The following is a 143,477-nucleotide window of genomic DNA, read 5'->3' as shown; positions in this document are numbered from 1 at the left end:
GTCCACAGGGTCGCAAAGAGTCAGATATGACCAAAGTGACTTAGCATCACATGGCATACGGTTTAATGTATAGTATTTTATATCCTGCCTGTTTTGTACCCTTCAAACTATACGAGAGAGCATTTTTCCATATTATTAAGCGTTTTTTGAAAGCAGTGTTTCCAGAGGCTGCTGAGAACTCTCTGGGTCCCTTGGTCCCTCTCACTCTGTCCTCTCTTGGCAGCAAGATGATGATTTCTTGGCCACCTTGAAAGAGCTGGAAGCAACCCTCCGGACCCAGAGCCTCTCTCTGGAGGTGATTCCTGAAGGGAAGATCCTGAACAACGCCTACTACCAAGAATGCCTCTTCTACCTGCATAACTACAGCACCCACCTGGCCATCATCAGCTTCTATGTGAGGCACAGCTGCCTGCGGGAAGCCCTGCTGCACCTGCTCCACAAGGTGGGACCCACAGACACGGCTCTCACACGGCTGTACCTGCCTTGCCCACCTGGCTTGGCCTACCCAGCTTTCAGCGGGGGCGATAACCCCCCTTAACCTTACCCCAGGGTTCAGCTGTAGGATCATCTTGGGCAGAGTCAAGTCCAGATGGCAAATTCTAGGGATTTCCCTGGTGGTCCAGTGGCTGGGACTCTGCACTTTCACTGCTGAGGATCCAGGTTCAATCCCTGGTCAAGGAACTAGGATCCTGTGAGTTGTGTGGCATGACCAAAAAAAAAAAAAGAAAAAACCACAAATGGCAAATTCTCTCTACACAAATCATGTTTTGATGAGCATGCAAAAGTCTTAACCTGGATCTCAGATTGCCCTTCTCACTGGCAATGACAAATTTCACCCCTTCTCCCAGAACATACGGCAGAACTAAATAATAGCTGAGAATGTGGGCTCTGGAATAAGATGCTTGGTATGAGTGGTGTGACCTTGGGCAAATTGCTTAACTTCTGTTTCCACACCCTTCCCACCTGCTCTGGACTGTATCCTGCCGGTGACCCAGCTGCGCGTCTGCTCGGAGATGTCTCCACAAAGACCAGGAAGCACCCATGGTGCAGATCCTAAGTTTGGGCCCCAGGCATCTCACGAGAGGAGAATATGCTCTCCTTTCTTCCTGTGATGTCCTCTGCTCTCCTCTCACAGGAGGCGAAGGCACCCTTGAAGTGCGTTACTTCCTTGGAGCCATTGTTAAGCCAAGTCAACACTCCATTTCACCATGACTCTTTGGCCTTCTCTTTTTTTATCTGAAGGCCCCAGGAAGGTTTTCTGAGGAAAAACTGGTTCATACCAAATTTCATATAAAATTAAAGAAATTTGAGTTTTACTTTAATTTTAGTCTGCTGCCCTCATCCAGAATGGTAGCCAGTGAAAGTTTACAAATAGACACACCTTCTCGGATGTCTCCAAGTGAGTCAGCAATACGGAGTCCTGGTAATCCCCACCCCTACAGGATGTTGGAGACACAGGTTTGATCTCTGGGTCAGGAAGATCCCCTGGAGGAGGAAATGGCAGTTTACAGTCCATGGGATCGCAGAGTCGGACATGGATGAGCACGTACACACACAGGGCAGACAAAGGGAAGTGTTTTCACTACTGCCTTAGCTACTGTGTCTTAACCAGTTGTCAAGAATATTGTAAAAGTTACATTATTTGGTCTTCAATTGCTAATTGTTTCTGTTTACTTGGTTTCCAAGTGAGTTTTGAGATAAAGCTGCTTTACCTCACCCAGTTCTGTTTCTTCTGATGACCAGTCCAGAGAGTTAAGCTGCTTATTTGCTTATCTTGGTTAAAGCTGACAACAGCATTGCCCCTGCTTTACATTAGTCAGAGCCAGGAGAGAAGCCTTCTTTCTGTCTCCTGTAATCACAACTACCCTTGAAGTGGACTGTCTTACCTTCTCAAGCAGGTGGAGAGCAACAGAAAAAAATAAATAGATAAGCATTGTGAAAATTACAACTGAATGCCTAGAGCATGGAAGATGCTCATTCCCTGCCTTTCATCCCTTAGAGAGCTTTCTAAAACATAGTACATGTTGTTTATGTTATTCATAATTCATGTGATTCCTCTCTCTAAAAGGCCTTTGGTGGATCCCCATGGCTGTAAGATGAAGTCCACATTCTTTAGCATGAATGCAGAACACAATAGGATCAGGTCCCCTTATTTCTCCAGTTCATTTTCACCACAAATCCTATCTATGGTCTGTATTCCAGACTTGCCAGATTGTTCAAATTTTCCTATTTGTTCCACGCCCTTTCTTACCTCAGGAGTCTCCCTTGCTGTTTCCTCTCCCTAGGATGCCCTGCCCCTCCTTGTTTTCTTGGAGAACTCCTGTTTGTCCTTCTCGACCCTCTCTGTTGAGCATTGACCTCTTCCTATATACCACCTTTGTGCCTAGAATCTAGGTTTCTTATAGCTTTTATCCCAGTGGATTGCAGCTATTTCTTTACAATTGCGTCTTCCCGTCTGGACTGAGAAGGCCCTTACTTACCTTACCTGCTATCTTCAGGCACCTGTCCTAGTGCCAGTTATGAATGAATGAGTGGATGAAATGAAAGTTCTTATGGGGTTGCTTTTCTAAGATATTCCACCTTTCCAGTGCAGCTGATCTCCCTACTTCTTAAAGTGTGTCCTACAACTTTTAGGTTAGGTCTGAGTTTTCAGAAAGAGCCAAAATTGGGAAAGAAGGCCCTCACCCACTGTGGATGTACTAAAGCCCAGATCCTCTCCACTTCTAAACAGCTGTGCTCAGTGCTTCAAGGCCAGCATGGTTGTACTGCCATAAGTTTATAGCTATCCTTCCCTTCCCATCACTTATTCATAATCTAAAGTCTAATGGCCAAATGATTTTCTTTTCTATGACTATGCAATGGGGGGTATGATTCAGGGTCTCTAAACCACAGATGAACTTCAGAATTGAGTAGATTAGTGTGTGTGTACACTTTCCTGATGAGATCCATGATATTTATCATTTATTCATTCACCCAAAAATAGTTATTAAATAGCCGAGGACTGTTCTAGACACCAGAAGTACAACAGTGAAGAAAAAAAAAAGGCAAACCCAAAAAAGCTACTTTTATAAAACTTACATTATACTAGGGAGAGAGGCAATAAACAAGATAAAATATATAGTGTAGGTGACAAGTAATAAGAATAAAGTAGGGGAGAGGGAAGAGGCGAATTGTACAATTATAGACAGATGTCTGGACAGGTGACATCTGAGTGAAGGCCTAAAGAAGGTGGGGAATGAACCATGCAGATTGTGGAGGAAGCACAGTCCAGGTGGAGGGAGTCACAAGGGCAAAGGCTAGGGTGGCTTAAGCTGAGTGAGCTGGGGAAGGGATGGGAGCAGGTAAGATCAGAAACCTAATAGGGCCCAGATCATATAGGGCCTTGCAGACATTAGAAGGACCTGGGCTTTGTGCTGCGTGAGAAGGAGAACCTTTGGAAGATTTTGAGCAGAGAAATAACGTGATCTAACTTATGTTTTAACCAGATCACTTGGGTCGATTGACACTAGTCAAAAAAGAGACAGAAGGTAAACGAGGTAGACCAGGGAGGAGGCCATTGCGATCATTCAGGCAAGTGATGCCCATGGCCTGGACCACAGTGGTACATGGAGGTGGTGGGAAGTGGTCAGTTACATATAGATTCTGTGTATATTTGAGGTGGAGCCAGTAGAATTTGGTAATGACTTCTGTGTTGCAAGGTAAGAAGAAGATGGTGAAGGCTTTTGGCCTGAACAAATAGAAGAATAAAATTGCCCTCTGAGAAAGGGAGGATTGCAGAAAGAGCAGATTGAGGAGAAACAATCAGGAGTGCAGTTTGGTATCAGTATGTATTGTTCTCTGGATACACAAGAGGACTTTTTGGGTTGGCAGTTGAATATAATTCAGAGATACAGTTATGGAGTTCAGGAAGAATAAACAGGCTAGAAATAGAGATTTAGACATAATCAACAAATAGCTCGATTTAAAGCCCTGAGACTTATGAAATCAAAAGAGTGAGTAAAAAAGAGAAGAGGATCCTCCTAAGCCCTGGGGAGCTTAGGAGGAATCAACAAAAGAGATAGAGAAGGACTAGCCAGAGAAATAGAACGAAAACCTGGCAGGGGTGGTATCCTGGGAGACAAATAAAGACAGTTTTTCAAGGAGCAAGTCACCAGCTATCAGCACCTGTTGACAGGATAGATGGAAAATAAGGACTTAAGAATTCTAGATTTAACAAAAGTAGAGGTCTTCGGTGACCTAAGGGGCAGTTGCAGTGGAGTTGTAGGTGTAAAAGCTGGATGAGAGTGAGTTCAAGAAACAATCACAGGAGAGGAATTAGAGACAGGGAGTGTAGATAACTCCGTCAAGGAGCTCTTCTGTACAGAGAAGGGGAGAAGCAGTCACTGGAGTGGGATTCTCAAAGGGATCCATCTGTGATGCACAAAAAAGGTTAAGTAGCACGACTGTAGGAGAATGCCGAGGGATGTGAGTGGAAGGAAACTCAGAATGGGTCCCAAGCAGTGCCAGAACCAGGCTGCAGACTTCTGACTTGTTGCTTTGCCCTGCTCCAGGAGAGCCCCCCAGAAGTCTTCATAGAAGGCATTTTCCAGCCAAGCTATAAAAGTGGGAAGCTACACGATTTAGAAAACCTCCTAGAATCTATTGACTCATCCTTGGAAAGCTGGGGAAAGTACTTGATTGCCGCCTGCCAGCATTTACAGAAGAAGAACTACTACCACATCCTGTATGAGCTGCAGCAGTTTATGAAGGTAACAACAGCCCCATCCTGCCTGCCGCCTCTGTCCCCGCAGCCTTGCCGTGAGGTGGGTCTGCGCGGGATGAGGGGACAAGACTGTCCCTTGGCCCCTAGCCTTGCTCCTTGACTCAGCAACAACAAATCCATGTTGCTCTGAGGCATTCTTATATAATATCAGGATTTCCATTCTCATCCCAAAGAGGCAAACTTTAATTTTGTCAGAATTCAGGAAATATAAAGATTAAAAAGAAGAGGGATATGGTAGTTTCTAGATAAACATGGGGCGTGAATACAGAATTATTTCATAAGGAAGGGTGGAGAAGTATTTTTAGAGAATATAAATGAAAGCAGAAGGATCAGGTTTCTTCTAGTCTGTGAGATATTGAATGATTCAGTGCCAGAGTGAAAGTGATGGCAAGTCGAATGGAGTATCCCAAATCTCCTTTTTAAAGATCTCTTTTGTGGAAGAATAATGTCCCACCCAGGAGTCCTGCCAGCTGTTTCCCCCATGGCTCAGTGGGTAAAGAATCCTCCTGCAATGCAGGAGACACGGGAGACGCAGGTTCGATCCCCGGGGTGGGAAGATCCCCTGGAGGAGGGAATGGCAACAAACTCCAGTACTTTTGCCTGGAGAATCCCATGGATGGAGGAGCCTGGAAGGCTGCATTCCATGGGGTCTCAAAGAGTTGGACACAGGAGAGCCCAAGCACAGTCCACAAGGCTGCAGAAACAACTGACAAGAACCCAGCCAGTCAGTTCACTTGCGGATCTCTTGGGCCTCTGAGGGGAGGGGTGCTGGCAACCAGACATCCCGGGTGGAATTCAGATCAGAATTCTCCCCACACCCCCACCCTGCAAATCTCTTTTGACCCGAACATTCATTTTCCTCTTCCAGGACCACGTGCGGGCCGCCATGACCTGTATCCGGTTCTTCACTCACAAAGCAAAGACGTACACGGAGCTGGGAGAGAAGCTCTCCTGGCTGCTGAAAGCCAAGGACCACCTGAAGATCTACCTCCAAGAAACCTCCCGGCGTAGCGGAAGGAAGAAAACCACCTTCTTCCGAAAGAAGATGACAGCGTCCGATGTGTCAAGGTAGCTCGGGATTCAGGGAACAGTTGGGGCGGTGCAGAAGGGCTGGAAGCCAGGGGACTGTTTGGTGACGAAGCCGCTCTCGCCCATCTCTGAACTCGTGGGAAACAAACATATACACCTGATAGGAGTCATTCATGGATGATTGTGTCTGGTGTTAAGTCTCAAAAGTCTCCAGAGGAGCTTGGAGAAAAGGAGACTGGGGGAGGGGCGGGGATTAGGCTCCCTCGTGACAATCTGGCTAAACCCCTACCCTGTGCAAGAGGCAGAAGAGGTCCTGGGTGATCCTTCATCCCCATCTTACGTCACAGTGCTCCTTCCTTGTGGTGTGTCAGGCACACCGGCTCCTTGGCACGCCGAGTCCTCCCCTCCTCTCAGCTTTACGCTGAGGACACCACATCTGAAGTGAGTGCTCCCTGCCACCGTTTTTTCCTTCCCAGTGCCAATCGCTAGATGCCTCGATGTGCTTGTTCCTTACCCACCCCTCCTCTGGCCTCGAGGGCAGCGTTCACGTCTGTCTCAACCTCTGTTGTTAGCAGCATACTGTGCTCTGTAAACACTCGTCACCCATTTTTGTCCTGTCGTAACTTCTCAGAGGGCGTTTTGGATCTCTTCCCTCCACACCCATTTCTCTTGCCCTTTCCACTGCCATCCTGTTATGACTTCTCAGTCCCCCCTGGTCCTCGTTACCCCCGAGTTCCCTCCTGAGGCTAGACTGTGCGTCGCCTGTCCCCACAGACACATGAACACCCTTCAGCTGCAGATGGAAGTGACCAGGTTCTTGCATCGCTGCGAAAGTGCCGGGACCTCCCAAGTCACTGCCTCGCCTCTGCCAACCCTGTTTGGAAATAACCACATGAAAATGGATGTTGCCTGTAAGGTATGCCTGATGACTCAGACCCCCGGCAGGCCGTTCTCTTTCAGAATGCTCATCACACTTGGCATCGTCTGATTATTTCAGTCGTTTGTTTGATGGTTGCCTCCCCAATGGAATGTGAGCCCCAGAAGGCTGTGGCTCGAGTCCATTTTGACGACTCTCGTATCCCTTGTGCCTATGCTCAGTAGAGTCTTCACGGATATTTGTTGGAATAAATGAATGAACGAGGGCCTTGTTCTTGACTGAGGGGCTGCTCCAGTCATTATCGCTTCCGTAAGCATGTTTCCCTCTCCTTTTCAGGTCATGCTAGGAGGGAAAAATGTAGAAGATGGTTTTGGAATTGCATTCCGTGTTCTGCAGGTATGACCGGATTACTCAGGATTATATGAGCAGGGATCAGCACATGAGCCCAGTTCTGTGAGAGATTATTCCTCAGAAAATTTTTATCCCGAGAAAAGCAGATTTATACTACATCAAGGATGAAAGCAACGAGGTGGCTGTTACAAAACTGGGTCAAGTTCGAGACCAAAGGCCACTTTGACAAAGGCCAAGCAACTGCTGACAAGTTCATCAAAACTGTCAAATAAATACCTGAAGCCGGGTCTAGGACAGTTCACCACAGCTGTCCTCCTTGCAGGGGAGCATGGCTGGAGGAGATGATGGGGGGAAGAGTGGTCCTATTCAATGGGAGGGGCTCCCTGGCAGCAAGAGCCGCCCCTCCATCCTTCAGCTGCCCACGAGCCGGCTCGAGGTGTACATTTCTTGTTGCTGTGATAAAAGGACCCAGGTACAGCTGTGGCACTGGATAGAGGATGGAGCAGGGTGCTGAGACCATGAGAAGCCAGACCACCCCTACTGCACCGTGACACAGAGGCACCCAGAGGCCCCTCACTCTCCAGGCAGGCAGGGTCTTAATTAACACTGTGCACATCTCAAGGATCAAAGACAGCAAGCAATCCAATCTGACAGGTCTCTTTTCTTCCCACCCGTTTTCTGTGTTGGACAAAACTCTCCATACACAGATACCCCCATAGACAGGTAGAGTGACAGCTCCTTTCAGACCCAAAGGCAACAGACTGTTTATCCGGTAGTTTCTAGATCATCAGTCTTTTGGCGAACTGGTCTGTCTCCTAACATCACAGCCTCTCTTCACAGAGCACCTGGTGTCCTGGGAAGCCAGTATCAGCCCCTGACATCCATTTTCCAAGAGAAGGTTGACTCGTTAGAGGGAAAATGAACTGGTCTCGGGCATTTGATTAGAATATCTTCAGGCAGTGACTTGGCAGCAAGTGAAATGTACCAGCATAGATCTCAAAGTCCCAGTTTTCATGCTTACTTCCCAAATGTCTGCCAAACTCCAAAAGAGGAACTTTCTGCTGGTTGTCTGCTTACGTATGTTTCCTCTTGGGACTGCAGTCAATTTGGCGTGTCTGCCCCAAGCCCATTCGGAGCTCTGTAAATGTCACCTTCCTTTCCCCAGCTGTGGAGTCCCTGCCTCCCTACCCTCGTCATCCTGTGTTCTGTTCTAGGACTTCCAGCTGGATGCTGCTGCTACCTACTGCAAGGCCGCCCGGCAGCTGGTGGAGAGGGAGAAGTACAGTGAAATCCGACAGCTGCTCAAGTGTGTCAGCGAGTCGGGCATGGCGGCCCAAAGCGATGGGGACACCGTCCTCCTCAACTGCGTGGAAGCGTTCAGGAGGATTCCCCCCCAGGTACACCCCCCCCAGACCTCGGCTCCTCCATCTGTTTCAGTGTCTTCACATCCCCCTCTATTTTTCTCTTCCCCATCATGTACCCAAAACTTAACAAGATCCCTCTGTCTTTCTCACCCCTCTATAATAATGGCCTTACTCTAATCAACCCTTCCCTGGAAAGAAAATCCACGGTATGTATTCAGAAGCCGCCCCTCAGCATCCTGTTGCCTGGTGTCATTGACACCTGGAAGTGTCTGCAGACCGGTGGAGTTGCATTTCTCCCAGGGATTGTAGATGAGGTCAATATGGGCCTGCAGGTGACATGTCATCTGCAAAACTGTTCCCTGATGACTTCTCTGTGGGATGAACAAAGACACATCATTCATGAAAGCCAAGGAAAAGCTTTTTGTCTTATGTTGATTCTCAGATTTCCAAGCTTAGTCTTATCATTAGATTTCCTCTGTTGCTCTGATAGCAGGAGTTGAGGTGTTTGTTTGTTTGTTTTTTTATTTTGGCCACCCCACGAGGCTTTTGGGATCTCATTTCCCCAACCGGGGACTGAACCCAGGCCCACAGCAGTGAAAGCACTGACTCCTAACCACTGGACCACCAGGGATTTCCCAGGAGTTGAGTTTATAAGGAAGGGTCAGGCAGGCATCCCCACCCAGAGTCAGAAGGGCTGGGCAGAGATGGAGCTGAGCCCCGGCTCCCATGCCAGGGGCCCCCTCTGTTGCCCCCTCTGCCTCACGGCTGCTGTGTCTCTGTCCCACACAGGAGCTGGAGGGCCTGATCCAGGCGATACACAGTGATGACAACAAGGTGAGCAGAGTCATCTCCGCATCCAGTGATGCGCGGGAACAGCCCTTCGGACCTGCCTTGGCACCTTCACCCCTCACTTGCTACGACAGTTCCATTCAACCCCTGTCTCGCCCTCTTTATTATCAGAGGTGGGGCCGGGACCCAGATAAGGGCGTAGAAGGGAGGGAACATGTAGAAAACATGAGACCCTGACCACATGAGCCTTGGCCCTCTCTCTTCTGTACCCCCAAGACACACAGGCCTTTCCACTCTCCCCATTTTCCACAGAGGTTTTCTCTCCCATCCCTAGGAAATCCTCACTTGCAGATTGTCTCACTGAATAAGGTTCTCAGAGTAAACAGGCATCTCTCTATCCTAAAGGAGTGAGGGTACCCTCTCTGGTAGGGAAAAATCCCAGCCAACCCTTTGGCCAGCAATGCCTGTTAGTGCCTCAGTCTCCAGAACGGGCCTTTCCCCTGAGGCCCGCGCCTGCTTCCCATTGCGTAGGAAATGGGTGAATCTCAGTGAGGGTGCCAGGCAGAATAAAAGTATTCCCAGCTGCTCCAGTTTGTGGCTCACCACAGGCTCGATCCACTTGCCGTTCAGGGGGAGGCCTGCAGGCCAGGAGAGGTATGAGAAAACCCAGCCAGCCCGCCCTGGCCACTAGCAGTGGAATCATCTGAGTCCCTCGTGAAGAAAACTCGTGTTAGCAAACAGCTTCTTACACTACCATGTTGCTGCTCCCCATGGTGGTATTGCTATTTCCTGAACTGAATTCCCAGGGCATGTTTCATTTGAGGGTTTAGGGAGGATCTGTTCTTAACATTTCTTCACCTAATTCTGTGAGATCCTGATGCGATCTTATGAAAAGGATGGAATTCTGACATCCCGAAATGTGAAAAATTCTTTTTCTAGAATCAGAACGATAATCTGACAGGCCTGATACCCAGGTTTCTTGATTCTCAGACTGTGTGTGGTTCTTTTCCAAGCCTTCGGGGAGCCCCCTGCTCAGTAGGACAGAGGCTTTGTCCCTGGAAAAGACAGACCCTGGCTACCGTCATTGTTACTTCTTCAGATTTTTTCTTGTTAGTTGCTGTTCTAACACTTAAGTGATCTAAGGCCACAAGATCTTGCCATAAAATAGCCTCATTCAGTTTTTATTCCAGACTTTCTGGAAAAATGCCCCTCTCTAGGTAGGGAGTTTTGCCTGTCAACTTGGTGATATTCTGTTCAATGTACACTGGTGCCAAGTGGAGCTGAAGGTCTGGGAGAGAGCAAACATCCCAGAACAGCAGATGGATTAACCAGACCAGAGCTCAGAACGTGCCAGACATTTTGCAGCTGTAGATTACAGCTTGCAGCTGTAACTGAGCTTAGAAAAGGAAGACTTTAGTGACTGAAATAAGAGAAGAAGGTAGAGCTTTGAAACACGAAGAGAGGAGTCCTCTCCAACCTCCAGGAGGACTGTCATGGCAAAAGGCACCTACTGGCCTGGAGGTCTGAGGCAGCTCACCAGGACCTTGCCATTCACTAGCCTGGAGCCCTGGCTAACCAGGGAGGTGCTGGTGGGGTCAGGGCAGGGAAGGAAGGGGCTCTCATCTCCCTCACGCTAGGAACTCATGAGATGGACTGTCCAGAATGCAGGAAACTCGACTGCCTCTGATGGAAACAGCAAGTAAGGTCAACCTGGGGCCACCCCTTAATTAGACTTTTTCTAATTGTATATCTGCATTTCTTTCCCCAAGATTTTTAATTCAGCAGGTCAGAGAAAATAGAGAAAGGGACTCTGTGTGCCCATTGTAGGGGGCAGGTATGATGGCTGATTCATTCATTCATTCATTCACTTTATGCATATTCATGGAATACCCACATGCCAGGCCCTGTGCTCAGCTCCAGGAATGGTTAGAAAAAGCAGGCACTCTTCCTTACCTCCAGTCAAGGAGACAGACATCAATCAAATAATCACTCAAATAACTGCAAAAACCACAGTTTGTCAGCAGTGAGGCCCAGAGAAAGCTGGAAAGCCCAGGAGAGTGAGGAGTCTTGGAGGGAGTAGACAGAGGCCAGGCTGCCTGCCTGCCTTCTGCTTTTTAAAATTCTTGGCTTATTTATAATACCTTTTCCACTGTACAGTAATACAGTGTAATAGCTTAGTGTCCGGAATATTTAAAGAGTGACCATAACGTAATAAAAGGCTAGAACCCAGTTATAATTATTGGTGGGTGAGCAGTGCTGTCTTGTCCCTCTTCACGCGGCCCTGCTCCTTGGTGACTTGTCAGTGATGGTTTCCTTCCGGCTGTCTCTCACACCCAATTGCCAGGTTCAGGCCTACCTGACGTGCTGCAAGCTGCGTTCCGCCTACCTGATCGCCGTGAAGCAAGAACATTCTCGGGCCGCGGTCCTAGTCGAGCGGGTGCAGCAGGCCGCCAAGAGCAGCGGGGACGCAGTGGTGCAGGACATCTGCTCCCAGTGGCTTCTGACAAGCCGCAGCCGGGGTGCCCACGGTTCGGCCTCCAGGAAGTGACCCTGGGCTGCAGGGCCGGACAGCTGTGGGGCAGGAGTGATGGGCACACTTCCGGCTCTTTCCTCCTATGGGGCAGGACTTCCCTGGCTCCACCCCAGGTTGGAAAGAGCTGGAATTGGACCCGACCTGCTATTTTGAGCAAAGATAGGAAATCTTTCACGCAAGTGCCATGTTTCTGTAAAATTGTGGAGTCTGTGTGTGTTTGTCTGGAGATGGCCAGTTCTTTCTACCTCAGAGTGAGTGTGTGTGTGTGTGTGCACGCTCTTCACGCTCATGTTTACGCTCAAGCATTTCTGAACAAAGCTCTCCCCCACTGCAAAGAGGCACTTTACTTTCGACTTCTGCCTGTCTGAAAACCTTCCTGCGTTTTTGGTTCTTAACCCGGGTTCATCCTGTTTGTACACAGTCCCCTTGGTGTGGAGACGTTCCAGAAGCTTCTCGTGACTACAAGGGTTTTTGACAGAATGATGGAGCTGCATCAGAAGGCTTGCCTCTTTTCCCCTTCTTCCCGTCCCCAGATGCAGAGATGGCTTTGGGGCAGGTGCTTCTAGTGGTGTGAAACCATTCTAAGCATCTCTCCTCTCATAAGCACAAGAGTTACTGTGAGTCTTTGGAAGGTAGTCTGAACAGAAGGATCCTCAGGTGCTGGCATCTGAAAGCTGTGGATGCCTGGATACCTGATGGGGTCTGGAACCCCAGACACAGGCAGGAGGGGTGCCATCGTGTTCATCCACAGGGAGAGAAAGGGGAACCTCTCCAAACAGCATTGCAGGAGAGTTGTCTACAAGCACAGAACTGGCTTTTGTCAATATTCCTGCTGCCAAGTAAGAGAACATGGCTTCCCCTTGGAGAGTCTGGGAGATAAACAGTAGCCAAGGTCCTGGGACTGAAAAACTAGACTTTGCCTGTTTGAGTTACAGTCCTATTTATGCCCCTTAAATTGGTTAGAAAATCGCTTCCTCTTTCCACCTGCTTTTCTTCAGGACAGAAGGGTGGACATGCAGAGACCCAGAGTCACTGAGAAGGCAGTGTATTTCTTTGTCTTAACAGTGGGAGTCAAAGGTTCACTGTAAAGTTGGGCCTGAGGACAAGAGTTAAACAAGGGGATGATGACATAAGGTCATGTCCAGTTGGTGAGCAACCAAATGAAGTGCTCCTTTACTTAATTAGTGTGGGCCTGTCTTCCCACTGGAGATGTGGCAAGCTTCTGGAAAAGATCTGCCCTAGTCCGTGATGTGTATTTGCAAACGAGGGGTGTGAAAAGAGCTCCACAGCTGCAAGCCTCCCACCAGCCAGAGCTCAGCCCATCCACCTCACAGAGGCTGCTGAGAGGAACGGGAGCTAGAAGCCCAAGTCAGTATCTGGTGCTTAGAAACCCTGCGGATCTCCCTCTGAACCAGGTTTTTTAAATAATGAACTAAACAACTCTAAGAGCATCTGTAGAAGTTCTGGTCCTCTGAGGGAGGGAAGAGATGGCAAAGAAAATACTAGACTCCTTTATGGGGAAGTTGGACAAGTGGCTTTTTTGTCTTTGAGTCGTAGAATGCATCTGTCTCCCAGGAAACGTTCTTCCCTGGCATCTGCTTGCCCTTCCAAGTCTGCCCTTTTTGCACTAAACTTGAGCACTTTATATTAAATGGACTGCAAATCTTACAGCCATTAATTTGAGATGTTAAAACCAGATTTTCCTGACATTTTCCTCTAACTAATTGAACTGTAAAATAGGCAACCATTGACTAGACTGACATAAGATGAGGCTAAGGGCCTTTGGGCATCAGGCTGTGATCTCCAGCAAAACAATTAACTAACGGGCAGGTCGACAGGTTGAATGTTTGACTATAAGCAAGTCACAATAAAATGTCTGTCCTACAAGTTCTTGGCTTCATGGCTCATTTGTGCTGTCTTGCTCTTATCCTTCCCTTCTTGCCCTGGGTTCTGTGTGGAGAGAAAAGGTGGGTGGGAAAGATGAAATGACCTTCAACTCTTGAACTTCTCAAAATGATTCCTGTTATAACTCAGGCCTCTTAGGTTAAGATTTATCTCAAGTTTCCTAGGTGGCTCAGGTCGTAAAGAATCTGCCTGCAATGCAGGAGACCCAGGTTCAATCCCTGGGTTGGAAAGATCCCCTGGAGGAGGGCATGGCAACCCACTCCAGTATTCTTGCCTGGAGAATCCCAGGGACAGAGGAGCCTGGTGGGCTTCAGTCCATGGAGCTGCAAGGAGTCGGACACAACTGAAGCAACTAGGCACACAAAAAAACTACTTTGTGGTAGTTTTTGTACTTTGTACTTTGTGGTGGTACTCTCTACCACCAGGAGTTTTCTTTTTTTCTTCATTCAGAGTGGTGGGTGGAGGTAGGTTATACATTCATCAGGTAGAGAAGGCAAATGAAAAGTCCTTCCCATCCCTGTCTCCTCAGCCCTCAGCCCCATCCCCTCCCAGAGGCTACCTGTGTGACCAGTTTCTCGTGTATAGTTTCAGAACTTCTATTGCACATAGAAGCAATAATGACTGAAGTATTCTGTGGTGAAGATATGCCATAATTATTTAACCAGTCTCTATTGATGGATAGTTTAGGTTGTTGCCATCTTTACCACAACAGATTACGCTGCAGTGAATTATCTTGTCTGGAATACCCTGGGTCAGACTTCCTGGCAGTCCAGTGGTTAAGACTCCGCACTTCCAATGCAGGAGGTGTGGGTTCTATCCCTGGTTGGGGAACTAGCATCCTGTATGCTGCATGGCATAGTCAAAAAATTAAAAACCTCTGAACTAGAATACCCTGGGTCAGAGAATATGAACATTTGGTGAGTGTTGTCAGTCACCTTACACAGAGGTCATCGTAATTACCTGTCCCACCAGCAGTGAAGACAAGGGCCTGCCTTCCCACACCCTTACCTCAACACTTAACAAACTTTGTAGATCTCTGCCAGTCTGAGAATGAAAAATGGAACTCTGAAATTTTTTTTCAAGCTGGTTTTTTTTTCTTTAATTCTATGTATCTTTTTAATATCAACCGAACTGTGACTCTTTGAAACCAGGGGTCGGATCTTTGGGGAAAGTAGAACTCACACTGGGCTTGTTGTCTTCTGGCCGCCCTCTTACAGCAGCTGTGTGCAGAATGACACTTGAGCCACAGACGGGAGCTTTGCTACCATTATCTTCTTTCCCCAGGAACATGATCTCATCCAATATCTCATTTAAGAAAATTAGCAAAGCTTCAAACACACAACAAACAAAAAGTAATGATGAAAGTCGACCTGAAAATCCCCTGTTTGGGATCTGGCACGAAGATGCTTCAAACAAAGGAAATTGGAACACCCAAAGTAAATCTAAGATAGAGGATCCAGACTATGTTTAGAAACCTGAGACGCTCCAAATTTACTGGATATCTTCGGCTGGGGCTTTAAGTGAAGTAGATCAAATGTTCTCAGATTCTTCATACTCAAGCAACCAAATAGCAAGTCACCATAACCCTGAGGGAAATGGCCTGTCTTGGTCATCCTCTCTTCTATAGTAACGATGTTAACTGACCCATCCTTGAAGCCTCCAATTCTTCTACAACAGATTTATTCAACATCTGGTTGCTGAATGGCTTCTTCAGTGGGGTTCTTTCACACTCCTTATTTCTTCATGTTGTTATTTCTGCTTGGCACTCTTCTTTCACCACCTCCACTACCCCACCTTCCAATCTGCTGTTATCCAAAACCTTCCTTCAAGCTCATTTCTTTTACTTTTTTTTTTTTTTTTTTTGCCTCACCATTCAGCATGTGGGATCTTAGTTCACTGACCAGGGATCAAACGTGTATCCCTGGCAGTGGAAGTGCAGACTCCTAATCACTGGACCAGCAGGGAATTCCCTTCAAACCCACTTCAAGTGCCTTTTCTGCAAATTATTTGCTGCTCTGGCTATACCTCCTCTTCATCCCACTGAAGGACTAAAATCCTTCATTGTCTCATCCATTCTCTCTTGACACTCATATATTCTCCCGAATAATCCCGTAGCTTCAGCAATCATCTTCATTGGGCAAGTTATAAACCAAATTTGTCTTCCTTAACTTTTTTCCACAAAAGATCTAGCTTTTGTTTCTTTTCTGAAACTCACCCAGATGGCTGAATTACCCCTAAAAATATTAGCATATTCAAAATGGAACACATCCTATTCTACTCACAAACCTTTCTCCTTCAATGAATATTAGTATCAATTAATTAGTGTTAGTATTACTATTGTGAATGCTTCCTGGGTTAAAAACCTCAGGAGTTCTCTGTATTGACTCTTTCTTTTCCCTCATCATTCAACAAATACTCAAGTACCTACCATGTATCAAGCATATATCCTGTTGAAAGCCAAAACCTCCTATCCTGCTTTCCCAGTTGAAGAACCTGGCCCTTCATCACCTTACTTCAGGTCCTTGTCACTTCCTCCTCTGACTGTTGAAGAAGCCTATTTTCTTCATCTCAAACACCTATCCAAAAGTTGCACCTCCAGCCAACTCCATATTAACAGACAAAATAGTTCTGGAAAAAATAACTTTTCTATGATCTTCAAGTATGGGAAGTCTTTCTAAGCAGATATAAATTCCAGAATCACTGAAACATTTAACTGTTGTTCAGTTGCGTCCAACTCTTTGTGACCCCATGGACTGCAGCACACCAGGCTTCCCTGTCCTTCATTCACCATCTCCCAGAGCTTGCTCAAACTCATGTCCATTGAGTCAGTGATGCCATCCAACTGTCTCATCCTCTGTCATCCCCTTCTCCTGCCTTCAGTCTTTCCCAGCATCAGGGTCTTTCCCAGTGAGTCGGCTCTTCACATCAGGTAGTCCAAGTATTGAAGCTTCAGCTTCAGCATTAGTCCTTGCAATGAATATTTAGGGTTGATTTCTTTTAGGATGGACTGGTTTGATCTTCTCACTGTCCAAGAGACTCTCAAGAGTCTTCTCCAGCACCACAGTTCAAAGGCATCAATTCTTTGGTCCTCAGCCTTTTTTATTGTCCAGGTCTCACATCTGTACATGACTACTAGAAAAACCATTGCTTTGACTATATGGACATTTGTCGGCAAAGGAATATCTCTGCTTTTTAATATGCTGTCTAGGTTTGTCACAGCTTTTCTTCCAAGGAGTAAGCATCTTTTAATTTCATGGCTGCAGTCACTGTCTGTAGTTACTTTGTAGCCCAAAAAAATAAAATCTGTCACTATTTCCATTGTTTCCCCATCTATTTGCCATGATGTTATTTAGCTGTTATTGTGATTAAAATGTCCCTAACAAAAAGATTTATAATTTTAACCATTTTGTTTATCTGGAACTTTTTATTTTGTATTGGAATATAGTTGACTAAAAATGTTGTGATAGTTTCAGGTGAATAGCTTAAGGGATTCCACCATATATATACATGCATCCATTCTCTCCCAAACCCCCTCCCATCCAGGCTGCCACATATCTTTGAGCAGAGTTCCATGTGCTATACAGTAGGTCCTTGTTGGTTATCCTATTTAAATATAGCAGTGTGTACACGACCATCCCAAACTCCCTAACTATCCCTCCCCCCTGGCAACTATAAGTTTCCATTTTAACCATTTTTTAGTGTGCAGTTCAGTAGCATTTAATGCACTCACATTGTTTGCAATCATCACCGCCATCCTTCTCCAGAACATTTCATCTTCCCAATCTGAGACCCTGTACCCATTCACTGCTAACCCTCTATCCCTCTGCCACTGCCCCTGGTCCCTGGTAACCACCACTCTACTCTCCACCTCAATTAATTCGTCCTTTGTTTGTCATATAAGTTGCAAACATGTTTTTCCAAGTATTGATAGTCCTTTTATTTTTGTTACAGGATCTTCCCAACCCAGGGATCGAAGTTGGGTCTCCCGCATGGCAGGTGAATTATTTACCATCTGAGCCACCAGGGAAGCCCATATTTAAAAAACCCATAAGCAAAAAAAAATAAAATAAAATAATAAAAATAAAAACCCATAAGCAATATATTTGACATAAAAACTGTCTTTTCATTACGCTAAGTGAAATCTAAGCCAGATACAAAAGGACAGGTAATAAATAATACATGATTCCACTTACATAAGGTACCTACATCAATTCTATCAGTACTTCAGGACCCTTTCTGAATAGCAGTTGTGCTGAGAAGTTTTTGTTTCCTGGTCCCCCACTTCCCACTCTCAGAGAAGGAAAAGGCAACCCACTCCAGTCTTCTTGCCTGGAGAATCCAGTGGACTGAGAGGCCTTGCAGGCTATAGTCCGTGGGGTCGCAATGAGTCAGACACGACTGAGTGACTAGACAACTTCCATCTCTGCCCTTCCCCCAACGATGTGCGTTCTTACTCCTTTAACGCTCTGTGTCTCTTAAAGCCCCCCTAGTCTGCCTTCCTGACATTCAGGGTTTTTTTAATTTCTTTATTTCTAATTGAAAGATAAAGCTATACAATATTGGTTTCATTTCTGCCATACATCAACATGAATTAGTCATCGGTATAACATGTCCGCTCCCTTTGGAACCTCCCTCCCACCTGCCACCCTGCCCACCCCTCTACGTTCCCTGAGCTGAGTCAATTTTTCCTTGTCATTTTGTTTCCTCACAGACCATAAGCTCCTGGAAGCCAGGGTCATCTTTTGCTGGTCTTCAAGTTCGCTTACAAATTACTTGTGCATTATTTACCAGTACATAAATATTATTTTAAATTAAACTGTATAGTATATAGCATGTCCTGAGCCAGAAATAGTTGAGAAAGTGGAACAGTTTAAAGTTATCTGTTCAGGAGTCTCTTTCCAGGCTGTAAGCTGGTCAGATAACGGTAAGGTCAAACGACTTATTTGTATCCCCAGGACTGAGCCTGGCACATGATGGGCTGTCAATAAGTTTTAGCTGAATTTTTTAATTGGATCAAACCAATGGGAATAGTTTATTTAAGGAACATACCAGTATAGAAGTCATTTCCTCAGAGAGAAAGAAACTTTGTAGAGAAAATGGGCAAGATTGAACATATTTAAAGAAAAGCTGAGAAGATACTTTTCATTTCTGTGTTGATATATTGAGAACATTTGAGTTGAGGGGAAAAAATCCAACATAGTAGTTACTTCAATTTAATGGAAATAGGAACTCAAAGAGTAGAAATTTGACCCCCACTGTCTTTTTAGAAGGAAATTGTTGAACTCTGTCTAAGTTACCTGTATCAGACAGCACCTACAAAGAATGTATTTTTCAGAGCTAGAAGTGGTCATAGAACACGTTGACTACATCCCTTATTTCATTTTTTCTTCACTTATTTATCCAACAAATATCAAAGTTATATTGTGAACTGTATGCTAGAGTTTTCCAAGTCATAGCAGATGCCCAGTCACTTGTTATAAGTCTTATGTATTAATTATTGAGAGGATGTCCAGGTATAAATGACAGCTCATGGGAGGAGTCCTGAATACAGACTAGGGAGAAGTCAGTGGAGGCTTCCCAGCAAATGTAATGCTCAGCATACAAGTAGCAGGAGAAAGAGGTTCCTGGCAGGATGAACAATTTGTCCTGGAGTCCAAAAACAACAGAGCACCTCACTAGAGAAATCAAAGAACTTTCCGGGTCAGCATGCTGTGACCCAGTGATGTGGGGTCTTATAAGCTTGTTAACGAGTTAGGGATTTAACCCATTGAATAATACAAAAGCATCAGAATGTTCTAAGCAAGAGAATAACATGATGTGTCTTTAATTTTAAGGTCACTTTGGCTGCAGAATGGAACACAGGTTAGCTGGGGCAGGGGGAGGAGGAGAAGCAGAGATTTTACCAACTTTGGATGGTAGTTGAGGCTTTCTGTAGCCCTCAGAATAAAGTCCAAATTCTCACCAGGGCTCACAAAGGCCTGCCCTTATTAGACCCTTTTCATTGTTGTTTAGTCGCTAAGTCATGTCTGACTCTTTTGCAATCCCATGACCTGCAAGACTCCTCTGTTCTTGGGATTCCCCAGGCAAGAATGCTGGAGTGGGTTGCCATTTCCTTCTCCCACAGATCTTCCTGACCCAGGGGTCAAACCTGTGTCTCGTACATTGGCAGGTGGATTCTTCACCACTGAGCCACCAGGGAAGCCCTATTGGATCTCTACCTACCTCTCATTTCTCACCTACCACCCCCACTCCCTTCTTCCAGCTTCTCAGATGTGACCATTCTTCGCCCCCTGTGAGCCTGCTGCCTGATCTCTTTTTACCTTCTCTTCACCTGGTGAACAAGTCTTGCTAAGCACATGGCACATGGCTTAGGACATCTTCTCAGATCTCTTCGCCCCACCCCAGACAAGCATGGGTACTTCTGCCACGTGTCCTTGTAGTAAGAGCAGAAACAGCATGTCTCTTGTTCACTTCCTATCACCCATAGTTGGCGACAATCCTGGAACATCGTGCGTACTTTTTAAAATAAATGAATGATCTAATGTTGGCATGAGGATATCTACAATTTTTTTATTTTTACTTTTTTTTTTTTTTTAACAAAAGCTTGTTCTTAAAAGTACAATAGATTTCAAGACAACACTTCATTCTAGCTACAGGTGGCAACAAATGTTATGGCAGGGAATCTGGGTATTTTAAAGAGGATAGAATTAAGGATCATAATTGCCTCAGGCACAAGGAACAGCTTATTCTTGCCAGATTTCTTAATTCCACCTGAGCCTAGGGACCTTTTTCCCATGGTCTTCACTTTTAGCTCCCCAAATGTCTTCCGCTCCTCCTGTTTCTGCTTGAATGCCTTATCTTCCTCATCCATTCCCTTGGCTTGCTTCCTGGGCAGCTGCAGGGTCTTCTTGCCACCTTCGTGGCCCCACGCCACACCTGCCACCCTTTCCCTAGACTCTGCCACCAGAAGTGGAGGATGTCTAAAATTTAAGGGCAGGAAGAGGAAGAACCTGGAAAGAAGTTCCAGAGAGGGGAGGACAACTAGGAATGCAGTTCACGGAAACCAAGGGAACAAGTGTTGATCTCTTGTTTCCACGTAGTTTCTACTTACTCTCATCAACCACCCCCAAAGAGCGAAGGAGGGCAACGAGCAGAAACAGAAGCTTCATCTTTGATGAAAGAAGGGGACAAATATTAAGAGAAATTTTCAACAAGAAGATTAAACAATAGAGGGAGTAACACATCTTTAACCATGAAAAGCAGAAAGGAAGATAATACGAATGGGATATAGGTAAGTTTGCTAGTGTGGTAGCAGAAAGTTGAAGTAGTTAGGACTGCTGGCTTCCATGTTCTCCATGAAATCAGAGGAGAAATCACATGTTACTAATTCAAGGGAGCTGCTTGGTGAAGTGGCTGAAAAATATGGAGAGGATGTGAACCTCTTCATGTTGTAACCTAAGCGCTGTTTTTACAATGAAGCTTTTGAAGTTCACTTGGGCCTCTGAGAGTTAAAGGAGCTGCTGGGAGTTGGGAGCGGAGTTAAGTGGGGAGAGGAAGCTAGATTGCTTTCAGAGGGTATTTTTATGCAAGTATTGCTGTCAAATTGCTGAGAGATAGCAGAAGGTTTTGAACTCCCACAGCTCCAATTACTTATGATTTGGGGGGGGGGTCCTCATTTTAAATCAATGTCACCTATGTACCTAATTTTGTATATGTATTTTTTTTTAAGATTTTTTATGTAGACCATTTTTAAAGTCTTTATTGAATTTGTTACAATGTTGTTTCTGATTTATATTTTTGGTTTTTGGCTGCAAGGCATGTGGGGTTCTTAGCTTCCTGACCAGGGATCGAACCCTCACCCCCTGCACTGGAAGTCAGTCTTAAACCACTGAACCACCAGTGATGTACCCCTGTATCTGTAATTTTGTATTCTTCTTTTAAAGATAGAAGCAAGGTCCAATGCTATAAAGAGCAATACTGCATAGGAACTTGGAATGTTAGCTCCATGAATCAAGGCGAACTGGAAGTGGTCAAACAGGCAAGAATGAACATCGACATTCTAGGAATCAGCGAACTAAAATGGACTGGAATGGGTGAATTTAACTCAGATGACCATTATATCTACTACTGTGGGCAGGAATCCCTTAGAAGAAACAGAGTAGCCGTCATAGTCAACAAAAGAGTCCAAAATGCAGTACTTGGATGCAATCTCAAGAACGACAGCATGATCTCTGTTCATTTCCAAGGCAAACCATTCAATATCACGGTAATCCAAGTCTATGCCCTGACCAGTAATGCTGAAGAAGCTGAAGTTGAGTGGTTCTATGAAAAACTACAAGACCTTCTAGAACTAACACCCTAAAAATCGTCCTTTTCATCATAGGGGATTGGAATCCAAAAGTAGAAAGTCAAGAAACATCTGGAGTAACAGGCAAATTTGACCTTAGAGTACAGAATAAAGAAGGTCAAAGGCTAATAGCGTTTTGCCAAGAGAACGCACTGGTCAGAGCAAACACCCTCTTCCAACAACACAAGAGAAGACTCTACACATAGACATCACTAGATGGCCAACACAGAAATCAGATTGATTGTATTCTTTGCAGCCAAAGATGGAGAAATTCTATACAGTCAGCAAAAACAAGACCAGGAGCTGACTGTGGCTCAGATCATGAACTTCTTATTGCCAAATTCAGACTTAAATTGAAGAAAATAGGGAAAACCACTAGACCATTCAGGTATGGCCAAAATTGAATCTCTAATGTTATACAGTGGAAGTGAGAAATAGATTTAAGGGACTAGATCTGATAGACAGAGTGCCTGATAAACTATGGATGGAGGTTTGTGACATTATACAGGAAACAGGAATCAAGACCGTCCCCAAGAAAAAGAATTGCAAAAAAGCAAAATGGCTGTCTGAGGAGGCTTACAAATAGCTGTGAAAAGAAGAGAAGCAAAAAGCCAAGGAGGAAAGGAAAGATATACTCATTTGAATGCAGAGCTCCAAAGAATAGCCAGGAGAGATAAGAAAGCCTTCCTCAGCGATCAGTGCAAAGAAATAGGGGAAAATAATAGAATGGGAAAGACTAGAGATTTCTTCAAGAAAATTAGAGATACCAACGGAACATTTCATGCAAAGATGGGCTCAATAAAGGACAGAAATGGTATGGACCTAACAGAAACAGAAGATATTAAGAAGAAATGGCAAGAATATACAGAACTGTACAAAAAAGATCTTCAAGACCCAGATAATCACGATGGTGTGATCCCTCACCTAGAGCCAGACATTCTGGAATGCAAAGTCAAGTGGGCCTTAGGAAGCATCACTACGAACAAAGCTAGTAGATGTTATGGAATTCCAGTTGAAGTATTTCAAGTCCTAAAAGATGATGCTGTGAAAGTGCTGCACTCAATATGCCAGCAAACTTGGAGAACTCAGCAGTGGCCACAGGACTGGAAAAGGTCACTTTTCATTCCAATCCCAAAGAAAGGCAATGCCAAAGAATGCTCAAACTACCGCACAATTGCACTCATCTCACATGCCAGTAAAGTAATGCTCAAAATTCTCCAAGCCAGGCTTCAGCAATACGTGAACCGTGAACTTCCAGATGTCCAAGCTGGATTTAAAAAGGCAGAAGAACCAGAGATCAAATTGCCAACATCTGTTGGATCATCGAAAAAGCAAGAGAGTTCCAGAAAAACATCTATTTCTGCTTTATTGGCTATGTCAAAGCCTTCGACTGTGTGGATCACAACAAACTGGAAAATTCTGAAAGAGATGGGAATACCAGACCATCTGACCTGCCTCTTGAGAAACCTGTATGCAGGTCAGGAAGCAACAGTTAGAACTGGACATGGAACACTAGACTGGTTCCAAATAGGAAAAAGAGTACGTCAAGGCTGTATATTATCACCCTGTTTATTTAACTTATATGCCGAGTACATCATGAGAAATGCTGGGCTGAATGAAGCACAACCTGGAATCAAGATTGCTGGGAGAAATATCAGTAGCCTCAGATATGCAGATGACACCACCCTTATGGCAGAAAACAAAGAGGAACTAAAGAACCTCTTGATGAAAGTGAAAAAAGAGAGTGAAAAAGTTGGCTTAAAGCTCAACATTAAGAAAACTAAGATCATGGCATCTGGTCCCATCACCTCATGGGAAATAGATGGGTAACAGTGGAAACAGTGGCTGACTATTTTGGGGGGCTCCAAAATGACTGCAGATGGTGGTTGCAGCCATGAAAATAAAAGACACTTACTCCTTGGAAGAAAAGTTATGACCAACCTAGACAGCATATTAAAAAGCAGAGACATTACTTTGTCAACAAAGGTCCATCTAGTCAAGGCTATGGTTTTTCCACTAGTCATGTATGGATGTGAGAGTTGGACTGTGAAGAAAGCTGAGTGCCGAAGAATTGATGCTTTTGAACTGTGATGTTGGAGAAGACTCCTGAGAGTCCCTTGGACTGCAGGGAGATCCAACCAGTCCATCCTAAAGGAGATCATCCCTGGTGTTCACTGGAAGGACTGATGTTGAAGCTGAAACTCCAATACCTTAGCCACCTGATGCAAAGAGTTGACTCCTTTGAAAAGATCCTGATGCTGGGAAAGATTGAGGGCAGGAGGAAAAGGGGACGACAGAGGATGAGATGGTTGGATGGCATCACCGACTCAACAGACATGAGTTTGGGTAAACTCCGGGAGTTCGTGATGGACAGGGAGGCCTGGTGTGCTGCAGTCCATGGGTCACAAAGAGTCAGACAGAACTGAGTGACTGAACTGAACTGAACTTTTAAAGATGATCCCATGAACTTATAAGCATCCCTGGATCCATCCTTGACTGTGGAAGAACAGATGATCTGGTAACACTGAAAGCCAAGATGACCTTGAGGACCAGTGACTAATAGTGACTCCAGTCTGCCGGACTGAATTATTTTCTCCAGCAGCACTCTTGCCGTGTAGAAATCAGACAGCTGTATTCTTCTAGCCTTTGCCAGAGACGGTGATAATGGGACATGGAATTGGCAGGGGAAAGTTGGAAGAGTAGAAGGTTGTGGTTGGGGTGGGATGTTGAAAGTTAAGATATTTTAGACACAGCAAGATCGTGTGATGACAAAGTGCCCAGGGGTGGTTCTTGTCATGGGAATGGGAGATGAAGGGGGTGGAGGAACAGGTCAGTGCAGAGGATATCAGAGAACTGAGACTAGGTGGACACTTTCAAATACTAGTGCTTTGGGCAGCCCATGTATACCCACAATCATCACACTCTTCCCTTGGTCTTCCTACAGTACCATGTTGTTATGTGAGTTGTGATAGTTGCTCTCTAATCATACTATCTCAGAAACTTTATGAGGCCAAATTCTATTGTGTTCAGTAAACATTCAATCTTTCTTTCATGCCAGATCAACATTAAAACTCCAAGATAGACATGTGCCCTGGCACAGGAAAGGAGCCTCTTTTCTGGGAATTGCCAGGTTCTAACACCAATGTCAGGACTACAGTATGGAAGGGCTCCTTTTCTCAGTCACACACTTTTAAAAGCCCTACATTTCACAACCATATACAAAAAAAGTGTATATAAGAATATGTGGACATCTCTTTACTGAGGCTGTTAGTGTTCAGTTCTGACATTATATACTACCTGATACCCTAGACATCGGCTCCCATGACAAGCACTGTTTGAGCCCCAGGAAAATACATCTTGACTACATCCAAATGTTCTGAAGGTGTGTAGATTGTGCTGTTACTTCTGAGTGCAGGAAGAATTTGAATAGAGGAAGCAACTGGGGACAGGACAAATTAATTAACTTGTCAAATTCTTTCTCAGCATGATTATAATGAACGCTTGCATAAAAATAAGTATAATTTTCCGTAGTGCTGACTGTCTATTTTCTCATCTCTCCATATTCTAATACACATGTGTTTGCAACACTGGTATAATGGAGGCTAAATAATAATCAATTTATATTACTTTTAAACTGATAGACATGTCAGTGTAGAGGAAACATGCATGAAGTATGATAGCCACGATTTACAGCGGCAACTAAATGGACATTGAACATTAGAATTGTGAATCGTTTTATTTTCATAAATATTCATAGAAATATTTAAATTTTTAAAGACAAAAATTTAGGTTTATTTACAAAATTTTGATTTAAAAGATTGATATTCACAGTGACAATGTATTTTGTCTTTAATTTTAATAGTTAATTTAAATATTTTAGAAAATAAACCGACATTTAAAATTTTTTTACTTCAATTTGCATTTTATGAAAATGTATTTAAATTGTACATATTTTGAATACAAGTATATTTTGTATTTTTTTAATCCTTCAGTTAAATAACTACTGCCATTAGAATGCAAAATATTCGATGATTACAGCAACGTAATTCATGATTGTGTTGAGATGAAAGCCATGTGGAGCAGAGCCACCCTCCCACTCACATCCCCACATTGGACTATGAGCAAGAAATCAACTTTTTTGCATTAAGCTGCCAACATTTAGCATTGTTTATTACAACAGCTAATCTACTCCTTCTATCAGAATAAATTGTACATGATGTTCTATAATCTTCTCTGTGATTATTTTGGCTAAAAGATATCATATAGAAACAATAGATTTTTCATACAGATTAAAACTTGGATGAATACCTGTGAAAGGAAAACAGAGCTATTAAGGTTCTGTATGAGGATGTTAGATATTATCACTGTGGATACTAAAATCAATGAAAGATGACAGATCTTTGGAGTGGAGAAAACTACAATGAAACATAGGAAATCAGAGGTGATAAAAGTAACTCAGGGAGGCACCTGCCTTAGATCAGCAGTGACGATGGAAAAGAGTGGGTTAAAAAGGATAGAATATCAGCAATTTGGGGCTTCCCTGGTAGCTCAGATGATAAAGCATCTGCCAGCAATCCAGGGGACCTGGGTTCTATCACTGGATTGAGAAGAGCCCCTGGAGAAAGGAATGACTACCCACTCCAGTATTCTTGCCTGAAGAATTCCACGGACAGAGGAGTCTGGTGGGCTACAGTCCATGGTGTCACAAAAGAGTAGGACATAACTGAGCAACTAACACTTCTATTGTCAGCAATTTTATATGGCTCGACCTAATACTATAGTGTCAGTTAGGACATAGACTTCAATAATAAAGACAATTTATGGTGTTTTGAAACAAGTGTCAAGGGATGGCACTCCAATCTCGGCTAATTTAGTGACTTATTACTTTACTGTCAGCGACTCAGCTTCTTTTTTTCTTTCCCTCTACTATCTTCAGCATGTGAGCTTGGTCTTTGGGCCAACTCAAATCCACTTATTTTTTTCAAATTATACATTTTAAAAAATTTTTAATTAGAAGATAATTGCTTTACAATGCTGTATTAGCTTCTGCTGAACAACAATATGAATCAGCTATATGTACATCCCCTCCCTCCCAAGTTTCCTTCCCACCCTTCCCATCTCACTTCTTAAGATCATCACTCAGCTCCACTTATGACTCAACGTAATTGTTATAGACTGAGATGTAACATTCGGCCATGACAATGTCTAGCAGAAAAAGAAAATTTCTTCCTGTGTCTCACTTTTTGATCACTGAGGAAGGTGTCTCCCAGAAGCTTCCACATCCCATGATTGAGGTGCATATGGTTTTCACAATCACTTGCAAGAGAAATGTGCTCACCATGATTGTCTTGGAGCAGCAGTTCACAGCCCCAGGTATTGGCATTTTATATGTTATAAAATACATATAATTAGTATTTTAGTAATACTAAAATACTAAAAGTAATACTAAAATACTAAAAGCCCCACCAGGGTGGGGCTTCCCTGGTGGTCCAGTGGCTAAGACTCTGCACTCCCAACACAGGGGGCTCCAGGTTTGATTGCTGGTCAGAGAACTACATCCCACATGCTGCAATTTAGACCCAGATCAGTTAAATAAACATTTAAAAAAAATAATATGCAGTTAGGCCTGGGTTTGATCCCTAGGTAGGGAAGATGCCCTGGAGAAGCAAATGGCAACTCACTCCAGTATTCTTGCCTGGGAAATCCCAAGGACGAAGGAGCCTGGTGGGCTACAGTCCATAATGTTGCTCAAGAGTCAGACACAACTAAGTGACTTCACTTTCACTTTTCAGGGCTGAGAACACTACAATAGGTTAATCAGGGTCACAGTGACAGCAGTAGCCAACAGCATCTGCTGAAACTACTAATTTTTAATTTCCAAATAAAATATGAAAATATTTTTTTTTAATTGAAATATTCTTTTCCATAAGCCTTAAAGAGTAATTTCTCTTGTGTGTTCACTGCATTTGGTTTTAGACCTTTTCCTGTGCATTTGTATACTTATATATGTACCCATAGAAGATATGTGACATGTGTGTATAATTTTTTAATATGTATCTTATCACCTGCACATATTCATCTTTCTGCAACTCATCAATTTATATGAATATATACATATATATATAGTGTATATGTATGTGTGTGTGTGCAATTACTTTTAGGAGTAATTATCCCAAATGCAGGTGTACTAATTCATTGTGTGATTACACCAAAGATCATTTAGTTTTCCCCAGCTGATGGACTTTTGGTTGTTTCCAATTCTTTTCTAGTACAAACAATGCCTCGTTACACATAAGGAATAATGTTTATGTGTTATAATGTTAGTGTTTATTTTTAGTACTTATAAAAAATAACTACAAGTAGTGTTGTTGCAGATTGTAAGAAGTAAACCTCTGAGTAGAATTGGCTTCTCCATTTCTTCGGCTCCTACCAACAGTATATAAAAATATCTATTTCCTAGACTTTTGCCAAAATTTGTTAAGCAATCTAATTTTTGACAATCTGATGACTGAAAAATTACATTATGGCATCTTGTTTTGATTTGTAGTTCCCTAATTAGTACTAAAATGTATAGACCATTTTTATTTCTTCTGCAAATTTCCTGTAATATTTTTTGCAAAGTGGTCTGTTGGGTACTATGTCCTATTGTACAAGTAAAATTTCTTTAAATGAGTGCTATTCTTTTCTCTGACCTATGTATCAGTGCAGTAGATGCTGTGGGGTGTCAACCAGAGACTTCATCTCAGACATGAAGACCTGGACTTCATGAAGACCTGCAGTCGTTAAGAATCTACCTGCCAATGCAAAGGACACAGGTTCGATCCCTAGTCCAGGAAGATAACCACATGCCACAGGGTAACTAAGCCCATGCGCCACAAATACTGATCCCTCGAGCCCTGGAGCCTGTGCTCCCCAACAGAAGAAGCCACCACAGGGAGAATCCTGGCACCGCAACTAGAGAGTAGCCCAGGTGCAGCAAGGAAGACCCAGCACCGCCAAAAATAAATAAATAAACAGAAACAAAAAGGAAACAAAGCCTCCATCCCCCTAGATGCTGGGAGCACAGCTGAGCGTTCACGGCTGAGTCTCTCTCTAGAATGTGCCTTCACCAAACAGAGAGCCCTCACCCAGGTCATGCCCCCTTCCTGGACACTGCCCACATCCAGTGGGGAGGGGGTCAACCTCCTCCGCTCACTTCAGGACAACTCAGTTCCAGCACTCCCTGTGGGATCAGGACTGCCCCACAGTTCCACTCCCCTTTTGCCCAACCCTATTAGCATCCCTCCCCCCATAGACACTGATCCCAAGAGAAATCGCCACAAACTCCCTGTGCACCAATGTCCATCTCAAAGTCAATCTCCCAGGATACTTGACCTGAATTACAAGTATACTCATCAACATCACTTGACTTTTGACTTAACTTTTGGCATGTTTTTTAGGTATAGCCCTCTTTTCCTGTATGCTTCTTGCTTTTCATGTTTCAAAAAGACCTTCCCTCTTCTAAGATCTTTAAGATATGTTCCTATATTTTCCTCTAATACATTTTTTTAAATCCCTCTAGTATACCTGTTTTTAGATTGGTGTGAGACAGGAACTCTAACCCTATGTTTTCACTTGGAGAACTGTTTGTTCAGCACCATGTATTAAGCAGTCCATGCTTTTCTCCCTAATTTGAAATGCAACATCTACAGCTGTCACATTCTCACATGATTCTTCCCTCCCTTACCATAGCTGAATGCTTCCTAGCCAAACCTGAGATTCGTTAGATACTAAAAATAAAAAGTAGCTACAGTGCCTCTTCAATGGTAAAAACCACAAGGTATAAAGCTTGCGAGTTTTCAACAACCCAGTGTCTTGCCACTTGCTCTGATGCCCTCATCCAAAGAAAGGCCCAGGATAGGAGTGTTGTGATTCTGATGCTTGAGTTCTAGTTGTTTCTGAAATCTATCCCTGCCTTTTCCCACCTTCCAGTTTCAGTCCTTCCTTGAATTTATGAGGAAGGTATTCCATGCTTTGTTTTTTTTTGCCTATGATTTCTCGAAGTGGGTGTGTGTCCTGTAAAAGAGGCCAAACACACAGGTGGCTCCTCCAGGGCTTGGAGGCATGGTGACGCATAGCACAGACTTGACTCGGAAAAGGACAAAGTGCCAACAAAGGTGATGTGAGGCAGTTAGTCATCCCTTAGGTAACCTGGCTCTGGGACTGTTTGCTTCTTGACGTTCATATGTCTCTGATTTCCCTTCTCTTTAGTGTCTCGGACAAGTTTTAGTTTTTAGAAATTTAAGCCAGTCTCAGCGGAGCCAAAGGGAAAGATTTTTCCTCACCTGGGCTAGGCTAGCTGAGCATCTCAGAGCATAACAGAAATGAAGACCAGTGAAGGCCGTGACCTGGGGCGGCTGGAGAGGCACCAAAGAGCAGAGAAATCCACAGTGATTGTCATCCCTGAGCCCTTATCTGCAATTTTGTCTCCTATATGCTAAGAGGCAGTCTGCCAGGCAGGAAGGCATACCCATAGCACAAGTGAAATGGAAGGGAAATGACTCTGTGGCCACAGAAGAAGCTAAGGCGCAGAGATGAGATGGTAGATGAGGGTGACTCAGCCACCAGATTCCCCAGCCTTGTTTGTGTTGGGCCAAGGCCTTTCCCTTGTGTGGCGGTGAATGTGGGGCAAGTCTCTTCTGGAAATATAACAAGAGGTCAAGGCTGGTACTTGTTCCTTGCCCAGGCTGAACAGAGAAGACAACATTTTGGGGCAGAGAGTCACACAGAGACATAATGAAGCCTGAGCATGAGAGGCTTCCAAAAGAGGATCAAATGCTGAGGGAGGCTGAGTCTCATGGGAGACTAAGGCCATAAGCAGAGATGGAGACTAGAATCTGAACAAGGGAAACAGTAGCCGAAAAATACCAACAACCCGTGAAATCAATACCCACGCCTCTTTTCTTTTCTTTCTTTCTTTTTTCTCTTTTTTGCCTTCTTTTCTTCTCAGCTCCCCCATAGTTGGCATCACTACTGTTAGGTATTAATGCACCCACTGATAGGATGGGAGAGAAAACTTCTGATTTAAAATATCTTCCCTGGCCAAATAATATTTCACAGACTTCTTTCAATGAGAAGCTGTGTAGCATTGTGGTCAGGAGTAACCACCCCAGCCTAAACCACCTTGGGCTAGCTGAGCTGTGCCACTTGCCGAGGATGGCAGAAAAGGGGGAATGCTCTGGTTGAGTTGCTCTTCAGGAAGTAAGGGGATCTACAGTATGGGAGTTATGATAAGGGAAGTAGGATTGGGGCAACTTCTGTGTTTTCCAGAAACCAGGGTTAGGTGATAATGTAAGGAATGCACTCTCCCCGATCCCCACCCTAGAATTCAAGGGGATGGATTTCTCCACCAAATATCATGACCTTCAACCCTCAGCCCACAAAGTTCCTAAGATTATTAGGCTGTGGGGGAGATGAGTCCCTCCCTCTTGGATGTCAGAGTCCCACTCAGATTGCTTACATCTGCCTCCCCAAATTAGATGTGCTGCTTCTAGCATTTACAGACCCTGAGGATTCTATGTTCAAGCTTCTGTCTTGGCCTTGAGTTCGAGGCCCCATTCGGTTGCTATGCCCCAGGCCCTATACACTAGACTAAGATTATTAACATCCTGCCCCTAGCAATTGGTCCCAAGCTCTTGGAGTCCCTTACAGTGTTAGTCACTCAGTTGTGTCCAACTCTTTGCGACCCCATGAACCATACCCCATCAGGCTCCTCTGTCCATGGGGTCTTCCAGGCAATAATACTGGATTGGGTTGCCATTCCCTCCTCCAGGGGATCTTCCCAAGCCAGGGATTGAAACTGGGTCTTCAGCACTACAGGCAGATTCTTCACCATCTGAGCCACGGCGGAAGCTCGTGAGTCTCAGAGAACATACAAAGAGGTTTTTCAGATTTTAGGTATTTGACATAAGTCAAGAATCAGACTGGAGTAGGAAATGGCAACCCACTCCAGTATTCTTACCTGGAGAATCCCATGGACAGAGGAGCCTGGAAGGCTCCAGTTCATGGGGTCGCAAAGAGTCAGACACAACTGAATGACTTAGCACGCAATAATTGGATAACCTTTTTAAGTCAATTGTACCAGCAAAAAGTCTGCCAAACACAAAAAAAGTATAAAATGTAATAGCCCAAAGGATTCCAAACACACACATACTGTAAGTTTTCCATATATTTTAAAGAACAGTCTTTTGAATGGGTTAGCATTCTGATCTCTGAAAAATACGCTCTACAGAGAGAAGATTCCACTTTAATAAACATTTGGTTTATTTGGTTTTATTTTTTATTTGGTTTTGCATTTGGTTTTATTTTTTAATTCTATTTATTAAACTATAGTTGATTTAAAATGTTGGTTAGTTTTGGGTGTCCAGCTTCAGATTATTTTCCAGTAGAGGCTATTACAAGACATTAAATATAGTGCCCTGTGCTATACAGAAAATCTCTGTTGTTTTTCTGTTTTTATATATGCTGTGCTTAGTCACTTCAGTAGTGTCCAGCTCTTTGCAACCCCATGAACAGTAGCCCACCAGGCTCCTCTGTCCACGGGGATTCTCCAGGCAGGAATACTGAAGTGGGTTGCCATGCCCTCCTCCAGGGGATCTTCCCAACTCAGGGATCAAACCCAGATCTCCCACATTGCAGGCAGATTCTTTATCATCTGAGCCATCAGGGAAGCCTGTTTTATGTATAGTGGTATATGTACATTAATTCCACACTCTTAATTCGTCCCTCTCCCTCCCCTTTTCCCTTTGGCAACCATGGTGGTGGTTTAGTCACTAAGTCATGTCCGACTCTTGCAACCCCATGGACTGTAGCCTGCCAGGCTCCTCTGTCCATGAGATTCTCTAGGCAAGAAATCTGGAGTGGGTTGTATTTCCTTCTCTAGGGGGATCTTCCTGACCCAGGAATCGAACCTGGGTCCCCTGCACAGAAGGGAAATTCTTTATCAACTAAGCTACGACGGAAGCCCTTGGCAACCATAGGTTTGTTTAAAACAACTATGTGTGAAAGTGGAGGAACCCAGCCTGTGAGTGAGTTTATTCCAGAACCATAACCCCTGGTGGCTTGGTGGTAAAGAATCTGCCTGTCAGTGCAGAAGACACGGGTTCGATCCTCTGGATCAGGAAAATCTCCTGGAGAAGGAAATGGCAATCCACTCCAGTATTCTTGCCTGGAAAATCCCATGGACAGAGGGGCCTGGTGGGCTAGAGTCCATAGTGTTGCACAGAGTCGGACATGACTGTGCATGCATGCACTAGGCCAAGATGATCAATGCCAGTGTGTTGCCCAGATATGGCAGCTGGCGTCAAAGCCTTGCAGCTCTTGCACGGGTTTGTTTCTTCTGTTTACAGCCAGCCCCCTCTGATGTGCATAAAGGCCCCAAGCTCACACCTCTTGCCTTATGTTTCCACTGCACTGCTTCACACTCACGGGAACACCCAGGTGTGGCTCTCGCCCTCCCGGCTATAATTGTCCCCAAAAGCAGCCCTGCCCGCTTGCTTCCACATTCCGCGCCCCTGGTTTCTGATTTGTGTGTGTTCCTCCAGCCCAGAGGAGACATCCAGGATCATCAATGCCTGGCGTGCTCTCTGCCAGCCCTGTCTCCCACCCTTGCATGGTCTTTTCCTGTTGTTTTTCGTCTCTTTCCTCTTTTCCCCTTCATTCTTCACCAAGCATTTTCCACTGGACCCAATAGCCTATAAGGCAGAGATTATAGATCCCAGTAGTGAACAAACATTGGTTGTTTCCCCAGCATTCTCTACCCTGCCCCTTTGTTCATTCCCAGTCCTAGGTTTTTCCTTGAGGGACTTTGTTTCTTCCTCCACTTGTTAAGATTCCAGGTTCTAGAGATGGACTATCTGGGCCCACTCTACCACTTACCGGTTGTGTGAACTTTGGCAAGCTGCTTAACGTCTCTGTGCCTCATTAGTAAAACATGGAGATAATAATAGTTCCTACCCCAGGGGGTTCTTGTGAGGATAGCTAATCCTAATTAATATAAGGACTTTCTGTGAACTACTATTCTTCCCCACGGGTGAGGTGGGGTGGGGTGAGGTGGAGTGAACACTGGCTCCAGGGGTGGATGGTGAGTAGCCTAACATTTCCTGCAAACTTGGGCTCAATAAAGGACAGAAATGGTACAGACCTAACAGAAGCAGAAGATATTAAGAAGAGGTGGCAAGAATACACAGAAGAACTATACAAAAAAGATCTTCAAGACCCAGATAATCACGATGGTGTGATCACTCACCTAGAGCCAGACATCCTGGAATGTGAAGTCAAGTGGGCCTTAGGAAGCATCACTACGAACAAAGCTAGTGGATGTGATGGAATTCCAGTTGAACTATTTCAAATCCTGAAAGATGATGCTGTGAAAGTGCTGCACTCAATATGCCAGCAAATTTGGAAAACTCAGCAGTGGCCACAGGACTGGAAAAGGTCAGTTTTCATTCCAATCCCAAAAGAAGGCAATGCCAAAAAATGTGCAAACTACCACACAATTGTACTCATCTCACATGCCAGTAAAGTAATGCTCAAAATTCTCCAAGCCAGGTTTCAATAGTACATGAACTGTGAACTTCCAGATGTTCAAACTGGATTTAGAAAAGGCAGAGGAACCAGAGATCAAATTGCCAACATCTGCTGGATCATCGAAAAAGCAAAAGAGTTCCAGAAAAACATCTATTTCTGCTTTATTGGCTATGTCAAAGCGTTTGACTGTGTGGATCACAACAACTGTGAAAAATTCTGAAAGGGATGAGAATACCAGACCACCTGACCTGCCTCTTGAGAAACTTATATACAGGTCAGGAAGCAACAGTTAGAACTGGACATAGAACAACAGACTGGTTCCAAATAGGAAAAGGAGTATGCCAAGGCTGTATGTGTTGTCACCCTGCTTATTTAACTTATATGCAGAGTACATCATGAGAAATGCTGGGCTGGATGAAGCACAAGCTGGAATTAAGATTGCCAGGAGAACTATCAATAACCTCAGATATTCAAATGACACCACCCTTATGGCAGAAAATGAAGAAGAACTAAAGAGCCTCTTGATGAAAGTGAAAGAGGAGAGTGAAAAAGTTGGTTTAAAGCTCAACATTCAGAAAACTAAGATCATGGCATCTGGTCCCATCACTTCATGGCAAATAGATGGGGAAACAGTGGCAGACTTTATTTTGGGGGGCTCCAAAATCACTGCAGGTGGTGATTGCTGCCATGAAATTAAAAGATGCTTACTCTTTGGAAGTAAAGTTATGACCAACCTAGACAGCATATTAAAAAGCAGAGACATTACCTTGGCAACAAAGGTCCATCTAGTCAAGGCTATGGTTTTTCCAGTAGTCATATATGGATGTGAGAGTTGGACTATAAAGAAAGCTGAATGCCGAAGAATTGATGTTTTCGAACTGTGATGTTGGAGAGGAGTCTTGAGAGTCCCTTGGACTGCAAGGAGATATGGTTGAATCTAAGGGAAATCAGCCCTGAATATTCACTGGAGGGACTCATGCCGAAGCTGAAACTCTAATACTTTGGCCACCCAATGGGAAGATCTGATTTGAAAAAGACCCTGATGCTGGGAAAGGTTGAAGGCAGGAGGAGAAGGGGATGACAGTGGATGAGATGGTTGGATGGCATCGCTGACTCAATGGACATGAGTTTGAATAAACTCTGGGAGTTGGTGATGGACAGGGAGGCCTGGCGTGCTGCAGTTTATGGGGTTGCAAAGAGTCGGACCCACCGAGCGACTGAACTAAATGGAATGAACATAGCTCATCCCTAGCCTTAGTGATGGGTTCAGGAGGGAAACCAGTATTCCTCCCAGCCAGTGAAGCACAGGCAGACCTGCTGGGGCTCCTGCAAAGAAAAGCTTCCTCTTTCTTCAGAAGGACCATTTCTCTTTCCCTGATTTGAACAAACCCACAGTAAAAAGACATCTGTGAGACAACCAGGGGAACTGAAACTCAGAGTATTATTAATAAATGAGATTGAGGTATTGTTAATGTTGTTAGGAGTGATAATGGTATTGTGGCTTTGTAAAACACGGAGGTTATGGAGATAAGCACATTACAGTCTTTATGGATGAATATTTGATGTCTAGAATGTGCTTTAAAGGGCTTCCCTGGTGGCGGTAAAGAATCTGCCTGCAATGCAGGCGACCTGGGTTCGATCCCTGGATCAGGAAGATCCTCTGGAGGAGGGCATGGCAACTGCAGGGAGCCGGCCTGAACGTACAGGCCCCTTACGGCTCTAAGAGAGAACAAAGGGTGGTCTCTCTTTGTCCTGCCACCCCTTCTTGTTAAAGTACAGACTGGCATTTATCTCCTTCAGGGAAAAAACACCCCAGTGACCTTTTGCCTGTTTTTCTGGTGCTGATAAACTCATCATGCTCGAAAACTGTTTTCCATCTAGATGATGTTCTATTGATGAAACCTGTTTTCTATCTAATGTTCTATTGATCTTAATCATGTTGGGCGCTAGGGTAATTAATGCTTTACTGATCTTGAGTGTGGGAATTTAAAACATCTGTAGCTCTGCACGTATGCAAACCCTCGATCTATTCTTAGTAACTCCTGTTAGCGTATATATAGGCGTGGTATTCTCCAATAAAGTTGGCGGAGTCAGACGCAAGCGGACTCCGTCCCTCTCAGCCCCATCTTTCTCTTTCTGAGTCTTATTTTTCCTAGGTACTCTGGTAATTGCGTTCTCGACCAGTTCGTTTGCCGGCAGGCTCCGGCAGCAACACACTCCTCTATTCTTGCCTGGAGAATCCCATGGACAGAGGAGCCTGACGGGCTACAGTCCATGGGGTCGCACAGAGCCAGACACCACTGAGCAACTAAGCCTCAGTACATGATTTAAAATATCTACCCAGCTCTCCCCCATCCCTTACCCCCGGCACCAAAAAATGTCAAGAGGGACATAGATGAGATAGGATTGACAAAATGTTAACATTATTAAAGCTGGATGATAGGTAAGTACCTGGAGATTCACAAAACTATCTGCTTCATTGTTGTTTAGTCGCTCATTTGTGTCCAGCTCTTTGCAACCCCAGGGGCTATAGCCCACCAGGTTCCTCTGTCCATGGGATTTTCCAGGCAAGAATACTAGAGTGGATTGTCAATTCCTTCTCCAGGGGATCTTCCCAACCCAGGGATGGAACTTGCATCTCCTGCATTGACAGGCAGATTCTTTACCACAAAGCCACCAGGGAAGTCCGCTCTTTGCTTTACTTTCATCTATTTGCAAACTTCCTTAGTAAAATAGTTTTTTGTTCCCTTGTTTTGTTTTGTTTTGTTTATTTTTTACTGCACTGGGTCTTTTGCTGCATGCAAACTTTTTCTAGTTGAAGCCAGTGGGGGCTGTTCTTCTCTGCGATGTGCAGTCTTCTCATTACGGCGGGTTCTCTTGTTGTGGAGCACCAGCTCTAGGGCATGGGCTCCATATCTGGGGCACATGGGCTTAGTTGCTTCACATCATGTGGAATCTTCTGGGACCAGGGATTGAACCCATGTCCCCTGCATTGGCAAGTGGATTCTTAACCACTGGCCCAGCAGGGAAGTCCTGCTTGTCTGTTTTTTAAATCTGCCTGCAATGGAAAGAAAGGGCACTTTTGTCACCATATGCCCTTTGGATACGTTCAAACTGGAAGCAATAACATAACTTCTTGGGTCAATTGACTTAAAAATTTGGCATCTCTCTGTCTCTTCTTGGATACCTTCAACACTTAAGGCAAGGAGCAGGTCACCCAGAGCCACAGTAGATGAGAACAGGGAGGCCAGAAGAGAGCTATGGTTTCAATTAGAGGGTTTATCAGAGCTTGATTTTTCTGTCTTTATGTGTCAAATTAAACGAAGTCCTCTACTGCCTCTGACCTTGATCTACAGTGAAGCTCAGCATCTGTATAATTTAATTCACTCCTACCACTTCTTAGACAGTCAAATGTGAGAGCTGGAAGAAACTTGAGAAAACATCCAACTGAACCATCTTATTCTGTACCTAGAGGATGTATTATAACAAGATCATGGGTCAGTGGGTGAGAAAGTGAAATACTACCCACTGAACTTGGTTTCATTTCTCCCTTGCTACCCTGAGAGAATAAAAAAGGCAATGAGATGAATACGCAGTCTTTATTTTCTCTAAAATCGAGGCAAAGGGAACTCTTTAGAAAAAGAAACCATCTACATGATTGAAAATGGGAAGGTCCAAACTTATACAATGTTATATGTCAATTATATCTCAGTGGAACTGAAAAAATTGTTTTTAATTAAAAAAAAAAAACTACTGGAAACAGAAAACAGGCTCCTGTACCTTTACACAGGAGCCTTTACACTGCGGCTCCAGGATGCTCAGAGGAAGGAAATAAAGTCAGCCAAGGTTGAGCCAAGATCCTCCTGACTTGGTCCAGACTCCAGACTAGCATTACGAAGAGGAAAGAGATCAGTCAAGGGTCTTTGAGCCTACAGATCGTAGAAAGATGTAACGCTGATGTTCATCACCTCAGCTGAGTGTGCTAACAGGCATTTCTGTTCGTGGTGAGGAAACTGACCCAGTTTCCCAGGTTCTTCTGCCATCCTCATGCCCAGCCTGGCAACCGCCCCGTTCTCCTGGCCCAAGAGGGTGGCCGACTCTGTAAGTCTTGGAAAAGAGTGCTCTGCAGGTGTGACCGTCTTACGCCATGAGCCAGCCTCATGAGAGGGCTGGATGTGCAAAGATTTCTAGAAGGGTCAGGAGTATCGGAGCAGGCCAGGGTTCACTAGAGCAGCCTGCCAGAACAAGCCTGCAGGGTAGGCTTTCTCCTTGGTCCCCGTCTCTCATGGTGTGGACTCGGCCTGATACAACCGTGCCTCTTCCACCAGATCTACTCCCACTGGATTCCCAGAAGCTCACAGCTGACGTTCCACAGGCGCTCAGCTGTTTTGTTATTCCGGGCCCTGGGCGACACCCAGGTCTTCTTGCAGTCACTGGAGGGTAGAGAAAGAGAGTGAATATCCAGGAGTGAAAATGGGCAGTCCGGAAAAGTTCACATCCTCCTCCTGGAACAGATTTCTAAATGTATAAAATATATTAGATAAAAAAAAACTAACTGTACTAAAATGCAATTTTAAAATATTTTGGATAAGGAAGCTGTGGTACATATACACCATGAAATATTACTCAGCTGTTAAAAAGGATTCATTTGAATCAGTTCTAATGAGATGGATGAAACTGGAGCCCATTATACAGAGTGAAGTAAGCCAGAAAGATAAAGAACATTACAGCATACTAACACGTATATATGGAATTTAGAAAGATGGTAACGATAACCCTATATGCAAAACAGAAAAAGAGACACAGAAGTACAGAACAGACTTTCGAACTCTGTGGGAGAAGGCGAGGGTGGGATGTTTCAAAAGAACAGCATGTATATTATCTATGGTGAAACAGATCACCAGCCCAGGTGGGATGCATGAGTCAAGTGCTCGGGCCTGGTGCACTGGGAGGACCCAGAGGAGTCGGGTGGAGAGGGAGGTGGGAGGGGGGGTCGGGATGGGGAATACGTGTAACTCTATGGCTGATTCATGTCAATGTATGACAAAACCCACTGAAATATTGTGAAGTAACTAGCCTCCAACTAATAAAAAAAAATTTTTTTTAATTAAAAAAAAATATTTTGGGTTTTGTATTGACTTTAAAAAATTTTAATTTTCTTGGTGTCGAGTTGATTTACAGTGTTGTGTTACATACAGGTATGCAGCAAAGTGGTTCAGTTAGACATGTAATATCTTCATTCTTTTTTAGGTTCTTCTCTCATAAAGGTTATCACAGAATACTGAGTAGCTTTCCCTGTGCTATATAATAGGTCCCTGTTGGTTATCTATCTTATATACAGTATAAAATATTTTAAAAACAAATGCATAGCATAGTAACGTGTTCATGTCACTTTGCGGGGGTTGCAGATACCACATAATGTCACTTCTGCTCATCAATCCTTTGAAATCTGGTGGTGATTAAACCCCAGGCTAGCTCATCTAGTAGACAACAAAATGTCTATTCTTACATTCCATCAGTTAATGCCAATCTTGGCATCTTTGGGAGACAGAGTTCACACTGGGAAGCAGTGGCTTTGCCCTGGAGCTTTGTGCAATGTGATATTTAAAAATTGATGAAGGAAGTCAGCCAAAATCTTCAAGGAAAAGAAAAAGGCTCTGCAAAGGCTTATCTGCAAATGTGGCACACAGGTTTCAAACAGAGCCTTGAAACCAACTCTTATTGTTGTTGTTGAAACCAGTTCTTGCAACGTTTCAAAGCTGTTCAGTCGCTAAGTCATGTCTGACCCTGTTGAGACCCCCATGGACTGTAGCCTGCCAGGCTCCATGGGATTTTCCAGGCCAGAATACTGGAGTGGGTTGCCATTTCCTTCTCCAGGGAATCTTCCTGGCCTGGGGATTGAACCTACATTTCCTGCATTGGCAGGCAGGTTCTTTACCACTGAGCCACAAGGGAAGCCTATGAATCAAATCTAAGCTTCCTTTAAAAAGAAAAAGCACTTGGTTTACTGGCCCAACCGGAATTTGGATTCCCCCATCAGGCACACAGCTGCTACACACCTGAAGTACTTGCCGCTCAGAGGCTCCAGGCCCTCAGCCAGCGCACAGTGCAGGCTGGTCTGGGCCCCTTCCCACGTCGTCTTGAGGAAGGGGGAGAAGAGCCGCCAAAGCAGGCACAGCAGGAAGGAGTGTCGGACCAACTCGGAGCGGACGATGCCTGGGTGCACCGCGTAGGTGGTGACCCCCGTGCCTAGGGCAAAGAGGGCACAGTTAGACCAGAGACACACTCCCAGGCCAGGAAAACAGCCCACCTCCTGCACCAACACGCACAAGTGACAAGAAGGGCCTCGGGAACCCCTGTGTTCTAAAGACACCACTTCTAGCCAGGTGATGGTGGCGGTGCTGGTTTAGTCGCTAAGTCGCCAATAATAAATTCATTGAGGTTATCCAGAAAAATCTATAACTTTCTCAGCATTCTATGCACCGGATGGAATGCTTGGTTGAAGGTCCTTCTATTTCAGTGTCATCTTTTTTTTTTAAGATTCTTTTATGTGGACCATTTTTTAAAGTCTTTTGTTTAATTTGTTACAATATTGATTCTGTTTATGTTTTGGTGTTGGGGGCCACTTGGCCTATGAAACCTGAACTCCCAACCAGCAATCAGATACATACCACCTGCACTGGAAGATGAAGTCCCTGGACCACCAGGGAAGTCCCCGTTTCAGCATCATCTTAATCTTTGGCTTAAATAGTATCTTTGGAATTTCTATTGGAGGGTCTCAGGGGTAACAATTCTGTTAGAAGGTAGGAAGCTAGGATCTTGTTGTAAATTGCATTTGCCAGGCAAGCACATTTGATGAAGTATATAGGTTGAGGGGTGTTGATGGATATGATGAGGGCTACTGATAGGCCCCTAAGACAAGCCTGCTACCTCTACTGTCTTCAGTATTTATTACATACAAGGGCTGTGCTACATGTTTTACATGTTATCTCATTTGACTCTCAAAGAGGTTCATGAGGTAAGCAATACTAAGAAGCCCATTTATAGCTAAGGAAACTGAGTTCTCATCAGACTAGTTAAGGAAGTCGTCCAAGGCCCCACCTAGCAGGCTGCAGAGCTAAGGTCTGAACCCCGATGTAGAGCAAAGAGCATGGACTTCCAAGCTGCCTGGATTTGAATCCTGTCTTATTTAGGAACAATATGTCCTGCTTGGGCAAGTTTCTTAAGATATCTGTGCTCATTTCTTCCTTTGTAGGGAGGGGAAACATAATAGCATTTACCTCATAGGAATATTGTATGAAATGAGTAAAGACATCACTAGTACACGGCACACACAAACTCTCACTTTTTGTTGTCATTATTAGTACTTTTTAACTTTATATTTTATACTGGAGTATAGGTAATTAACAATGTTGTGATAGTTTCAGATGGACAGCAAAGGGACTCAGCCACACATATACATGTATCCGTTCTCCCCCAAGCTCCCCTCCTACCCAGGCCGCACATGACATTGAACAGAGTTACCCTATTCTTCTGCTTTCTGCATTCTGATAGTAAATACCATTTCCCCCAAACTATGGCTTATTCACTAGAGCAAATGGTCCTCCAGATTCAAAGATATCAAAGTCAATAGCTCAACAAAAACTCTAGGGGAGCACGGAACCATAGGATTAAGAGTGGCCTCACCTCCCCTTACAGCTGAGGGGATGAAGTCAAGGGAGATTAAAGGGGCATGTTTGCATATACACGTGGCTCTACATGTGGTAGAGTAAGAACTCAGACCCAAGTATCTGAAACCCTGATTCCAGGCAGCGAGTGGCCGCTCTGTAGCTCAGCTCACCACGTAAACCTCAGGAGAAGGCCCAGTGAAGGAAGCAACCTGATTTAAATCTCAGTCCCCATGTTCCAGTCCTTATCCTTTATTTGCCGTATAATCTTGGGCCGGCCACTTCTCTGAATCTCAGTGTGGACGCATAAAACAGTAAAAATAATACCTATTCTGCCTGTTGCAAGAGGTTGTCATAAAAAAATCAGATGAGGGCTTCCCTGGTGGCTCAGTGGTAAAGAAGCTGCCTGCCAATGCAGGAAACACAGGTTCGATCCCTGATCCAGCAGGATCCTTTATGCTGTGAAGCAACTAGACTTGTGCACCGCAACTATCGATCCTGCGCTCTAGAACCCAGGAGCCGCAACTATGGAGCCCATGTGCCCCAGTTACTGAAGCCTGTCTGCACTAGAACCCACGCTTTGCAACAAAAGAAGCCACCGCAATGAGAAGCCTGCACACTGCAGCTAGAGAGTAGCCCCTACTCTCGGCAACTAGAGAAAAGCCCTCACAGCAATGAAGACCCAGCACAGTCAAAAATAAATAAAATTATTTTAAAAATCAGATGAGATGATAAATATGAAATACTGGGTTGACCAAAAAGTCCATTCAGGTTTTTCTGTAAGACGTTATGGAAAAATCCAAAAGAACTTTTTAGCCAACTCAATAAGATGTGACAAAACACATAATAAGGTTTATAGGTTTTCCTGACCCCTGTTCAATTTTAACAGTCCTTCCCAAGGGCAAAGACTCTGTTTTATAACCTCATTCATTTTTCACTCTGTTTATAACCTCATTCTCCTTAATGCATAGAGCTACCTCTAAAATGAGCATGCTTGACGTTCTGACTTCAGAAGTTTCTGCCAACCTCGAAACTGACCTGAGCCCATGCTTTTGCTGTCTTAACTCTGGCCCCTTCTCTAGACTCACCTTTGAGCCTCTTGGCCAACTCGCGAGTGAAGAGCACATTGGCCAGCTTGCTGTGGCAATAAGCGAAACCCCGGTTGTAGTACTTCTCACCCTGGAGATCATGGAAGCGAATCTTGCCGGCATGGTGGGCCACTGACGAGAGGGTCACCACCCGCGCAGGAGCGGACTCCTTCAGCCGCCCCAGGAGCAAGCGGGTGAGAAGGAAGTGACCTGTGAGGAGAGCCAGTGGGGGAGATGTAAGAGTGGACTGGCAGCCTGGGCTTGGGTGTGAGAGCTGGTGTGTGATAGGACTTTAGGACCAGCTCACTATCTTCTGGGTGTGAACACACTGATACCATGAGCAGCTTACTAGTGGTCAGTCAGTCTGAGTTAGTGGAGTCCTCAAGGCAAGGGCCAGAGCTGGACTGTAGGTGAGGCAGCACAGATGTAATCTGTAGTTATCTGTACCTTTGCCCTTGCCCCAGTCAGGGGAAACTGCGAGCTTTGGACATCTCCCCTCTAGCTATGATCACATAGCCATGGGCATGGACAGAAGGAAGGATGAAATATTCAGGGAAAATAACACATGCTTATGATCAGAGAACATGCTCCACGATACCCTCACAAAAGCCATCGCCTTGAACTCTGAACCATAACCTCTCTCATACGTCAAGTCTCAAAGGTCTGCCTCCTCCATATACCAACCCTTGGTTTACTTGTTACAGTAACTGACCCCCCGCAGCCAAAGATCCCTGCACCCCGACATCTGGCCCTGCCTGGCAAGTTTTCATTACCATGGTTCCCTTTAAGAATGACATTCTTCTTCCTGGTATCTCCTAATTTGGGGGGTTTCTTAATGGTGTGGGTAAGAGGAGCTCACTTTTTTGCACTGGTTAGGAGAGAGATAATGAAGGAAAAACCAGTATGCCTTGATCTTCAGTCACTCAAAGATACTCACCCAGGTGGTTGACTCCCAAGTGGGTTTCAAAACCATCAGCTGTTTTGGAATACGGGCACAGCATCACTCCTGCATTGTTGATCAGAATATGAAGCTGCTTTTCCTCTAAAGAGCACAGCCAAGGAGACCATGTGGTTAGCTGCCTGCCCCACTTCTGAGTGTTTGCTCCTTGCCTTTGGGCTTATCTGAGTGATATTCAGTAACCGCTGTCACTGGGTTTCTAATTTTGGTTGCTGTTTCTTCCTGGACACCATTCATCCATTCATTCAGCAAATGGGTATTCAGTACTGACTCGGGGCTGGGCTAGGCACGGGGCGCACAGTGGTAAATAAAACAGACATGGTCACTGTCCTTCACAGATTTCATAGTCCTTGATGGGAGATGGTCATTTTCCAAGATATAGAAGAATATTAGCAGCAACAGAACTTCCTCTAGTGCCTATGGCCCCAGAAGGTTGATTCTCAGCATCAAAGAAGAGCGTGGCATCAGGGCCACACCTTGATGTCAAGGTGCAAGCCCAGACAGGGAGCTGACACCTCCAACATCCCCACTGCTGAGGCAAGAGAATGATAAGGATCCTGCCCAACCTGTCCACCCACTGTCCCTGAGCCAGTTCCCTGCCCTGCTAGTTCATGCGGCAGAACCTGTCCAGTGGGATCCATGATGTTTCTGATTTTATAGTCAGAGAGGGTCCAGGGTTGAGCAGCCACACCCACACCCAGCTTCCTGCCTTTCTAGTGATCTACCAGGGCCTCACCTGCCAGGAAGCCCTCAGCAAAGGCTCGGATGGACTTGGTATCAGATAGGTCCAGTTTCCGTACCAGCACCTGGGAGTTCTTTGTATCAGCTCGGATTTCACTGGCAGCAGACTCCCCCTTCAGTACATCTCGACAGGCAATGTATACTCGGGCTCCTGGGGCCAAAAAAACAGAGGACTCTATGTTCAGAATCTGGGCTGAAGAAGAGTCTAGAAAGTGAGTTTGGGACTGGTGGGCAGAGCATTCCCCCTCACTATTCTTAAAACTGTGAGTTGCCACTTCTGGATTCTCCTTGCTATCAGCTTCAGCTGATTTTTACAACCCTGGTTTTATATTTACCATAGTTAAGGATCTCCTTTTCAAATAACTGATCTGACCAATATTATATGCAGGCATCACGGTTTTCCTTACTTTATATAATAAGGAAGGGGCAGGCAGGAAGGAAGGTTTCAGACCATAGAGTAAGTTGGTGTCCCAGCTGGACTTGAACCCCAGGATCCTTGAGTTTCTGGCCACAACCTCCAAGCCCAGGAGGAAAGATAAGGGAACGTGAGCAGAGCTCCTAGCAAGAAAGGCAGGAGGCCCTGCCCTGTGGAAACGGAAGGGAAAGACTTGCCTCTGCGAGAAAGCTCTCTGGCCGTCTCCTTGCCGATGCCTGTGTTGGCACCAGTGATCACCACCACCTTCCCAGAAAGCTGCACATTTGTTCTACAAACCCCGCCAGCAAAGAACTTCCTATAGGCAAAGGAAACAAAACATTTATGCACCATCTTCTCCAACCCCAGAAGGAGATTCATAAAACCCACCCGCCCTCAAAGAGGAATTTCTTTGCATTGTTGTCAGGAAACCTAAAGCAGCTAATCTTCAGGGGACGGCCTTGTCCCAGGGAGCAAGGCAGTCTCCTGCTTATCAGCTCAGGTGGGGAGGTCATGTGCCCGGAAGCTACAAATGATCATCAGAGCAAATAAAATCAATTCTCTTGAGCCAGAGCCAATGGAGACCTTCCCTTGTTAGATAACAAAGATATCTCGCTCTTAACTCAAAAGGTTCTCGGAGGTCAGATTCCTCCTCTAACCTGCGCCACAAACACTAGAGGGGTGGGCATGTGTAGAATCAGTGGTCCTGAGCCCTCGGTCTTCAATAAGCATCAGTGGTGAGTAACTGATGAACAGCACCTCCGGGGGTCCCATATGTAAACATGGCTCTTGGGTTGCCTTGACAGTTTTAAGAGAGCCAGAATATTCTGCCATCTTATTAGAGATTTCATTCTAGCTGTCAGTGCACATAGAGAAAAACCTCCCTAGCTCAGACCTCTGTGCGAGGAGCATTCTTTTACATAGAGTTGACCTGACAAGTTCCCCAAAATAGGACAGGAAGGAACAGACCTGACATGATCCGAACATCACCCAGCTGCCAAGCACTAGGCTAGGCGCTTTGCAAGGGAATTTAATTCAGTCATTCTGTTATTATCCCCATATTACAATGGAGAAAGCTGAGGCTTGAAGAAGTTCCTTTACTAACAGTGGCAAAACTGGAATCTGAACCCAGGTTTCTCTGCCAGGACCTAGAGTAATACTTTGCCCTTGATATGTCCCTTTAACCTTCTTGACCATCAGCAATTTAAAAATTCTTTACTCAGAACCCACATTTCTCTGACATCTCCAGAAATCTTACAGCAAAATAACCATCCCCAAACACTACTTGTCAGTAGTTTCAAAGTGGGGAGAGTTTATTTTAATTCCTTCCCAAGATGCCTGGTACTTAACAACGAGTCCCTTGGCAAGGACCACCCATGGTAATGCAGCAAGCCCACCTTGACTGGGGATACTGAAGAAAGGGAGGTCTTCAGAGGAACCCAAGTGAGCAGAATGAGAGAGCAAGGGCTCCCCCATAAGATGGCTTTCAAGCTACTTAACAGAGTCATCCATTCAGCCTTTCACTAGCTTCAGAATTCAAACCCGCCTCTCCTCTCCCCAGGTGCTTCCTTCTTATTTTCTACCATGGTATTCAGAACCACCTCCTTCCTTCGTGCTTTTTCTGCCTTGACTTTCTCTCCCTTGGCCTCCATCCCTTTGTCTTCCTTCAGCAGCTGAGAACTCATCTACTTACAAGCTCCATGGCTCCCAACTCAGGGCTTTGGAAACTATTCAATGAGTTACTGAATTAAGACAAACCTGATAGATGGAGCTGTCACATACAGGAAAGAAAGGAAGGAGGTGAGCAGTCCCAAGGCAACCAGCATCTTTTCAACTTCTTTAGTTGCTGCTGCTTCAGCAAGAGCAACTTATACTCCAACTCTGGCTCCGGCTCCTCCTGGTCTGGCTCCAACTCTTGGCTGCTTCTTGCTGCTTCTCTCTCCTCCAGCTCCTCTCGCTCCTGGGTGCTCAGCAACAGCCTGGCCTCTGAGCGCAGCCCAGAATCCTATTTAAATCCGAGAGCTGTCAGAGCGCAGCCTGCTGGGAGATGTAGTCCTGGGGGAGGAGGACAGAGAAAAGAGCAGAGCCTCACATTGGCAAAGAGAAAGAGGGCAGCTGGAGAACAGCCCCCTAACTTTCCCACCCTCAATCATTTCTCTTATCTAGGGAGTGTGTTCTCTCAACCACCTGCAAAATAGAATATGTTTAACTTTAGCAACAGACCCCATGATACTTGAAAAACAAAGTGATGAAAATAGACAAGAAAGAAACCCCCAGGAAATGATGAGAGAATTCAGGAGAGTGGTTTCCCTTGATGGGGAAGAAGTAGGGGTTGGGGGTGGAGCATGTTAGGACCGTCTTGTGGGGGGTGCTGGTAGTGTTCTGTCCTTTGAGGTGGCTGCTCTTACACAGGTGTGCTCACTTTGTGAAAATTCACTGAGTCATGTATTTATCTGTGCACTTGGTGGGTTTTTAAATTTTTTTATTTATTTTTGACTGTGCTTGGGGCTTCATTGTGGTGCCTGGGCTTCTCATTGCTGCGGCTTCTCTTGTTGCAGGGCGTAGGCTCTAGGGCACGTGGGGCTTTGGTAGCTGTGGTTCATGAACTCAGCGGTTGCAGCCCATGGGCTTAGTTGCTCCACAGGGTATGGGATCCTCTGGACCCGGATCAAACTGGTGTCCCCTACATTGCAAGGCAGATTCTTAGCCACTGGCCCACCAGGGAAGCCCTCGACTGTGTTTATGTTCTATTTCAGTGAAGTTAACCCACACATACACGTGCCAAAGAAAAGGTATAGTGTATCAGTGCATGATCTTTAGAGTGAACTTTCTGGTTCAAATCTCAGCTGATCTATTTACCAGAGCAGTGATCTTGGGTAAATTACTAAACCTCTCTGTTAATTCAGTTGCCTCACTTGTGTAATGGGCAGGATAAAATATACACCTACCTTTTAAAGTATTTAATTATATAGAAACTTTGAGACAGAAATAACACATTTAGTTGTGTGTAGAAGTTGGCTGTTGTCGTTGCTGTATTGATTTCTGTCTTCTTTGCTATTTCACCTGCTTTATTCAGGGGGTTAGTGTAGAAAAGCAAGAGGTAACGAATGCAGGAATTGTTTCAGTGGAACGCTACTAAAGATGAGGGGAAACATAAGAAACAAACATAGCAGAAACTCTCAGAGCCCTCTGGAGCTGTGTGAGGGCATGGGAGGAGAGGGTGAAGGTTTCACAGCCTCTGCTCACTCAGCATTCCTCTCCTAGACAGGACTCCAAGAGTTATGCCCCAGATCCGCTCCCTCCTGCACAGATAGAGGAGGCTCCTAAAAGACATGAGTGATGAAAAAAGACTTTTGTAGCAGGCAGGTGCTCACTCCCTCACTCAATGATTCATCCATTTACTGAACATACACTCACTGAGCATTTCTCAGTTCCATTCCTGCCCCTTGCAAATACCAAGAACCGATGAACAGAACAAGGAGCAGTCAGATCACTCTGAAGGCGAATCCCTCTTGACTCCCAGGTTGCCTCTCCCATATCTTCCCACTTCTCCTACAGTGGCTTCAGCTCACTGCAGCAATGACAGTTGCAAATAGTGTGACGTCTCTGAAGGCCCTGAGGGGAACTTTCTGTTGGTCTTCTCAATGTCTGTCTCCTTGAGATGGATGTCTGCTGGGCCCACATGGTCCTATTGATTGGACAGAGTCCTTTTCTTCAGTACCTACTGATACTGGGTCGGCGACACCATAGATTTTATGTGAAAACAAGATCTATTGGTGTTTTATTTGAGTCCTCCTTACCCCCATGTAATCAGAGCTAGGGTCAACTAGTGAGGCAGACACAATGCCATATCATGAGAGGGAAAGTACATCTAGGAACCACAAATCTGAGTACCTCTGTTCTAAAGTCTTGTATGCTCCCCATCACTACTGAATCAAATTAAAATGACCTGCCCCTGTGGAGATGATATGCAATTTATCTTAAGTTTGTCTGGGAGGCAGAGAGCCCTCAAGTACAGCATGTTGTGCCCTGGAGCAGCACAGATTAAGACTTTAGAAGGAAGATAAGACATCTAGAATTATGGAAAGACACAAATAATTTGCTGAAAGCATGTTAAATATTGCAATTAAAAGACCATCACCAGGTGATTGATTAGCTCTACCAAATGTTAAACTATGTTAAAACTTTACCAACTTAAATGGTGTGGTGAAAGTGAAGTCGTTCAGTCGTATCTGACTCTTTGGGACCCCATGGACTATAGCCTACCAGGCTCCTCTGTCCATGGAATTTTTCAGGCAAGAGTACTGGAGTGGGTTGCCATATCCTTCTTCAGAGGATCTTCCTGACCCAGGGGTCAAACCCAGGTCTCCCACGTTGCAGGCAGGCACTTTACCATCTGAGCTACCAGGGAAGCCCTAAAAATAGTGTGGTACAGGCAGGTAAATGGTCAGACAAATCAACAGAACCGAATGGAAAGCCAAGAAACAGACTCCAATACATATGGAAATATAGATATGATAAAACACCACTTCAAATTGGGGGTGGAGTGGGGCAGATGGAGTATTTAATAAAGTATAATACCTAGGTAAACAGTTGCGAAAAAGTAATCTTGATCCTTATCTTATTCTTTACACAAAAATTTCAAATAGATCAAAGATATAAATGTGAAAAACAAAACCAATAAACTATTAAGAAAAACCATTGAACAAATTTTTAAATGATTTTAAAGTTATAAAACCTAATCATAAGATAGGAAATACATGCATTGCAGATAAGTATTTAATTTATTTCACATATAAAAAACTCTTAAAAATCACGAAGAAAAAATAAAAACTCAGTTAAAATAACAGTTTACAGAAAAATAAATACAGGTGGTTCTTTAATTTCACTCATAATAAGAGAAAGCAAATTAAAATTGCACTGGGAGCCACTTTTCACTTATCAGTTTGACAAAGATCAAAAAGATTATAATATGATCCACTGGTTGAGGGTATGAATAAATAATGATGAAATGCTACTGAGAGAGTTGATTGTTACAGAGAGAAGTGTAGAAACATCTAATTAATCAAAGCTCTAACCTGTTGACCTAGACATTCCACATTCTTGTTTTTGTAAGATTGTCATTGCAGCACTAATAGCGAAAGTTTGAAAACCCTTCTAAATGTCCTTTGATAGTATAGCCATACAATGGACACTATACAGCTGTAACAAAGAACCATTTTTTAACATAGGGACATGGAATAATCTTTGAGAACATTGGGTACAAAGTCAAGGAATAGAACAGTGTTTAAAATATGTTGCCATTTGTTTAAAAAAGAATATATGGGCAAATTTATTTGATATACATAGACCATCTCAGAAAAGACAAGAAGTAGTTAACAATGGTTGCTTCTAGGAGGACAGGGGACAGGAATAGGAGGCTTTTCACTGAATGTACTCTTTTTGTACCCTGTGAGCTTATAAGACACGGTTTATTAAAAATTAAAGTTTTGAGCAAAAAGACCCAGGTCACTTTGAAATAAATTGCTTATTTATTTTTGTTAAAGTAACCATTGCAATGTCACAAAGCAAGGCTATTTCTCAAAACTGCATGGAGATATTCTTAAACATGTGTTTCTGTATAAGCAAAACCAACATTTAAAAATTTTTTTATAGGAGGATAATTGTTTTACAGTATCCTGCTGGTTTCTGCCATATGTCAATATGAATCAGCCTCAGGTATACACATGCCCCTTTCCTCTTGAACCTGCTTCCCACCTCCCACCCCATCCCACCCATCTAGATTGTTACAGAGCACTGGATTAAGTTCCCTGTGTCACAACAGAAAATTCCCACCAGCTATCTATTTTACATATGGTAACATAATGTTTCCATGCTACTCCTCCAGTTTGTCCCATCCTCTCCCTCCCTCCCACAGTCTGTTATCTATGTCTGCGTCTCCATTGCTGCCCTGCAAATAGATTCATCATTACCATGTTTCTAGATTTCATACACATGCATTAATATGCAATATTTGTTTTTCTCTTTCTGACTTCACTCTCCACAATAGGCTCTAGGTTTATCCACCTCATTAGGACTGACTCAAATGTGCTCTTTTTTTAAAGCTGAATAATATTCCAGTGTATATATGTACCACAATTTCTGTATCCATTCATCTGTTGATGGACATCTATGCTGCTTCCATGTCCTAGCTATCTTAAAAAGTGCTGCAACGAACACTGGGGTACATGCATCTCCTTCAATTATGGTTTTCTCATGGTATTTGCCCAGTAGTGGGATTATTGGGTCACATGGTAGTTCTATTCCTAGTTTTTTAAGGAATCTCCCACTGTTCTCCACAGTGGTTGTAGCAATTTACATTCCCTTCAACAGTGCAAGAGGGTTTGCTTTTCTTCACATCCTCTCCAGCATTTATTATTTGTAGATTTTTTAGTGATGGCCATTCTAACTGGTGTGAAGTGATTTCTCATCATAGTTTTGATTTGCATTTCTCTAATAATGAGTGATGTTGAGCTCCTTTTCATGTGTTTTTTGGCCATCCATATGTCTTCTTAGGAGAAATGTCTGTTTAGGTCTTCTGCCCATTTATTTTATTGGGCTGTTTGTTTATCAGGTATTGAGCTGTATGTGCTACTTACATATTTTGGAGATTAATCCTTTGTCAGCTGTCTCATTTGCAATTATTTTCTCCCATTCTGAGGGTTGTCTTTTAATATTGTTGTCTTTTATTATTTCCTTTGCTGTGCAAAAGCTTTTAAGCTTAATTAAGTCCTATTTGTTTACTTTTGTTTTTATTTCCATTACTCTAGGAGGTGGGTCAAAGAGGATCTTACTGTGATGTATGTCAAAAAGTGTACTACCTATATTTTCCTCTAAGAATTTTATAATTTCTGGCTTTATATTTAAATCTTTAATCTATTCTGAGTTTATTTTTGTGTATGGTGTTAGAAAGTGTTTTAGTTTCATGCTTTTACACGTAGCTGTTCAATTTTACCAGCTCCACTTATTGAAGAGGCTGTCTTCTCTCCATTGTAAAAAAAAATAAAGTGCCCATAGGTGTATTGAAACCAACACCTTGACCTACTTCATCATTGGAATCAACATCAAAGTCTGATACTTGCTTTTTAAGGACTTTAATCTTACATGTGATAGACAGAGATGAAAACATCAGGGGAATAGACCTAAAATTCAGCTATGAGGAAGCACTCATCATTTGCAACACCTCATCGTGACACTTGCTTAATCACAGATCAGAAGGTAACACCATCCTTGAAGAGTGTGCTATGGAGAGATCACATGATGGAAAGCTGGAAGGCTGCTTTATGGTTTGACTTTTGGTCGCAATTCATATGAAGTCATGCTGCATTGACCACCTGGTTACCCTGCCCTGGTTACTCTTGAAAGGGACTTCATACAAATTAGAGCAGGAGGAAGAACTACAAACTTCTCCTTCTCGCTCTCACTTCATCTAGTCTTGAAATCACAGATTCTGGAAGCTCAGCAGAGAAGTAGAGTGTCTCAAACCCAAACTTCCTACCACAAACTGCCGCCACCCCTCCAAAAGCACGGCACAGATATTTCTGTTTCTGCCGTGAGGAACTTGCTGCCCCTTCGAATGTCCCTACTCCCAAACTACTAAAATGGTTAGTTTTATCCAGTAATAATGATTGTTCCTTTTTTCCAGTTTTCTTTTTCTTTTTTTTTTTTACAATGTGTGTTGCCAAAGCAAGCACTGATTATTCCTTTTTCTTGATTTTAAAAGGTGAAAAACTCATTATCCTTCTTTAAAAAAAAAGTCTACTGCTAGTATGTAATACATATTGATTTTTCCCGTAAGGGTTAGTGACCCTCACTGACAGCAGGTACTATTGACTTTGGAGCCAGAAGATTCCTGTGAGGGATTGTCCTGTACGTTGGAGGAAGTACTTAGTACTTAGCAGCATCCCTGGCCTCCATCCATACAAGCCAGTAGCACCGCTTGCCCCTGTGACAACCACAGCATCTCTAGTCTTTGCTATCTACTGAGGGGCAAAACTATCCCATTTGAAAGCCACTTCTATCCAAGAGGTAGAGCCTTCAGGACAACAGAATAATGCAACTTCAGTATGTGTGTTAATAAAAAGGATTAGAGCACAGTAATGTTTTGCTTTGTATCCTAGGCCTTTCACTCAGCTGGAGTTTAGCCAGATTAACCTGTTTATCCATGGTCAGTTATTAGTACCTTTCCAGGAGCTACAGGTGATAGCTATCTCCTAACCATTTCACCTTCTCCCAGCCGAATTCTGCAGGCATCCCATGGTGCTAGTGGTAAAGAATCTGCCTGACAGACAATGCAGGGGATGCAAGAGACTCGGGTTCCATCCCTGGATTGGGAAGATCCTCTGAAATAGGAAAAGGCAACCCACTCCAATATTCTTGCCTGGAAAATCCCATGGATAGAAGAGCTTGGTGGGCTAGAGTCCACAGTGTCACAAAGAGTGGTACACGACTGAGCATGCACATATTCTATTCTATTAAAGCTTAATTCTGAATACCTCTGATGACTCTATTAGTCTACTAGGGCTGGGATCTGTGCACTTCTCATGAGGAAACTTTCCAGGGTGATGGGAATGTTCTATATCTTGAGAGAGTTTGGATTACATAGATCTATGCATTTGTTGAAACTCAGTGAATACACACTTAAAATTTGTGCATTTCACTATATGTAAGTTTTACATCAAAAGAAAAAAAATTGTAGACAAATATTAAGTTCTAGTTAACGATATACATCTGAAGTTTTTTAAATTTTATTTAATTTTTTGGTGGCACTGGAGCTTCGTTGCTGCGTGCAGGCTTTCTCTAGTTGCAGCAACTGGGGGCTACTCTTCACAGGCTTCTTACTGTGGTGGCTTCTCTTGTGGAACATGGGCTCGAGAGCACATGCGCTCAGTAATTATGGCACATGGGCTTAATTGCTCCATGGCATGTGGGATCTTCCCAGATCAGGGATCGAACCTGTGTCCCCTGAATTGGCAGGCAGATTCCCATCCACTATCCCATGGGATTCTCCAGGCAAGCGTACTGGAGAATCCCATGGATGGAGGAGCCTGGTGGGCTACAGTCCATGGGGTTGCAAAGAGTTGGACACGACTGAGCAACTTCACTTTCACTTTCACTTCATACCACCAGGGAAGTCCCCATCTGGAGTTTTGAAATGGGAAATATGTTTACGTCTGCAATTTACTTTGAAGTACATTGATATAATAAAATAGATGATGGAAAGAGGAAAGACATTTTATTATACTTGTTTTATTTTTGTGAAAAACCAAGCATAATAAATTGTTAATGTACAATCTAGGTAATGGACATGTGGCTGTTCACTGTAAAATTCTTTAAGCTTTTATGAATGTTCACATTTGTTCACATTAAAATGTTGAAAACACACACACCTTTTGTCATGGAGAATCAAGAGATATAACATTTCAGAATAAAAAGTTGGAAAACATTGCCATATTTATGCTTTTTTTAAAATTGAAGTACTAGTTGAATGATTTACAATGTTGTGTTATACTTTTTTCTTTTTTCATATTTTTAAAAAATTATCCAAAGATTATAATGGCACAATATTGAGAAGTATAGAACAAAATGCAACGATAGGAAGACATTTGCTCTACTATGTTGTGATGGGAATTTTCTTCAGCTGAAGAAGTTTTACTATCTTTAAGGTTTAATTTAAATATAATCTCTTCCTGAAGCATTCACCTGCCCTAATCATCATCTCCTTCTCTTGTTATCATATATGGTATTTACCTCACCCTAAAGGCTTCCCTAGTGGTAAAGAATCTGCCTGCATTGCATGAGACCCAGGTTCTATCCCTGGTTGGGAAGATCCCCTGGAGAAGGGAATGGCTACCCATTCCAGTATTCCTGCCTGGTAAATCCTGTGGACAGAAGAGCCTGGCAGGCTACAGTTCACGGCGTTGTAAAGTGTCAGACATGACTGAGGGACTAAAACACTTTGAAGGGAACCATAATAGTTTGGCTTGTAGCTTAGTTAGGCAAATTCTTTTTTTTTTTTCTTTCGCCATTTATTTTTATTAGTTGGAGGCTAATTACTTTACAATATTGTAGTGGTTTTTGTCATACATTGACATGAATCAATCATGGATTTACATGTATTCCCGTCCTAATCCCCCCTCCCACCAGTTAGGCAAATTCTTGTCTCTGCAACTCAAGGACAGAAACAGGGTCTTCCTTTTTCTTTTTTCCCAGCACCTAGAATCAAGATTTGCATGAAGCAGACACCCAATCAATAGTGGTGACTATTACTGAATTTATAGTAATCTCTTTCTGGTTATGAAATTCTAAAACATTCTAGATTAATTCTTTGCAGCTTTGTGAACAATGCAAAGATTTTGGTTCTAATAGAAGTGAACTGTGAGCCATTCCTATAGAGAATAACTAAAAAGCGAATGTACTGGGCACTAGAGATTGAAATGTGATGGGATGTAGAAAAGAAGCTAAGAGGGTTTTGCAATTAAGTCTTGGAGAAATTTTTAAATAAAAGAGGACCCCAAAGCCCAAGCCTTAGATCTGCACTGTGAGTCTCAAGAAGGAGACCCAGCTGTCCAGACCCTCTGCCAACTCGAGTACCCACAGCCACCAGCAGAGTCACAGTCACCCAGTACCAGGACAAGGAGAGATACAGAAAACAAATGCCTCCTAGACCAGAGGACCCCAACCTTTTTGGCACCATGGTATCATGGAAGACAATTTTTCATGGACTGGGGTGTGTGAGGGGAGGATGGTTTCGGGATGGTTAAACACATTACATTTATTGTGCACTTTATTTCTATTATTATTACATCAACTCTACCTCAGATAATCAGGCATTAGATCCTGGAGGTTGGGGATCCTGACCTAGACTACTTAAAAATGCTTGACTATAATCTATTTGGGGTAAATCAAACCTATAGCACAGAATATAAAGAATACTCACAGTTACTCACTATCTAGCTAACGAAATAAAACATTAGAAACGGATGACAATGTTGGAGGGCTTGATGTCTACTCAATTTACGGGACTCTTTTAAAGAAAAAGAACATAGTAGTATGAGACCACAGTACCTGAAAGGTTCATAGGAAGCTGAAGGGCCTGGAGGAGGTTGGGGGACAAATGGCTGGAACTGGGCCAACCATGCTGCTTGGAGAGATGCTCAGTGCGGAGTGCTCCTCGAGAGCTCCCTAGCTGTCCACGCTAGGCAGCAGCTGGAGATGACACTAAGCAAGACTGTGTGCATTTGCATGACGGATGGACAGACACTGGTCAGTTGCTTCCTCTGTACTGACCTACCACAATAGCAATGTTAAAATGGACTCCACGCAAGAATTCCTCAAGCTATCAGATTCTTTCTCTGTCATCGAACCCCATGTGCTAAGCCTGGCCAGGGTACCTGGACACCCTTTGCATTAGGTGGACCTCCCTAACTCTGAGCACCATCTTGCAAGCCTTTCGGACTTCATTAAACTTATAACCAGAAAAAGAAAAAAGAATATAGTACTATGAATAAATATTATTAGGTGCGAAAGTGAAAATAAGAAGTCAGTTACAAAAAAAGAATTCAATAACATATTACAAAGTTTGATCATTTTTTTAGAGTTTTTAAAATTAATTAATTTTTGGTTGTGCTGTGTGTTTGTTGCTGTGGGCGGACTTTCTTTAGTTTCCACTAGCAGGGGCTGCTCTTCCTTGCAAGGCCCCTGGGCTTCTCAATGTGGTGCCTTCTCTGGATGGGGAGGACTGGGCTCTAGGCGTGGGGGCTTCAGCAGTTGTGGGCCATGGGCTTAGATGCCCTGCGGCATGTGGAATTTTCCCAGACCAGTGACTGAATCTGAGTCCCCTGCACTGGCAGATGGATTCTTGAACGGTGGACCACCAGGGAAGTCCTGGCCTCACACATATTTTGAATGATAAAAATTTCAGTAATTTCGCAGAAATACCAAAGAATAATTTCATTTGTAAAATATCCGTCTAGATTCCTAGCAAGAACACAGTTTAAAGAGAGCATACATTGTGGTTGCCAAGTGGGGAGGATAGGCAGGGGAGGGTTGCCCTGGAAGTTGGGATTAGCAGATGCAAATCTTTTTATAGGGAATGGATAAGCAACAAGGTCCTACTGTATAGCACAGAGAATTATATTCAATATCCTGTAACAAACCAAAATGGAAAAGAAAAAAAGTAAAATTGGCATACATTCTTTCGGTCTCTTAGCTATGGAGATGTAGATCTATATGCCCCTCCTCCCCTTGAATCTTGAGGGCTCCACGTGACTGCCGTGTGACTTCTCTGACCTACAGACTACAGAGGAATGTCGTGCCGGTTTCCAAGCCCAGACAAGAAGAGATTTTCTATCTCTTCAGTATCATTCCTTAAGTTCTGTTATTATGAAAGAAGTCAAACAAGCCTGCTGGAAAGACCGTAGAGGGGACCTGAGACTATGTGGACAGGGAGAGTAGTATAGCTGAGCTCAGCTTCTTGTTATCCTTCCTGAGATTCAAGACGTGTGAGGAGAAGCCTTCTTGGACCCTCTAGATCAATCGAGACATCATCTGATTTCCTCTTTGGGTAATTGCAGTCAACTCCACATGGAGAGGCAAATCACCTAGCTGAACCCTGCCTGAATTTCTGACCCACAGTTCGTGAGTGTTATAAAATAAATGCTATTTAATCTTTACGTGTCGGTGGATTGTTACACAACTATAGGTAACTGAAAAAAACAACCTAAGAGAACTGTACTGGAGAACTCTTATAAACCCATACTTGCAAAATAATTTCCTTAAGCGATAGGAAGGAGCAGATAGCCTTACTAATGAAATCTTACTATCTATGTGTTTATCTTTTAAATAAAAGCTTAGAAGAGAAAAAGAAAATAATATGCCCTAGATCAGTTCTGGGCTTCCAAGGTGACACGCGTGGTAAAGAACCTACCTGTCAATGCAGGTGATGTAAGGGACGTGGGTTCCATCCCTGGGTCAGAAAGATCCTCTGGAGGAGGAAATGGCAACCCACTCCAGTATTCTTGCCTGAAAAATCCCACGGACAGAGGAACCTGGCTGGCTTTAGTCCATAGGGTTGCAAAGTGTCAGACACAACTGAAGCGATTTAGCATGCACACATAGATCTGTTTTACCCTGAACCCAGTTATGTCAACTGGGTCATCTTCAAACTCTGATCAAGCATGATAATGGAGCATATTAGTTAATATACATGTTATGTTATGCAACTTCATTGCTAACCATTAATCTGTTCTGGCACCAGTCTACCCAGAAGCATGTTTTTTTCTAACAGCACCCATAAGGTTGGGTGTAGGCATAAAGAAGGGAGGTGTCATTCACTAGATTCAAGGCACACGGAGGAGAGGCCAAGACAGTCAACGGGAGAGATCCGGCAGGTAGTTCGAAATACAGGTCTGGAGCTCAGGGACGTCTGAGCAGGAGAAATTGTTTTATTGAGCATTACAGTTTGTTTGAAAGTGAAAGAGGAGAGTGAAAAAGTTGGCTTAAAGCTCAACATTCAGAAAACTAAGATCATGGCATCCGGTCCCATCACTTCAAGGCAAATAGATGGGGAAACAGTAGAAACAGTGGCTGACTTTATTTTTTGGGCTCTAAAATCACTGCAGATGGTGATTGCAGTCATGAAGTTAAAAGACGCTTACTCTCTGGAAGGAAAGTTATCACCAACATAGACAGCATATTAAAAAGCAGAGACATTACTTTGTCAACAAATGTCCATCTTGTCAAGGCTATGGTTTTTCCAGTAGTCATGTATGGATGTGAGAGTTGGACTATAGAGAAAGCTGAGTGCTGAAGAATTGATGCTTTTGAACTATGGTGTGGGAGAAGACTCTTGAGAGTCCCTTGGACTGCAAGGAGATCCAACCAGTCCATCCTAAAGGAGATCAGTCCTGGCTGTTCATTGGAAGGACTGATGTTAAAGCTGAAACTCCAATATTTTGGCCACCTGATGCGAAGAGCTGACTCATTTGAAAAGACCCTGATGCTGGGAAAGATTGAAGGCAGAGGAGAAGGGGACGACAGAGGATGAGATGGTTGGATGGCATCACTGACTCAGTGGACATGAGTTTGAGTAAACTCCGGGAGTTGGTGATGGACAGGGAGGCCTGGCATGCTGCGATTCATGGGGTCTCAAAGAGTCAGACACGACTGAGCCGAACAGTTTGTTTTGGGGTACAGCAGCATAAATCCAATTATCTCATTCCATCTGAAACCTTTCACTGGCTCGATTTCAGGATAAAGTTGTAACTCTGGCTTGGCACACAAGTCCTTCATGATTTGACGGTTGGGTTGCCTGTTTCTCTGACCTAGTCTGCCATCCCTCACCCATACCCTCCCCTTCTTTGATCTAGACTCCTTCGTGTTCTTAGAAGACTGTGAGCTCCGTCACCATGTGCCCTCAAACCCATGCCTGGTGAGCTTTGATCACCTGTCCACCCCATTTACTCGCCAGCTGGCTCAACTGCCCCTCCTCCTGGCCTCTTGACTATCCCTTTCCTTCATTAGTTGGAGTTTTGTTTGCCTGCCCTAGGGGTGCTCCACTCCTATACCCTCAAATGACCTATGCTATTTGTACGACAGCCCTTTATCACGGTGCATCCTCACTGACATGCTTCTGGCTGTTGAAAGAACAAACATACCACACTGCACACAGGGTTGCTGAGCGAACATTCTCAAACATAAACCCATTGGTCTTCTCCCTGAACCAAGCCCACACCCTCTCCCCTCCACAATTCTCACTGGAATTCCCTTTTCATGAATAATAAACACCCTCAAATCTTCAGTCTTTGTATCTCTGCTGTGCTTACTTGCTCAGTTGTGTCCGACTCTTTGTGACCCCATGGACTGTAGTCTGCCAGGTTCCTCTGTCCATGAGGATTCTCCAGGCAAGAATACTGGAGTGGGTTGCCATGCCCTCCTCCAGGGGATCTTCCCAACCCAGGGATTGAACCCAGGTTTCCCACTTTGCAAGAGGATTCTTTACCAGCTGAGCCACCAGGGAAGCCCAAGAATACTGAAGTGGGTAACCTGTCCCTTTTCCAGGGGAACTTCCCCACCCAGGAATCAAACCAGGGTCTCCTGCATTGCAGGCAGATTCTTTACCAACTGTGCTACCAGGGAAGCCCTTGTATCTCTGATGTACCCCCAATTCCAGGCCTCAATTGAAAACTGGCTTTGTCCTGTGGATACCTCTTTACCTGCAGTTTCTGAAGTGGAGGCTGTTGCTCTTCCCACTCTCCACAGGCCTCAGCTCCCCGAGGCCAGGGTATCACTGTCTTCTCCACACCCCACTCCCACTTTCAGACATTTCCTCAACCCTGACATGAAGCACCTGCTCCTTTTTTGGCTCATGAGACTCCTCCTCTCTGACCCTGTCCTGGATTCACTTCCCTCCATGTCTCTTCTTTCACAGATGACTTTAGTGCCCGGTTCTCAGCCTTCTCATCCTAACACTACCATCATCCAGGTGACTTCATTATCTTTATAGATGAGTCAGCAACTCCCTGGACCCTCGGACCCTTGACCTCCTTTTCACCAGAAACCCTCTCCTCTACCTCATTCCTGTCCCTTGGTCTGTCAGCACCTGGAACCATCCACCTCTGAAGTTCTACATTCAAGTTCCCCCTCTCAGCACCTCCTATTGTCTAGGTCTCATGGCATGAATCCCAACAGTTATTTAACCCCTGAAGGACCTCCAGATCACTATGAACACCTGCTGTCCTCACTTCCATTCTTATCCAACTGAAATTTCATATCTACCACTTCAATCATTCTCTTGCCAATATCCTCAGTCCCTGACACCCTAGTCTTTCTGTGCTAAGAGCCTGAAAACCCCAACTCTGGATGAACCCATTCTTTGGTCCTCTTCGTGCAGCTGCTAGAGAAAATTCACATCACGTTGCATGATGATGCCATTATAAGTGCATAGCCACCCATGTCACCCAAGGCTTCCAAAGAAACTGTCAGTCTTTTTTTTTATTTCCCTAATTGCCAGCAACCTCATCTCCACAAAGATTGTTTCACACCTTTACTATCCCTCTTAACTTCTTGTCTCAATTTCAGCATGTATCCTGACCTCTTAACCATCAGAAAAAATAGTCTTCAATATTCTTCTACCAAGTCTAGAAGTCTATTTGAATTCACCCTCATCACAGTTTCATTTCCTCCTAAAACGAATTTCTCCCTACCCCACTGTCTCCTGCTTTCTCGGGGATCTTATTCTATCATTTATCTCCTATCTTCTCTTGCTCTTTCCTCTGTGCTCTTTAAAAATACTCCTACCAGGGAATTCCCTGGGGGTCCAGTGGTTAGGACCCTGTCCTCTCACGACTGAGGGTCCAGTTTGATGGGGGAACTAATCTTACAAACCACGCAGGGTGGCCAAAAATAACCAAGTAAATAAAAATGCTCCTACTATTTCACCTCCTCTTCATTACACTAAATTCTTTCTCCTTCCCAGTTTGAAAAGTTGGCTACACTTTCTAACTTTCTGCTCACCCCACAGCCACCTCCAATCAGGCTCCTCCTACCCCACCACTTCTCTGAAGCTGTTCTCCCCAAAGTCACCAATGACTGACACAATGCTGAATCTAGTGGGCAAGTCTCAACTCTTATGTTGCCTGACTTCTCAGTAGTATAGCACACTTGATCACTACCTACTTCTATTGTTCACAGTTTTTTTGAGGTATAATTTATATGCACATGTTAAAAGTATATAGTTTGATGAGTTCCGGCACAAACATATGTTTATCACACAGTCTATCACCACCATCAAGACAATGAACACATCCATCACCTCCCAAAATTTCCTTATTCCCCTTGGTTAAAACCTTCCATCCCTCTCCACTTTCTCCCCTCTGCCCCCATTTCCAGGAAGCCACTGGTCTGCTTTCTGTCATCACAATCTATAATCTACAGTTTTGCTTTCTCTAGATTTTATATAAATGGAATCATTTTGGTCTGGCTTCTTTTACTCAACATAGTTACTTAGAGATTCATTCAGGCTGTTGAGTGCATTGAAAAATCTATTCTTTATTATTGTGGAGTAATATTCACTGTGTGGGTATATTACAATTTGTTTATCTGATCACCTGTTGACGGACATTTGGGTTGTTTCCTATTTTTTATTATAACACAGAAAGGTTCTGTGATCATTCACATGCAAGTCTTTGTAGGAATAAACTTCCATTTATCTTGGGAGATAACCTAAGAACCATGTGATAGATGTACGTTTAACTTCCATTTAACTTTTTGACAAATTACAAAACTGTTTTCCAAGTAGTTGTACCATTTTGCATTTTAAAAAGGTATGTATGAGGGTTATAGTTGCTCCACATTTTCATCAATCCTTGACATGATCAGTCTTTATTATTTTAGCCATTACTGTAGATATATAGTGGCGTTCCCTGGTGGCTCAGAGGGTAAAGCATCTGCCCACAATGTGGGAGACCTGGGTTCGATCCCTGGGTCAGGAAGATCCCCTGGAGAAGGAAATGGCAACCCATTCCAGTATTCTTGCCTGGAGAATCCCATGGATGGAGGAGCCTGGTAGGCTACAGTCCACAGGGTTGCAAGACGTCGGAAACGACTGAGCGACTTCACTTAGTGGCATTTTATTGTGGTTTTAATTTGTATTTCTCTAAATACTAATTTGTATTTCTCTGAGAACTAAGGACTGGGCTTCCCTGGTGGCTCAGAGCTTAAAGCATCTGCCTGCAATGCGGGAGACCTGGGTTTGATCCCTGGGTCCGGAAGATCCCCTGGAGGGGGAAATGGCAACCCATTCCAGTATTCTTGCCTGGAGTATCCCATGGACGGAGGAGCCTGGTGGGCTACAGTCTACCGGGTCGCAAAGAGCCAGACACGACTGAGCGACTTCACTTTCACTTTCAAGGACTAATGATTTGAGCATTTAAAAAATGTACTCATTTACATCTATATATCTTTTTGTTGGAGTGTTCAAATCACTTGACCATTTAAAAAACTGGGTTGCTTTCTTAATCTTGAGTTTGGGGAGTTTTAAAAATACATATTCTGACTACAAATCCTTTATCAGACATGTGATATGTAAATATTTTCTCCCAGCCTTTATTTTTCAAAGAAAAGAAGTCAACAATTTAGATAAAGTCTAACTTATCAATTCATTGTCTATGGATTATGCTTTTGGCATTGTACCCGTTTCTTTAAATGTCTTTATGATGCATTCTATTACATTACATCCTCTGGATTCCCTCTGGTATATGCGTGTGTGCTCAGTTGCGTCTGACTCTTGCGACTCCATGGACTGTAGCCTGCCAGACTCCTCTACCATGGGATTATCCCTGCAAGAATACTGGAGTGGGTTGACATTTCCTCCTCCAGAGGCTCTTCTTGACTCAGGGATCAAACCCACGGCTCCTGTGGCTCCTGCGTTGACATATGGATTCTTTACCAGTGAGCCACCAGGGAAACCCCTCCTTCTGGTACCAGTTATCAATTTATTGCCTCTCAGATCCAATTCATCTTTTTTGCCCACTCTGTGAGAGTGAAAATAGACCCTTTAATATCCTCTTCTTTGGCATGTGGCAGGATGTTAAGCTTTGTCAATAGATGGCACTGGAGAGACACTGAAAAAGGAAAGGGGTTTGGTGCCCTAGCTCTGTAGACTTCTGTAACATGCTTGGCTCCTGCCGTGCCAGACTACTGTGATCCACACAGCTTCTCCAGTGCCTAGATCCATCATCATTCAGTTGCTCACAGCCTCCCCCAGCAACCTTCCCGTTAGGTGGTTTTGTAGCAGAGTGCCTCCAGGGAGACATCTCTCTGTGGGACAGTTTTCCTCAGCACAGTGGATTTCCATCAAATTCCACTAATGCAGCAGAAAGTGACTTCTTTGCCATTCATTGTGCTATACGCTCTAACAAGGTCTGGGCTCCAGTCTGGAAGTGGAAGGGGTCTTTTCCTTGGGAGTTCCATCTCTGCCCCAGGTAGAAGCTATTATATGTTGTATTGTGTTGTATTATTTATATTATACCTGTTATTAAAGCACAAGCCAGAATCAAGATTGCTGGGAGAAATATCAATAACCTCAGATACACAGATGACACCACCCTTATGGCAGAAAGCTAAAAGGAACTAAACAGCCTCTTGACAAAAGAGGAGAGTAAAAAAGCTGGCTTAAAACTCAACATTCAATAAACAAAGAACATGGCATCTAGTCCCATCACTTCATGACAAATAGATGGGGAAACAATGGAAACAGTGAAAGACTTTATTTTCTTGGGCTCAAAAATCACTGCAGGTAGTGACTGCAGCCATTAAATTAAAAGATGCTTGCTCCTTGGAAGAAAAGCTATGACAAACCTAGACAGAGTATTAAAAAGCAGAGATATTACTTTGCCAACAAAGGTCCATCTAGTGAAAGCTATGGTTTTCCAGTAGTCATGTGTGGATGTGAGAGTTGGACCACAAAGAAGGCTGAACATCAAAGAATTAATGCTTCTGACCTGTGGTGTTGGAGAAGACTCAAGAGGCCATTTGACTGCAAGGAGATGAAATCAGTCAATCCTAAAGGAAATCAGTCCTGAATATTAACTGGAAGGACTGATGCTGAAGTTGAAGTTCCATTACTTTGGCCACCTGATGTGAAGAGCTGGCTCACTGGAAAAGACCCTGATGCTGGGGAAGATTGAAGGCAGGAGGAGAAGGGGATGACAGAGGAAGAGATGGTTAGCTGGCATCACCAACTCAAAGGACGTGAGTTTATGCAAGCTCTGAGAGATGGTGAAGGACAGGGAAGCCTGGCGTGCTGTAATCCATGGGGTGACAAAGAATAGGAAACATGACTGAGTGACTGAACAACAATGACAACCTGCTATTACAATTTTAAATATTGGTCATATTTTTTAGCTGTTCTCTTAATCTTCTTTAGAGTTCTCTTTACTCCTTACTCCAGTACTCTTTACTCCAGTACTCTTGTCTGGAAAATCCCATGGATGGAGGAGCCTGGTAGGCTACAGCCCATGGGGTTGCAAAGAGTCGGATACGACTGAGCAACTTCACTTTACTCCTTACTAGCCCATGGATTGGCAAACTGTTCCACAGGCCAGATAAAACCCACTGCCTGTTTGCGTGAATAAAGTCTTATTGGAACACAGTCATGCTCATTCATTTATATATTGCCTACAACTGTTTTCATGCTACAATAGCAGAGTTGAGTAACTACAAAAGAGAATTTTTTTTTCTCTACAAGTCTAAAATATTTTTCTCTACAAGAAAAGTTTAACCACCCCTATACAAGTCAGTTCGTTATTCCAGGCCCCCATTATGTTTAATAGTTCTTCATATTAAACTTTCCCTGTTCAAATTTACTGTGTAAATTTCCTAATCTGCTCAGACCCAATCTAACATGTCTCCAACCTCTCTGTTTCCCTTTCACAGACCATTGCCAGGCTTCGCTTCCTCTGGCTATCCTATAATGTGAGTGCTCCTCAAGGCCCTTCTCTATACTTTCTCTAACTTCTTTTCCAAATGACTTATCTGCTTACCTGTCTTCAGTCATCAGGTCTGTGGAATTAACTAAAGAAACCTTGGTTTTTACTCTAGGTTCTATGAATGAAACTGTATGCAAATTTTGTGTGGATGCACAAATGTGCATATGTATAAGAAGCTCTCTAGCGTCATCTTTTGGCACAATAGCTAAGGGCACGGACCCTGGATACAACCTGCTTAAGTTTGAATCCCAGCTCTGCCACTACGGCCTGGGCTAACATATTTAACCTTGCTGTTGTTTCAGTTTCCATGTCTATAAAAGAGGGAATATTGTAGTATTAATACCTACCTCAGAGAGTTGTTTTGAGAGGAAATGTAGTTAATAGATACAGAGCCCTTCCCTGGTGGCTCAGACAGTAAAGAATCCACCTGCAATGCAGGAGATCCCGGTTGGATCCCCAAGTAGGGAAGATCCCCTGGAGAAGAAAATGGCAATGCATTCCAGTATTCTTGCCAGGAGAATTCCATGGACAGAGAAGACCGGTAGACTACAGTCTATGGGGTCGCAAAGAGTTGGACACCGCTGAAGCAACTTAGCACACACGGCACATAATAAACACTATATAACACTGGGTCTTATTGCCATTTCTGGCACTGCCTCTGGCCTCTGTGGCCTAAATAGATCAATGCTTTCCATTGTTCTAGTGGCCCCTGTTTTATCTTTGTGTGCTCATTCAAGTCCTCTGCTTAGAGAATTCTTGCCTATATATTGCTTGCCCACTAACCTCTGACCTTCTTCAGGCTTCAACTCAAAGAGGTTGAGTTGTTTCCTCATAGTCTTCCTGATTTCCAAATCAAAAGGGGTCTCCTGCTATAACCTCCCAAAGCTTTCTCTATTTCCCCTTGTAAACCTCGCCACAATTTTTTCATAGTAATCACTTGTTGCAGAGGTAATTTCTCCCTGGGTCCTTCCTGGCCCTCAGCACAGTGCCTAATACATTGCAGGAATACCATAAAGTGAAAGTGCTAGTTGCTCAGCCATGTCCAACTCTTTGCGACCCCATGGACCACAGCCTGCCATGCTCCTCTGTCCATGGAATGCTCCAGGCAAGAATACTGGAGTGGGTTGCCATTTCCTTCTCCAGGGGATCTTCCCAACTCAGGGATCGAACCAGGGTCGATTGCATTGCAGGTGGATTCTTTATCGTCTGAGTCGCCAGGCAAGCCCAGGAATACCATAAACATTTGTCAAATAAATGAGTGAATGTATAGGAACAAAACATGGGACAAATATTGTTTCTGTTGTTTATTCTTTAAGTTGTGTCCAGTTCTTTTGCAACCATGGACTGTAGTCCATCAGACTCCTCTGTCCATGGAATTCTTCAGGCAAGAATACTGGAGTGGGTTGCCATTTCCTTCTCCAGGAGGTCTTCCTGACCCAGGGATCGAACCTGTTTCTCCTGAGTTGGCAGGCGGGTTCTTTATTATTGACTCACCAGGGAAGCTGATTCAAATATTAGATAACCCAATAATTAGCATGTGACAAAATATGATGACTATTAGATAATCAAATTTGTATTGTGTGAAGGAAATACTCTCCTTGTCAAGTGTTGTAAAATACACTGGTTTAAACTGAGCCCGGAACATGTGTCTTTCAATCAAATGGAAATGAATTGTCCAGAAGAACCAGAATATATTACTGAGTGCAGTCAGGAATCACAGACAGATGATGACTTAAAACTTTCCCCACCTGAAAACATTCATTCTCTGGAAACAAGAAAGTCCTCAGATGGCAGAGCTAAAAGGAATGACTAATCAGGGAACCTGCTTGTTCCCAGAGAATTTCCATGGCTTCATTCACGACAGGATTAAATACTTTCCCGAGTAGGCAAAACCAACTGTGCTAATCTGAGAAATCCACTGCTACCCTGGGAGTTAAAATAACTAACCCAAGTCTTCAAGAAAACTATATTCTATCTTCAGTTAACACCCAAACACCAGGAAAATTATACTTTCTATTTCATGATAGGTTTTTATTTTATTGAATAAAATAATTCAAAAGACACGAAGTGATTCTCCTGTAATGTCTTCAGGGACGGATTGCTTCTGCTCCTTTGGGTGAAGGAATCCCTAAAGAATTTCTCCTCTCTCCGCCCCCCGCCCCCCGCCCCCAACTGTCAGACTCCAACCGCTCCTCTCCCGTGTAATCAGCGCTGGAACATTTTCCTGACGCCAGTATTTGACCTCTAGAAGAAACATGCGGTAACCGACTAACCATAATTAGGGAAACCTGAACAGGGTCTGGACTTGGGCACCAGGGCAGAGAGGACTGTGGAGATTTCACGGTAGCCAGAGGGGCCACGGGAGAGCTGGTTGGGTGATCCCAAATGTCCTAGATCCTAGCCGGTTGGGGAGTCGTTGCGTATCTGGGGCAAGATTCAGCTTCTCTCGGCGTCTGGGAGCTAGGAGCGCGCATGCCAAGCTTCGGACTACATTTCCCAGAAGGCTCTGCTCCCCGGGTTGTCGTAGTTTACCAAGGCGTGTCTTGGAGGCGAGGCCGCAGTCGGCGAGCACAGCTGCGGCTTCTCGCTGCTGCTCCGGCAGCCGCACCTGCTTCCCGGCGAGATGCTTTGGGTCCTGCTCCTGCTCCTTCTTCTCCCCTTTCTCTTGTACATCGCTGCACCCCAAATCAGGTCTGTGCAAATGTACTACCTTCCTCTTAGAGAAATCTGCGGGGCGCGGGGCGGGGGGAGACATACAACCTCCTCGAAGCTATGAGCTTCAAAAGGACAGGAAGACTCCCTGCGGGGCTCCAGGTAGGGGATGTTCGGTGGGTGGGAGGAGGTCCAGCTGCCCGGGGAGAGGAGGGCGAGATCAAGAGACCCCCAGGTCGTGGGAAGAGGCTGCAGTCCGGAGCACCCCGCTTTGTTCCCTCGATGCCAGTCGTGACATCTGCACCCCCACTGCTTGCTCTCTTGTCGCTGTTGGACTGACTTTTCCTCTGGGCAGATGCAGTAAAGGAGAGAAATGAAAGGGTTTCATCACTCTTGTCTTCTAACCTGCCTTAGCAGCAGAAGTATGGGGTGGGGCGGCCTGGGGGAGGGCGGTCCCGAGTCTTGCCCTGGGGTTTGGGGGTGAGGAGGGGAGGTTGAGGGTCGTGGTCTCTTCACCAGGTGCTGTATCAGCCAATGGCTGGCTTCGTGCCCCAGAGAATCAGCCCGAGTTGCCGGACAGGCAGCCTGCTGATTGGTTCTGAGTAAGTCACCAGTAGTGACGGTGGACCTGTGCCTGCACAGAACACTCCTTCCCTCGGTGGGGATTGGGTGGGGGGGATCCTTCCCTCGGTGGGGATTGGGTGGGGGCGGGAGGGAGATGCAGTCAAGGTCCGACTGGAACTGGAAGGCGCGCTAGATCACCCTCCGCCGTTTCTTACACGTTCACCCCTTCCTTCCTCGTTCCTCTCCTCGTTCGAGCCGCGTCTCCAATTTTGTTGTTCTGAACTCGCCGCGCTCCCACCTCTAGAAGCTCACACGAGCGCGATACTCGGATGAATACGCTGCTTTTTCTTTCTTTTTCGCCACAACATCCTCTGATCCACACAGAATCTCAGTGAAACGTTGAACCTGGCGTGCTGCAGTCCATGGGGTCGCAAACAGTCGGAGACTACTGAGCGACTGAACTGAGCTGAAAATACTGCTCATACCTCAAAGAGATTTTTCTAATCAAAGTTACAGTCCAAGGGTCATGTTCCCAACTTACCAAGCTAGGTCATGGGGACTGGACCGGGGCTCGACTTTCGTAGTTGTCTCTTTCTTTCTTGCTGGTTAAGGAGAGGTCCTCGTGGGTGCTCCTGGAGGAGAAGCGGAATGGACGGGGGGGAAACTGAGCGGGGACGATTGAGGAGAAAGATACCCGCTGGTGGGCACCTTGCTTCCATATTGGCTTGTTTGTTCTAAGCAGGAACTTGAGTGGCTAGCAGTGTGTGCTTTCCAATTTTCAATGAAACATTTAAATTAAAAAATGCATATCCCAGTCAACTGATTCTTTTAAATTGAGTCCCCAGGCTTTGCAGGGTAAAGGACACTCTAAGACCTAAAACCTGTTTATGCATTCAGTCCTTTGGAGAAGTAGGGTGGTGTATTGCTTAGGAAGAAGGACTTGTACTAATTAAACCAGGATAAACCAGGACTGGAATATCAAGTTCCACTCTGTACTTATTTATCTCATGTTTTGCCTTGTTTTTAACTGTGTTCATGTGTGGGGGGCTGGGGAGGGGGGGAGGGGTGACTCGTTTCATTTTGTCCCAGGTTGACAAGCTTTCATAATTTTTAACTTTTTTTGTTGGGTAAGCTGTTTTATTCAACCATAAAGGCCATAAAGTGCCAGTTATGGACCGATTAACATCAGTGGACCAATTCTTTCTTTTTCTAGGCTGAGTCTTGTGATTTCCTCAACCCAAGGAAGAGCTCCACGAGGAGCTCAAATATTCATTCAGTTCTTGTACTGCAAGGAGCTAAAGTTAAAGTTGCTCTTACAATATAATCATTTCTGTCCTTAAGCAAGAGCAGAAAAAATTTGAGCAAGAAAATCATAAGAGCAGAAAACTTTTGTTTTCTTTCCTCCAGTCTTCCTTCAGTCTGTAAAAGGACAGCAGAAGGAATGAAAACAGCCATCAGCCTTGGGATGTGTAGATATGGGGTTGTTGCAGGAACCTCTGGCTAAGGCAAAGAAAATGAAGAACTGATAACTCCTCTGTCTGCAGGAAGATGCTGTCCAGCGGGGTTTGTACATCAACCGTCCAGCTTCCTGGAAAAGTGGCTGTGGTCACTGGAGCCAACACAGGCATCGGGAAGGAGACCGCCAAAGAGCTGGCTCGAAGAGGCAAGTCTATCTGCTTTCAGTTCCCTCCTGCTACTAGTTCGTTTGTTGTTTTTTTTCATTGAAGTATAGTTGATTTGGGGCTTCCCTGGTGGCTCAGGTGGTGAAGAATCTGCCTGCAATGCAGGAGACCCAGGTTCAATCCCTGGGTCAGGAAGATCCCCTGGAGAAGGGGATGGCTACCCACTCCAGTATTCATGCCTGGAGAATTCCATGGACGGAGGAGCCTGGCAGTCTACAGTCCATGAGGTCTCAAAGAGTCAGACACAACTGAATGACTAACACCCTTATAGTTGATTTTACAATGTTGTGTTTATTTGTGTTAATCACTTTGTGTACAGCAAGGTGATTCAGTTATACATGCATTCTTTTTTATATTCTTTTCTGTTATGGTTTATCTCAGGATATTGAATATAGTTCCTTGTGCTCAACAGTAGGACCTTGTTGTTTATCCATTCTATATGTAATAGTTTTCATCTGCCAACCCCTAACTCCCAATCCATGCAACCTCCTCCCTTCTCTGCCTTGGCAGCTACAAGTCTGTTCTCTGTGTCTGTGAGGCTGTTTCTATTTTGCAGATGGCTTCATTTGTGTCATATTTTAGATTCTACATGTAAGTGATATCATATCGTATTTGTCTTTCACTTTCTGACTTAACTTCACTTAGTATGATAATCTCTAGTTCCATCCATGTTGCTGCAAATGGCATTATTTCATTCTTTTTTTGGCTGAGTAGAATTCCATTGTATATATGTACCATATCTTTTTTATCCATTCATCTGTCAGTGGACATCTGGGTTTTTCCTTGTCTTGGCTTTTGTGAATAGTACTATGAAATAAAGGTGCATGTATCTTTTGGGATTATAGTTTTGTCAAAATATATGCCTAGGAGTAGATTTCTGGTTCATATGATAATTCTATTTTTTAGTTTTCTGAGGACTATTTTCTATAGTGGCTGTACCAACTTATATTCCCACCAACAGCATAGAAGGGTTCCCCTTTCTCCACACCCTCTCCAGCTTTTGTTATTTGTGGACTTTTAATAATGGCCATCCTGACTGGTATGAGGTGATATCTCATTGTAGTTTTGATTTGCATCTCTAATAGTTAACAACGTTGAACATCTTTTCATGTGCCTGTTGGCCCTCTGTTTTCTTTGGAGAAACTTCTATTTAGGTCTCCTGCTTGCTACTGCTATTTTATCCCTTGCCATGATGACCATTTTCATTATTTCCTCCCAGGCTTGGAATACAAGAACATTTGAAGGGCCCCACTGATCTGCTGGTCTGAATGTTGTACATGTTCTACATATAATGGACATAATGAAAAGTGTTGATTTATTTTTCTTTCCTGATTTATTCATCAGATACCTCTTTGTGAAGTAGGGGTAGTCCCTTTTTAGAAACAAACAGGAGAAAATAATATTTAACATTAGAATTAAGTCTTTGATGCTCACTCAAAAACAGAGCCAACAGTTTATCTCTCTTATATGTTGGTTGACAGGAGCCCGTGTGTATTTAGCTTGCCGGGACGTGCAAAAGGCGGAGTTGGTGGCCAGAGAAATCCAGATGATGACAGGGAACCAACAAGTGTTGGTGCGGAAACTGGACTTGGCTGATACTAAATCTATTCGAGCCTTTGCTAAGCGCTTCTTAGAAGGTAAGTGTCCAACTAGGGACTATGCTGTGGGTCTTGCAATCAACATGGAAGACTTAGCTAAAAGGAAAAGATTCCTCTCCCTCTCTGACATCTAGAAATGCTAGACAAGATACAACCAAAAACTTTTGGATTCATAACGGAACTCCTTAGTAACAAAGGGAAATCCTCAAGAGGCAGGAAAAAAAGTGACTTCAAAAAGTCATAGCAGACTTCTGCAGTGGTCCAGTGATTAGGAATCAACCTGCCATTGCAGGGGACACAGGTTCGATCCCTGGTCCAGGAGGGTCCTGCATGCCTTGGGGCAACTAAGCCTATGAGCCATACCTACCTAGAGCTCATATTCCACAACCAGAGAGTAGCCCCCTCTCGCCACAACTAGAGAAAGCCTACACGCAACAGTGAAGACCCAGCAGAGCCAAAAATAAATAGATAAATAAAATTCACCCAAAAATATCATAGTAGTGCATAAGAACTAAAGCCAAAAATCTCATATGTGTACTAGAGCTCCATGTGGTCTGGAGTCCAAATATCCGTATAGAGATAAGAGATGAGGCCTCAGGATGTTGAGGGCTGGGTTGCTGTACTTGAGGCTCCACGTCAGGCTGGGATCCACAAAAAGTCATCTGGTACAGGGGCTTAAAAAAAAAACCCAGGCCAGTTGCTCAAGGATATGACAAAGAGGCCTATCTTCTCTCTAGGAGGTGGATGAATAAAAGGTCATCTGCAAGAAATTAGAACTTCAGGCTGACATTTATGGGGGCGGGGGGGAGTTTCATTCACATCACTAACTATGCAAGAAACTTAAGCCGAGAAATTAACATAAAATCCTGTAGTGTCACATCAAAAGCAAGCCCTAAGAGCACTCTGTAGACTTTTCCCCTCATAACCCAGGGATCTAGGCCTCCCAGGGAAAACAACTTCTTCCACTGATACATGCTTTTAGACAAAAATTACAAATGATATGAAAAAAGAAATCATAACAGAGTTGGCAATTGAAACAGAGGTGAAACCAGTTCTTTGGGGGCCTGAAACTGAGTGGCAGGGAGGCATACCAAACATCCTGTTTTTCTCTTGTTTTGGAATTTCAGCTGGGGAAGTCTTTCTATTGGGAGAGATAGAACACTTCCCAAAAGCAGTGAGTCAGTAGGTCCTGAATTGGAAAGATTGGAAAGGCCATTTGGTCATGTCATGTGGAATTTTTCCCTGTAGTAAGAATATGTAGGATTCAACTAGCATCTTAAAATGAAAAACAATACAAAATAAATATGAAGGGAAAATAGAGGAAAGATTGAAGCCATGCATCCCCCTTTTCAAAGCATGGGTGTGGGGCAGATTTCGAAGATGTAACAGGCGTGGCTGGCCATGTGCACTCTCCTCCTCTTCCCTGTAGAGGAAAAGCATCTCCACATTTTGATCAACAACGCAGGAGTGATGATGTGTCCCTACTCCAAAACAGCAGATGGCTTTGAGATGCATATGGGAGTCAACCACTTAGGTAAGAAATCTTGTCTCATCACAAAGCTAAAGGGAAACTTAAATTCTCATTGGAAAACTTAGGGTCATATGGCGCCTTCTTTGTGGTGTGAATGGACCTCTGGGCCATCAGTTCAGTTCAGTCGCTCAGTCGTGTCTGACTCTTTGCAACCCCAAGAATCACAGCACTTCAGGCCTCCCTGTCCATCACCAACTCCCAGAGTTTACTCAAACTCATGTCCATCGAGTTGGTGATGCCATCCAGCCATCTCATCCTCTGTCGTCCCCTTCTCCTCCTGCCCCCAATCCCTCCCAGCATCAGGGTCTTTTCCAATGAGTCAACTCTTCTCATGAGGTGGCCGAAGTATTGGAGTTTCAGCTTCAGCATCAGTCCTTCCAATGAACACCCAGAGCTGGTCTCCTTTAGGATGGACTGGTTGGATCTCCTTGCAGTCCAAGGGACTCTCAAGAGTCTTTTCCATAACAGACCATAAATATATTAATTTAATAACTAGTGTGGTCCTGCCAGAAAGCTCAGGCTCCCTTGAGGTTCCCCCCATTTTTTAATCTGTGCTTCACATTCAGTTTAACTTAACCTAATTGGAGTGGGTGCTATGTTGCTTTTTTTGTAGCCACCCTTGTGGCAGGCATCAAATGGAGGCCATCGGCTCTTAAACAGTCGTTACCTAGTCCAGGCTTACTCTGCTCACTGCACGACAGGCCAATGAATCCGAGAGGCGAGGTGTTGAGGCAAGGAAGAGACTTTAATCAGGGAGCAGGCAGACTGAGAAGATGGCAGGCTGACACCTCAAAGTAACCGTCTTATCAGGGTCTGGATGCCAGGTTCCAATAGATCAGAGATGGGGATAGGTAAGGAAGCAAAGTAAAAAGACCGTTAATCTTGCAAACATCTGCTGGAATGGCAAGCCTCAGGCATGGCATGTGTTAATTTCTCCCTTCCTGCCATCCACAGGTGGACAGGGTTCTGAACAAAGGCACTTTTAGTTTAACAGCCAGACAGAGGGGCAGGATTCTCTGAGGCAAACCATTCTGTGTGATTTCAATAACAAAAGCAGCAAAAAGCAAGTCAAAGAAACAGTTCCATCATGGGGTCAGAATTGGGTTCCTCCCTGCAACAGTGATGTTATTCAAAGTTGGAATAAGATATGACTTCATATTCATGGGGGCTTCCCTGGTAACTCAGCTGGTAAAGACTCTGCCTGCGATGCAGGAGACCTGGGTTTGATCCCTGGGTTGGGAAGATCCCCTGGAAAAGGGAACTGCTACCCACTCCAGTATTCTGGCCTGGAGAATTCATATTCACATAATCTAGACCTCCATCATAGAAGGATGTCTCATGTCTTTGGCTGTTTCTATGTCCCTAAACTCTCATTGAACTTGTTCTGTAGTTGATAATGAATTAATGAAGCAAAAAGCTTTATTATTGGATTCTCTGTCTCCCATAGCGGAGCCTGGCTCACCTCTACTCCCTTTCCCCCCACATTGGCCCTGAACTCTGCTAATTCTTTTTCTCATAGGTCACTTCCTCCTGACCCATCTGTTGCTAGAAAAGCTGAAGGAATCAGCACCGTCAAGAGTGGTGAATGTGTCTTCCTTAGCACATCACCTGGGAAGGATCCACTTCCATAACCTGCAGGGCGAGAAGTTCTATCAGTCGGGTCTGGCCTACTGTCACAGCAAATTAGCCAACATTCTCTTCACCCAGGAACTGGCCCGGAGGCTAAAAGGTAAGCTTAAAAGAAGTGAGTATGGAGACAGGAGTCAATGGGAAGTAGCTAAAAGTCTCAGGAATCAGAGCTGTTTTCTGGAGCCAATCTGGTGGACAGCATCTGCTTTTCATGGCTCTGCTTGGGTATAGTTTTACTAAACAGCCCACAAATGAACGTTGGAGGTGACGGGGGAGTTCTGAAAGCTTGGCTTTGGCATTTACTAGCTGCATAACCTGCAACAAGTTGCTTAACTTTGCAAGACTTAATTCCTCATATGTAAAGTGGGATTGCTTCATGGGTTATTGTTATGATTAATTCAAGCCTCATGAGCAAGTCAAGGAAGGTTTTTGACTTAGAATGGAGGGACCAAAACAGCACTGGCTACAAACACTAGGATAAAACAGGTCCTGGAACTATAGGGGGTGAGGGGATCTCCCTAATAGCAAAGGGTCAAATAAAAGGGAAATGTATGCTTGAGGAAGGGAGTCTCCAGACACAAACAGAGGTCCTTAGCATAGTCTACTCTGGATTTCCAATAAAGAGTAAGGAAATCCAACGTGGACAATTAGAAGTGCTCAGACTTGAGACAGGCAGATCAGGCGGAAGGAATCAGACACAGGCACTCCAGCACTGGAACAGGAGTGTCAAAACACATGAACAGCTGTGAGATGGGGAGGAAAGTCTATGTCTTGGGCATGATATCCTTTGTCAGCTGTAGATTGGTCAGGGGAACTGGGTGGTGAAAATCAACCAAAAGTTGGTCAGGGTGCTAGGGAGGCATAGAAGTGGAGAGATGGGTCCAGCTGTGAGGATCAGACAAGAGCAGAGGATACACAAGGAAACCTGATAGATGAGGATTGGATGGGAAATAAGCTGTGATGCAAAGAAAGAAACCTGGGCGTGATGGAAGAGTCATTTATTCAGCCATTCAATAGCCACGTATTCAGGGCCCATGTTATTCTACACACTGGATTAGGGGCTGGGGATGGAGTGGTTCACATCCAATAGGAAAAGAGAAATAATTAGCAAGTTTTTATCCAGCTGTCCCATGTAAAATGAATCTAGTAATGCGTGAATAATTCTCACTGTGAAAAGTTCCAATAATATGGAAGTATACAGAGTTAGAAATGAAAAACCCCCTTCACTTATTCTCTGTCCCTCTTCTGCTTCCCCCCTGCCTGCCCTAAGAAACCACTGACAAACACTTGACGTGCACCTCTCCAATTGTTTTCTTGTGCATTTAACTGTGTATATATCATACATAAGGAACTGAAATCCTAACACAGTACTTTAGAGATCTTTCCATATAGTACTGGAGATTTCCCACCATCAGTGAAAAGGCAGCTTTAGAAAGGCAGTGATCAACAATGTCAAGTGCTTCTGAGCGGGTCCTGGCTCTGCTGCTTCCTAACAGTTAATAGCCATGCTGAGCCTGAATCGTAATCTGTGAAGTGAAGGTGTACATTACCGCGAGGAGTGCTTGTGACAGCATCAGGAGAAGAGAGTCCACAGCGGGCAAATGTTTGTTCATGTCTCCTGCCCTCTTTGGCCGTTCGGCAGCGTCAAGTCCTGTCTTCCTCTTTCTACACGGCTTCCTAGCATCAGGCTCTGGCGTCACGGTGTACTCTGTGCATCCTGGCACGGTCAGCTCTGAGCTGGTCCGGCACTCCGCCCTCATGAGATGGATCTGGTGGATTTTCTCCTTCCTCATCAAGACCCCTCAGCAGGGAGCACAGACCAGCCTGTACTGTGCCTTAACGGAGGGTCTAGAAGTTCTCAGCGGAAACCACTTCAGGTACGAATGTGTCTGTTTTTGAAGATGGAATTTTATTGCCTATAGGAAATTATTTGAATTTGTCCGATACACTCTACCCTTAAAAAAAAATTTTTATTTACTTATTTATTTCAGAGGGGGCGCTGCACTGGGTCTCCATTGCTATGTACAGGCTTTCTCTAGTTGCGGCAAGTAAGGGCTACTCTTGCTGCAAAGCCTGGGCTTCTCATTGTTGTGGAGCCCAGGCTCCAGGTGTGAGGTCTTTAGTAGTTGTGAAGCATGGGCTTAGTTGCTCTGGAGCAAGTGGGATTTTCCTGGACCAGGGATAGAACTCACGTCATCTCCATTGGCAGGCAGATTCTTAACCACTGGACCACTAGGAAAGCCCTGAAATAGTATAGTGTTGTGTTTTTGTTTTTTTTTTAGTAATTTTATTTATTTTAGGCTGTGCTTCAAGGGCTTTTCTCTAGTTTCAGCGAGCTGGGGCTACTCTCCAGTTGCGATGCATGGGCTTCTCTTTGCAGTGGCTTCTCTTGCTTCGGAGTCTGCAGGCTGAGGGGCAAGTGGGCTTCAGTAGTTTCGGCAAGTGGGCTCAATAGTCGAGGTTCCTGGCTCTAGAGCACAGGCTCAACAGTTGTGATGCATGGTGTTAGTTGCCCCGCAGCATGTGGACTCTTCCCAGAGCAGGGATTGAACCTGTGCCTCCTGCATTGGCAGACCAGATCCTTCACTGAGGAGCCACCAGCGGGGCCCCCAAAACGGTAGTCTTAAAAATCGTTTCTCACATGACTTCAAAGATCGTGATTCCCTTTACTCAATCATTAAAAAATAACCCTTCACTGAATCCCTGCTGTGTACTAGATGCAGAGAATACAAAAATGAGTAAAAGAATTATTCTTGAGACACTTTTCTGGGCAGTAAAGAGTTTGGATATCTGTCCTGTATTTAATGGGGACTTAAAATAATTGGAATTACAACAGTGAAGAGAAGGTATATGAAACAGATGGGACCTTATTACCATTTCTTTTTTTACAATATTTTTTTAATGTGGACCATTTTAACAGCCATTTTGAATTTGTCACAATATTGCTTCTGCTTTTGTTTTGGTTTTTTTGGCAATGAGGCATGTGGGACCTTAACTCTCCAACCAGGGGTCAGTCTGCACCTCATTGGAAGGCATTGTCTTAACCACTGAACCACCAGGGAAGTTCCCTTGTTACCATTTCTTTTCTCCTATCATCTTTTCCTTCTTTTGTTGGTTATGAAGCTGACTTTACTTGTTCTTTGAGTTTAAAAACAGTTATAACTGTAGGTACACTGCAGAAAGAAGAAGCACTTTTTTAATCACTCCAAGCATCTATGAGCAATGTAGTATCTCAGGCACATAACACCAGACAACATCTTACAGAGTTGACCTTTCAGACATATTTGAACAAGATGGACATACACAGGTATCAGCCAGGCACTGATATTACAAATAAATATTTATATATACACATACACACAAGGGGGTTATAAAGACTAAATGATATGTATTATATATCAAACAAACATTCTGATCCCAGGCGGTCTAGTGAGCTCCAAAATGGTTTTGACCCCATTTTTCTCTGGGCTAAAGCCTGGAGAATGAAGAGATAGGACAAACACTGGTCCTGTGAAACACCCAGAGCCCATGTCATCCCTGGGTTATTTTTCTGTCGTGTTCCTAATGCCAGGCGGAGGGCAGACTGCATTGTTAATCCCGTGTTCTCAGCCTCTCTCTTTCCCTTCCAGTGACTGCCATGTGGCATGGGTCTCTGCACAGGCTCGTAATGAGACAGTAGCAAGACGGCTGTGGGATGTCAGCTGTGACCTGCTGGGCATCCCTGTGGACTGACTGATGATGGCAGCTGGACCCAAGAGAAGCCTGAAGCAGACTACTCAGCACTCCCTGCCAAAATGATTCTCCTTCAGGATGGCCAAAACCTGGAGCACAAAGCAGACCTTCCAACCTTGCCTGCTTGATGCCTGATGAAAGCCCAGTGTACACTGCCGGATTCATCCAAACACCTTGCATTTGTCCCGGTTACTTTGCTCCTATTCCTGCCCATTATTAGAGATAATATAGGCTAAATAGACCCTCAGTTGACCTCCAAACTCATCTTTCCCTTCTGAACCCTCTTACCCAGGGGAACCTAAGCTGCGGCAGGTTGATGGATGGCACTTTGGATTAGTTTCTATCCTCTTTGTCCACAATGTAGTTCTGAACCAAACAACCTTCAAGAGGAGGCATGATTTAGTCTCAGCTAAACTCCAGGAGTCCCAGTGGCTTGGCTCAAGAGCAGGGTTTGTCCTTCTTCTCTTAAGAAAACCACCATGGCACCAACACCTGAATTCTCTCAGCTCTTCACTGAATCTGGATTGTGGCATGGCTTTATCTCTGACAACCTAAAGCCACTGCTGCTAAAACACTTTCCCATGCCTAGACCACAGAAGAACTTCCTTTTCTAAGAAGGTGGAGTTTACTGGATTTCCGCAGAGATTTGCAGAAAGGCAGAAATAAACATCAAATTTAAACTGTCATTCATTTTTCTGCTGTTTTTCAAATCAGCAAGAAGGTGGTGGAAAAGGCAGTTTGAAAAGATAGGTCACTTGACTTCACTTACTGACCCTAATTCATGGAGGCTTCCTCTTCGTGCCTTAGTTTCTCTTAGAAAACCAGAAGAGGAAGGCTATTTAATGATTGTCCCTGAGTATATCTTTGTGTGTGTTCTTGTGTTTTTAAGCAGTTGGGAGTATTCAAAATAGTCAGAAAGGAACAGTATTAAACTGGACCCTAGTGCAGATAAATAATCAGAGACAGAGCAGACTTGTGTCATTCAGTCTTTGATACAAATAGGAAATGAACTCTGTCTGTGCTGATAACTACCACCACCAATCAGTTTGTGGGTAGTTAGCAGGGAAGAAGTCCAAAAAAGAGAAGAATCCTGGAAGATAATGCACGCAAAGGCAATGAAGGGGCTAGAAAAGGGAGTTTGTTTTTTTTTTAATGCGCAGCTAAAGATGGTAAAATCCAACAATAGAAGAATTGAGGGTGACTACCCTGTGTTCAAGCATGATAAGGCACTGTTTTAACAAGCACCCATCAACCTATGTGGCAGAAAAAGCAAAAACAGTCCCCCAACCCTTCCAATTCTTTATTCAGCAAAATTATCTTAAGGACTGGTATTGGTAATTATGGTCATTTTAAAACTCGTTCAGGGCATTTCCTTACGTTACCGTGACAAGATTAAAATGCCTGTTGTATGGTTTACTTGAAGAATGTTTATCCAAAGTAATGGAAGTCTGAGAAATTGGAACACAAACATGTTCCATCACTTGTTTGGAGTACATTCTTTTAGTAGAGTTTGTGATTTTCTTGGACTAATAATTACATGATCACTTTGGTGGGGAAAAGAGTTATAGGACCATAGTCTTCTCATATTTGTAAATAATCTTTTGTTGAACTTGTTTTGACCATTAAACTATAGATATGGTCATTTTATGGAAAAATTGGAAAACTTTTGATAATAGTACAGAACTGAATTAATATTTTACTTAATTTATATTGAACTGTCAATGACAAATAAAAAATTTGATGATTAACCATGTTTTTATTTACCAGAATAAAACCTGTAGTAATTAAGCAAATTTAATTTGAGTCAACAGAAGAAAGCAATTAAATGACAGTTTAATTACGGTCAAAAGAAGAAAACACTTTTCATTACTGTGGTTATGCAATCAGTCCTCATTCATGAGGATAATTTGTCCCAGAGTTTGCCACAGTGCAGTCTCAATTCAAATGCTTTTAACTTGCATTGTTGATAATTTGATTGTTCATTCACCCATTTCTACTAATCTTTTGTGACACTGTTCAAAGACCACTTTTTCCAACCCAGGCTATTTATTATCTTTCCTTTTTGTACCTGCCCCTTCTGTAACAATGCTATGGGGCTTATCACAGTACACTGCTACTAACAATCCCAGACTTCGCTATCTCTGAATGCTCAATGAATGCTGGTGTCTCGGTGATAAAGAATCCGCCTGCAATGCAGAAGACTTGGGTTCCATCCCTGGGTCAAGAATATTCCCCTGGAGAAGGGAATGGCTACCCACTCCAATATCCTTGCCTGGGAAATCCCATAGACAGAAGAGCCTGGCAGGCTGCAGTCCATGGAATCACAAAGAGCTGGATACGACTGAGCAACTGACACTTTTCACTTTCATGGGACTTATCACAGTACACTGCTACTGACAACCGCAGACATGGCTACACAAAGAGCTCAACAAATGTTTGTTGAATCAAAGGTCAGTGAACTCAGTCTAATAACAATAAGGGCCCAAGGGATATACATCACCAAATCATTTCCCTCTGAACAGTCACATGTATCTTAATGTGTGGGCAGTCTTCGGTATTGGGCTGTCGAGGAAACATTTCAGAATGAACTCCATAGGCAAACCATGTAATCAACGGAAATAGGAATTTTCCCCACTAAACCATGGAAAATTCTGAAAGAGATGGGAATACCAGACCACCTGACCTGCCTCTTGAGAAAACTATATGCAGGTCAGGAAGCAACAGTTAGAACTGGACATGGAACAACAGACTGGTTCCAAATAGGAAAAGGAGTACATCAAGGCTGTATATTGTCACCCTGCTTATTTAACTTCTATGCAGAGTACATCATGAGAAATGCTAGGCTGGAAGAAGCACAAGCTGAATTAAGATTGCTGGGAGAAATATCAATAACCTCATATATGTAGATGACACCACCCTTATGGGAGAAAGTGAAGAGGAACCAAAAAAGCCTCTTGATGAAAGTGAAAGAGGAGAGTGAAAAAGTTGGCTTAAAGCTCAACATTTAGAAAACTAAGATCATGGCATCTGGTCCCATCACTTCATGGCAAATACATGGGGAAACAGTAGAAACAGTGGCAGACTTTATTTTGGGGGGCTCCAAAATCACTGCAGATGGTGATTGCAGCCATGAGATTAAAAGACACTCCTTGGAAGGAAAGTTATGACCAACCTAGATAGCATATTAAAAAGCAGAGACATTACTTTGCCAACAAAGATCCATCTAGTCAAGGCTATGGTTTTTCCAGTGGTCATGTATGGATTTGAGTTGGACTGTGAAGAAAGCTGAGCACCAAAAAACTGATGCTTTTGAACTGTGGTGTTGGAGAAGACTCTTGAGCGTCCCTTGGACTGCAAGGAGATCCAACCAGTCCATCCTAAAACAGATCAGTCCTGGGTGTTCATTGGAAGGACTGATGCTGAAGCTGAAACTCCAGTACTTTGGCCACCCCTTGCGAAGAGTTGACTCACTGGAAAAGACCCTGATGCTGGGAGGGATTGGGGGGAGAGGATGGGGACGACACAGGATGAGATGGCAGGATGGCATCACCAACTCGATGAACATGAGTTTGAGTAAACTCTGGGAGTTGGTGATGGACAGGGAGGGCTGGCAGTGCTGCGATTCATGGGGTCGCAAAGTCAGACACGACTGAGCGACTGAACTGAACCGAACTGAACTGAAACCATGGAAACCCACAGTGTGCAGGAAAAGTCTTTGTAATTGTTAACGCATTACACTTAATGGGAGACCTGATGAAGCCAGGTCTGCCTTGCTCACTACATTATAAATTATCCAAGCGCAGAGGGTAAATCTTTTATTCACCAACACATGCCCAGATCCCAGCATAAAGGCTACGCTTAAATTGACTGAGTGAGTGAATGCATGAGCAAGCCCAACCGCTAGAGGCTCAGCGCATATTTGAGGGGTCGCAGTGCTGCCTGGGGACCACTCCTGAAAGCATGTCACTTCGGTCACCTGCTCCCCAATAAAAGTGCTTTCATCTCGGGGGCAGGCAGGCCCCTGGTTCAACTATCTTCTGAGAACTGAAAGCTAACAGCCGGAATGTGAACTGAGGAAGTCAGGATAGTCACACAGTGAGATGATTACGAAGACGACGGCCAGGTACCAACTGATACCTAACCGCTGAGCATCAGGGTCACGCCAGCGGCCACGGTTACAGTAGGACCACCGCCCCCAGCAACTGCTGACTTCCGAGTCGGAGCGTCTTCCGCGCCGAACTACAACCCCCGGCATGCACTGCAGCGCCCCCAATCTTTGCCGGAAGGCGGGGCCCAGGAAAGAGGCGGCCGCGTCGCCCGGCCCGTGGGTGCCCATGTTCTCCTTCCGCCACAGGGCTTCCCCCCAGCCTCGGACTGAGCATTTCCGGGGTTCCGAGACTGCCGCTCGCGCCAAAGCGCCGCCGCCCCTTCAGGAGTCCCCCGGGCAACGGAGCCAGACTAACTTTCTGTCAGGCTTTGGCGTCCGGCGCGCCGTCAGTGACGGCATGCGGGGGGGGGGGGGCGTTCCGGCCCGGGAGGACCCCGCCGCGGCCCCGGAAGCGCCTCGTTTTGGGCGACTGTGGCGGCGGTCGCCGTGATGCCTGTGGGGCTGGGCGGCTGACAACGGAGTAGGAACGGGCCCTGGGCCCAGAATTTCGGCGCCCGCTGCTCGAAAGCGGCCTGCGCCATGGCCACCTCCGCCGCCTCCTCGGAGCATTTCGAGAAACTGCACGAGATCTTCCGCGGCCTCCATGAAGACTTACGAGGGGTGCCGGAGCGGCTCCTGGGGATGGCAGGAACAGGTGAGGTGGGGGCTGGATGAGCCAACGGGAACAGCGCTCCGCTAGCACCGGGAGGAAGAGCCCCCACCTCCTTCCCAGGCCCACCCTCCCGTGTCCTCGCTTGGCATCCTCAGACACGCCCCCTAGGGCTGGCTGAGTCCTGGCATCCAGAATCTCCGTGCTGCCCCTTAGGTTCCCAGGGATCCACCACGGAGTGTCATCTCTCTCTTGAATCCCCTGTAGCCTTCAGAGTTCGCTCCTTTGATTTTCACTGTGGCAAGATGGGCATGAGACACCTTAGACCTGTGACTCTTAAATCTGTAAACTGAGTATAATTGGTTTTCTTTGTGGCTCTCAGTATTTTGTTTTCCACGCTTAAAAGTATTCTCCAAAGAGGCCCATAGTTTTCACCAGACTGGCAAAGGATCTGTAGCACAAAAAGGGTTAAGAACCCAAAGCCATCATAACTTTTGAGGCTGGTATAAATAACCAGTCTTAGGGGTGGGTGGGGGTTGGGGGAGGGATTGGTCTTTAAAATGAGGATGGTGGCCTTCAGGTACGATCCTTTTATGACCTCTGCTTAGACCTTCCTGCCCCTTGATTTTATAATGCAGTGTGCTGCAAGCTTGGCTTGGGGGAGCTAAGAGTTTTCTGGTTGAATCTGTGTAGGAAAGTCTGTCAATTCTTTGCCTTAAGACAAGTAGATCTTGATGACAAGGCCGATGAGACTTTCATTGCTTTTACTGAAGCGTGGAAGCTTGAGTGTTTGCTCTGAGAGTTACCCAAGGTCACATGAATTGAATGACTCTGGTGAGAATGAAACTCATGCTTTTGTTTAACCTGTACTTATCGAGAGAGGCTACTGTGCGCTAGACACTGTCTGGATGCTGGTAATATTTCAGATTGCTGTGAAAAGACTTACAGATCTCTGTTCTTATGGGTCGATGATGATATATAAATATTATTTATATTGTGGTGTTAAGGGCCATACAGGAAAATAAAGCAGGGCAAGGAATGGGGAAGCTCTCATTGTAAATTGGGTGGCCGTGAACGGCCTCTTTGAGGAGGTGGCGTTTGAGCAGAGACTTGAAGTAAGGGAATGAACCATGCTAAAATCTGGGAGAAATACGTTTCCGGAGGACAGAATAGTACCGCAATAGTCCTTAAGCAGAAGTGAGCTTGGTATGCTCTGGGAAGAACTAAAGGGCCAGTGTGTTTAGGGTGGAATGAGCAAAGGAAATAGTAGTAGTGGATAAGGTTTTAGAGGGCCAGATTGTGTGAGGCCACGTGAATCATGGTGAAAGATTTGCATCTTTATCTAACTACAGTGACTTGAAGTTAAAGGCTACAGAACAGGAGAGTGATTGGATCTGATTTACATGGTTGAAAAATAGATCATTTTTTCAGCCTGGTGTTATTTAAATTTTGCAAGATTTGTTTCTGTAAGGGTGTGGTTGTGGTTTAGCTGCTAAGTCGTGTCTGACTTTCCAGCCGCATGGACTGTAGCCCACCAGACTCCTCTGTCCATGGCATTTCCCAGATTGGAGTGGGTTGCCATTTCCTTCTCCAGGGGATCTTCCCAACCCAGGGATTGAAACGCCTGTCTCCTGCATTGCACTTGGTCTTCTGCATTGCAGCTGACTTCTTTACCAACTGAGCCATCAGGGAAGGCTAAATAATGCCAAAGGACATTCTGTTTCCAAAAATAGAAAACTTAGTTGTATTCACTTTTGTCATCTACCTGAATTTCTAATTGCTGCAAAGAGGACAATCAAAAAGGTGTATTTTGTACTCAAGTACAAAATATTCTCAACACAAGTTGCTGGTAACACTTAGTTGTTAAGTTGGTAAGTATATATAGTATTTGCATATCCTCAGGTTATAAGAATTTCAACAACCTTCAGCCTCTTTATTCACTGCTTTGTTTATATTCCTCAATAAATATTTGTTGAATAAGTTGCATTTAATTAAGCAAACATACTGGGGTGTCATCTCTGAATCCTTTTTTCCTTGTCCTGAGACGACTTCATAGGCTTCCCAAAGCTTTCCTATCATGAATTATTAAGCACTGAATAATATATTAATACATAACACATCCCTCGCATTTAGCTTATACTCTGTAATTGAATATTTTCAATAAACATCTATCAAGAATTATGTATCACTCAGTATCCTGGGTCTGGAGAGTTCTATGAGTTCTTGCCTTAAATGGGAGCAAATTTCCAAAGTGTGTGATGATTCCTAAGATAGTTTTGAGACGGTGACAGAAAGGCTAACATGGCCGTAGGGGAGTGAGAGGAAAGCTTCTCAGAAAGGAGAAGCTTCTGACTGTAAAGGGTTGAGCGGGAGTTTGCCTGAGAGGGGAAATGAGAAGAGACAACAAAGGAAGGGGAAAAAAAAAAAAAAAGTCAAATATTCAGAACTGTGACTGAAACTTAAGATGTGTATGGGAGATCAGTAGTAGATGAGGTTAAGTTAAGTAAGACACACCCAGACCCTTAAGGGACCTAAATATCACATTAAGACATCTAAACTTGATATGGAGAATCAATAAAGGATTTTAAATTCTTTTAAAGGCCAGCCCATGTGGATACCAAAAGCAGAAAACATCACAAGAAAAGAAAATTACAGGCCACTATCCCTGATGAACATAGATGCAAAAATCCTGAACAAAATACAGATTCTAAAATAAAATCGGACCATATGATTGTATTATTTTTTTAGATGTAAAATATTTTATTTGTAAATGGTGATCTTCTAAATCTGTGTCCACAAATTCCAAAACCCATAACACTCTGTATACTTCAAAAAATTCAATTTTTGCCAACATTAGATACTATTATACAGAACAGAAAACAAAACAAAAACCCGGGAGGACAGATATTGCTAGGATGTCAGAATATTGTACAAGAGAAGAAAAATATTCAAGAAACAAATTTCATACAGCTATTTATCAAGAGAAAAATATATACAATTGATTTATTCTGTAAGATAAAAATACATCATGCCATATACATTACAAGTTAAGAACTGCATCACTGGATATACCAACAGCTTACAGTCCACTTGAATTGTGCACACAAAAACTTCATTTTCATATGATTGTATTTTAGAAGGAGAATGCTGGTGACTGAGTAGAGGTTGAAAGAGGCACAGAAATATACTGGGGACCATACATTGGTGGGTTTTTTTTTTTTTCCCCTGGGCTGTCTTTTTCCATTCCATTGAGCTTTGAATCTGTTTTAATGCCAGTTACCATACTGTTTTCATTACTTTAGCTTTATAATATACAGTTAACCCTTGAACACCAACCTTCTGTGTAGCTGAAAATCCAAGTGTAGCTTGTTGGAACCTCCTATCCAAGGTTCCTCAGTATCTGCAGATTCAGCCAACCACAGGTTATATGGTACTATAGAATTTACTCTTGAAAAAAATGTGTGTGTTAAGGGGACCTGCCCAATTCAGACCCTTGTTCAAGGGTCAGCTGTAGTTTGAAATCGGAAAACGTGATGCCTCCAGCTTTGTTTTTCTTTTTCAAGATTGCTTTGGCTAATTGCGGTCTCTTGTGGTTCCATACAAATTTTTGGATTGTTCTCTTTCTGTGGAAAATGCCCTTCGCTTTGCTAATATTTTGTTGAGGATTTTTGCATCAGGGATATTGGCCTGTAATTTCCTTTTCTTGTGATGTTCTCTGGTTTTGGTATCGATGCAGTGCTGGCCTCATAAAAGACTTTGAAAGCATTCCCTCCTCTTCTGTTGTAAGCTCTATATTTTGTCTGTTTTGTTAGTTATATATCCTCAGCATCTAGATGGAGGAGGATATGGCAACCCACTCCAGTACTCTTGCCTGGAAAATCCCATGGACAGAGAAGCCTGGTGCAGGCTACAGTCCATAGGGTCTAAAAGAGTCAGACATGACCAAAGCAACTTAGCACTCAAGCACCTAGAACAATGCCTAGTACATACTTGGTGCTCTATAAATATTTGTTGAATGGTTGTATAAATACTGTGAATTGTTGGGAAGAAAATAGTAACTATCAATGTATGATTAAATGTTGAAACTCAAGGTGATTTTATTTACCATGTTTTCCATATTGTCATCACTTTTAAAATCAATGTATACCTATTTTTAAAAAGGATAGGATTAACAGACACAATATGTCTTTAGGAAGTTTGTATGGCAGTGACAGTCTATTAGCATTTGTGATACTTATTAATCCATTTATTATTACTTTAGACACCCACAACAATAATTTGTAGTCTTAGTTTTGCAGCATCTGAAGAGGTCTCTCCACATATCTCAAGCTGCTGTAAATTCTCATCCAGTTAATACAGTAAGTACCTATAGTCGTGATTTCTAGTTTTAGTTTCATAGCACCTGAAGGCATCTCTTCACATAGTGTAATGAACATTGTAAAATTATTCAGTGTTTCACTTTAATTCACTCAAGTTTCAATTGCTATACACGAAACTCCATTATTTCAGAAACCAGAAAAAATGATAACTATGGAGGACCATATGTAGCAGGTTGGTAAACACAATTACTCCCTGGCTGCAGAATTTTAATTTTTCCAACATTTCATATTTAAATTTAGTTTTTGCTTAGTTCTTCCTACCTAGGAATTTACTTTAAAAAACAGTGGTAGCACTATTTATTGAACCCTTAGTGTGCTTAGCATTTGCTGCGTGTTTGTTATGTGTATTGTCTTTTTCAGACAACTATACAGGTCAGTGCTGTTATATTTCTTATTTATAATTGAGGAAACAGGCTTAGAGGGATCTGATGCTTTAACTTCCTTTATGGTGTGAGATCAGGTTAACCATGAGGTCTGCAAAGAGGATGTAGGTCCTAGAAATGCTGCAAGGGGGCACCAAAAGCATTAATCACAAATTTTAAAGATCCTGGTGAAACTGAAGTTATTTCCACAGTTCTAATGGACCAAGATGAGTCATTCTGAGGTTGTGAAAATTCAAACCGCCTACCAGTGGCTCAGCTGGTAAAGAATCCACCTGCAGTGCGGAAGAACTGGGTTTGATCCCTGGGTCGGGAACATCCCCTGGAGAAGGGAAAGGCTACCCACTGCAGTATTCGGGCCTGGAGAATTCCATGGACTGTCTAGTCCATGGTGTCACAAAGAGTTTGACATGACTGAGCTACGTCCTTCTCTTTTTCTACAAGATGGAGAGGCTGCCACCTTGGTTAAGACGCGGTAGGCTTCCTCTAGCACTTTCAGAGCTGGCTGTTTCCATTTTAGTCCGTGTCTGAGACGTTGTGCTGCCGTGCACCTAGTTTCCCAGACATTCGGCTTCAGAGTGAGTCACTCACGTGTGAATGGTTTGGAAAGCCATGAGGGGTCAGGAATAGCGTTATTTGGAGTAGCTCATTCTTTCTGAGTTTCCGGTGTCCAGTCTACCTGCTGTCAGTCCTGCTGTTTTGTAGTTCTTTGTAGTGTTAATTCTAGCTCCCTAAAAAATGAAGAGATTTGAAAAGATTATACCTGTGTATCTTGGGAGCGTGAAAATACCGCTCAGTGCCACAGTGTAAATGGTGCACAGTGCCGTAGTTAGAGACTTGCGTTCTGTAACTAGTGCTGCTACACATCTTCTCTTTTCTATGGCTTTGGGGAAGACAGTCTCCAGGCTCTAGTTTCCTCAACTGTAAAATGATTTCTGAGGGCCAACTCAGCTCTTAACATTCATTAATCTCACAGTTCTGAGCAAAGCATAAAGGAACAGGTATTGATACCTCTCAGTTGGGTAAGGGTTCCATCTCTTGAATCTTTAGAAGTGTATAGGCTATAAAGCACTCGTCGGAGAATATATGTCTTATGAAATCAGAGAGTAGAGTATTCCAAAAAGACTGAGAATAACAGAATCATGCAGGGAAGTTAGTGAAAGGATCAAGATTCTGTGGACTACCTTGCCACCCCTCCACCCCGATTCTTATTATACAGCTGCATTCTTTGAATTATTCTAGAATTTGTCTCTTAGGAATGCAGATACTCGTGTCCTTTAACAAAGATTAAACGAGGAGAACTTAGGACTAAAAGAGATGTAGAAAAATGTAGGACCAGAATGCACTTATAGAACACTGTCATCTTGGATCAGAACTGAGTGAGTGTGCTTGAGTTTGGAGATGTGCCTCTTCAGAGGAGTGGTGACACTCAACACTTTTGTGAATGCTTATTATAAAATAATATGATAGCTCTCCATGGAAGTAGCCATTCTTGATTGCAGATATTATTTCACTGCTGATGGGTGGAAACACAGCCCGCTCAAGGATAATAAGGCTGCTTTGGCACTTCCCTGCTGGCTCAGACAGGGAGAATCTGCCTGCAGTGTGAGAGACCCAGGTTCAGTCCCTGGGTCGGGAAGATCCCCTGGAGAAGGGAATGGCTACCCACTCCAGTGTTCTTCCCTGGAGAATTCCATGAACAGAGGAGCCTGATGGGCTACAGTATGGGGTTGCAAAGAACAACTAACACTTTCACTCGTGGTGGTAATGTCTTGGTGGTTACCTCATGGTTGGTCAAGAGGTAGGCCTTTTGCTTTGCCTGAACTTTCTCCTTTTGTTGGGGCGGGGGCGCATTGTGAGCAGTGTGTGGTGAAAAATTGTTCACCTGGAATACGTATTAAGGGAATGCACATGACAATGAATGCAGCTTAGTAAAGGGTGGATTGTCACTTGACTCTTGCAGGCAATAACAGTGTCTAAGAAGCACCCTACCAGGTTTAGAGTTCTAGAACTTATAGGATGTATAAAAGAAAAAGTAAATTTCTCTACTCAGCGGGAGATTGAGCTCAAGTTGAGAACATAGAATATATACAGCCAAGTGATTTACGATCAGTTAAAAAGTAGTGGACAGCTGACATGCTAGATGCTATGTGATTAACACAATGTAAATCTATATAAAGCATGACAGTGGTGTTACTTCCAACATGGGATTGGGTTTGAAAGTCAAGGTGTGAGATGAAAATTGGTAAACAAAATTATCCAAGAAGATCTTAGGACAGCATGTCGAGTACCTGCATGCCATCCCTTCGTAGGCCTTACTCTGCTGTTTTCTTGGCGTTGGTAAAGATTGCTCTTTCTTCAGTTGATGGCGGTGCTGGCTGGTATTTAGAAATCACACTGAGTGAAAAACACATAGACTGTCCTCATACATGCTGCGGTATGGAGGAACCTTGAAGGTTTTATGCTAAGTGAGATAAGTCAAACCCAAAAGACAAATACTTGATGATTCTTCTTATATGAGGTGCTTGGAGTAGTCAGATTCATAGATACAGGAAGTAGAATTGTGGTTACCAGAGTCTGCGGGGAGGGGAAATAGGGAATTAGTGTTTACTGGGTGTAGAGTTTCAGTTTGGGATGATGCAAAGGTTCTATAGATGGATAATGGTGATGGTTGCCCAACATTGTGAATGTACTTCATGCCACTTAACTGTACACTTAAAATGGTCAAAATGGTAAGTTTTATATTATATGTATTTTACCACAATTTTTAAAAAAGTATCCCAGATTGTGAATGTAATCCCAAAAGATGAGTTAAAAAAATATTATAGCAGTGACAGTTTTGTGGTAATAAGTAGATTATGTGTAGATTTCCAGGGAGAACATTCATTTTGCTGTATACATTTGAAAAAAAAACTCCTCATAAATAGGGCTAATTTTTGCTTCTCAGGTGTGATTTGCCTCCTCATTTCCTAGCCAAGGAAGGAGGTTAGATCCCAAAAAGATGAAGAGAATTATCCAGGCTTATGTGTTGAGTTAGGCCCAAAGCTAAGACCAAAACCTAAGCCCATTTACTCCCCAGCACTTCCCCCCATACAGTTTACCAGGTACTCCCTTCATCATTGTGGTGTGTCTAAGCACCATTTTTACTGTAATTATTTCCTTTATATCAGTATTTCATGTAAAATGCATTTATTTAACATATAAAGTTACTTTAAAAGGAAATTTTATATCACTGCCTTAGATGGAAAATCTATAGAATCTAGCTATATGATCAGAAAAGCTACAATGAAGACAAAACAATGCTGGTTTAGTTAGATGTCCTTACTTTGAGGCTAAAGCCTGTTCTATTTTTTTTTAAAGAGGAGATTAGTAGTTTTCAGGTATTAAAGACATACTAGAACTAAAACGACATGATGCAAAGGATTGAACAAGGAATGACATTTCCCCCTGTGTGAGTCAGTGGTATTTTACATCATTTCCTATACTGCTGCCAGAGGGTATGGCTAAGAAACTTGTGTTGTATGCCTTGCAGGCTCTCCAGAGAGCAAAGTAGGTGGGCTCTGAATATATTTTGCAGAAAAGCAGTGGATAAGGGTTAATGTAGAGATGTGATTTACCATGGGGATGAAGATTTCAGAGATCTGGTATTGTTAAACATTCTTATTGATCAAAGTGTGCCTGGTCCCTTTGTTAGGGTCGGTGAAGAAAGATTGACAATAACTTAGACCTGTTTTCTTTCTAAGTAGGAATGCTATTGGTCTTTGGGGCCAGATCATTGTTAAGCAGAACTGTCCCTAGCATAGGTGCTCTTGTCTTGTTCCCTGGGCACTTAAATGCCAGTGATAATACCATCCCTCCCCGCCCCCCCGCCACCCCCCCACCCCCCCCCACCCCCGGTTAATTGTGGTAACTAGTTCCCTTAACATTTCTAAATGTCTTTTAGGAGTTATTAAGTACTGTAGGGTACCCCCAGGAAGGGAATGAGGAGTATATTCTAAGCAGGATTTATTTGTCCTCTACAAATAAATGTTTGGAAGCAGGATTGAGTATTTAAAACTCATCTATCTTTTCCAGAAGAGAAGAAGAAGTTGATCAGAGATTTCGATGAAAAGCAACAGGAAGCAAATGAAACGGTGAGAACAGGAACAAGTCCTTATTTCCTCTTCCTGTTTGTTGGTCTTTGCCAAAAGTAATCCTTATGACATTATGATCACAGATTTAACCGTTCCTGTCTATTGACCTTAGTTTTCATTATTTCTTACTAAATGAGGCCAGTTGATGGGGATGGGTATTGAGTAAAACTTGAAGACTCCCCTGAAGTGAGTCCTTGATAAAACATTACTGATACCATAAGGACATTCTGTTTTTACCTGGGTGGGCTTTTGAAAGCTCATTTTAAAAGCTGGCCATTAAGATAACTTATTCTCCTTTGTTAAACTTACTGTCACAGAAAATGGAGCTCAGAGGTGGTTCCTACTCACATTGCCTTGTTTTAAAAAATAGAAGGTTTTGGTACCTTGGGCAAGGCATGCATAGTCAAGATGAGTTCTCAGTCAGGATCCAAAACTTAACAGAAGTTGGTCCAGGTTGCTAAGCAGTTAAAGAACTGCTTCTCATTTAACCTGTGACTTTTCTTCAAAAAAAAAAAAAAAAGTTTTGCTCTTACCTTTTAGAAGTAAGGGTCCTCTGTCTTCATCACATTGTGCTCTAGCTTTAGCAAACCCTTTTAGGAGGCTGGAGCTAAAATCTCAGTCTCTGGTAGCACTCCAGAGAAACAGTTGCTTCTAGTATCTGCTACCCCAGAGTAGACTGAAGAATTCTTTTTAAGCCAGAGAACTTCTTGTTTGTTGAAGAGTAACTCCTTTATTGCAATGAAGTTTTGAGAAGTTAAGCCCATCTGCATCCTTTTTTTTGTTCTGCATGTATTTGAAGAAGGATCAGCCTACCAGACTGTGGAAACTATCACCTTCATGGGAGTACCAGAAACTTTTCTAATGCCTCTGCATTACTGGGCATATATCTGTGATATCTGTTACAGAGCTAGTCCTCTTTTTCAGTTAACATCTTGGTAACATTTTCTAAAGTTAACCAGTCCTACTCTAGCCATCCAAAGCAGAAGAAAATGACTCATGGCCTCTTACAAATAAGTCTGTGTTATAATTTACTTGTCCCAGAAAAATGGAAATGATTTGGACCCCTGGTTATTCTGACATGGACACAGTTGATTTTCAGGAGGAGGAAGGGGAGAACCTTGATGCCATACCCCTAATCATTTTTAGTACAGTAGATCCCTAAGTGCTTCATGATAGCACTTGAACCATAACAGGCTAAGAACTTGGTGTACTGAAAAGAGTATGAAGATCTGGAATCCTGACTTATGTAATCTTGAACAGGTTTCTTCAAGTCTCATATATGGAGTAAAAGTATTTCCTACCTTTTTGATTTGTTGTGAGGATTAAAGGAGAATATATGTCAAAATGTTTAATAAGCTATAAGCTACTTGTTAGTTTTCTCACTCATTCATCACATACTTTTGGAAGGCCTGTTCTGTGCCCGCTGGGCACTGTGCCAAGCACTCAGTAATGAAGTGAAGGTGTCACATGTGGTCCCTGCCCTCCTGGGCCACATGATGAGTATTTATTTAGGATTGCCTGTGGTTTGATTGGTCGACTAGACACACTACCCATAAGAGAGTAGAAGCAGGCGGTCTGCTCACCACTTTCTGCCCTCCTAGCTGGCAGAGATGGAAGAGGAACTACGTTACGCTCCCCTATCTTTCCGTAACCCTATGATGTCTAAACTTCGAACCTACCGGAAGGACCTTGCTAAACTCCATCGGGAAGTGAGAAGTACGCCTTTGACAGCCACTCCTGGGGCCCGAGGAGACATGAAATATGGTACATACGCTGTGGAGAATGAGCATATGGTAAGCTTCAGCTGTCTTTTCCCTGTGGGTCTGTGGTACAATGATTAACCGAATTGTGGAGTACAATTCATGTTATCAGTGCATACTTGACTTTTTTTTCCATCTTCTCTCTTGCATCCAATTCCCCTTCTCCCCTTGGGTGCCTACCTCTACTGAATTTAATGCAGACCATTCCAAACAATTTACTTGTTTAGATTTTTTTCTATCCTTTATGTATAAAACAGTGCTTGATGGGTAGTGGTGATATACAAGTGTTACACCTGGACTCTGTAGCCTGACTCACCAATCCAGTTTCTTTGTCACATATCCCCCCAGGGTTCAGTTAGGATTTTAACTTATCAGAGCATTGTTACAAAAGTAACCCACACTTTCCCTTATATTGTATCAAAATGGCTCAATAGCCCAAATACAGTAGAGAAAGCAGGATGCTTCTCAAAAACGGGGCTGACGCCTTACTTCATCATAATAGAAAGTGAGACAGGCTGCCTCTCTAGCCTCCAGTGTTCTCATTTATAAAATTAAACTTCTAAGCTGAAAATCTGTGTTCTCAAACTGTCTAGAGAAGCTAGATAGGTAAAGGAGAAAAGCTTGACAAAGGTTAAATTTCATGTGTTACATTTGGGACTATATTCCACAGCACAAAGTAGAAACGGCCTGGCTGGTGATGTGGGAGAGAAGTGGAAGGGGGCCCGCTAGTGCAGACTGTGTGGATATAGAAAGGCTGATGACAGTTTTAAACGAATCCTATTTCATGATGCATCCTAAATAAAGTTTAAGAAATATTCAAATGATACTGGCCTGACATTCCTGATGTGAAAACTAGAGTATTTGAGAATAATGTAAAATTTTCAAAGCAGAGTGGGAAAATGCAGGCAAGTAGCACTTGTTAAAAGTGAGATGAAAGGTGTACAGTGACTTTGGTCATCTGTGAACCAAAAAGCCCCAAAAACAAAAGGGAGGAAGATAATTCCAAGCAATAATTTTGCTTTAAAATTATTAGTTTCAGAAATTATAAAAACAATATAGGCATATAAACTACTTGCAGTAGAATTATTGTTTCAAATCTGGGGTTGATTCATGTGACCTTACTGTCTCTCCCTACTCTTTCTTAAGCCTGATTTCAGTTGAAAATCCTCATCTTTTATGTTTAAAAATGTTGTTTTCCTGCTGCTTTTAAGCCAATGTAAACTGGGGTTCATTTCAGCCTTATTCAGTGGTTTCCTCACTCACTTGTCCGTAGCTACATATGAAGTGAAAAAGCCTTCTTGTTGCTTCTGATCTGGAAACACATCTTTCGGCTTCTTAATGTTGGTATCAAGTGCTAATGGTCACCTGCTCAGTAATAGGCCTTGTGAGCCGACCCCTTTTCTAGAGTTTGTGTGCATGCATGCTCTGAATAGCTGAGAACTTAGAGCTGCCTCCATTTCTGCCAGTAGTTATCTCTGGCCTGACAAAGGCTACTTCTGTCCTCATGCCTTCTGTGCTTAGGACTATAGGTGGAATAATGCTTTGGTGGAGTTTCAGAAATAGGGCTCTTACTTGGCCCCAGATACTACCTCCCCTGAGAGCAAATCACCAGTGTAACAACTTTGGTATTTGTTTTCTGTGTTTGGTCTGAGGTGAAATTCTTTGGATGCTTTTTTCCAGAGAGCAGTAGTCTCTCACACTTTTAAGTGATTTCTATGTGTGCTGAAAACGAATAGCTTATTCATGGTCACTTAGTACCAGTCAGTGGGAACTTTCAGTGAATTACACTGTTTCTAAGGCGGTAGAGTTTAGTTGATTTGCCCTATCAAAACGATAGGATGTATGCATTTTCAGGTAGCTCCTGCATGCTAGATCTGGGCCGTTGCCTTTCAGAAGTTGTTAGTCCAGGAAGCACATGAGTCAGTTCAGATTCATCAGGAGCACAAGGAAGATGCTCTGGTGTATTGAATCCTTTGCTTGCGTCACTTAAGTGTAACAAGCAGTGGACTGGGAGGTATTGTGATCCTAGATTGAATCCCAGGTTCTCTTGTAGTCTGATTCATTAGCATCTTTGATTGTCTTACAAGTAATGAAAATTACTGCACACTATATCCCTTCTTATGAATTCATTTATAACAGAAGAAGTCTAACAGTTCCCTCCCATACTCCTGTCAGAATCGGCTGCAGTCTCAGAGGACGTTGCTTCTGCAAGGCACTGACAGCCTGAACCGGGCCACCCAGAGCATCGAGCGTTCTCATCGTGTTGCCGCAGAGACCGACCAGATTGGCTCAGAAATCATAGAAGAGCTGGGGGAGCAACGTGACCAGTTGGAACGTACCAAGAGTAGAGTAAGTCTGGGTGGACAGGGAGAGGGGCAAGGATGGGGAAAGTTGGGCCCGTTACACCCTGATGCTTTGCTGCTGCCAGAAGCTACCACAGTTCCAAATTCAGGGTATGGTTTTTTAGGTTGTTATGCTTTTCTCTGTTCGCAATTTGCTTGACTAAAACATATCCCTTGGAAGTAATTTTACCTGTAAGATTTAGAGGTCACTGGGCAGGGGGACTGAGATTGCAGAAACCCAGTTTCTACATTTATTGAAGATTGTCAAATAGGATTATAGCCATACCATCCTTTTATTAGGTCCTGTATTATAAACTAAATTTCTGTTTCTCACCCATCTAGTAGAACACCTGCTATTCTTATGAAAGCATCATTTGCTTTAAAAGATTCTAGTTTTTCTGTCATTTAGAGCCAAGGCTATTTTCCACATGTCATAAAATAGTACTACTGACAATTTATAGAGGTTTAATCCTGGACTCTTTAACCTAAGGTAAGGGAGATCATGGGCTTCCCCGATGGCTCAGTGGTAAAGAATCCGCCTGCAGTGTAGGAGACACAGGAGACAGGGGTTCCATCCCTGGGTCGAGAAGATCCCCTGGAGTAGGAAATGGCAACCTACTCCGGTCTTCTTGCCTGGGAAGTCCCATGGACAGAGGACGTGGCGGGCAGCAGTCCATGGGATCACAGAGCCAGATATGACTGAGCAACTAACACTACTACTACTACACTAAGGGAGATCACTGTGAGAAAACAAAATACTTAGGCCAAATGATGACTATACTGTGGCCTCTAATCTGTCACTCTAAGAGGCTCTGAAAAACAACTTATTTCTTCCTTTCTGTACCATCTGCAAAGGAATTTTAAAAATTGCCAATGGAATGCTGTATTAAGAGCATGAGGCAGATAAATGAAACACAGATGCTGTGGGCAAGACTTAGATATGAGAAAGTCATCTCAAATCCCCACACTGAGCTATTATTTTCCCACCTTAATAGCCATAATTCTCCATTCTTAAAATCAAGTGAGAATGATTTTGACAACTTAAAAATCAAGCCAGGTATCACCCTCCTCAGTGAAAATTTACAATAAAGTACTGAATTCGAGGTAAGCTGCAGAGAAAGCAGCTTGTTTGCAGATTGCATGGCTTATTTGTTTTTACTTTTGAACTTACTAGATGGATTAGTTGAATATAAAAGCTGAGGAATGAGCTGAGAGATCAGCTTACCAAGGCCACTGGTGAACAGGAACATGAAATGTCCTCCAGCTATATAGGTTAGTAACAGGAAACCAAAAGGGGATAAAAAAGACTTTTTTAAAAAAAAGATTAATTCCTTTCATAAGTCAATGTAACTATCTCTTAAAAGGTTAAAGAAAAAAGGAAAAAGAACCAGATCTCAAAAGTGGTAATCCACCAGCCTACCAAAACAAACATCAGCTCAGAAGGCTCTCCTGGAGTTTGGCTGATGAAATTCACATCTTAAGTTGCTCAGAGTTACTTTAGTTACTGGCAAGGTAGTAGAAGACTTTGTTTTGTGTAGCCACAGTGAAGGATTAGCTCAGTCCCAGAGGTCTCCTCACAGCAGCCTTGGGATACACTCATTCCTAGGCTTGTTGACAAGTATTAAAGTATCTTGTCCTTTCCAGTTTCTTCTACTTACAGAGGCCATCATTTAAATTGATGTGATTTCTGGGAGTTTTTCAACATAAACCCTTTAACACCAGTCAGTTTACTAAGGTTCAGTTCTACAGTGTGTACTTCTGTAAGAAGAGGGAAATAATTGCTATTTTCTCTTCTCAGCTGGTAAATACAAGTGAAAACTTGAGCAAAAGTCGGAAGATTCTCCGCTCAATGTCCAGAAAGTAAGTTTTAACAATTAGTCACAGGATTAATTTCTGTTAATTCTAATCTTTCAGCTGAGAATGTCAAAGCTTTAAACCATGACTTGCAAAGGTACTGATAAAACAGAAGAAATAAAGAATATCACATAGTTAAGTATCCCAGGAAAAAATCCATTGTTGGAAGTAATTATATACTGCTATGATTTGGAGCAGTGAAAAACTGGTCCACTGGAAGGACTTTTCATCCCAGTTTACATTCTTTAGAGAAGACAGCACATGGGAACAGAGCTTCAAATTCCTGGAAATAAATTTGTAAAAACTTAATTAGAAAACTTTTCACTGCTATGGCTTCATACTTGATTTTGGCTCTGCTTGCCCTTTATGGGAGTCAGCCCTTATTTGGGAGTTCTGTCTTGTTAGCAAGGAGTAGATTTGAGAAAAAACCCTTTAGGTAAGTGCTGACAGCAGCAGAACTATGGGCAGAAGGGAAGTACTGGCACTGAGACTGAATTTGGGGGGTAAGTTGGTGTAGGTAGTGTGAATAAAACTATAACCAAGTCATGGAACTAGCAAGAGAGTGAGATTTTCCAAAACAGTGGTAAGTTTCTTGTGGAGCAGGAGGAAATGTCTGATTTTGATTCTTTGTGTTAAAGAGTATAGGAGCTTCAGAAAAATTTCTACCTTTATAGAGAAAGAAAGGCAAGAAGTTGAGAAGACATTGAAAGGCACTCCCAGCTTCTAGTTACTTATCCTAAAGCAGGACCACCTCTTTGTACTGAGCTGGAGTTGGACACTGGAGTCTCCCGCCAACCCTTCTCCTAATGTGTCCTCACAGCTGTAATATGTGGTCAGGGCAGCTGTAGATGGTTAGATAGTGAGCTTCTACTTTGAAATCTGATTCAACTGATTTAAAAAATGGTATAATTTTTCATATGTACATTTAATATTTTTCTAACAAGCCCATCATAGAAAAACTACTTTTAAAGTGAAGTACTAATTACTATTTGAAGACATTTTAGAAAAAAACATTTGTATGTTTTGGTATCTTATTGCCTCAGTTTTCAATATTTCTGTGAGGTAGATAGTAGTAATTATTTACAAGGTTACTTTGTGGCTACATGATCAAACAAAAATTCAGTCTGCCTCACAGTATCCTGCCTTGGCCCCAGGTCAAACTCCTCAGTATTAAGAATGGAAAGAAATAAGGTTACCCAGACTTCTGACTACATCCCACTTTGCTTCTCTTTGTAGAGTGACAACCAACAAGCTGCTGCTTTCCATCGTCATCTTACTGGAGCTAGCCATTCTGGGAGGCCTGGTTTATTACAAATTCTTTCGCAGGCATTGAACCTCCTACAGGGAAGGGTTTGTGGACCAGAACTGTGACTTTGTGAATGAATGGCGTTAGAGGTGTGGAAAAAATCTTATTGCTGCTGTGAACTAGCGGTTCAAGAAGGCACTGTGTAGCTAGACTGTGGGTGGAGGGAGGAAGACGGAAAACCACTGATATGTGAAGGAACAGCAATAAGACCAGTATGATATACCAAGGTAATAAATGTCGTTTATGACTTCTTTAAGTTTACATAGTGCTCCGACATATTAGTACCCTGTGAGCTTCAAAAAACCAAGTACATGTACAGTACTATTATAGGTCACCAAAATGAAAGGGAAGGCAACTTGACAATTGTGAGAGCGCACAAATGTTCTCATTAAGGCAGTATTGACCCAGATGATCATTCTTATCTGTCACCACAAACGCCTCACGGCTCTGGAATGCCCACTGTGACACACGTGTCAGCAAACAGTATTCCCTAAATTCTTACACGTTCTTCACTCTCTGATTCATCTGGTGAGCTGGGAGTAGGAAGTTGGTCGTAGACAACATGCCCTCCCTCCCTCGTCTGCCCGAAACTCGAAGCAATGACGTCCACTGCCAGGCTGGCTGTAGCCTTGGCCTCCTCCTCTGACACGGCCAACCGAGGATTGACTTCAACAAGGTCCAGGGCCGAGAGCAACCCTGAGAACACAAAGCAGGACAAAAGGAAACTTGTGACCCCACTCCTCTCAGTGGGGTCGTCCCACCCGGGGAGAACAGACCAAGGTGAAAGGGTCATTCTCTACTAGAAAATTACCCACTGTCAGGAAGGCCCTTACACCTCATCCTCTTGGGCATGAATTTAAGTTAGAAACACTGGTAATTCCGGAGTAGGATCGAAAGAAACCTTTAAAGTAATTAAGTCAGTTATCCCTGTTTAATGAAAATAACGGGCATGGCTGACAGGCTTTTTGGTTAGGATGAGTTAGGTCTGGGTGAAGGATAAGTAGGGGTGGCTATAGGAGTTTCCAATCTAGTTGGGAAAATGTATCATTTCCAGCATTTCTAGGGACCTCCCAGATGCCTGCCTGTAGTTGTGTGATGAGATCTCAGGGCTCACTAGCCAGCACTATTCCCACTTCTGAACTCTGGTGCTGTGTGGCTTTTAAGGCACCGTGTGTCCTAAAGTATAGCTGTTACTCCTTATCTTACTCTCAACCCTGCAAGTTTGAACTCTGAGGACTCCATGTATGACACAGTTCTTAGGCTTCCCTTCAGACTGATGCAGTATCTTGCATTTGGTCATATTTAGTTTGAACTCCAGTTACCTTCTGTGACGGTCTGGGTACTTGTGCCAAAGGGTTTGAGTTGGAAAGATTAAACCAAAAAAAGAACCTATCTAGACCTGCCCTCTGCCCCTCCCCATCAACACATATATGCCCTACCTCTGGGGTGTTTATTTTTAGTTGGTTATTCTGGATGAAATTAATCTACCTCCTTTTAAGAGTCACTAGAAGAAACTAGATTGGAGAATGCAAGTATCTGAATATTTAGGGTGGTCATAAAGCCTCGATACATGGATGAATATACCTAATGGCTTATGGATATTATGTTTTAGCACATGTACATTCAATGCTAGTATATCCACACAGTGTGCCGTCCCTTAGGAGCAATGTGGGGTTCAGTGCACCGTGCAGAACTACAGTGGGCAGATGTGTCCACCAGTTCCTGCACACGCATCTGTATCTAATTTCCACCTACTAAATGTGGACCCTTTACATAGCCCAGAAGTAAATCAAGAGGGTACAAGCTGTTAAAAACATATACTACCCATGTTTCTAGACTACTGCCACCTTGTAGATTAATTTAAGCAAACTGCTTTATCTAGTTGATAGTCTCAGGACAGACAGCCTTTTGGAATAGAATAACACTGCAGCAAGGGAGGGAGGGACAGGGTATGACCACTGCCCCCATCTAAGTGCTAGAGATTACTAATCTCTGCTCTAAGTGGTGTCAGTGGGAAACTGAATGGAGAATTGAATTGCCAGGTTCACTGACTAAGGACAACTAACAGTGTCTACAGTTCTAGGTCTGAGAATAAGATTTTCTGGTCCCATCAGATCTGATTGACAAGCATTCTTTCTGCCTAAGGTTCTGGTAGGCTCCAGAGCCAGGGAGACCATTTCTCAACTTCTGTATCCCAATCCAGCTAGTCAAGGGTTTTCTATAGTCCTCGACTTTTCAGTCTGGGGTCTCTATGCTATTTCAACCCCAGTTTCATGAGGTGGTATTGAAGTACCATGCAGTAATTGTTTAAATTTTGCAATGAGAGGTCATTTAAAGTAGCCTTAAAACCAAGAGCTTTCTGACAGAAATGTAAAGTGTTTGCAAATGAGTATGAGTTTGGGGACAGTAACCTCTTATAGCTACTTTTTTCTAAAAATTTTTATTAATTTTTTGTGTCACAAAGCTTGTGGGATCTTAGTTCCCCAACCAGGGATCAAACCCAGCCACTGCAGTGAAAGCACCAAGTAAATCTTAACCTTTGGATCACCAGGGAATTCCCCTCTTGTAGCTACTCTTGATCCCCTAGCTTCCAGTTTACTGATCTTCCTTTTCGCCATTCATCTTCCAGTATCCCCATATTACAGGTCCTAGCAAACAAGCTCTAGTATAAGACTTCTATGAAAGACAAGGTATTGTCAGCTTTGAAATATCTTCAAGGGAAGCTTCAGCTTGACGTTCTTAACTCCCAGTGAACCAATCTTATAGTGTCAGAGTTAAAATTAGAGCTATTTGGCCTTGCCTTTTAGTCTTCATCTGCCTTTATACAATTCAGATGCAAAGAACTACATCAGTTTGGGAGTTTATTCTTGTATTTATTAAGTGTTTAAGTGGACAATATTTTTTTTTTACTCAGTGTTACCTTAACGTATTTTGTTATCAGCCAGGTCAACATGCCTCTAAATGACTCCTTATTACCCTGACCACATGGCTTTTAGCTATAGAAGTTTAAAGAGAAACAGTGTCTCCAGTGACATGTAATAGAAAAGATCCCCTGGCAGGCAAGGGGCTTCAGCAGATCTACTTAGGTAATTAACAGGTTGATCACTGCTTACCTGTACTGTGTATTTCCTCAGTAATATACATGCCTTCTCGATAGGTCAGTCCCCCTACAACAGGGGTTCCTGTGGCTGGAGCCAGTGTAGGGTCAAATGCATCAATATCGAAACTCAGATGGATTGGCCTTTGTCTTCTTGAAAGGAGCAAAATAAGAGAAAGTCATTTGGGCTGTACTTGGATATTCATCCTTCCTACAGCTACAACTCCTTGGTTTTGTTGTGTTAATGCTACTACTTTATTAATGCAGCAGATTTCCAATTCTGAAAGTTACCATGTTAGGTGCTTACACACCACTTCATAGTCTTGCCCTTGGTTCTGTGCGCCTCAGACTAACTCCAGTTTGTATTTCTGATTTACCCTGGGCTTTAGAGCCTCTTATATTAAGAACTATCAACAGAGGGAATTCCTCACTTCCATAGGACAAGGGTTCTGGCAAATTCTAGTTGTAGTTGGATTGGTCTAGGTTACAGTTAGTTATCCTCTCAGAGTAGGACAGCAGCTCTGAACTTACGACTGCTATCTTACCATCTCCCAAGTGCAACTTCAGTTTAGCCCAATGGTTGGAGGTAACATACAGTAGACACCTATATAGTAAATTATTTGTACTTCTTAACACTGTAAGAAACGGTATACTACCAAGGTGGCGATTAATCACCCAGAAATGAAGACTCAGCACTGGGAAAATGCTAACTAGCATTTTATTAGCATTCATCTGTTATCTTTCTATACTACCAAGATTTGCTTAATATAAAACTTTCAGATGATGCAGTAGTTGAGCTGGGAAGAGAAAAGGTGGAACAATGAATGCTTCTCCTCTCGAAAGATAAGCATTAAGAATGGAGCTAAAGAGAAATTCACCAGAGCTATTTTCACTCCCAGCCCCAGAAGAACATGGCTGAAGTTTCATAGTCTCTTTCTGAATTTTTTTATATGTACGTTTTGCTTTTATAAGGTCATTATCCTCAAGAGACAGGCCAAAGTTTACTGCCCACTGACAGTCTGCCCTGTTCCCTTTGGAACCTAGAAGTAGACATCCATTGTAGTTACTTACTTGCCAATCAGCAGATCAAATGTCTGTTCCATGACCTTCTGGATTCCAAGTCGATCTATGTCTCTCATAGAAAAATACTGGATATCATAATTCTTTAAAATAAAACTGGCGAGATATAAAGGAAAGAAGCCTTAGCTAAAGAGCAGTTTTTTCAATCAGATGTGGGAGTGGGGCTTGTCTTTATAGTGACCTACAACAGGTTAAGTCCAGAAATAACCTATCAAATGGAACATTAGTGGCCAGGACAGGCCCAAAACTCAACCCTAATGTATCAACTTACTGTTCAGGAGGGTCCACGTCTCTTAGTCCAATATATACAATACTTGGGGAAGAGATACAAGGTTTGATCCAGGAAAATCCTGGGAGCTGTGGTACCTGTGAAGAGAAGGACTCATCAGGGATTCTTGGTCTCCCCAAGATAAATCCCTGTGTGCGGTATGCTTTCTCTCCTTACCCTCAGTGTATGTGTAAACCAGCAAACACATGATCTGGGAAAAAACTGATAGAAGTGGAAATGATTCAGAAGGGCAGCTGCAGAACACAGTATAGTCTTCAGAAGAATAAAATACCTTCTTTTAACACAATCACAGGAAACTAATCAAACTGATCACATGGACCACAGCCTTGTCTAACTCAATGAAACTATGAGCCATGCCCTGTAGGGCCACCCAAGATGGACAGGTCATGATGGAGAGTTATGACAAAACGTGGTCCACTAGAGAAGGCAATGGCAAACCACTTAGGTATTCTTGCCTTGAGAACCCCATGAACAGTATGAAAAGGCAAAAAGACAGGACACTGAAAGATGAACTTCCCAGGTCAGTAGGTGCCCAGTATGCTACTGGAGAAGAGTGGAGAAATAACACCAGAAAGAGTGAAGAGACAGAGCCAAAGCAAAACAACGCCCAGTTGTGGCTGTGACTGGTGATAGAAATAAAGTCTGATGCTGTAAAGAACAGTATTGCATAGGAACCTGGAAAGTTAGGTCCATAAATCAAGGTAAATTGGAAGTGGTCAAACAGGAGATGGGAAGAGTAAACATTGACATTTTAGTAATCAGTGAAATTAAATGGACTGGAATTGGCGAATTTAACTCAGATAACCATTCTACCACTGTGGGCAAAAATCCCTTAAAAGAAATGGAGTAGCCATCATAGTCAACAAAAGAGTCCAGAATGCAGTACTTGGGTGCAATCTAGGATGACAGAATGATCTCTGTTCATTTCCAAGGCAAACCATTCAATATCATAGTAATCCAAGTCTGTATTAATGCTGAAGAAGCTGACGTTGAACAGTTCTATGAAGACCTGCTAGAACTAGCACCCAAAAAAGATGTCCTTTTCATTATAAGGAACTGGAATGCAAAAGTAGGAAGTCAAGAGATACCTGGAGTAACAGGCAAATTTGGCCTTGAAAGTACAAAATAAAGCAGGGCAAAGGGTAACAAAGTTTTGCCAAGAGAATGCACTTGTCATAGCAAACACCCTCTTCCAACAACACAAGAGAAGACTACACATCGACATCACCAGATGGTCAGTACCAAAATCAGATTAATTATATTCTTTGCAGCCTAATGGCAAAGCTCTATACAGTCAGAAAAAACAAGACCAGGATCTGACTGTGGTTCAGATCATGAACTCAATCTTATTGCCAAATTCAGACTTGAAGAAAGTAGGGGAAAATCACTAGACCATTCAGGTATGACCTAAGTCAAATCTTTTATGATTATACAGAAGTGACAAATAGATTGAAGGGATTAGATCTGATAGACAGAGTGCCTGAAGAACTATGGACAGAGGTTCGTGACATTGTACAGGAGGCAGTGATCAAGACCGTCCTCAAGAAAAAAAAATGCAAAAAGGCAAAATGGTTGTCTGAGGCCTTACAAATAGCTGAGAAAAGAAGAGAAGCTCAAGTCAAAAGAGAAAAGGAAAGATATACCCATTTGAATGCAGAGTTCCAAAGACTAGCACAGAGAGATAAAAAAGCCTTCCTCAGTGATCAGTGCAAAGAAATAGGAAAACTAGAATGGGAAAGACTAGAGATCTCTTCAAGAAAATTAGTGATACCAAGGGAACATTTCATGCAAAGATGGGCACAATAAAAGACAGAAATGGTATGGACCTAGCTGAAGCAGAAGATATTAAGAAGAGGTGGCAAAAATACACAGAACTATACAAAAAAGATCTTCCTGACCCAGATAACCACGATGGTGTGATCACTCACCTAGAGCCAGACATCCTGGAAAGAGAAGTCAAATGGGCTTAGGAAGCATCACTACGAACAAAGCTAGCGGAGGTAATGGAATTCCAGTTGAGTTATTTCAAATCCTAAAACATGATGCTGTGAAAGTGCTTCACTCAATATGCCAGCAAATTTGGAAAACTCAGCAGTGGCCACAGGACTGGAAAAGTTCAGTTTTCATTCCAATCCCAAAGAAAGGCAATGCCAAAGAATACTCAAACTACTGCACAACTGCACTCATCTCACAGATTAGCAGAGTAATGCTCAAAATTCTCCAAGCCAGGCTTCAACAGTCCAGATGTTCAAGATGGATTTAGAAAAGACAAAGGAACCAGAGATCAAATTGCAAACATCCATTGGATCATTGAAAAAGCAAGAGAGTTCCAGAAAAATATCTGCTTTATTGACTATGCCAAAGCCTTTGACTGTGTGGATCACAACAAACAGTGGACAATTCCTCAAGAGATGGGAATACCAGACCACCTTGACCTAACCTGCCTCTTGAGAAATCTGTATGCAGGTCAGGAAACAACAGTTAGAAGTGGACATGGAACAACAGACTGGTTCCAAATCAGGAAAGGAGTATGTCAAGGTTCTATATTGTCCCCCTCCTTATTTAACTTACATACAGAGTATATCATGCAAAATGCCGGGCTGGATGAAGCACAAGCTGGAACCAAGATTGCTGGGAGAAATATCAATAACCCCAGATACACAGATGACACCACCCTTATGGCAGAAAGTAAAGAAGAACTAAAGATCCTCTTGATGAAAGTGAAAGAGGAGAGTGAAAAAGTTGGTTTAAAGCTCAACATTCAGAAAATTAAGATCATGGCATCCGGTCCCATCACTTCATGGCAAGTAGATGGGGAAACAATGGAAACAGTGACAGACTTTTATTTTCTTGGGCTCCAAAATCACTGCAGATGGGTGACTGCAGCCATGACATTAAAAGACGCTTACTCTTGGAAGAAAAGCTGTGACCAACCTAGACAGCATATTACTTTGCCAACAAACGTCTGTCTAGTCAAAGCTATGGTTCTTGCAGTAGTCATGTATGGATGTGAGAGTTGGACTATAAAGAAAGCTGAATGCCAAAGAATGCTGAGTGCTGAAGAATTGATGCTTTTGAACTGTGGAGTTCGAGAAGCCTCTTGAGAGTCCCTTGGACTGCAAGGAGATCAAACCTGTCAGTCCTAAAGGAAATCAGTCCTGAGTATTCATCGGAAGGACTGACGCTGAAGCTGAGGCTCTAATACTTTGGCCACCTGATGTGAAGAGCTGATTCATTGGAAAAGACCCCTGATGCTGGGAAAGATTAAAGGCAGGAGAAGGGGACAACAGCGGATGAGATGGTTGGATGGCATCACAGACTCAATGGACATGGGTTTGAACAAGCTTCAGGAGTATAGTGATGGACAGGGAACACTGGCATGCTGCAGTCCATGAGGTCGCAAAGAGTCGGACACAACTGAGCGAATGACCTGAATTGAAGGTGGCCTTGGTTTCTCATTAACTTACCTAAATAGCAAGAATACTGCTGACTAGATCTTTTCCACCTCTTTGCACACTATTGAATTGTTTACAGATTGGTTCTCGAGATGGGAACCAGGTTATGTTTCAAGTCCCCAAGAGTCAAAATGTGAATTCTGCCTAGTGAATAACCTTTGTACTGTCCTGGTTTAACTTGGTCCCTTACTGAGGGGAGGGATACACAGATTTTAGTCCATGCCTAGCACGAGCTCTCATGTCTTCTGGGTGGGAAAACATTACCGAGGTAATCATGGTTTTATTTGTTTTCTAGACTGGTGGGTCCAGGAGTGAGGCCCAGGAGCTTCCTACCAGTAATTCTTCAGGCTGTAGGTATATCCATATCACTAGAGGGTACTGCCCACTACCACATTTCTTTATTATGAGATGAGATTATGAGCCACTCCAGGAGCAGGGCCTGTGTGCTATGCCCCCAGCATCTAGGCTATCTGGTCCAAAATAAGTTTGGTGAGCAAATGAAGAAGTGGAGAACATTACCACCATCACCATAAATCTATCCTTCAGAGAAGTCTTACTGAACTAGATTCTCAGAGCCCCAGGATAACCCTTAGAAACCTGCTCGATGTTCTGTTCATTTCGGCCCACAGACCTTGTCCTGTAGTTCTCTGAGGAGAAATGAAACTGGCTGTCCATGTAGATTTCCAGATGCAGTGGTGAGGGGTGTATTGATGTCAGCATGGGCATCAACCCAGATCACACCAAGGTCTGGGCAGTGTCGGGCATGGCCACTGATGGTACCGATTGCCAGGCTGCAAAGAACAAATAAAATAATCTTAAAGGCCCCCTGCTTGGCAAACATCAGTAATGACAAATATTCTCAGCCAGCACAGCTCACACTTTGTCCTTAGGGTGAAATCAGGGCTCTAGATTGAGTCTGGATTTGGATAAGAACAGAGCCCCTGGGAATGTCATTCCCAAAGACAAATCCTGAATGAAAGGGAGAGATGGGAGGTGATAAAGATTCAAAGCTGACAACCGGTTATTCTTGGGGTGTGCCAGGTGTCATTGCTGCCCCTAAATTCCTTTAATTGGATCCATTAGCCTTTGCCCAGAAAAGGACCCAAAATTTTGTTCAACAAATGAAATCCTGTTAAAGAGTTGATCAGTATGTAACAACTTACTAGAAACTACTTAATATCTCGAGAGACCAAGAAGAATGAATTACTTTTAAAGAATCAGTTATATTAACTTCTTAAGAATAAAAATTTGTATTACCGCTTTTTAGGAAGGTTATGTGATACTTCCTAAAACAAGAAGTCAGCATTTTTAAAGACATTAGCAAGGCAACCCAACTAAAGACCTCATTAGATCACTGAATAAAGCAAGTTTATTTGCATGTTCTGTACATTAGCATGACATTCAAGTATCGATAGGTGCTTCTGGTTTTTGCTTTGCTTGTCCTTGGTCTCTGCTTACATTAGCCAACTGTCCTGCCTGAACTGAAGGAGTACAGCTGATGAAATTGTGTTTGGAAAGCTGCCCAAGCTTCCCAGGAACCAAAGAATTTGTCCTCAGGGAAATGGGAAATGCAGCTTAAGCATCTTAGGAACTAGCCACAGTCATCCTTTTGGTCAGTATACCCTGAGGTAGCATTTTAAGCCCTGTGTCTCACATAGGACCTTTTCAAGAGAGAGCATGGTATGGTGCTAAAAGCACTGGATCAATTCAGAATACTGCGGGTCTTTCTAGGAAGAACTGTGTGAAATAAGACAAGTCATCTAACTTCTCTAGACTGCTGTTTCCCTTTCTATAAGGTAAGGATAATAATCTTAGTCAGTTTGATGATCAAAGCAGTAGTGTATGTTACTCTGTTAAAGGGAGCTGAGTGACTGAAAAGTGCCTCTTTCTTTAAAATATTCAACAGCTGTTCAGATTATATACACACACCCCTTCCTTTCTAGAATCTTCCAGACAGCCTAGGTTTTAGCAGTGAGAGGACTGCAATCTTCATACAAACAAAAGAAAAGCCAAAGATTATAATTGCAGTAATAAGTGGGCCCTAAATAGTAAGCCAACCAGAAAAGAGACAATAAATAAATGAGAGAGACAATAAATGAGCTCTCAGAGCTCAAAGAGTACTGAGCAAAAGACCCACCCTTGAGTTATTTAATCAATTTCAGTAGAGAATCTGGGACTGACTTCCTTACTCTACCTAAAATTTTATTCTTAATGAGGACTCTACCTATCTTTCCAGTTCTGTTAATTGATCTGAAAAGCTGAGTGACTCAGGGAAGTTGCTAGATTTGATCTCAAAAGACAATTTAATTGCCCATAGTGGTCACAATGGACTTGAATCCAAGCTCTACTACTTCCTGGCTCTAGATGTTATTCAGCGTCTGTCCCTCATTGTACCCAGCAGTGAATTAGATAAAATAGTATCTGCCTCATGGCACGGTTTTGAGGATTAACTGAGACTATGTATTAAATGCTTGATATCCCTAGTATTTCATTGCCATTTTTCTTTCTACCAAAAACATCTTCATTACTTAGCTCAAATCATACTCCCCCGTGATATGTGACTAGTCCAGCCCAGACTGGTCTCTTCCTTCTGAGATGTAAAATTCAGTATTTTTTCCTCATTCCGTGTGTATATTTCATTTAATTCTAATAGATCACAGGTTTCCAATACTCCTTGGCACTGCTTGACAACTCATCAGAACAGTGCTCAGTAAACTGCATGCTGACTCACTGAGAGGAAGGATCGATTGCGTAAGCCACCTAGGGTCCATACTGTGGAGGTAGAGAAAGTATTCACATGCCAAGTGGGGCATTTCTAACAAACCTGTCAGCAGAAATGCTTTAAAAAAATAAATTCAGCCTGATGAATCCCTCTACTTCTCCTAAATAATCAAAATGAAAAGTCATTAGAAGTTTTAAGAAGGTTTTCCAAGAAGTAAGCATGAAACATACCGTCTAAAAACTTTGCTTAGTCTAACTCTGAACTTGTGACACGTCTTACGAAAGAAACTCATACTATGTGCCACGTCTTAGGAAGGAAACTGTACATGCCTCAGGTGGTCCTGATCTTAGACATGAAAATGCTATGTACATGATGCCCTAGAAACTCTAGAGTACTTTACTCTAAATGAGGAAACTGAGACAGAGAAGCTAACTGATCAGCCCAGAGCACCGCGCAGTCCAGCCCCCCCACCGCCCTGGCTCCCGCTTACCTGTGGTCGCCTCCCACCGTGACGCAGCTGTAGCCACCCGCCACAGCTCGGCTCACCACCTCCGCCAGCTCCTGGTTGGCCAGGCCCACCGAGCGAGGATTTACTATCAAGTTGTTATAGAGATCATCTTTGGGAACTGGAGTAAAATTCAAATCTCCAAAGTCTTTAAGGTGGCAGCCTAGAAGGGAATAAGGGGTGACAAGAGTAATCATGTTATTCCCACTTTTACTGGCCCGGGGCCACAAATAACAGTTGTAACAGAGTGTATATCAGGGTAACTAAAACGTCACGTGACAATGGCAGGATTCAGTCCTCCCAGCAATCCTGTGGGGTAGATTCTTTTAGGAATATCATTTTGCAGGTAAAGAAGCTGAATTTTAGAAAGTAAAACCCAGAAATGTTCACTCACTTAACCTACCAGTCACAAAACTGGTCACAATTAGAGCTCAGATAGCCTCAAGTTAGAGTGAAAGTAAAATACCAAGAGGAACTGAAAAGATTTATAGAAAATTAAGTAGCATTAATTTAGGACAAAGAAACAAACATAGGAATTCTCATAATATCAACTTTTTAAAAAATAAAAGGCCAATATGAGTACCTAAATATCTCATGTGTAGGAGGCTCTTACTGTTAATTACTTACAAGATCCCAAACACTGTTGCAACTGCTCAACAGAAATTCTTAAGACTCACAATCCTATTAGCCAACTGCAGTATGCCATTCTATAGGTGAGGGAACTGATGCAAGGCCCCAAGGTCACACAGTTTCTAGGTGTCAGAATCAGGATCCCAATTCAGGCCATTTGCCCCGAAGTGTGTATTCTAGACTATGCAGTTGAGACCTCAAAGACTCCCTCTTGATTCCAACACTTTAAGAACTAAACAGCCCTCTCCCAGGAGCCAACAAGACAGCAGAAGGGGAGCAGGCAGCAGTGGACCTTCCACAAGTTCACCCACAGGGATGAGCACCCAGACCAGCTGCTGGACACGCTGCCGCAGTGACACAGCTGCACGGCACCCCATGGCTGTGGCAGAAGCTCCTGGGCAGGACCAGTCTTGGGGCTCGGCCCAAAGAGAAGCCATAGGTACTGAAGTCATCCCACTCAGACGGTAGGTGTCTACAACCGCAAGACCTTCACCGGGGGGAAACCAAGTCCAAGATTACTGGACACTACCTGGGTGAGTTCTCCATCACCTACAAGCCCAGGAGCCACCCACTCCTCCTGCTTCATCCACCTCGAGTACTGTTTGGCCAGTAAAGGCATAGACTTCTCTTTAAAACAAATGAAATGAGCTACTGGTACATTCTGACAGTAAGCTGTAATATTTTCCCACCCAGGCAGGGTTCACAGTATTCCAGCAAATTACATTAGTCACTCTACCTTAACCTTTAGTAACTACATGTTAATCTTTAGTGTAAGTAACAATCTTTCAATCTTAACCACTTATATCAATAAATCAGTTACATTTAGGGTGAGGACTAAATAATCTAACACTATCAGGAGATCTGAGTAAACAGAATGTTAGAACAGATTGTATTCTTAAGGGCCTCCTTCTCCAACTGGGATCCAGGTATGATGAGGGGAGGGGCAAAGGGTGGGTCACAGGAGAGACGTCTTAATGTCTGCAGAGATTTGTGTTAAAGATCTAGATTAAGACCAGCACAAGAGAAGTCTTTGAGTATAAGTTGTACAGTATGAGCTTTACCTCTTGAACTCAAACTCAATCCAAAGCCAAACTTCTGAGAGAATGTAGAAACTTGAGAAGCCATGGTCTGGGACATAAAGCCAACAATAGCCTGGAACCTAAGCCCAACCAAGGGGTCACCACTAGTAAGGATACTGGAAGCAAAACAGACTGTCTTATCCTATTCTCAATTAAAGGTAAGATGCATATGCAGCTAGACTTCTGTGTGTATCTTCTTTGTATACCATTGCTTTTTTAAAAATAACATATGAGAGATCCAAAACTGGAGAAGATGTCAATGACTAAATAAGAAGGAAAGGTTCTGGAGGTAGAATATGAAAACAGACCAAAGATATTGGGAACCAAGAGAAAAAAAAATAACCAAATAAAACAACTATAAAAATTTTTCTTAAAAGTCTTTTAAAAAGAAAAAAGACATAAGGTCACTATTAAGAAGAGGTAGCAAGAATACACAGAAGATCTATATAAAAAAGATCTTCATGACCCAGATAACCATGATGGTGTGATCACTCACCTAGAGCCAGACATCCTGGAATGTGAAGTCAAGTGGGCCTTAGGAAGCATTGCTACAAACAAAGCTAGTGGAGGTGATGGAATTCCAGTTGAGTTATTTCAAATCCTAAAAGATGATGCTGAGAAAGTGCTTCACTCAATATGCCAGTAAATTTGGAAAACTCAGCAGTGGCCACAGGACTGAAAAAGGTCAGTTTTCATTTCAATCTCAAAGAAAGGCAATGCTAAAGAATGTTCAAACTACCGCACAATTAATTGCATTCATCTCATATGCTAGCAAAGTAATGCTCAAAATTCTCCAAGCCAGGCTTCAATAGTACTTGAACTGAGAATTTCCAGATGTTCAAGCTGAATTTAGAAAAGGCAGGGGAACCAGAGATCATATTGCCAACATCCATTGGATCATCGAAAAAGCAAGAGAATTCCAGAAAAAAATCCACGTCTTTATTGACTACACCAAAGTCTTTGACTGTGTGGATCACAAGCTGTAGAAAATCCTTCAAGAGATGGGAATACCAGACCACCTTGACCTGACTCCTGAGAAATCTGTATACAGGTCAAGAAGCAACAGTTAGAACTGGATATGGAACAACGGACTGGTTCCAAATTAGGAAAGGAGTACGTCAAGGTTGTATATTGTCACCCTGCTTATTTAATTTATATGCAGAGTACATCATGCGAAATCCCAGGCTGGATGAAGCACAAGCTGGAATCAAGATTGCCAGGAGGAATATCAATAACCCCAGATACACAGATGACACCACCCTTATGGCAGAAAGCAAAGAGGAACTAAAGAGCCTCTTGATGAAAGTGAAAGAGGAGAGTGAAAAGCTGGCTTAAAACTCAACATTCAAAAAACAAAGAACATGGCATCCAGTCCCATCACTTCATGGCAAATAGAAGGGGAAACAATGGAAACAGTGACAGACTCTATTTTCTTGGGCTCCAAAATCACTGCAGATGGTTGGCTGCAGCCATGAAATTAAAAGACACTTGCTCCTTGGAAGAAAATCTATGACCAACCTAGACAGCATATTAAAAAGCAGAGAAATGACTTTGCCAACAAAGGTCCGTGTAGTCGAGGCTGTGGTTTTTCCAGTAGTTATGTGAGAGTTGGACTATAAAGAAAGCTGAGCACCAAAGAATTGATGCTTTTGAACTGTGGTGTTGGAGAAGACTCTTGAGAGTCCCTTGGACTGCAAGGAGATCCAACCTGTCACTCCTAAAGGAAATCAGTCCTGAATATTCATTGGAAGGACTGATGCTGAAGCTGAAGCTCTAATACTTTGGCCACCTGATGTGAAGAACTGACTCACTGGAAAAGACCTTGATGCAGGGAAAGACTGAAGGCAGGAGGAGAAGGGGACAACAGCGGATGAGATGGTTGAATGGCATCACCGGCTCAATGGACATGAATCTGAGCAAACTCTGGGAGTTGGTGATGGACAGGGAAGTCTGGCGTGCAGCAGTCCATGGGGTGCTGCATGTCCAACTTACAAAGAGTTGGACATGACTGAGTGCCTGAACTGAACTGAAGGTCAGTATGTACTTTACTGAATCTCAAAATATGGAAGGACACTTTGGATTTAAGAGAAACGAAGCATTAACTTTCAAGTTAATATTAGGTCTTGCCACTGTTGCAAGACAGTCTTGTGCTGGACAGATTCTATGGCAGTGCCTATACTTTGATGTTTTAACTTCTCTCCAGCACTCCAGTGCTAAGTCGCTTCAGTCACGTCTGACTTTTTGCAAGCCTATGGACTGCAGTCCACCATGCTCCTCTGTTCATGGAATTCTCCAGGCAAGAATATTGGAGTGGGTTGCCATGCCCTTCTCCAAGGGATCTTCTTAACCCAGGGATTGAACCCATGTCTCTTAAGTCTCCTGCATTTGCAGGCTGGTTCTTTATCACTAGCACAACCTGGGAAGCCCCTTTAACTTCCCTGTCCATGTTTATCTCAGCATCTCCTTAAACCACATCAAGCATTTAGGCTCTTCCTAGGTGTTTTATGTTAGGTGTATAATTAGAAAGGGTTTATAATCTAAGTAAATAATGCTAATACTAATTTTTGAAGACTAACTCATTTAATCCTCCCATAGCCAATAAGAAATAATGAGAACTAAAGTGATCAGCCTGGTGGTTAAGTGACAGAACTTGAGGAAGCTCAAGTTCAGTCATGGAATATAGGATGTAAGCTTCGATAAGTGAGACAGAAACATTACTAACTGGGCTCACTATTGTGTTTTTTTTTTTTTCTTTTTTCTTTTCTTTTTTTTTTTATTTTTTAATTTTATTTTTCAGTGGGTTTTGTCATACATTGACTATTGTTTACTTATCAGAATAAAGCTGCAGAAAGCCTAAAAAGGAACCTTAAGAAAATCTGGCAGTCTTAAAAGCAACACTCTCCATGGCAGAGAGCCTGAATTTCATAAAAGGATTTTGGTCATTAAACATGTAACTGTGGAGTGAATCACCAGATTAATTCACAGCCTGGATGGTGGGTTCCAATTCCTTGCTTGCCAAACAGCCTTCTGCTTACTCAGCTAGTTTCCCCGCTGCCCTCCTACCAGCAAGAGGACTTCCTGACAGTGGATGTCAGAAGGACCGCTGCTCACTGTAATTACTCACAGATGGGCATTTGGGTTTATACATCATGGTTAGCATCAGTCTCTGGGTATAAAAGCCTGATAAACTGCTGCACACTTTAAGACTTCTGTTCCTGGATCCACAAAGCTGAGGGCCAGACCCCTTGAAGGGATTAATACCTTGAGGGCCCTTCCTGAGTGGCCCACCCTGTATGACTCCCAACTCTGCTCCTGGATTTCCACAATAAAGTCCAGGTAAGGACTAGGGACAGTGAATGCTAAAGAAATGAAAGGAAATTCAGGGAGGATCAGGTAGACAAGGAAGGGCTTCTACAATGAGTGAATTTTGTACCAGAAAATTTTGTTATTCTTCTGTTGTTGTTTTCCTTCCTAATTGACAACAGAAATTTTTGTAAAATCGTCAAGGAAGTGTCAAATGGTGACAGTCCCTTATCCCATTCTCCAAGTTTGACTACTGTATCCTTGTAGACCTTTATCCCTAAACAAAATCCATGGTGTTCTTTGTTTTGTTTTTAACACTTCACAAATTTGCACACATTATCTTTGCATACAGCCCGTGCTAATCTTCTCTGAATTGTTCCAGTTTTTTAGTATATGTGCTGCTGAAGCAAGCACCATAATTGTTCTTTTTTTATATATATTTTTAACACAAAAAACATTTAGTATTGGGGTATAGTCAATTAACAATGTTGTGATAGTTTCAGGTGTATAATGAAGGGACTCAGCCATACATATACATGTTAGATTGGTTTCTTGTTCATTTAAGTATCCAGGGTTCAATATTCTCGGTCAGCAAGCAGCTTTCCTCTCTATGATTCAGAAACCAGACTCCTTCTGGCTCGTGGATCTGCCACACTTAGGAGCTTGTCATCTTGTATGGCTAAGGTTAAGTCTCCCCAGGTTCAAGGCAGGTGGAGAGGGAGAAGGCACTAAGAAGGCACACCTCTGCTTTTAAAGGCCCCAGCCTAGAAGTGGCACATCATTCCTGCTCAGATGGCACTGGCCAGCAAACTAGGTTTTCACATCCAGAAGAGGATGAGACTGGATTCTGGCAGACAGCTAAATCTGTGACACAGTAAATACTTTCTAGTTCCACTGCCATAATCTTTAAGTGATTAAGAACTCAAAATATGAAAGCTTATGTTGCTGATCTTAACTGTTCCAGTTCATTACAGAGCAGAATCAAGTGAGGGGACCATGCCATCCTGATGCAATTGCAACCTGAATGCAGCTTTCTCCTATAATGCCTACTGCATCAGTAGCATTGTAACACCCAAATGACTAGTGGAACAGAGCCTAAGATTGGTTTCTAAAGAAAATGAGGACCTGAAAGAAGAAATGTATGCCTTGTTTGGAAACAGTTGAACAATTTAATAGGAATGAGATGTCTGCATATTGGAGCTAAGCAATATGAAGTTACAGGGAACATAAATTGTGACCCATAGGCTGTTTCTGAGGTGTAGAGAGGTTGATGGGAGGTTAATTCTTTTAAGAGCAGGATGAACTGAGTAAAGTTAAAGCAATTAATTTGAGTGCTAATGGCAAATTTTCTGGTTCAAAAAACAAGAAATGGTTTCACCAATTTTAATGAATCTTGGAATAATAGTGAAAACTGCACATATTATAACATGGAATAGCTACCATGCTGGAGGGAGCTCTCTCTTCTCAAATCTTTTGTGCTTCAGGTCAACTCATCTGCAAGTCTAAATTGGAAGAGATACAATATTCCATTGCTGCTCTTTCCTCTTTTAGAAGTACTGTAAGATGAAATAAACCCGAAACTTCCAAGGAAGCTCTCATATCAAATAGATCTGAAACCAACTGGAAAGGGCTCTCATTTTTCATTTGCAGTGGGGAAAAAAGTCAAGCCCTATATATACTGGCACCGCCTCATTGCTTTTCTTCCCAGTGCTGGAAATAAAAATACACTGACTACTACTCTGATCTTTTAGGCCTGGATGTTACCTTTGGCCTTGATAAACCTCTCAGGTTCCATCGGAGTGGAACGAGAACACAAGGGCATCCACAGAATGATGCAACCGGAAGAAATGAAAAGAGCCCTATCTGACCTTAGCAATGTCTGCGAACAGCACTTCTATTTCAGGGCCCTCATCACCAGTGAATCCCTGAAAGAAGCCAGTGACAGGAAACAAGGGAAAGGAACACAACTTGTCTCTCTCTGCCTACCATGTACTGCTGGCTAGATGCTTTACGGAGAGCTGCTAATCCTCACTACTTCCTCTGTTGGTATCATCATCCACATACTGCAGAAGAAATTCAGCAAAGGCAAATGGCTCCCACAGTTCAGAGCATGCCTGAATCCTCCTTTGGCGAGAGATCAGATAAGAATATTATGAGCGAGCAGGCATTTCTACAAAAGAAGGGCACCCATTCTCTCTGCTGCTCTACTTGTACTTACAGGTAGCTTTAGCTGCTCCCAAGGCCTCCAGCCAGTCGAGAGACGGGTATTGAAGTGGGTTGACACATGTGTGAGTATAGCAAACCACAGGTAGCCTACTGGCAGAATATTAGACTTGGAGAAAAGCTAAGAGTCTATTGTTGTTGTGCTGTTGTTTAGTCGCTAAATCGTGTCCAACTCTTTAGCGACCCCCTGGGCTATAACCTGCCAGGCTCCTCTGTCCAGGATTTCCCAGGCAAGAATAATGGAGTGGACTGCCATTTCGTCTCCAGGGGATCGTCCCGACCCAGGGATTGAACCCATGTCTCCTGCTTGGCAGGCAGATGAGCCACCTGGGAAGTCCGAGAGTCCATTAGTGTACAGTCTTTTGAACTGTCCTTGAATAGGATGAGAGCTTATGATTTGTCAGGAATAATCAGTCAGTGAAACGTGCAGAAAAACGAAGACTCTGAGTTCTCATTTGGTGCCAAGAGAACACTGGTGGCTCTTAAAGTTACAGATTCATATATTGTACATGGCAGATTTCATTCCACAGAAAGGGAATTCCTGTTATTTTAAAAGGACTGCACCTGCTAATTCTTAGAACCTCAAAGTTGTACCTGGAAGACCAACTTATTGAAAACAGTTACGATGCTACTCTAAGACCACAGCTGAGGAAGGCCGGGAGAGTAGCACAGGGGGCTCGAGGATGGAAGGCTAATCCCGGCATCCAGGCTGGTCACTTCAGACATATCCATTTAACACATACTGGGTTTAACCTCAAGATCAGCTGATATAGACGTTGTTATTAGTTGCCTGTGCATGACTGTGATCCTGGTGTAAAAAAACCCCAACACAAAACAAGCTCGAAAGTTTGGCTCAAGACATGTAATAAGAGATGACTTACAACACCACTTATATTTATATTATATTATATTCATATTTATATTGTTTCCTGCTAATTGGTTTTCCAGCTACATCTGAACTTCTTGCCGAAGGAGAACAGGGCATCACCTGCTGAGAATAGGCTTAGTAATGTATGCCCCTCTGTACCCAACTGATGTCAACCCTCCAGGCACTTCTAGACCACAGTGAGTCAGCCAGCTCAGCTTTCTCGGGCAGTCTTCAGATCTTCAGCAGAGAGATGGCAGCCTGATTCCAACACAGGCAGGGGCAGAGAGAAGAGGAGGGTTCCTCTGGCTTCACAAGTCACTGCAACATAACCACTTTCCCTCATTCCAAACAAGACTGTTAAGCTTCTCTGAGAAAAAGATCTGTTGTTAACATGCTGACAAGACCTCAAGCTACTTCAATATCTAACCACAGAAAGAGATAGCAATGATCCCTGGGGCTAAAATATTGCTCTTCAGAATATGTGATCTTTTTTCTTTTTTAAATTCTTGATGCTTCACCTTGTCCAGGAAGGACTGAAAGGGTGAGTGACTACTACGGCTCTGCCAGTAAACCAGTCCAGATGTGTAGCTCCCTGCCCCAGACCTGGGCTAGCATCCCAGTGAGTTTCCCAAAGAACCTCAACAAACCAGACCGACCACATTCCACACAATTTGAAAGCACATGCATGAAGACCAGGTGGCCAGGGTGGCTCATGTGGTCATAACAGATGCAAAGGAAAGAATCACTGTCCTCTGGCCCCTGACTCCCCAGAAGAGTCAAGATCTCTAACCAAGTTCAGTCCCTAAGTGTGTCCCACCCTCACACAGTCGTTAGTTAAAATAAGGTAACAAGCAAAAGTTGACTCATTGGAAAAGACCCTGATGCTGGGAGGGGTTGGGGGCAGGAGGAGAAGGGGACGACAGAGATGAGATGGCTGGATGGCATCACCGACTCGATGGGCATGAGTTTGAGTAAACTCCGGGAGTTGCTGATGGACAGGGAGGCCTGGCGTGCTGCGACTCATGGGGTCGCAAGGAGTCGGACACGACTGAGCGACTGAACTGAACTGAACTGAACAAGGAAAAGCCTACACACACTAAGGGTCACATTGTATTAGTTCAACTGGATGAGGCATCTTTGTGGTTTTTCTCTCCACCCTACCCTTTTCCTCACAATAGATGGTGTAACTTAAGACTTCCCAAAACTTGTTGGTAATATGATTATGTCATTTTGAGAAGAACAAGAGTTTTCGGTGAGCAGTAGCAAATACACACAGGTCCATTGGTTTCTCATCACAATGGCTCCTGAGGAGTCCAGCTCTCACACACAGTTCAAACTTTCTACCTTCCCTATAAAAGAATATAAAGGCATCGCCAATTTCACTTGGGACAATGATTCTCTGAAAACCCTAACCGCAATGCCACATCCTACTGTGACTCAATTTTCAGTCACACAGGAAGGTATTTTCTATTTCTTTTCCTATTCTGTAATTCTGGTTTCTTGGGATAGAGGAGGGAGCCAGAAAGATGCTTTCTATCTTCTCATCAAATCTTAGCATTACTACATCTATTACAGGAATACACCCTCCCCACCAGGAGAGCTTGCTCATTAATAAAGAGGACAAGTAAATTTATTCAAGCGCTAAGTTATTTAAACTAAACATGGTAATCTCTTAGGTTCTAGGCCTCTGAATGGTACTGTCTTGGATATGAAAGGAATAATGCCACTTCTGTCTAAAGCAAATAGAGGTCAGCCTTACTTGAAGCAGTCATCATTGGATACTCAGGTTCTAGATTAAAACCAAGCATGTTTCAGAAAAGGAGGCAAAAACTGGTCATCACTGCTTACCAACACTTAGCGTGACTAAGTTCATTCAACTGGTAGCCCAACACCTTGTAAGAATTAAACAATTTGATACATGACAGATATATAGATTAATATATATAATCTGATAATATATCAATTTGATATATTATTTATTGTCATGCATTTTTAAAATCTGGGAAACCAGGGCGCTTCTGAGGAGCAAACCATTTTGAGAGAAAGGAAGTTGTGATCCGGGAAAATCCCATGGGTCACGATAGGAATAAAGTTCCAGAAGATAGCTAGAATGCTTCGCCCCATTTCTTCCTTTAACAAAAGCTGACTGTGTGCTGACTGTGCGCCTGGCTGCTGCCTTCAGGATGCTCACAGCCTGGTCAGAAGACAGGCGGGAAAATACAGACTGGTGCTAATTGTGATGACGCCGTCATGCACAGGGTGTGATGGAAAGAGTCACGAGAAGGTGCTGACTCAGACCCAGGATGAGCCAAGAGGGCATCTCAGAAGAACTGGTGTCTGAATCTTGAAGATTTTAGCCAGGAATAAAAGGAGAAAGGCTTGCCAAGCAGAAAAGGCACATAATGCCTTCAGGCCTACACAACAATGCCCAGGGACCATCAGGGATGACTGCAGAGAGATGAGGCAGGAGAGGCAGGGTTCAGGTCCTATATGCAGTAGGAGCTACTAAGGTTCAAGTCAGGAGGTGACAGATCAGATCTGCACCGTAGATCTGGTGGCCTCTGGAAAACCGCCTGGCCTGCAGAAGAGTAGCCGCCAGAGGGCCTATAAAGACAAGGCGGTGGGAGAGAACTGACGAGATTCCAGCAATACTTAAGAAGGCCATGGGGGAGAAAGGGTTTGCCCTCCAGCCTTCTGGGTCTGCTACCACCAGAGATAAGAAAGCACAGGGGAAGGGAGTGGAGATGATGCTAAGTTCAGTTTTGGATGCCCTGACATTGGGGTGTTAGAGACCATCCTGTTGGTCATACACAGGAACGAGTTAATGGCTCAGTTCAACAAGTTAAAGGCTCAATCAACAAGTTAAAGGCTCAATCAACAAGTTAAAGGCTCAATGAGTATTCAATGACTGATGACATCACTTTGAATGAAAACATGTCACCTGGTGGCTCAGATGGTAAAGGTCTGCCTGCAATGCAGGAGACCTAGGTTTGATCCCTGGGTTGGGAAGATTCCCTGGAGAAGGAAATGGCTACCCACTCCAGTATTCCTGCCTGGAAAATTCCATGGGCAGAGGTGTCTGGTGGGCTACAGTCCATGGGCCCACAAAGAGTCATATGTGACTGAGCACAAGAAGCAGAACTGCCAGGAAAAAACCCAAAAAGCTGGACCTGAATTTGACCAAGAATCTAGATTCAGTAAACAGTTAACAGAAAATACAGAGGACAAAGAACATGTCACAGAATGCTACAAGGATGCCATCTGCAAAATCCAAGCTGAGAGATTCTACAAATGACCTAGTTTCCTCTACAGATCAACCACAAGTATAAATCAGTTGGGCACTGTGAATCTTAACTGTGTAAAGACAGATGCAAATTGAAAACAGACTTGATTATCCCTGTTGAAAATAAGGGTAGACTTTTCCCCTCTCTGTGTTTCAGAATTTCTTTCTCTGTCCTTTTCACATGCAAGTAATCTTTACAGACTAAATAGGCCTCATAATTTAGGAATGTTTCCTCAAGGAGCTGGGAACCACTTTTTGAAATGCAAACGTCTAGGGTCTCAACCTCCCAGTTCTAAGGGCATGGGTGGTGGGCTCCTTGCTTCAATTTGCCAAAAAACTACCTCCCACATTAAGATGTGAGATGCTTGTTTCCCCTCCAGATAAAGCCAGTCAACTAAAGTAGTCCCTCCAAGTTTGATGATAAAGTTAGGATGAGTTACATATGATATTTTTTCCAGTAGTCATTTATGGATGTGAAAGTTGGACTATAAAGAAAGCTGAGCACAAAAGAATTGATGCTTTTGAATTGTGGTGTTGGAGAAGACTCTTGAGAGTCCCTTGGACTGCAAGGAGATCAGTCCTGGGTGTTCACTGGAAGGACTGATGTTGAAGCTGAAACTCCAATACTTTGGCCACCTGATGCAATAAGCTGACTCATCTGAAAAAACCCTGATGCTGGGAAAGATTGAGGGCAGGAGAAGAAGGGTGAGAGGATGAGATGCTTGGATGGCATCAGCGACTCAATGGACATGAGTTTGGGTAAACTCTGGGAGTTGGTGATTAACAGGGAGGCTTGGCATGCTGCAGTTCATGGGGTCGCAAAGAGCTGGACATGACTGAACGACTGTACTGAACTGAACGTGTGATATAACTGTGTGCATGCTAAGTCGATTCAGTCGTGTCTAACTCTTTGCAATCCCATGGATTGGAGCCCACCAGGCTCCTCTGTGGAATTCTCCAGGCAAAAATACTGGAATGGGTTGCCATGCCCTCCTCCAGAGGATCTTCCTGACCCAGGGATTGAACCCGAGTCTCTAACGTCTCCTGCATTGGCAGGTGGGTTCTTTACCACTCGTGCTACCTGGGGCCCTGTGACATAAGTCAACTATCAAAGTCTTCTAACTGGAGGACTAGTTATTAATCTTGAAAACATGGATTGTACTGCACCTGCTTGGCTATAGAAAAGAGTAAGATTTATCTTTGTAATTTTTCAGCAGATTGCCTGATTTAATGCTTATTCAAAAATAAACTGTTTTCCTTCTCTACCACCTTTGTGGACAGGTTCTCAGTTGAGAAATTCTTTTAAATTATATTTCCTTGATACTCTGTATTTGATACTAACTTATTTTAGATGCAATAAAGTATTGTAGTTAATTTTAAAGCTTTCTCGAATTTTGAAGAAATACAATGAAATATTTGTAGATGAAAAAATATGATGTCTGCTATTTGCTTCAAAAGTTATGAAGGTGGGATGAGAAACATTGCCAAGTATGGATAATTGGTACTAGGTGATAGACATCAAATTCACTATGTTACCATCTCTACCTTTCTTATGTTTGAACACTTCCATAATAAAAAAGTTAAGATACACGGAAGCCAGCTGGTATATAAGTTTGGAGCTGGAAGGAAAGGGAATTTTAAGTGTTGGAGATAAAGCTCTAGAGGCATCAATGTACAAGTACCAGGAAGGCCATGGAAATGGACAAACTGCCAACCAAGGCAACATAAAGCAAGAGGATCAAGGGCAATAACCCTGAGGAATACCACCATGTAGGCGGTGGAGAATATTGCAAAGAAATCCGAAGAATTAAAAGTAGAAGAGGGTGGTGTCAGTTTCAATAAGGATGGCATGGTTAATAGTGTCAAATGTGAATGTTGCAGAATTCACCATATTAGAAAGTAGGAGATCAGAGACCTTAGCAAAATCAGTTTCATTGCAGTGATGGCCCAGGACACCAGGTTATAGCAAGGAGATGTGTAAAAAGGCAGTGGGGAAGCCAAGACAGAGGCTCTGAAGAGAAGCAAAATATCTGGACAAGGGCTGGAAGGCTACATTTGGCAGATAGCCAGTGGGAGGTGGGTAAGATTTGCACTGAATTATTGAAGGGACGGGTTAGTAAAGAGGTGCTGAGAAACAAGGGAAAGAAGGGCTAAGTGACTGAAGAAGGACACTCGGGAAGTAGAAAGGGACAGGCTCTAGACCACAGGGAGATGGCATGGCTGAGAATCACTTGTCCAGTATCTGCTCTTCCCTTCCTCCAGAAAGAATTTTATTAATAGCTGAGGTGTGATCCCCTAGAATAGACTAAATCCAACATCTTCCTTTGCAACTGACTGTGGCCATGTGAGATGCTGGGGCCAAGAGGATAAGCAGAGGCATCCCCCAGCAATGTCCTGGAAACTTCCCTTAAGGGAAAGTGCAGGTTCTCCCTCTGCCCGCTTCTTGATTCATTCTCCCATCCTGCTACCAGAAACGAGGCCACAGCCTTAAGGGACCATTAGATAGAGGCCTTGCTGGTAATGCAGCAAGATAAGAATCTAGGTCTGAATGTCAAGGAACTGGGCCTCCAAACCAGCTCTGACTTCTCTCTAGACTCTATTTCCTGGAGAGTGAACTGTTTTTCTTAAAGCACTGTTATTTGGGACTTTCAACATGTGCAATTGTACCTGCCTACCAGGAAGGACTGAATACCTCATCCTCTAAGGAGAGTGTCATAGCATCTTTGTAGATACAACTAATTGAGGGGATGATGGGGAGAAGAGCTAGAAGTTAAGGGAGTTCATACTTGAGTTGGAAAAATAGGAGAATTGTGGGTAGGTTTGAAATAGCCATCATGAGGAATAGAGGGATTTTAGAAGAAACTGGGGACCATACCTTTATGATGGTGCCACTCAGTTTATTCAGCCATGATGAACAGAGAAAGGTTCTGACTGCCCCAACTGAGGGGCTAGGTTGTATATGGCAAGTTGTGAAGCTCTCAACTACTTCTACTGCTGACTGCATGACCTTCAGGCCATACATTTTTCCATTCTCAGCTTTTATTTATAGGACAGTGTGCTAAATAACAAGTTGAAAATTTTTCAAGCATACAGCATTATTATGTCCCTAAGAAGTTACAACCTCAAGTGAACTTCCTTGTTCTTAGAATATTCTAATTCATTTTTAAATTTTAAATTGTGATAAAATACACATAAATTTAAATTATGGTAAAATACACATAAAAATAACCATCTTGATCACTTTTAAGGGGTATTAAGTACATTCACATTGCTAGGTAATGATCACCACCATCCATCTCCAGAACTCTTTCTTGTAAACCTGAGATTCTGTACCCATTAAACCATCTCTCTCCATTCCCTCCTTCCAGTCCTTGAACCACCATTCTACTTTGCCCCTATGAATCTGACTACTCCAGGTACCTCATAAATGGAATCATACATATGTCTTTTTGCAACTGGCTTATATCACTTAACATAATGCTCAAGGTTCACCATGTTATAGCATATGTCAATTTCCTTTTTAAGGCTAATTTTCCGTTGTATGTTTGTACTGCATTTTGTTTATCCATTCGTCCATTAAGGGATGCTTGGTTGCTTCCACCATTTGGCTATTATGAAGCATGCAGCTATGAATATGGGTACACAAACATCTCTTTGAAACCCTGTTTTTCAGTTCCTTTGAATATGTGCCCAGAATAGAATTTGTAGATCATCTATTAACTGTTTTTAACTTTGAGAAAATTCCATACTGTTTTCCACAGTACCTGAATGATTTTATATTCCCACCAACAGTGCACAAGGGTTCCAATAGCTCCACATCCTCACCAATAACTGTTATTTATTTTTGATGCTAGTCATCCTCATGCCATAATTTGCTCTTAAGATTAAGGATCCCATAAGAGCAAAAGCCTATCACAGTGCCTAGAACATAATAAAGGTTAGATATCAAACAACTTTGAAATATAAGATGTAAGTTAAATTCTGTGCTGCCTTTTTCTAACCAGGAAAGATACAGTTACATTAAAATTTGCCAAATCCCACCCAGTAATGCCTATAATAGATTTGCCTATATTCAAGCTCATCAGTGATGTGTGCTTTTGACAAGGCATTAGCAAATTACTAATTCCAGAAAAGCTTAACACACTCCAAAAAGAAATTAGGACCCATTAGCAGTCACTCCCCATTCTCTCTCCCCCAAGTCCCTGGGAGCCACTAATCATTTTCTATATAGATTTGCCTGCTCTGGACATTTCATGTAAATGGATTTATACAACATGTGGTCTTCCTTCTTTCACTCAGCATCATGCTTTCAGAGTTTATCCATTTCGCAGCATGAACTGGCAATTCATTCCTTTTTGTGACTCAATATTCCTTTTTATGAATATCACGTTTTTCTTAAATCTCCTATAAGAACCCAGATTTCTGGCTTTTCTTGAAAAACTGGCGATGAGAGTGTAGAAAGGCCCTCCCCTTTCCAGAGGACAACCACTGGAAGGACCTTAGGAGTAGCTTATTGTTCCCTCAACATTCCAGGCACCTTTCTATCTCAGGGTCTTTGCACTTCACTTACTGCACTTACCTTTTTCCTAAAATGCTTTTCTTTCAGATATGCACATGGTTCCTTTCCTTATCTCCCAAAGGTCTGCTCACAGGACCCCTTCTCAGTGAAGCCTCTTACCTACATCTGCAATGCTTACCCCATCCCCCAACCCTTACATTTATTTATTTATGTCATTACATCTGACATACTGTATGTTTTAATTATATCAGCTTCCAACCACCCCTCATTAGAATGAGAGTTCCATGATAACAGGTATTTCTGTTTTGTTCACTATTGTATTTCTAGTACCTAAAGCTTAGTAGTGCTCAGATTTTTTGAATACACAAATTAATGAAACTGTGGGCTCCCTGGTGGCTCGGATGGTAAAGAATCTGCCTGCAATGCCAGAGACCAGGGCTCTTTCTCTGGGTCAGGAAGAACCCCTGGAGACGGGAATGGCTACCCACTCCAGTATTCTTGCCTGGAGAACTCCATGGATAGAGGAGTCTTTTGGGCTCCAGTCCATGGGGTCACAAAGAGTTGGACATGACTATGTGACTAACACCTGCAGACAGTCACAATGCAAATTAGTGAACTTGTTATAGTTTTTAGTGACTAAAAGCTGATCCTAAAAATAAACCTATTGTTCAGTCACTAAGTCATGTCCAACTCTCTGTGGCTGCGTAGGCTGCAGCATGCCAGACTTCCCTGTCCTTCACTACTTCCTGGAGTTTGCTCAAACTCGTGTCTATCGAGTCAGTGAAGCCATCCAACCAACTCATCCTCTGTCGACCCCTCCTCCTCCTGCCCTCAATCTTTCCCAGCATCAGGGTCTTTTCCAACGAGCTGGCTCTCCACTGGAGAAGAGAATGGCAAGTCACTTCAGTATTCTTGCCTTGAGAACCCCATGCACAGTATGAAAAGGAAAAAAGAATAAGCCTAGAAATGTTTAAACAGCTTTGACGCATACTTTATATTAGTTAACATTTTAAGTGCAATGAGTTTTGGCAAACATATGTACTCCTATAACCTCCACCATGCTTAAGATACAGAACACTGAATGTAAAATTATTAATAAGTCACAGTTAACACACTAAGGTAGGTCTGTTTACCATAGTCAGGCATGCCTAGAACTTGATGACGTTTTCAAGTTTTAGGCTTGGGACTTCCCTGGTGGTCCAGTGATTAAGACTCTGCCTTTCCAATGCAGGTTTTCCCAGTGAAGATACTACTGCAGCTGTCAACTCCACTACTAGCAGGTAGGAAGCACTGCAGTTTGCATGGCTGACCCCACAGACAGAAGCTACTGCTGGAACTGCTGCCACCATGGCCCCTCACAGAATGAAATCTTTACTGCTCCATCCAGAATATCAAGACAAGGTGTAGGATGGGTGTTTCTATTGGTAGAGCCGAGGTCAAGTGCCCATAACCCTAGTTACAACAAAAATGAAGTAGAATGTGGATGGAGAGAAGTCTGAAGAGGTAGTTGAGAGTCAAATTATAAAGGATCTTTTTTTGAATATCCTCTTTTTTAAAAAAATTACATAGTTTGCTCCACTGGGTCTTAGGTGCAGCATGTGGGACTGTCAATCTTCACAGTGGTATGCAGGATCTTTTTATTTTTATGTGGAGCTTTTTACAAATCTTTATTGAGTTTGTTACAATATTGTTTTTGTTTTATGTTTTTGGTTCTTTTTGGCTACAAAGCATGTGGGACCTTAGCTCCCCTACCAAGGACCAAATTGGGGAGGGAGGTAATGAATTTTGTTTCCATCCTGTTGCATTTGAGACATCTGTGACAGTGAGATGAAGCTACTCAGAAAAAAGCTGGAGGAACACTGGGGACATGAGCACTTGAGAGTTGGGAAGAAGAGGAGGATCCCACAGAAGAGTCCAGGAAGCCAGGCAATGGGGAGAAGGCTCAGGAGACAGCAGTGTCTTGGCTTACAGGATATTTTAGGAATAAAGTGATGTATAGTACAGAGGTCCAGCAAAAAAGAGGCTGACAAACCAGTCAGCTTACTTGGGGTAGTTTCAGTACAATGGTGGGATGGAAGCCAGGCTGAAGCATCACTAGCATACAACTAAATGTGTGATTGCTACCATTCTCTACCAAACACTGAAAGCAGACCCCTGCACTCACATAGCGATCTGTCCCAAACAAACAGCCCTGATATCTTTATGTTTAAACTATCTCGGGCTCTCTACTGGTTCTTGTTGAAGCAAACCAGATGCTTAGGTCTCAACCAGAGATTGCTGCCCTGCTCTCCGATGGAGCACCAAATGGGACAAAAGCATAATGTCCCTCGCCTAGTTGAGGGGAACAATGGCTTCCTGACCCCCACAACCCTTGGCTGAGCTCGGGAGCACGGTACATTTAGGCTGTCATTTTCAGTGGCTGCCATCACTCCTTACCACAGATGGGTCAAATTACCATAATTACAATAACAGACACCTCAAACTGTTAGTTTATAACTATCTTACCCACAGAACATTCATTCCCCTTCTGGAGGAAAGAGTGCAAATTACCATGACCATAAGCGCTAACTAGAATCAGGAGCAATGGTCCTGCACCTAAGCCTTGCCAGAGAAATTACTTCTTCATTTCTCTCAGGCTCTCTTTATATAGTAAAGTGGTCACCCAAGAGAAGAACCACTGAATGGCCTAGCTAAGCCCAGGGAAAGGAACAAACAAACTCAGACAAAATCAAATACATTCATTCAAGGGAACAGGAAGTTTAACTGATGCCATGGCAACACCAGCAGCCTGTGACATCAGAGCAGAAGGCAAGGAACAAAGAGATTTGTGAGCTACCTTTCCACGGGTCTTCTCTCCCTTGAAATTTGACTCATGCTGCTTATTTGGTACTGTTTCAGAATAGTGCCATTTAAAACTCCTCTTGCTACTTTTCTCCAGCATCTTCCTGGAGATTAGCCAAAACCACATGCTGGAAATCTGCTGAGTGCCACGATCTTATTAATATGCAATGAGATCCTATTTCAGACTGCTTGTAATACCGGGCTGCCAATCAGCTACAGGGTAAGGACATAAAAGTGTAAAACTAAAAATATCTGGAAAAAATTAAAGGGGAGACCAAATAAACTGAAGCTTCATCATCACTTTAGGTTGGAAATTTACACAAGAAGTTTTTGAGTGAGTAATTTGGAATTTTTAGGGAGAATGGCTTCCCCAGGTTGGAGTGGAAAAATACCAGGCTCTGTGGCCGGAAAGAAGGTCTACAAAGCACGAGCGAGAGAAGCTGCTATAAACATTCCCCTCCCCCTCACTCAGCAGCAGCCGCTGGGTATTACCAACCTCCCCTGTAAGAAGCTACAATTGATTCCAGTCAGGAGTCTCTTAAGGCAGAATAGAATGAGCAGGCAATTTTAGCAAAGCTAGGCTCAGTTTATCAGATGGGCTGCAGGTTTACCCAGTATTAAAAAATAGCGATTAGCAGAAATTGCTTTCCTGAGTGTAAAAGACACTTTTAAAAAGAAAGAATGTACAGCTGATTCAAAGAGACAGTATCTTCATTTATGGGGTTCCCTGGTGGATCAGATGGTAAAGAATCCGCCTGCAATGTGGGAGACCTGGGTTCAATCCCTGAGGTGGGAAGATCCCCCGGAGAAGGGCATGACAACCCGCTCCATTATTCTGTCCTGGAGAATGCCCGTGGTCAGAGAAACCTGATGGGCTATAATGGGGTCGCAAAAAGTCAGACACGACTGATCGATTAAGTACACACATCTTCATTTATAAGCAGGAAGAGGGGGACAATCTCTTCCCATCAGGTAACTTGTTGACACATGAAGAGTAAATCTTCTCTCTCATCTTCGGTGGTAAACTTGGAAAGTTATTAAAGTGATCAATTATACTTCCTTCTTCAGTAGGGTTCTCTATTATTTAACAGAAAAGTTTTCAATATTCAAACCAAGATACCACATCCATATGTAGCCAGAGGTGTATGAAGGGCCCCTCAATTCAAGGTGATTTCAGAGAGTTCATTAATCTTGTTTTAAAGGGTGATGACCCACCCCTGGAATGGACTCAATGATCAGCAGAGATTTCTAAGCAAGCGTGGGGAGGGGATTTGTAGCCCATCTAGCCTCTGTATTACTGTCTCCAGGACCTATAGTTCCCACTGCCCTTTTGCACTTTATAGCTCCAGAAGAGATATGTGAATGGTCCTAATATAACAGAGGAAATGGCCTTGAATAGCAGCTAGAAACATTTGAGTTCGATATAAGAAACTTCCTACCATAAAGGTGTTGGAATCTGGTGCCCTGTTACTACTAGACAAATGGCATATATCTGTGGGTGCGATTTACTTCTGGTTCTGTGTGTTTAGAACACTATCCTGATTACAAGACAGCAATATTACTTCTGATTATCTGGGTTGTCTGTGAAAATGCACAGCCTGGGTCCCACTTCAGAGCTAGTAAATCAGATTCGTCCTCAGTGAAGCCAAGGAATCTGTTTCTGACAAGTAAACCAAGTTATTTTCATAATCAGGGAAGTCTGGAGAACACAGATCTAAGTCTCTGCTTACAGTCATAGCAAGTTCTTAAAACTAAGGAGGAAACAAATGGCTTGAAGACAGGAAACTGGTTAGACGGATCAATCAGAAGGACCTCTGACTGAGTTAGGAGAACTAGAATTTCAAGGAAAGGTTGACTGTCCAGTGGGAGCGGGAGCCAGCATCCTCAGCACCACTTTGCAGTCACCAGCACTTGTTCCAGGTCCTGCCTCACTTCACCTCCTTGCCTTCCCCATTCGCTCTTTAATGCAAGAAGACTTTGCCTGAAGACTCCTCCATAGATCTTAAGCTGCAGGTGAAATCCAAGGGAGGATGGGAAGCGCTTTCCAAGCACACCGTGCAGTTCCAGGATATAAGAGAATGAAACTCTGAACTGGCCTATTAACAGCCTTCAGACTTCTAAAATCCAGCCACTCACCCAGATCCGAGAGCCTTTTCATCAAGCCAGCTTCTCTTACAGCAGCGGGACCATATTCCACTCCTTTTCTCTTCTGTAAGTTAAATTAGAGCTAGATGTGAGGGAAGATGACTGAAAATAAGACCATTTTAGCTCACAAAAAATACAGAAGTCTGCAATGGTATTCTTAGTTTCCAGCAGATCCCTCTGGAAACCTGTGACAGCATCAGCCCTTCCTTTTATTCTTTTAATCTGAGTTTTGGTCATTTCAAACACTAGGAGGGAAGGAGGAGAGAGACAACAATCACTGGATTCAAATCGACCTCCCAAGCCCCTCGGGGTCGGGAAGGGCAGGCGGAGATAAGACTGAGCCTGAGCCAAGTCAAAATCTGGCTGTTGGGTGTGTGCGTCTTTGGCCTGGGCTGAGCCCTGGCTTCTCCATCAGTGAGCTCTCCATGACTGCAGGTTTCTTTCATTGAAGAGAGGACAAAACAGCCCCTCAGTCTTCCCGCCGCTGGAGAGACAAGCGCCGACTTCCTTTCCCGTGAACGCTCTTTCTGAGAATAGACCCTGGAGGCTTAAATCCTCGGTTGCTCTCTTTAGCCTTTCCGCCCTCGATTTTCCACCGGGGATTCTCCTCGGTTTCTCCTCCACCAGCCCCTCTGTGAAATCCTCTCCCGTCTTCCCTCTCCTCCATCACCCCGAGGGGAACCCACCCCTCTCTCGCTCCTCGGAGGGGAGGCCGAAGAAACCCACCAGGCCGCTACCCCGGGCACCGCTGGGTGCCCTCCATCCCTCCCTCCTCTCCCATCTTCTACCCCGGGGAAAAAAAATCCCACGTGCTCTCCTGGTGTCCAATCGCGGGAATCCACCACCTCATCCCCACTCCGTTTCTCGCCATCCTCTCCTCGCCTCCTCGTTCTTTCCACCGGTCCCGATTTTCTCCGGCGCTCGAGTGAGGGGGTGGGGGGGTGGGGGTTGAGGGGAGAGGAACCCAGCCCCAAAGTGCCAGGTCCCAGTCCTCACCTGTCCCTGGGAGAAAGGGGCTCCAATGACAGCCACGGAGTGGACAGACTTCTTCCGGACGGAGTGCACTTGCGTCCGGAGGAGACGCGAGAGGTGGCTCCTCAGGGACATGATGGGCAACGCAGGAGGCAGCAGACCCAGAAGCCTTCTGCGTGCGGATCGCCTACTGAAGTGAGCGCCGGGGCCGGCAGCACTTAAAGCCTACCGGCGCGCGCCGCCCCGCCCGCCCCGTGACGTCACCGCCGCCCGGCCCCGCCCAGGCCCCCGCCGCCTCGCCCCCAGCCAGCCCCCGGCACACCTTCCTTCAGGCCCCGCCCATTGTTGCTCCGTGCCCGTGCTCTCGCTGATGTCACTTGGCTCGGGTCCGGGCTCTCGGGCCAAGGACATGCCCCTGCCGCTGACGCCACAGGGCCAAGATCGGGGACCTGGCCAATAAGAAGGAGGTCCTGGAGAGGTGTGTCCCTTGGCGGGAAGCGGCCGCCGCCCCCCACCCCACCCCCCAAATGCGCGAACTCAACGGAACATGCGAACCAACCAACACGTACGTAGGCTCGAGGATCGTGACTCTCTTCGCACAAATGCACGCCTGGCAGATGCCAGTGCTACGGAAGAGTTGGCTGGGGCTGGACTTGGTCCAACCCCTCGTGAGTGCCTGGCCAAGACCAAGCTGGTGTCCATCGGCTCCGTTTCATCTCAGAGCTCAAGGTCCAGGAAACGTGCTTATCACCTCCTTTGGGCGTCAAAAGCTAGCAGATCCAATATAGATTAGAGCTCTCCGGGAGGGGCGTGTTAAACCCACCTATTTTAGGTATTTTGGATGTGAAGTTTAGGATTTATAAATTACCTTCTAGGCGTTTTCAGTTCTTCATCTGAATAACGGGAGTACCGATTATAAAAACAAGCATAGCAACGTATCTGAACTACTTTTCAATTTTAGAGAGGCTAAAGAGCCGATATGTAACTACTTAAAGTTGTAATAGTAATATTCTAATAACCGACGTAAGTTCTAAGAACTTTTAGCCCTCTAACAATTCCATAAAGTAGGGACTATTTTAAGGTCGTGGAAACAGGATTAGAGAAGACAATACTTTTCCAAAGTCAGGAAGCTTGTAAGTGGTAGCTACCTGACTTTAGATTCCAAGCCCTTAACCATGATTAGTGTCTTACAGGAATGACTCGAAAGGAATGACTTATAGGAATTTGGACGTTAGTCCTATCAAAAATAAATTTTTATATAAATACCTGGAAATGTTTTCACCTGATGCCAACTTCCATGCAGCTCTCTAAAATATTTCAGAAGTCTCCATGGCAATGTAATTCCAAGGAGCTTTAGTTACTATAAGGCAGGTTTTGTTTCTTTGTTTTTTGTCTGCGCTGCGGGGGCTTGTGAGGGATCCTAGTTCCCCTGACCAGGGGACCAGGGATCCAACCGGTTGTTGGCAGTGAAAACACGGAATCTTTCCCACTGGACCACCAGGGAATTCCTAAGGCGGTTTTATTTTTAAAGGATAAATTTTATACCTGTCTCCCCCTGCTGGTTTAGAAGAGGTGTCTTTGAAGCCTTAGCAAAATAAGCAGAGTATTACTGTGAGGCAGTGGTTTTGAAAGTGTGGTCCCAGATCAGCAGGGTCAATATTTGCATGCTTGGCAGAAATGCAAATTACTGAGTCTGACCGCCCCCCGCCCCCCAAACGTTATTGGCTAAGTACTCTGGGGGTAGGGAGCCAACGGGCCTGGGTTTTAAACAAGTTCTCCAGGGTGGGGGAGTGCGGAGAGCCTGGATGGGGCTGTGGTCAGGGAGCCACTGATTTGTCACACTTGAGCAGATCCTTGTAATTATCTAAGTGCATTTTTCTTGCCCATTGACCCATCCATTTCCCCCCCCCCCCCTGCTATGTTTTCAGAAGTTGATACTGTCACAGATTACCTCAGGTTTTCCTGGAAACCTCAGCTCATGAGCACCTACTGTGAGTCACCAGATTGATTTTCTAAAGTATTACATGAATCCTGCATGTCACTTTCATTGGTCTTCCACCACCTACAGTTTACTCACAGGTAAATTACTAGTTCCACAATACTATACCTCAGGGGAATGAATAGTAGATTTTTATATCACTATTATACTTTAAAATTATTAATTTTATATATCTGAAATATTTTATAATTCATTTCTTTAAAACCCAAAGTTCAAATAACAGGTCTGCTTTTATTTCCAAAATAGGTATTTATTTTCAAAATAAGTAATTAAAGATAATATTCTAACATTACATAAAAGAATGAATTAAATTTTAGAAATTTATTTTAAGACTTGTAGTACTCTTTTATAGCATAGCTCTTGGACCTTTCCTCAGGTCCCAAACAGCTGGTTTTCTTTTTCTTCTTCCTTTGTAGGAGGACCTAGAGATTCTGCCTCTGCAATTCACTGGCTCCCAACACATACTCTATCCCTTGATAGGTTGCTGGGAGTGTGTGCTGGGGGTGATAGGTGGGGGGTGGTCAGTAGGTAAGACCTGATGATGGCGTTGAGAGATCTCTCTGGTGTAAATACTCCACAAGGGCTATCATTTCAAGCTACCATTGTGATGTCACTGAGCATGAAACTGGGAAAATGTGCTGCTTATAAAATATTTTCACCATATGTATACAATCACCATATATAACCTCAAGAGCATGAAAAAGTAAGATATAGTAAAATAATTAGGCATAAAGTTTTGAGTATATCTTTGTTTTTATCATGATTTACTTGTAAGTTTATATAATTTGACTTTTAATGATGGCAATGTTTAACAACTGGCTTGCAAAATTCCTGAAAATTTGACAATAGGGTCTTGTGTGTGCTTAGTCGCTCGGACATGTCCAATTCTCTGCAGCCCCATGGGGACTGTAGCCCGCCAGGCTCCTCTGGCCATGGAATTTTCCAAGCAACAATACTGGAGCAGGTCGCCATTTCCGGCTCCAGCAGATCTTTCCGACAGGTGGCTAAAAGCAGTGTCCAGCACACCACTGTTTACTACAAACCTAAGGGCACTCCAATGTTCTTGCCTGGAGAATTCCCAGGGACAGGGGAGCCTGGTGTGCTGCCGTCTATGGGGTCGCACAGAGTCAGACACGACTGAAGCGACTTAGCAGCAGCAGAAAGGGAACTCAGAAAGGACCAAATTGCAAATTCTCAAAGGCAGGAACCATGACTCTTTCTGTTCATCATTTGATCCTTTCCAGAGTACAGTGCCTGGCACATAACAGGAGCTTGGTAATGAACAAAACTTAGACTTTTATGAAGCCCTTATTCATGGTCCTTGGTCTAGGGCTCTGATATGGTAAGTGGAAATTTCCAAAGGGCTGAGCTCATTGACCACACCTTTTGACTCTAAAGTCTGTGTGTATGTATACTCGCTCAGTTGTGTCTGACTCTTTGCGACACCAGGCTCCTCTGTCCATGGGGATTTTCCAGGCAAGAATACTGGAGTGTGTTACCATTACCTCTTCCAAGGAATCTTCCAAACCCAGGGATCAAACCCGAGTCTCTGCATTTCCTGCACTGGCAGGCAGATTCTTTACCACTGAGCCACCTGCGAAGCCCAACTCTAAAGTTTAGAGCCTCTTAGTTAAACTATTCATGTATTCATTTATTGTCAATATTTAACACATTTAAATATTGTCAATATTTAATGTGCAAAAAAAAACATTGTTCTATGTGCTGTTGACAATGACAGATAAAATCTCATCACTCCCAGTACTTACATTCTAGTGGGGAAAACAATCAAGTAGATACATAATTGAGCAAGCTCCTGGGAGATAGTGAAGGACAGGAAAGCCTGGTGTGCTGCAGTCTATGGGATTGCAAAGAGTCAGTCCCTGACTTAGTGACTGAACACACACACACAGATACATAATTTCAGATGACAGTAAATGGTATGGAGAAAATAATGTAGGGTAATGGAACCAGATGTACTGTTTTAGAGAGAAGGGTCAATAAAGGCCTCTCCAAACTGCCATTTGAGCCAAAGACCTGAATGATAAGGAGCTACCATAACAAGTTCTAGGAAAAGAGCCTTTCAGACTTATAGAACAGCAAGATCAATAGCCCTAAGTTGAAACCGGCTTGTGGGTCAGAAGAACAAGAATGCCTATATAGCCCAAATGTCCAGAGCAGAGGAAACACGGTAACTTGGGTCATGTTGGTAGGTGGGGGTCAGATGTCAGGGGCATCATTGAAGAGCATAAACTTCATAAAAAGAATTTTTACAGAAAGGCAGAAGATTAATGTTTCTGAATCTGCATTAGGGAGTTGGGAAAATGTGGTCCCTTCTTTCTTTGCTTTTCCATCCTGGAGCTGGGAGAATTCATACAATAAAGGTAAGGAAGCCGAGGATGAGTTCTAAGGAGGGTAAGACGTAACAATCTGTTTACCATGCAATGGGGATTCCTGGGTTCAGTAGAAAGCCTGAAGTGAGGGGAATAGAAGAGGGGACGTAGAAGTAAATGACTGGTCTCACTGCCTGCCCAACCAGTAGTCCTGTGTGGAGGGAGGTGCCTGAGCCCGTCACATACTCATCACTCTCCCCACCCTCACCCTCACCCCCACAACACAGAGGGGGATTTTATTTTTAGCCTTGATCAGTGATAAAGAAGTAAAAACAGACCAACAGCTGCCATCAAAGGCCAAATGAAATTTAGGTGTGAAATCTCTTTTATGCTCGCAGAGGCAGGGGCTGCAAAGGACACCAGAACACTTTGTCCTTTGTCCAGGTCTACACTACAAACAACCTTCAAGCCCTTTGCACCGTACTGTTCTTTCTGTCTAGGACTTTACTTCCTTTCCCTCCCTCCCTCCCTCCCTTCCTTCCCTTACTTAATTCCTTCTCATTCTTCAGGTTTTCAGTTTGAAGTCACTTCTTCAAGGAAGCCTTTCCAGACCCTCCAATGCTGAGTTAGACATGATAGTACTAGCTAACATTATTGAATGATTACTATAAACTAGATACCAGCTCAACATGTTGCAAGTGTTATTTAAATTTTCATCACAGTGTAGTGAGGTAGGCACTGGTATTATCTCCATTAAAGATATGGAAACCAAGACTTGGTAAGGTAAAGTCATTTGCTCAGGGTCACAGAGTAAGTGGTCAAAAGCAGAATCCAAAACCAAGTCAGATCAAGAGTGTTGATTACCCCTCCCGTGGTTCACTGCAGCCTCTGACTTACAATCATCCGTTAAGAGGATTCTCTCTTTCTCCTGGAGAGCAACTTCTTTGAGAGCCTGAATAATGTCTTACTATCATTTAACACAGTGCCTGGTACAGGAGGGGTGTTCAATAAATTTCTATTGAATAAATAGATACTAAATGACATATGTAAGTGTCTTTTTAAATTGAAGTATAATTATTTACAATGTTGTGTTGGAGTCTGGTGTACAGCAAAGTGATTCAGATTATATATTTATATATGCTATATTACATATAGTATATATAATACATATATTTTAATATTCTTTCCCAGTATAGGTTATTATAAAATATTGAACATAGTTCCCTATGCTATCCAGTAGGACCTTGTTATTTATCATAAGTGAGTTTTAAAAGAAGTCATGTCTCTGTACAGACTGCTATGCTTAAAATGGATAACCAACAAGGACCAACTGTATAGCACATGGAACTCTTCTCAATGTTATATGGCAGCCTGGTTGGGAGGGGAGTTTGGGGGAGAATGGATACATGTATGTGTATGGCTGAGTCTCTTCATTGTTCACCCGAAACTATCACAACATTGTTAATTGACTATACCCCAATACAAAATAAAAAGCTTTAAAAGATTAAAAGAAGTTATGTCTCTTTATACTGTGAAAGTTCTGAGGATGTAATTACCACTCATACGGGGCAGGGAAGAACTCATGGAACTGGCATTCAAGCTGAACTTAAGGATTTTCCAGGAGGAATCTGTAGGGTATTTGGAACTTCAGTGATGAAGGTGGAGGGAGAGAGTCAATAAATATTTGGGCTCCCACTTTATCAGATAGTGTTCTAGGATCTTGGGGTACAGTGATAAAGAGCCCAAGCTCTCCTTGAGACAGAGAATTGTAGGTATTGATCTGCATGATAAGTAAAACATGTGTGATAAATAATAAGGTAATGTGGTAGAAAGTATGTATGGGGGAGAACTTTGTCAACCAGTGCAGTCAGGGAGGTGAGGGACAGAGGTTAAAAGTATGGAGCAACGGAAATACAGGGTACTGAGCTGCAGATTAGGAGGTTTTAAAGCCTGGGTGAGGAGGAGGATGGTGTACTAGAGTAACATGTATATAATATATATTATACAATATAGAGTAACAGAATGGTGGTGCTAGAATGACAGTTCTAAAAGAATGACTAGGGACTTCCCTGGTGGTCCAGTGGTTAAGAATCCGCCTGCCCACGTAGGGGACTCAGGTTCAACCCCTGTTCCAGGAAGATTCCACATGCCATGCTGGAAGCGTGCTAAGCCCTTACACCGGAACTACGGAGCCCGCACCCTAGAGCCTGGGCGCCACAACCAGACAAACCACCGCAGGGAGAAGCCTGCCTGCCACGACTAGAGAGGAGCTCCCGCTTGCCACAAGAGCAGCAAGAAGACCCAGGGCAGCCAAATATAAATAAAATTTAAAAGAGGGATTGTGTGGTCTTTTTAAAAAAAGATGAAGAGCCCACCAAAGTTGTATGAAAATTATTTTAATAATGCGATATGAGCCATAAAAAGACATTAAAAAAAAAAAAACTTAAGCAGAGCCTCCTGAAAACACAGTTGCCATTGACTCCCACCCCTCACTCCACTGAGGGATTTTCCTGATTGGAAAATGACTGACCTTTAACACCAAAGAGGGAACTGGCTGCCTATTGGCATCAAAAAGCCAAACAGAATTTTCCATACTTTGAAGTATGAAGTCCTCCCCACTTCTCCTTTTGTTAAGTTGGGGTCTATAGCTTTGCTCTGGCTATTCAGTGAGTTACTCTTACTAACTTCCTTTCCTCCTGTTAATCTCTTGTCAGTTAATTTGCAAGCCCCCCTGCCCCCAAGTCACTTGAACCTAAAATGGCAGAGGAAAATATTTCTCCCAACAGTTTTCCACCCTGGCAGCTGATAAAAAGAACCTAGAGTTCTTCCCTGGAGAATCCCAGGGATGGGGGAGCCTGGTGGGCTGCCGTCTATGGGGTCGCACAGAGTCGGCCACGACTGAAGTGACTTAGCAGCAGCAGCGACCTTTTTAAGAAATACTCAAGATCACCAGCCCAGGTGGGATGCATGAGACAAGTGCTCGGGCCTGGTGCACTGGGAGGACCCAGAGGAATCGGGTGGAGAGGGAGGTAGGAGGGGGGATCAGGATGGAGAATACGTGTAACTCTATGGCTCATTCATATCAATGTATGACAAAACCCACTGAAATGTTGTGAAGTAATTAACCTCCAACTAATAAATAAATAAATAAATAAATAAAATTAAAAAAAAAAAAAAGAAATACTCAAGTCCCTATCCTCCCTCCCCCACCACTGATTAGTTATCAGAGACCAACTCAGACAACAGAGCTTTGAAAGCTCCCCAGGTGGTTCTAATATGCAGTCAAGACAGAGAATCAAGTTAGATCTTTCAGCGCTTCTCAAACTTTAATGTGTAAGCAGATCACTTTAGAAAAGCTCGGATTCTGAGTCTGCAGGCCTATGGGCGGGGCTGGGGGATGCTTCCCAGATAGCCCAGTGGTAAAGAATCAGCTGGCCGATAAGGAGATGCAGGAGACATGGGTTCAATCCCTAGGTTAGGAAGATCCCCTGGAAGAGGAAAAGGCAACCCACTCTAGTATTCTTGCCTGGAGAATTCCATGGACAGAGGAGCCTGGAGGGCTACAGTCCATGGGGTCGTAAGAGAGTGGGACACAACTGAGCGCACACACACACACACACACACACACACACACACACACGCGCACACACACACAGAGATCTATGATGAGACCTAAGAATCTGCACTTTTAACACACTCTTAGGTGATGTCCATGAGGCTGCTCTACCTACCACACTTTGAATGGTAAGGCTTTCTTTAACCAGCCTTTTTTTTTTTTCACTTTTCCTTTTAAATCTTCAGAATCATCTTCACATGAAGCTAACAACTTCCTAGGCTACATAGTTGTGGCTTCATCAATGACTTAAGTCACTGATATCCATCACTTGAAATGGAGCTGAGAATGTAATGGTCTATCTGAACCTGTTTCTCAAGCCCATGTGCTTCAAACTAGATCCATCATTTTAACTAAACTTTTCCACACTTGGTTTATTCCATTTAAAACTTTAGTGTTCAAAGATATATAGTCGCTTGATGTTTCAGGGGTGAAAGAAACCTCCCCCCCACACACAAAAAGGCCATTGTGTTCTTTGATTTAAATCGAAAACATTAAGTGTTACTATTCTAAAGTGCCACAAGGTGGAGATATGACTCCAAGAAAATAACCCCTCTGCTCCCTATGCTGTATCCGTTTCTGCAGGTTTCCTTCTATTTCTGTGTCTATTTTCCCTTTCTAGTTGTCTATATTTTCCCACTGTCTTTCTTCCTTATTTGAAACAGTTACTAGCCATTTTCACTGGGCAGGAAAATAACAGGGGGATATGAGGTAAGTTATGGTTGATTAACAGGCTGGAACTCTATGTAGCTATTTTATATGTATTCATAAATTCTATAGAAGTATGGAAAATGTTTGCCAAAACATTCATTTTTAATTCTTGTTAAATTAATTACACTGAGGTGATTCTAATACTTTTGCTGCCTACATAAGCAAACCAAAAAACCTATAAATGCCTTAAGGTTAAGAAATCTAAACCTAAGGACAACCAATCACACATGGCTGACCAGGCTTTCCAAACACTGCAACCTTATGATATGGCCAATCAGATGATTTCCTTGTTTTGCTTCCACTTTTTCTCTATAAGGGCTTCCCTGGTGGCTCAGTGGCAAAGAATCCATCTGCAATGCAGGAGACGTGGGTTGGATCCCTGCGTCAGGAAGATCCCTTGGCAAAGGAAATGGCAACCCACTCCAGTATTCTTGCCTGGGAAATCCCATTGACAGAGGAGCCTGGCAGGCTGTAGTTCACGGGGTCGCAAAAGTGTCAGATACGACTTAACAACTAAACAGCAAGAACAATTTCTCTGTAAAAGTCTTTCCCCTCGCACCTGTCAGTGGAATGACAGCTCTTACTTCTGGCTTGCTACTGCCCTATTTGAATTGATTTTTTCTCAAATAAACTCTTATTTTTTTTAATGCCTCAGTTTATATTTCAACATTACAAAATGGTGTGTATTCTATCATATGATATTTTAAAGTGCAGAAACTAAGAGAGAATGATGGAAAAGTGATATGTAAAACTGAAAGGTCTTTAGGATTTGTGTAATTTTTTTTTCATTCACAAATTTTCTATATTACATCATCTTTTCAATAATTAAAAACATTAAAACAAAAGGACTCACATGCTTGAGAAATGAAGACTTGTTTGGGTGACAGGGTTAGGAATATATTTTCTTTTATAAAATTTCAATTTGATGTTTTTGGGAAAATAATGAACATATTAAAAGAAACAGGTAATACAATTTTTAAAATATATATTATTTGTAAGAGTATCAAAAAGCACCAAATACCTAGAAATAAGTGTGATGAAAGATGTACAAGACAACTGCAGAAGACCACTAAGAGAAAGTAGAGAAGACCTAAATAAACAGAGATATACAGGACCAGGTTCATGACCTAGAAATCTTAACATAAGTAAGATGTTAAAAAATAAATAAGCAAAAGTGAAAAAAAAAAAAAAACCAAAGGAAAAAAAAATAAGCTACAAGAATATATTGTAAAGTACAGGGAATATAGCCAATACTTTATAATAACTATAAATAGAGTATAATCTTGAAAAACTGTGAATCACTATGTTGTATACAAAGAACCTAGAACAGTCAACAACAGTCTTGAAGTAAAATATTTCAACAGTCTTGAAGTGAAATATCACAGTTGAAAGACTTAACACTATGAGAAATCAATGCCTACTGTAAAGTAACAAGACAGGTTGATGCTGGCACAAGGAGAAACAAAAGAGAACAACAGAACATAATGGAGTGTGAAAACTGGTGTCACAGAGAATTATTGTCCTTGGTGTGGGACCCCCTTCCCCAGCATTTGGTGTCAGAAGTGTTGTGAGTGTGATAGTAGTGTAAGAGTAAAG

General features: G+C 43.3%; 5 protein-coding genes across 6 annotated transcripts in view; 3 read left to right on the top strand and 2 right to left on the bottom strand.

The window, feature by feature from the left end:
• ZFYVE26 (zinc finger FYVE-type containing 26) overlaps positions 1–13,584 on the top strand; it is a 64,369-nt gene extending 50,785 nt beyond the window's left edge. The window contains exons 35-42 of the mRNA XM_065940251.1: positions 224–442; positions 4,551–4,748; positions 5,631–5,830; positions 6,566–6,707; positions 7,005–7,064; positions 8,234–8,416; positions 9,173–9,217; positions 11,517–13,584. Coding sequence (XP_065796323.1) covers positions 224–442; positions 4,551–4,748; positions 5,631–5,830; positions 6,566–6,707; positions 7,005–7,064; positions 8,234–8,416; positions 9,173–9,217; positions 11,517–11,720 — 1,251 coding nt within the window. The 3' untranslated portion in view covers positions 11,721–13,584. The remainder of the gene's footprint in view (positions 1–223; positions 443–4,550; positions 4,749–5,630; positions 5,831–6,565; positions 6,708–7,004; positions 7,065–8,233; positions 8,417–9,172; positions 9,218–11,516) is intronic.
• A 25,270-nt stretch (positions 13,585–38,854) lies between these two features.
• Positions 38,855–47,253, bottom strand: RDH12 (retinol dehydrogenase 12). Its single transcript, XM_065940966.1, has 7 exons — positions 47,149–47,253; positions 45,591–45,709; positions 44,974–45,129; positions 44,217–44,321; positions 43,280–43,489; positions 40,584–40,773; positions 38,855–38,957 (listed from the first exon to the last, which is right to left on the bottom strand). The coding sequence occupies exons 1-7, from the start codon at positions 47,214–47,216 to the stop codon at positions 38,855–38,857; spliced, it is 951 nt and encodes a 316-aa protein (XP_065797038.1). The 5' UTR covers positions 47,217–47,253.
• A 21,191-nt stretch (positions 47,254–68,444) lies between these two features.
• Positions 68,445–79,992, top strand: RDH11 (retinol dehydrogenase 11). The gene is made up of 7 exons (XM_065941196.1): positions 68,445–68,609; positions 70,679–70,797; positions 72,298–72,453; positions 73,844–73,948; positions 75,465–75,674; positions 77,256–77,451; positions 79,204–79,992. The coding sequence occupies exons 1-7, from the start codon at positions 68,542–68,544 to the stop codon at positions 79,304–79,306; spliced, it is 957 nt and encodes a 318-aa protein (XP_065797268.1). The 5' UTR covers positions 68,445–68,541; the 3' UTR covers positions 79,307–79,992.
• A 3,825-nt stretch (positions 79,993–83,817) lies between these two features.
• Positions 83,818–100,478, top strand: VTI1B (vesicle transport through interaction with t-SNAREs 1B). 2 transcript variants are annotated; one of them, XM_065940935.1, is made up of 6 exons: positions 83,824–84,108; positions 92,897–92,955; positions 94,557–94,748; positions 96,891–97,064; positions 98,856–98,917; positions 100,148–100,478. In XM_065940935.1, exons 1-6 carry the CDS (start codon positions 83,994–83,996, stop codon positions 100,242–100,244), a joined length of 699 nt encoding a protein of 232 aa, XP_065797007.1. In that variant the 5' UTR covers positions 83,824–83,993; the 3' UTR covers positions 100,245–100,478. The 2 variants fall into 2 exon arrangements, with proteins under 2 accessions (XP_065797009.1, XP_065797007.1); XM_065940937.1 differs by lacking the exon at positions 98,856–98,917 and having other exon boundaries at positions 83,818–84,108.
• On the bottom strand, positions 100,463–133,412 carry ARG2 (arginase 2). Its single transcript, XM_065940934.1, has 8 exons — positions 133,253–133,412; positions 132,248–132,320; positions 111,351–111,528; positions 108,770–108,929; positions 104,666–104,760; positions 104,386–104,490; positions 103,331–103,467; positions 100,463–100,913 (listed from the first exon to the last, which is right to left on the bottom strand). Exons 1-8 carry the CDS (start codon positions 133,361–133,363, stop codon positions 100,708–100,710), a joined length of 1,065 nt encoding a protein of 354 aa, XP_065797006.1. The 5' UTR covers positions 133,364–133,412; the 3' UTR covers positions 100,463–100,707.
• Between the last annotated feature and the right edge of the window lie 10,065 nt (positions 133,413–143,477).

The sequence above is a fragment of the Muntiacus reevesi genome, chromosome 7 (genome assembly GCF_963930625.1).
Source record: "Muntiacus reevesi chromosome 7, mMunRee1.1, whole genome shotgun sequence".
NCBI lineage: Eukaryota > Metazoa > Chordata > Mammalia > Artiodactyla > Cervidae > Muntiacus > Muntiacus reevesi.
Note: the sequence above shows the minus strand (reverse complement) of the source record. Positions and strands in the feature narration are given on the sequence as shown.

Bases quoted from the DNA above. Each gene is read 5' to 3' on its own strand.
- ARG2 (XM_065940934.1), bottom strand. From the start codon at position 133,363: ATGTCCCTGAGGAGCCACCTCTCGCGTCTCCTCCGGACGCAAGTGCAC. The intron at 132,321-133,252 runs GTGAGGACTGGG...TTTAACTTACAG, and splicing joins CCCCTTTCTCCCAGGGACAG to AAGAGAAAAGGAGTGGAATA. The intron at 108,930-111,350 runs GTAAGCGGGAGC...TGTTCTTTGCAG, and splicing joins ACGGTGGGAGGCGACCACAG to CCTGGCAATCGGTACCATCA.
- RDH11 (XM_065941196.1), top strand. From the start codon at position 68,542: ATGCTTTGGGTCCTGCTCCTGCTCCTTCTTCTCCCCTTTCTCTTGTAC. The intron at 68,610-70,678 runs GTCTGTGCAAAT...CTCTGTCTGCAG, and splicing joins ATCGCTGCACCCCAAATCAG to GAAGATGCTGTCCAGCGGGG. The intron at 77,452-79,203 runs GTACGAATGTGT...TTTCCCTTCCAG, and splicing joins CTCAGCGGAAACCACTTCAG to TGACTGCCATGTGGCATGGG.
- VTI1B (XM_065940935.1), top strand. From the start codon at position 83,994: ATGGCCACCTCCGCCGCCTCCTCGGAGCATTTCGAGAAACTGCACGAG. The intron at 92,956-94,556 runs GTGAGAACAGGA...CTGCCCTCCTAG, and splicing joins AACAGGAAGCAAATGAAACG to CTGGCAGAGATGGAAGAGGA. The intron at 94,749-96,890 runs GTAAGCTTCAGC...TACTCCTGTCAG, and splicing joins CTGTGGAGAATGAGCATATG to AATCGGCTGCAGTCTCAGAG.
- RDH12 (XM_065940966.1), bottom strand. From the start codon at position 47,216: ATGCTGGTTGCCTTGGGACTGCTCACCTCCTTCCTTTCTTTCCTGTAT. The intron at 45,710-47,148 runs GTTTGTCTTAAT...CTTTGCCTATAG, and splicing joins GTGACAGCTCCATCTATCAG to GAAGTTCTTTGCTGGCGGGG. The intron at 44,322-44,973 runs GTGAGGCCCTGG...TGTGCTCTTTAG, and splicing joins TGCTGAGGGCTTCCTGGCAG to AGGAAAAGCAGCTTCATATT.